The sequence below is a fragment of the Lycium barbarum genome, chromosome 12 (genome assembly GCF_019175385.1).
Source record: "Lycium barbarum isolate Lr01 chromosome 12, ASM1917538v2, whole genome shotgun sequence".
Taxonomy (NCBI): Eukaryota; Viridiplantae; Streptophyta; class Magnoliopsida; order Solanales; family Solanaceae; genus Lycium; species Lycium barbarum.
Window position 1 is genome coordinate 60,726,779 of NC_083348.1, and position 115,044 is coordinate 60,841,822.

Here is a 115,044-nt window from a genome sequence, read left to right on the forward strand (position 1 = left end):
AACAACACTTAGTTTTGTTGTAAGAAGTCTTATTTTTATTGAATTAGTTGCAACAAGTTATATACTTGTTGCAACAAGTTTGATACTTGTTTCAAGTAGCCTACTTGTTACAACAACTCACTCAGTTGTTGGATGCAGGTTCAGTTTGGCTCTGTTTCATCCAACTGCTGTGAGGTTGCAACAAGTATATAAATTGCTGCAACTAATTCAACAAAAATAAGACTTCTTGCAACAAAAATAAGTGTTGTTTTGAAATTTACACTGCTTAGCCACCACTCATCCATGCTTGTCATTATCTTGAATTCTTCAGGCTTAAATTCATACATTGAATACATCGTACCCTTGCTCTTCTTGGCATTGAGGAATTTTTCAAGCTTGTTCTGTTTTTGAGCAACTGCATGCTTGTACACAACTACCTTTTTTAGCCCAACATCAGCAACTGCCTTATGGGTTATAGCAGATTTCCTTGACCTAATATAGGCAAGTGCCTTGAAAATTGCTTTTTCTCTCTTGTGAATGCAAATAGGAGTATAGGGTGAGGTAAGCTTCTTGGATGGATTGACACCCCTCTTGGATATCAAACTATGTAAAGGAGAATTTGTGTCTTTTTGTGCCTGCACCAACTCCTCAACCTTTTTTATCAAATCATCAATTCTCCGCTTGCAAGAGATGCATTCACAAGAACATGAAGGCAATTTTGATGTGCCGCACCAATACAGGAAAATCTACCACCACTAACATCACCACCAAATCCACCACCAACTTCACCTCCTATTCCACCAACACTAAATCCACCAACATCATCATCTATTATTTTTTCTCCGGCAATTTCTGTCGTAACATCATCAACAACAGGTTGACCACCAGCAACAACACCAACACCGGCAACATCAACCCAAGTTGATTCCCTTTTGATGGCTATCACTCCAGTCAATTCTAATGTCAACCCTTCAATCAATTTGTTAAGCACATGTTGTAAGTGCGCAATGGCAACAAGGAATGACATCTCCAACTTTCGTACCATCGGGAAAAGCCACGGGTGCAAAACCTACAACAAAAAAATAGATATATTAAAATGGTCCTAAATCATGAAATATGATAGGCGACTAGGTTGTTGCAACAAGTGTCATACTTGTTGGACATTGTCCAACAGATGCTACTACTTGTTGCAACATATGTAATACTTGTTGGACATTGTTCAATAGATGACACAACTTGTTGCAATAGGTGTCATACTTGTTGGACATTGTCCAACAAATGCTACTACTTGTTGCAACACATGTCATACTTGTTGGATGTTGTTCAACAGATGACACAACTTGTTACAATTGATGTCATTCTTGTTGGACATTAGATGACACAACTTGTTGTAACAGATGTCATACTTGTTGGACATTGTCCAAAAGATGACACAAGATCAACAGTCAATCTTGTGTTGCTCTCGGTAGTCAACCATCTAAGCATTCTTGGAAAGGACACTTCTGAAGAGTAGTCCTTCACTTGTTGCCAGAGGTTGGCAATGACTTCAAATGCCCAAGCCTAGAAAACATGATACCAGCAAAATCAGAATGATGATAAAAATACAAAAAAATATATATAAAAAATTCACATTGCAAATACTTTCACATGAAATCCCAAGCAAAGCGAAATAGATTGACTGTCTTAACTCTTGGCTTAAACTCTCTCGATAAATAATGAACAGTCAACTTAAAGCTTTCTTGGCCCCATCCGTGTTGTTGAATGCCTCATAGTCCTCCGCAAGTTTAAGCAAACCAAGTGGTGTGTTGACACTTGTGTCTTTTTCCATAAGAACACAATGCACAAACCAAACTAAGCACAAGGATTGCTTATGCTTTTTTTTTACATGATTTTGGACTGCAAATCTTCAATCAGCTTATCCCCTTTGTAGCTTTTTCCAACTAACTCAACCAAATCAGTCTCATTCTTACCTTTTCCACCCTTTCCTACTTTCTTGGCTTTTTTGGCAGCCTTGCTAGTCCGGGCTGGCTTCTTCAATGTAACCGTAAGAAGCTCACAAAGATGAGATCTCGGGCTGGTAACTATGGCAAACTCTTTCATGCCAAAGCAAACCGGCATGCCACAGTAATAAATCTAAAGCTCACCCTTTGCTTCCGAAATAATCCTACGCTCCATAAGCCCATATACGATTGTCATTTGAAACGGTGCATCGGTCTCTTCAGGAAAATCCAAATACAACCCAAAACAGCTATTCCTAAAGAAATCCTCCAACCCCTGCTTTTTAAGAATTATTCTAAACTTATCAAAGCTCTTGCCCATGCCTGATTTGACCACAAGATCAACTGACAAATCATTATTTTCATTCAACGGTATCCTCATGCCATACTTGTCAATACTGAAAACCTTGATGACCTCGTCAATGGAAGGTCTGTTGGGATCTATGCCCAATCTACTAGACGATTCTGTAAAATCGTGAAATACATTGGATCGTTACTTGAGCGTAATTTCCTTTTTATCCATACTTGTGGCCATTGATTATTTTACCCGCTTTCTAGATTAGTTTATATTTTCGCATTAGGTATAACTTTCTCAAAAACCAAAATAATATCAAGTGTTTGGCTTAGCGTAGAAAGTGATAATTCCTTACTTGTTTAAATCGCCTAGTATATTATTCCCTGTGGGATCGACCCCGACTCATAGTTGGGTAAATTATATTGCATACGACCATGTACACTTTCTCTTTGAGGATTGTATTTGGACGTTATCAACAAGTGAACTATATTTTCTAAAGCATTATCCTTTTCAGTTTCTTCATCATCTTCATCATCTTCATCTACTCCATCTCCTTTATTTCCATCATCAGTTTCTTAATTTTCTAGTTCTTATTCACTTTCTTCAATTGTATCTACTGCTTCTTTGCTCTGTTCTTTATCTCTTTCTGAGGATTGATTGTCAATTTTGTTATACCCTATTTTAACCGGGTTGAAGCAGAGTACAACATATTGGAGATTCCTATATTATTTATTTTAAGGAGTCGCCACCTAATTGATTTTACGGTGAAATAGGACACCTAATTATTAACTAAGGTAAAGTTAACTACACCTCTGTTAATAATAGTCTGCTTAACCAATATTATTCTAGGTAAGAGTTCTATATTATCCTAAAGGGAAGGGGTTAGGCATCCTTTAGAATCCGTTAACTTACGGTTATCCGACCAAACTTAGGTTAATGAATTAATGTTAAAGATGCTTGAAATTTTAAGAAAAGAAGCTAAGAAATATCACTAAGGTTTTAAGAAAAAAAAATATGAGAATATTGCTTAAGATAAGATTTAAAGAAAATATAATAATTTGCATAAAAGAAGATTTTAGATGCCCTTTAAAATAAAACTTATAAAAGTTGCTAAGACTTTAAGTAAAGACGCTATTTAGAATGGGGTTTGTAGAAAATATAATAATTTGCATAAAGAGAAACTTCAAGCGCCATTCAAACTAACTTATAGGTGTTACAATGACTCTGAATAATAAAAACTATTTAAAATAAGATTTGAATAAAAATAGAAGAAAACGCGAATTTGTGCAGTGTTTTAATAAATACCTAAACAAACTACCCTAGGTGATACTACTTAACTTTGCATTTTTTAGAAGTATAAACAGAATTATGTTTTATTAACTACATTCGGCTAAATGTATGCATAACTTAGATAACCTTAAAGGTGTTTACAAATATTTTTTTTTGTTATTTTCCTTAAACTAACTACCCATTCTCTAACTAAACCCACTAATTCATCCGGATTTATCCAAAATTAAAAGTTAGTTGCCTAATACAAGTCAATGAGCACAAAATAAAATGAAAGGGCAATAAATTGAATGGGCCAGCCCACTATGGGGCTGCTGATCTGCTGCTGGTGGGCTGTTCCTGTCTAGTGGGCCTTGGCCCAGAATTCCCTTTTAAATTTCTGCTGCGGGTGGGCTGACTCGAGAGAAGGATTTTTGTTGGGCTTTTAGCCCAACACTGAATGTGGAAGAAGAACGAGTCCCTCGGACTCGTATGTGGTGGTCATGCAAAAAATGAAAGGAAAAGGAGATTAGTATACAATCAGTGAGATATACTAACCATATGAAATATAACTCAGTCAAACCAGTAGATTGCGTATATTATATGTATATCTTAAGTATACCTTACGTATACACACTTCAACGAGACGTGCTTGCAAAATACGCAAGATTCTAACAGGAAGATGTATTGATATCCGAATGTATGCATGACTTAACTAACATGTATTTCACTCCTTCATTCAAAAGACTTCAAAATATTCCAAATCATACAACAAATGCTGCACTGCCTGTGTTCCAAGATACTAACATAACACATAAAAAAGAAAGTACAAACTGAGTGGCAATCAACTTATACTTATCAATTTATCCTTGGCATGGTTTAACCCAATTCAAACTGTAAAGCACACATTAAGACGAATTTTAAAAGTTACAGGAGGCGGCATACACGCGTGCATTATAGAGACAAAAACAGAGGGAGTATCGAGTTCAAAATGATATCAGGAATGCATAGATGAATTCAAAACCTGCATATGCTATAAATCACAGAAAGGGGTAAAGGGTAGGAAATCAATTATGCCTTTGAAAGAAAAAAAGAGATTTAAATAATTCCAATGATCAGATGACTTCTTTTCAAAGAGTTAAGATCTAGATCCCAACTCTGTTAAGCTTTGCTCTTCCTTTTAATACTCAGCAACCACACAACAAGCTATAACAATGAACTTATCAGGAAGCCACAGATCAGTTAAGGATGGGACAAGAAAGAAAGATCATCATTTTAGTCTAATGGACTCCAGGAGGTCATTAATCCTTATTCATTTTTTACCAGATAATGAGAGAAGCTAGAATTGGTTTCCTGTTTACTAAGCTTATTACAAAATAAGTAGGTTTTTTTTTGGAAAAAATAGGTTGGCCAATTCATGCCAACAATTCCTGGTCAAGAGAGACAATCAGATACTTAGCAGGACACTTAGCAAACCCCAGGACTCCTCTTTTGTCTTTTAAGTAAGGTGACAACAAACAGGGAAGTACAAACATCCATGGCAATCAACTTATGTCAAATAGTGCGCAACTCAAAAGAAAACCCCAGAATTTGACTTTACCTTTTCCTAATCTCATCTTGAAATTCATTCTTTCCGAAAAAAAACAATCAAATGTAATGCAAACAAATTAAACTGAACATAAGGTGATCAAACAGTTTTAAAGAACCAATGTTGACTCCTTTGAAAAGAAGAGCATCCACTACTTAACCATCTACTAGTGAAATCTTATTCAATAAACTATCCCAAAGTGACTCATAATCCTAGTTCAGACAGGTCCCAAGCAGATCTGCATACATTTTTTTAACTTTAAAGTCTACTGGTGGTGAGATGCAAGCAGCTTTAAGTCATGTGAAGCAGTAGACATGTATCATTCTCAATAAAGAAAAGACCCTTAATCACATACAAGACATACAGATTAATGAGCCCCTCTTTACACTGGTTCAAACTCAAACAAGGGTCAAACAAAGAGGAACCACATGGCTATTTGATCTTTAAGCATGCTACTGTGCCAACAGAGTGCACAAACTATCATCTAATGAACATGCTAACAAACTTGCAGTATAACAGGCGACAACAGTTAAATGCACAGGCAAGATCAGGCTAAAAAGAAGCACTAGGTATATGAGGAAATTAATGATTTAAGTAGGTCATGACTGCATGAGAATACATGACTAGAATGGGTTAAACATGAAACATCGTTCAAATAAGATACTAGACAGCATCCATAAATACGTGGATTAGTAATATCCAGACTCATATAAAGATTACTGATGTGTTTCAAGACTAATCATAGCGAACATTAAAGTAATAATACGATAACATCTGAGTCGACACATAAGCGAACGACATTTGCATTAGACTAGAATAGAACAGACCTATAGTGCCAAAGCTGCTGAACAGTGATAAACTAGTCATTAATGTCAACCAATCAACCACGGATATTCATCAACATGGAATAAAACAAAAATAAGATCCATACACACACAAACTAAAACGAGCTCGTCTGAACACCAAACAAAATAGATATTACATATAGATCCGGCTGTAAAAAATGGCTTAAAGGAGGAGAAATTACCTCTTTCGAGTGCAGCGAAGTGGGTACGGGGTCTCAAATCTAACCTCGAACACTTCAGATTTTCTTCGAGATACTAAGAACTCCGAATTCGTGTATACTTCGAACCCAAAACAGATGCTGAAGAAATTCGATATTTCGAGGATTTCTATGACTAAAAAGACATAGTTCTTGGAAGAATTCACAAAAGAATTCGGGTTCTAAGGGGGTTTCACCAGACGAAAAAAAAAGGCCTCCTCTCCGATCTCGATCTTTTCTTTTTTTCTCTCCTCCCTTTTTGTTTCGAAACGCCACCCTTTATACCCTTTTTTTTGCTGAGAAAAAATAAAATAAAAATAAGAGAAAGCATGGGGAACAGGATGGCGTGGAGATGACAGGGATGGGGGAGGTCAGAGATGGAGGTGGCAGCGGTCACGTGGGTGTAGCAGTGGCAACGTAAGGAAAGATAGTGGCATGGGGAACAAGCCATAGTGGTGTGGCAGAGGTGTCGGGTGGGTGGAGTCGATGGTTGTGACAGAGATGTCGGAGGTGAGTGGGGTGTCGATGGGGAGCGTGGGTGTGACAGAGATGTTGGGTGTGGATGCGTGGTGTCGATGGTGAGTGGGGGTGTTGATGACGAGTGGGGGTGTTGATGATGTCGGCGGAGATGGGTGGCGGGTGAAGACGAGGAGGCGACGGGGGGAAATGAAGTGGAAAGGAGGAGAGGAGGCGGAGAATGGAAGAGGTGGTGGCGGAAAAAATCTGAAGGGGAAACACTGTGTTTCCCCTTATTTTTGAATGGAAAATGGGCCGGACCCGGTCCATTTGTGGACCGGGTCGATTTTTAGACTGGGTATTTAAAGAACGGGCTAGTGAATTAAGACAATGACTGATCTAAAATTTTGGGACAAAAATATGGTCTAGTCCAAAAATATTAGGAATTAATCGGGCTTTGATTTGGGGTCCGGTAAGTCGAAATACGGACTGAGTGCAAGAAATAGCTTGGCCTCTAAATTTAAATAAAAGACCAATTTAAATTACTTAATATAAAATGTGCAATTACTAATACTCGGATAAAAATTATATGCCGTCATAATAGCAGTGCAATAATATTTGAAATTCAACAGTAAGTAAATGTTGTTATCTAATTATGCGAAGATAAATGTGATGCGTGTGCGTAAGATGATAAAAAATGCTGAAATGATAATTATGATAATACTGGTAATAATAATGATAATACTAATAACAAAATAATAATAATAATAATAATAATAATAATAATAATAATTATTATTATTATTATTATTATAATAATAATGGTAGTAGTGACGGTAGTAAAAGATAATGACAGGATAATGAAATGCCGGTATTAATAAAAGCTAATTATAGTAAAAAATGCAAATAATTATTTTTTTAAAGTTGCCAAAATATTAGAAGCGAAAAATAGGTATTTTGGAGGAAAGGTGGGACAAAATTGGGTGTCAACAAATTTGACTATCTCTTTTCTCTACATTTGCTGATTCAGAAATAGATTTTGCTAAAACAGCAAGCTCCTCTAATGACGATTGCACCCTAGCTTTTTCTAATTATCTGTATGACCCTCAATTGATTTCTCAACTTTTCTTTTAGTTGGAGACATTTTATATACACACAGGAGAAAAATAAAAAACAGTTTCAATTGATTAGTGCATCATTCAAAGTAAACAGGCAAAAAAAAGTGCAGCATTTGATCAAACAAAATACAATAAGTAACAGGATTTTCCAACAACTGAAGAATCTGTTGCAACAGGTGATTAAGTTGTTGCAGAAACTCAATCAGTTGTTACAACAAATTCTTCAGTTGTTGAATCAGTGATTATGTTGTTGGATATCTTCTACAAATAGAACCAAATAACTGAAGCTATATCCAACAGATTTGTAGTTGTTGCAACAACTGCAAATCTGTTGGATATCTTCTACAAACAAATAACTGAAGCTATATCCAATAAATTTGTAGTTGTTGCAACACATTGTCTACTTGTTGCAACAAGTGTAGAACTTGGGTTACATCTCGAAAATTTTGGGTCGTTTGAACCATGAGTAGACTAACGCGAGCCTAAAGTGGACATTAAGTCCATGTGAGATCAAAGAGGGTATTTGATAACTTTGAGTGAGTATATTAAGATTTTGAAGTCATATGAATCGGTGGGATTAAGTTTGTAAAAGGAAGTAGAATGTAAGTCATGTTTGGGACGATTTTGCAACGATTGAGTTATACTTGTCTAGTAATGACTTGAGAAGGAGCCATAGGGCCTCTTAGATGGTTAATAAAGTGTTATACAAGTGCAAGAAGGTTCCATAATGATTGGGAGTCAAACGAATTGAAACGAGTAACTTATCCGTTGGGGACACTTTGACGGACCGTAAAACATTAGATGACCCGTCAAATGGTGGAGCACCACCGTATAACCATCACCGTGAGCCATGTTGGGCTGGGTAGTTTGACGGTGAACTTTGACAGACCGTAAGAATTTTGACGGTCCGCCAAAGTGGGCGTAGGATTGCCCGACAGGATTTTAAGCGACGCTTTATATATTTCATTTCACCCCATTTGAGTTCATTTTATTCCCAAATCAAATTCTTGAGCTCTCCAAAACCTCTCTCTAAGTCTATAAACTAATCTAAGCCAAATCTAAGAGAATCAAGAGATTTAAGTGCTAAGAAGTTTGCTAGGGTTTGTAGAACTTCACTTTAGTGGAGTAAGTTGATCCAAGACTTGTTCTTGAGTGATTAAGGTAAGATTTTACATCTTTTACATATGGTTAAGGTTATTTAATTGTTATACCATGTGGGCGAAGGAAGAAGAAAAGTGAAAATAGAGTTCAAGTATGAATTTGAGGATATTATGAACAAGAAGTTTACTTGAATTGTGATTCTTGGCATGTTATGAGTATAATTTTGATGTGGGTGAAGCTAATGAAGTTGGGGAAGCGTTGTATGTACGTATATGGGGTGTGGTGTTGTAGCTATTGTTATGAATGATCATGAAAAGGAGTTTTGGGGATTGAATAATGCCTAAATTGCATGAAGTCTCTTGATTATGGTATTGTTAATAATGTCATTGTTGTTTGGGAGTTGTTTTGGAATTTGGTAGAAGTAGATGAAATAGGGAAAATGCTGCCCAATTTTCGCTAGCTTACGAATTATACTAGTTTGAACTTAAGGGTGTCTTTGAAGCCTAACTTTGGTATGAACCCTCTTAAATGTAGATTTCTCGGGCTTTGGAAGTGAACGTTAAGTAGTTAAGAAGACATAAAGGTATGTAAAGCTAACCCCTTTTTCTTAAGGCATGATCCCATTGTTGTATACCTTCACGTGGAAATCTATAAAAATCTTCTATGACGACTTCATCTCTAGAATCACTACAGCTCATAGTTCTTGGTACTCCCATGAAATAATTGATTCCATCTTATGATAATTGATCTTCCAAAGGAGAGATATAGTAAAAAAATGATGATGGTGATGTTGCTTTTACTTATCTAATTCTATATGGATATTTATGTATATAAAGCTATGTTATAACACCGAGTCCCTTTGTGGCCGAGTATGCTTCACACCGAGTCCTATATGGCCGAGTATGATATCTATTGCGCACACACCACTGCAGTTGGGTATGAATAACATCGAGTCCTATTATGGCAGGGTATGTTATACACCGAGTCCTATTATGGACGGGTATGTTACACACCGAGTCCTATTAAGGTCGGGTACGTCATAATGGTGATGCTAATTATATATATATATATATATATATATATATATATATATATATATATATATATATATATATATATATATATATAGATGGAAGGTCTCCTTCGAAGGAAGGGGTAAGAAAATATGATGAACACCTTAGGAGGTACAAATAGCTTTTCTATCTAATGGCTCTTTCATCTTGTGTTACCATTCATGCTTTTATCATGTTATTACTTATGCTTTACATACTCAGTACATTGTTTGTACTGACGTCCTTTTGTTGTGGACGCTGCGTCATGCCCGCAGGTGGACAGGGAGACAGACTCCACCCATAGGCTGCCTTATCAGTGATTGTCTAGAGGAGCTTCATTTGATTGGGAGCTGCAACTGTTGGTATTATTCTTTTGTGTGTACATATATATATGGGCATAGCGGGGTCCTGTCCCATCCCGTCTTTATGATGTTATATACTCTTTCTAGAGGCTCGTAGATAGTTGTATAGAGCTAGATGTCTTTTAGCCTTGTCGGCTTGTGTATATATGGGCATAGTTGTTGATGTTGGAATAAAAGTGCCTTAGCTCGATGGAAATTGTGTTATTAATGCATAGAGATTATGAATAGGCCATATGGCTCACCTTAGATATGATTGTGAAAGTATGATGAGAGGTGCCCGGTGGGTTAGCTCCGGGGTGCCCGTCATGGCCCTCTAGTTGGGTCGTGATAACTTGTTGCAACAACTACAAATCTATTGGATATATCCTACAAACATAACCAAATAACTAAAGCTATGTCCAACATATTAGTGAGTTATTGCAACAGATTGTCTACTTGTTAAACTTGTTGCAACAACTCCAAATCTGTTGGTTATCTTCTACAAACAGAACCAGATAAATATCAGAACAAGAACAAAAAAACCATTTGTTGGATATCTTTTCCTAAACCCTGAACCATAACAGGATAACAACAGAAAAATCATCTATTTCACTACAAATACACAACAACAACAACAATATGGATTTTATCCAAACTTTTTCTAAACCCTGAACCAAACCGGAAAACAACCATCTATTTCCAAGACAACAGCAAAACCATCTACTTCATTGCAAACACACAACCATACAAGTTAAACAAAATACACCAAATGTATGTGTAACAATTGTTTTGCCCCAAGTTCATCACCTATTGGATAAAATCCTTTCTTTTCCTAAACCATACCATAGCAGGACAACAACACCAATAACAATATTTCATTACAAAATACACCAAATAGGGGTTTTCAAAGCAAGCAACCTCAGCAGATGTTTGCGACTGTCAAACAAGTGTTGAAGTTGCTGCAGCAACTTATGAATCTGTTGAAAAAAGTCAACAAGATTGCAAGCCATTTTTTCAAAATCCTATGGAGAATAAGAACAAAAAACTATAATTTTGACAACAACATACATTATTTACAACAGCACAAACCCCAACAAGTGAAACAAATACCCCAAATAAGGGTTTCTCAAATATGGAACAACAAAATAAACAACACTGAAGACAAACCCATGTCCTTCTTCTTCTTTTTCTATAGCCAAAATCATCAATTTCTAGAATAACTTTTGGAACAAGTGAAAGAAAAACTTTACCTTGATGTTGAAGAAGAAGCAACAGCAGTGGGTGGGGTGGGGTGGTAAGGGGGGGGGGAGACGATGTTGAAGAAGAAGCAACAACAGCGGGTGGGACATGAAGAAGAAGAAGAATTTTGAGAAGAATAGAAGAAGTGGGGAGTTTTGGTTGAGATGAACAACTTTTGATTTGAAACATGGAAGAAGTGGAGAGTCGTGGGGAGAGGAACGTTTTTTTTTTTTTTTTTTTTTATATAGTGAGTGGGTGTTTTGGGTGTTTTTGTATTTTGTAAAAGATTAAAAAAAATTAAAAGATATATTTTGGACCTCAATTAACTTAATCACAAATTTAAGTGAGTTTTGACTTGTACTGATTAAAATAGTTACCTTTAGTTAAGTTTTGATGTATCTCGCTCACTCCAGCTTCTCCTTCGACGGCGCGAATTTTGCAGGTTTCTCTCTCTCTCTCTCTCTCTCTCTCTTTTCTTTTGCAGTAATTTGCAGGTTTCTCCCACGCCTCGCAAGGATTTGGGCTCTTTTGCTCTGCAGTTCCTTTTGTTTAAAGTTTCCACTTCTAACTGGTAACTACTACTAGTACTGCAATTTTTTAATACATTCACATATACAACTTATAGTTATTATTTTATGTCAATAGTACGTCATCATATGATTTTTGTGTAATTAAGATTATTTACCCTTGCCTATGTTAGGATTGGTATGTCTGAAGTTTGGTTAGACACTTGTATGTCTTGTTGTAGGGATAAATTGTGATATCAAGAAACCTTTACTTTCTGAGACGAATTATGTTAGTCTTTGAATTACATGGACCTCAACAGATCAGAATGAAGACTGAATATTTACATAGCAGACTCCAGCTAACTTGGTATTTACCTTTAGTTGATTGAATTGATTGCTCATCTACTGAGGAACTGTGAGGGAGTTGGGAGCTTTTTAGTGACCCCCCCCCCCCCCCCCCTCCTCTCTCCTTTTTTTTTTTTGAAGGCAAAAAAACATTTTAATGATTTTTATAGTGACATAAAAAGGTGACTTATCAAAGGTAAAATAGAAGGCTAAGTATATATGGATACGATTATTTTAGTTTGTCAAATTAATCTGGAGATAGGAAAAGAATCTGGTCTCTTTCTAATGGCATAATGTTTTCTTTTGCAGGTTTCTCTCTCTCTTTTCTTTTGCAGTAATATCCATGGAGTTTAGACGAATTTTGTTCCGTCTCAAGTTCATTGTCAGATAAAAGAGAAGCAATAATGGAGAGAACTCCATCAGCTTGTGCGATGCAATGGAGCATAGACCTTGAAAAGGGCCTCCGTTCTAATAAACCTGGTCAGTTATACTTCTAATTTTATCAATCACATTAATAGCCCGAAAGGTAAAAGTGCTTATTTTTCAAAATAACAACACTTATTTTAGAGAATTTAGGTGTTTGATCAACCGTTTGATGTAGAAATAAGTGATTCTGAGTAGTGTAGGCTGATAAAAGTATCTTCTCCAAAAGTGCTTTTTGATTTTTTTTGGCACAAATTACCCATATAAAAAGTTCGTCTTTACAAAATTAATTACTCCCTCTGTTTGAATTTATGTGGCACCATTTAGAATTTTGAAATTTGTGGTCCAAAACAACCCTTATATATTTGTGTGGCTGTAGAAGTTTTTAAATATAGAAATGTGACATTCTTTTTGGGATAAGACTAAAAGGAAAGTGTGCAGTGTGCCACATAAATTGATACGGGGGGTAATATTATCTTCCTTTTTCATAAATTGATACTTAAAAGCACTTTTCTGAAAATACTGGTGTGACACGAACTAATAACAAAAACATTTCTCAAATGATTTAGCCAAAGACAAATTACGACTCTTCCAAAACACTTCTTAGGAAAAAACACTTTTGATAAGAAGTATTTCTCAAAATAAGCTGATTTGGGTAGCTTGGCCTAACAGGTTCAAAGTCCTTTTCTATAAGAACTTCTTTTGTTCGTAATTTTTTTTTCAATGAGGATTGCAGTTTGATTGTTAATGTATCTTATATGTTGTGAAGAATCATTGTTTGGTTTAAACCATTTTGTAATACTCCTCTATTATAGTCTCTGAGTGATACTTGTCTGTTCTTTCCCACGATCGTTAGGTAAATCTACCAGAGCCATACTAGATATTGGGCCAAGACTTGAGTGGTGGAGTAGAGAGTCAAATCTTCATGCTGCTGAGTACAAAATATTCGGCTTAACTCCTGGGGAAGATAAGCTATTTGCAAATGCTGTCCTTCTTAGTCTTGCGGATGCATTCAGGTCGGGAGACAAACAAATGAAGCTTTGCATAGTGAAGATTTTCTTGTCTGAGCTCAAGCAGAGAAGACGATTGAGGAGTGAGGGGAGAAAAGATGAGGGAATCCTTTCAAAGGATAATTTAGATAGCTGTAGCGAACTTTTGACTAGAATAAAAATAGTATTCGACTCTGGAAACGATGAAGAGAGAGCATTGGCTTTAGCTCTATTTGGTTTCTGGGCTCATATTGCGAAAGATAGCGCTGATGTTAGATACCTCATACTTTCAAGCTTGGTCTCAACGCATATTCTGGAGGTAAGATCTGTCCATCTTACTGAGTGCTATATGTTATATTGACATTATTAGCGTAATTGCTGATCTTTACCTTGTCCAAAAGAAAAAAAAATTAGCTTAAATTGCTGACTGTGTTTTCCCGCTAAACAACTTTAAAGTACATAAGGTGGCTTGTATGAGAGAATATGTTCACAACAGAATATCCACTACTTGTTAAGATTCAGTTTAGGGAAGCCGTTATTAAGGTATAGAAGTTCAAAATGGTTCATCTGATGTTGCACCCTGTCTTTAACACATTTTTGGTTGGAAAATCTGCTTGCACTTCGAGTTTCCCAAGTTCCCAAAACACAATTATAGGGATGATCTGGAGCAAGGTGTGCTGAAGAGCATTACCTTTTGGGGCAGACCCACCAGCATTGTAGGGTATGAATGATCGAGATTATTCTGTCATTTTACCCCAAATATGTCTACAAGTAATTGCTAATTTCCAGATTTTGGCAGCTAACTCTCAAGTCATACATAAGCTCTCCAGTCTACATGGTTTCTAATTTGGAACTTGTAGAACACACAGATAATGTTGTGCCAAAATATCTGAATATAACCTCATGTAGCTTCTTTACAAAAATCTCCACATGAAAAAGTAGACTTTGAAAGGAAGCACCGGATCCCAAATCTGGTTCTAGGTGTCGATATATAATTATCAAAACTTCTTCCTGATCCGTAAGGCAGTCCTCTCGAGTTTTCTTCTGAGGAAAATATAAAATTAAAGTCTTCCCTATGTGTCATAGACCTTCTAATTTTCCTGTTGAGGCGCTTACCTGCCCCCATAAAGACAATCTCTTTCTAGCTGTGCATTTGTTAAATGCAACTATGCAAGTTATAAAGCTGGAGAGTTAATGTTCATAATGTTTAAGTTTAATACTCACATGTTGTTCTTTTGATCTTCAATGAACTGAAAGTCGAAATTGAACTCCGAAAAATCTACAGTTCCTATTTTCGTCACGAGAACAATGGCTGAAACAAAGTTCTTTCCTAAATCCTTCAATCTTGGCATTGCTAACAAACACTTGAAGACAGACAAAAGATAGGTGATGAATAGATTTAAAAAATTTAAGTCTTGAAAGAGCATTAGGATTTAATGCCTTTAACCGTATTAGGGATGGATCATTGCGAAACTCCAAGAGAATTATGTTTGGAATTGCTTTTTATGCCCCTTAAAGGTCTGATCATCTAGCCTCCTATGAAAAATTATGCTCCTCGACGATAAGCTCCCTCTAGCAATTGCACTAACTGTGGAAGTTTCAACATGATCAATTCTGAGGGGAAAAAGGAGTCAATCAAGTGTTCAGTAGTCTCTTCCTCAACGACCCTACTCCCTGTGGTTCCTTTCTTCACTGTCATCCTCACTGCCCTCCTCCTCATCTTTCTGATATTCCTAATCGATGTGAAAGGGCTATTACTCTGATCATTTGTCTCCTTTGTCCATAGAGAACTTTCTGCTTTTTAATTTGTCGTCAATATTTGACCATCTTTTTTTGTGTTTCTATTCTTTCTGTTTTTTGTTCAGATATTAGGTAACAACAACTGCATATTGTTTGTATTTGCCTCTAACTCATGGCATGAATGATTGGTGCAACCATTTTGCGTCTATCTATAGGCAAAGGCTTCTTTGTTTGCAGGTGGATGCTTTTCTGAATTGGCTGATGACTTTGCTTATGTATTTCTGGAGATGCTTGGAGGTCTGTTGACATCATCTGAAACACCAAGGGCTATAAGGTTAGCAGGAGCACATGCTTTTGCTAAAATGCAGTGTTCAATTTTACTAGCGGATAAAGCTCATAAGGTTCAGTATTTCTCTTTAATATGTGTTTCTGCCACCAAGCACATGTAGGTTTTCTTATTACACTTTACACAGGCCCATTATCCTTCTTTCCCTTTTCGTTTTGTTCTAGAAGAGCTTGCTTTTGAACTAACTTTATTCAGAAACCATAATGTAAACACTCATAGATATTACAACATTATGCATGGGAAATGCATGTATTTTTTTTTCATGTATGAAATGCAGTTTATCATCTCTTAATTAATTGTGACTATTGCTTTAGTTTCTTTTACAACCTACAGTTTCATTTAAATTGGTTTTCAACGATACCAAGCAGAACTGTATTGTCTAACCATTTGTGTACTTGAAAAAGTGAGTTCAGATTTCTATTGCAGCACTGAAGTGGATGTTTCTGATATTGCAGACTGGCATGAAGCTTATCAGAGAATCTGCAGAGGAAGACTTCTCTATGGTGATGCTAGTTTCACTTTCCAAAATTGCTTTTAAATGGACATCTCTAATTCCTATACAGGTATGTGATTTTACTGATTTTGTTTGATTTTCATTGTCTCTAATGACAACATCGTACACAGAAAAGGCAGAGAACTACAACAATGAGAAGGAATTTTAAAAAAAAGTAATGGAAGCTAAGTTTTGTTCCCAAGATCATCCACTTAAAAGGGTAAGATAAAGAACTGCAACAGTAATAAAGGAAAATTAAGAAAACGGATTCCCAGTTAACTTTTTGAAAAGACACTTGAGACCGAATGATGGATATGTTGGTAAATGGCGTGAGTAGCTGGTGTGTTAGGAATTAAAATTATAAACATGAGGTCAACTATACAATGTCATAAGCTATGTTTAATGATAAAATCAGGATATAACAGGAAACGAGAGAAGATTGTCTAAGATGGTTTTGCCATCTCCTATGTAAACCTCCAAATACACCATTGTATGCATGGATGTGGTTGTAGAGAAGAGTCTGCAAGTGTAAGTATAAGTGGAATATATAAAATCTCTAGCTTTATAGAACCCCTAATTTGATTTAAAAGACCAATTCTTTAGTAATATTAGAATGAAAACCCGAATAAGGCACAACACATATAAGATCCATATTAACTTACACCAACTAGCTTAGGATTGATTTAATAGGAAAGGCCATGCGATTTTTAGTCATGACTGAGCCGTGAATCATAGATTATATGCTAGCGAAAGGGACATCTGTTTAAGTGTGTAGCCATCTCATCTAAAAGCTTAAGCTGTTAGAAACTATGTTGTTTGATCTCTCCAAAAATGTCGCCCCCTGTCGGATTCTCAAAAAGTGCACTATTTGGAGAAAATCCGACACACCCCTGTCGAGACAATATTTTAAGGGTCCGATCAAAATAGGTTAGAAAGAGCACACTTTTATTTTGCTTAATTATATTATCATCATGCCCCTTCACGTGCGGGCTTGATTCTTTTGGCTGAGCCAAACACGTGGAAATCCGTTTTTATAAAGGGTTGGCGGTGAGACTCGAACTTAGGATCTTTTCATAGAGAGGACACACTTTTATTTGCTTAACTATGTTCTCAAGAACATCTATTGTATTTCAACCTGATTTTTTGCATATCTATCTTTGGATTTTTGTTACAGATGGAATTGCTTCTCTCATTTATGAATAAGGAAAGAGGTTTGAGCCTGCAAGCTATGGCATTAAAATGTCTTTGTTTCATTTTAGCCAAAGGAATGTATCACTTCCCTGCCAGTTCAAATATGACTCTAAAGTTGCTTGGTCTCATAAATCAGTCTGATTTTCCACCAGCTTTGCATTTTGAAGCCCTAAAAGCTTTTTGCAAGGTATTTCCTCTTCATCTGTCAAATTTATGGTATTGGCATCATAGTAGTACTGTTTACATTCTCTCACTTCGCAGATATTGCCACCCAACCTAGATACAATTCCATGCACAAAGCTCCTCACTATTTTCTCCAAGTTCATACAAATTGTCGAGTTCAGAATACTATCCCCAATTATCTCAGAGAGGGTTTTCGCTGTTCATGTATTAGCTAGTATTTTTGACAAACTTTTGGGAACACTGAAAGATGCAGCAGGTGGAATTAGTTCAATTGTTGCATCTAACATGATTACTTTCACAGTCGGTCGCGTCTCCCAACTAATAAAGTTAGTGCTAGAGAATCCTCATCCAGACACGGAGGTGGAGCAGGAGACAAAGAGTTTACTTCTTATTTTAGTTAATCTGGTTGAAGGACATCGAGATCTCTCTGGTATTGTACTGGATAAGAGCTGCATAGTTATTGAACATGTGGTCAGCATGCTCAATGAATTCACTGGCATGACACATTCAAGCTCAGAAGATCACCATATAACAAAGCTTGACAGAGAGAACCATACATTAATTGCATCCAGAGTTTTGGTTTATGTATCCCAACTTCTGATAACTTACTTTGAAGTGCTGGATGTTTCCACTACTGGTGCCACCCAAGTCTTTAACAGAATGAAGCACCTGGTTGAGCACGTGCACCAGTGCAGCTTACTTCCTACTTATATCCGCCTAATATATCACCTCTTGTTGCACTTCCATGCTGCATATCAGTGTATGTGGCTGGAGATAGGGGAAGATATGGTTTCTAATAGGAATTTCCGCCTATCTCGTTGTAGTTCTTTCTCACATGATGGTTCCCTTTCCCAGCATGAAATTCTTATTATTGATTGTGTGAAGGAAATTCTGTATAAAAAAGATTATTGGTCGTCTTATAAGCTTGGAAAATATGTTGCATGTCGTGGTGCATGGTTGGTAGTTGCCTACATATTTGGGGAATTAATACCTATGGTTCAATCTGATATTTGTTGTTCTTGGTTGAAATCCATAGCCCATCTTTCAGAACTGGAAAGGCAAGTCCAGTTGCTTGGGACTACTATTTCTGGAAATACTGCTGGGAAAATTACGACAGTTAATCACATTGAAAATGTTGTCGGGGCCTGCAACAAGCTTTGTTCTTTAGAGAAAGCTTTTGATGCCTCTGTTTCTGGTCTTACTTATAGTTTCCAGAGATGGTTTATTACTTTAAGATCAAAGGTTGTTAAAACTGTAGCAGATGTACTTAAATTATTGAGCATGAATTCGTTTTCACAAGAAGCCACCACAAGTACTAAACAAATAGAGGAAAAGATTTTGTTTCAGCACTTGCAATCTTCGCAAGGACTCAGCTCTTTGTTGCAATTGCTTGCCCACGCTTCTTCCCAGTTCATGAGGCTAGTAAAGGAATTTGATCTCTTAGCAACATCATGCATTGGCATGGACAGAAAAATTATGAAGATAGTTTCTGACCTTGGATTAAGTTGTTCACTCTTAGCCTTCAGTACCGGTTTAGCATTTTGTTTTGCCAGTTCCAATGCTAAACAAGACTGTAGTATATATGGTCTTGAAACCTCAAAGGAGCAATTTCGTACTCTGCTGGTTCATGACTTATTAAGGAGACTGGGGTATATAGACTTAGAAACTAGCAAAAATCTGCGGCAGCTTTTGAATTTCCGTCGAAGCTCTAGCAGTTGCTCAATGCAAGAATTCCAAAATGAATTATCTACTACTCGTGTTGAAGCAAGAGATGTTTCTAAACTTTGTAGATATTTCGTTCAAAGATTTCTTAATTTGCAAGCAAGTACCGTACATGACAATACTGGTATATCCCGAGCTCCTCATGATGCTCTGCAGTTGCTGTTCAACATTATTTCCTCCTGGATACAGATCCCTTTCCGGACTCCGAAACACTTTTTCCAATTCAGGTAACTGAAGTTTCTTGCGTGATTTTTCAATCATAAGAAGATTTGGAGCTATTATTGAATTTATTGAGATATTCTAGTGTTGTTTGTCTGTTTTATATATGGTAGCCTACTCATGCTTAGATGCCATTGTCCGTTTTTATAAAATTGTTTCCGGTGGGATGGGAATACATAGCAACAGGTCATTTGAAATAATAGTGGATTTGAGTGAAAACAACTTCTGAGAGCTGTTTGATTCAAAATATAATGATTCTAGTGTTGAAATTGTTTAATTTTGATATCAGATAATACCAATCTGATATTGATCTATGAAATGGCAGGTCCCCCATTTCTGCTGAGCTTTTCATAACAAATGAAGATGGTAAAAGGATGGATGATATATCTGTCTTGTCAGGCTTTCAGATCCCTCTAAATCTGTGCATTCAACTAAGAAATATATCTCCAGACCAGCAGTCTCAGGTGTCAAAATTGTGCTGCATCCTTCACTCACGAACATCCTTCCAAGTATTTAGTGCAAACGGGGATAAGAAAGTTCCAGAGTCCAGCTGTCAAGCTTGGAAAAGTGATCACATGGTAGACCTTAATGACAAGTTATTGCACTTTACAACAGGTTCTACCAAGAGGAGTGGATTACATGCTATGGAAAGTGCTGAAGGGATTTATGCCGTGGATAAAGTTGTATTTTTTGATCCTAATGAGAAAGGGCAAGGATTTGCAGCCTGCTTGCTAGATGTTTCAGCATTTCCTGTGGGTTCTTACCAAATCAAATGGCACAGCTGTTGTATAGACAATAATGGAACTTACTGGAGCCTTATGCCCCTGAACACTGATCAGTTCTTCACCGTACATGAATCTTCTAATATTGGTCCTGTTTTTAGAGTGCCATAGACTGCAGTTCTTTAGTTAGAGCCAGAAAGAAGTTGTTAATAGATATATTTATTGGTATTTTATTATAATAGAAGAGTGAGATAAGATACTGTTTGACATGTCTGTTTATTGGAAATATTAATTCAACACTAGATAGCAAGAGTAACTCATTGGTAAAACACGAGTACTGATAACTCTTACATTTTGGTTAGGAAGCCAATAAGTTTAGATTTTTATGTGTGTCACGATGTGTTCTATAAATCTGACTATCTAGTGGTTTTCTGTGTTATCATGCCAAGGATATGTTGCAATTCTATTTTCTAACTAGTTTCTAGTTAATTACTTTAATTGCTTAGTACACTGCATATCTGATATTTGAATGATGAGTCAGCATTAGTCGATACTAAAGTTTTTCTTCTTCTTTTTTTCTGGTGTTTTTAAGACTGATAACGTGTTACATTCTACATTGAAGCATGGGAGTTGTCACATCTTGTGCCTAGGCTCTAGGTGCATAGAAACTTATTTGTATTGTAGATGGTCCAATACCAAACTAGTCTGAGCATCCTAGATGTTTAACGATTTTGCAAGATGCTTACATGGGTTGTGGACGAGCTGAGCAAAGAGAGACTGTAGCTAATTTGAAGCACTTAGTCAGGAGGATTTGAATTGTCTAGGTTACAGCAGTTTCAATTGAGCAGTCGCTTTCCAAATGGAAGCACCTATAGCCCCCACATGTCAGAATGGTGTTGGTTTTGGCAATGGTTGTAGGCGGTTTTGATCCAGTGGACAAGTTTTTGCCACTGGTTGACAAGAGAAGCTAAGTCGTTTTACAACTAGGTGCTGCCTGCTGCTGCCGATTTTGTTTGCAGAGTAAGTTCTTGCTAACTGGAAAAACTCTAAAATAGTCAAAACTAGAGAATAGTTGCTGTGTTATTTTCCACTGCCTTATGAAAAATAGAAAATTTTATCTTTTGAACTTGACCCTTGGTAGCAAAAGGGTAGAGTTCTAGGAATAGGCGACTTGTTCCTTATTCATAGTATTTGGTAGTGTTTTGTAGCTTGCAGTTCATAGTAAATATCCACTTTAACAGTGGACTATCGTCTAACTTGCTTCACAAAAGAAAGTTCTGATGTCTCAAATAAATCGACTCCTTACTTGGTAGTTATTAGCATGAGATCTATTTTAGTAGAAACTTAATTGTTTATTTTATTTTCCATCAGGAGGACGTGAAAGAGTTTCACCTGCTGAACGAGATCAGTAGTGAAGTTCTAGTAAGGGAATTGAAAGATATGGAGTTGGGATAGTGGTAGCTTGGTAAGCAACTTTTAATGTGTCTTCAAATTCTGTAGCAACATGCATACTTAAGTCAAGGGTCGGGATTTACCAGAGTCTGGCGTCATGAAGTGATTGACTGTTCCTACTATGATGAGGTTTGGATGAGCCTAATCAGTGTCAAGGGAAACATTTTCTTATTAAGCTGCCTTTGGAGGCTTTTAACTTAACCTTTGTAAGGTTCAGTTTGTTTGATATTGAATGTGATCCTAATCATCTTAATCCAATCATGTTCTGCAATAAGCATTGCATCATTAGTTTGCAATTTCCCAAGGGTAGCAATAAGGTGAATTCATAATTCATAAGTCATAACTCATAAATTTAATTAGCTAACCTTTTATTTTGTAGAGTGCACTTCTATCTAGCCTTCTACCATATTTTCTTGACCCTTCCTTTTAAACAGAATATTTTATTGTTCAAATTTCTTCCAGTAGTTTATGTTCTTCTCTCTGTATATGCTAGGGGTAGTTGCTGTGATACTTAGAATATGCGTTTTTATTAAATGAGTGCATGTTAGAAGGGTTATATTGGTTATTGACCTTTGCTCCATTTTGTTATAAGTGCAGAACTACCGCTTGGATCTTTCCACAATGACCAAACTTTTGCTAGAAGATTAACACAACTTGGAAAAGAAAATGCTGGCTGAAAAGAAAAAGTGAAAAATTGCATGTTTTTGTTTTTCATTTTATCTTATTAGGATGAGCGGTGACACCTGACGAGGGGACTCATGAGTGGCGATATCTTCTATGTTTGAATTTCAGCTTAAGATGTTGATCCAATATTATTGGAACTTTGTCTGGTCCTTTAATTAACACTTTCTTTGAATGGTTGTTACATATTGTTTCATAATGTATCGTATTATGTAACTTTATCTGGTCATATTGTTTCTAATTTATGTGATTTTCTCCTTCACATGTTTGTGAGGCGTCGTTTTTCTGGAAAATCCATTGATCATATGCCAATGCATAGAAGGAATAAGATCTATTTTTCTAGTAGGTTAAATTATTACTCCATGATTGGAGTGGCATGCGTTTTGATAGCACTTTCCCATGGTAACAAAAGTGACTTCTGCCGTATTTACCATGGCTCTACATAAACTCGGGAAAATCCTAGAGGGAATATAGTTTGAGTCCAATAATAGTAATACGTAAAGGAAACAAGAAAACCTACTAAAATAGAATTCTTGACAACCTAGTAGTCTTTTTTTTTTCCTGGTTTTGGTAAAGATTTTATTACCAAGTGACAATATGTACAATTACAGACTGTTATGTATGCATCATATGCTTAAGGACCTTGTAGTCATTTTAGTTTCAAAATCACTTCGTTTGATGAAATTATTAAAATAATGTCACAAATCCTAGCATATAAGTTGTATACAAGAGGTGAAGAGTAAGACTACCCACAAAAAAGAAACGATTTTCTATGAGGAGAATCCTATCATTAAATATTGGTCATAATCTGATGTATGCTCCAAATATTGGTCACCCATTAGTTATGCGTAAATCATGGTAATGCAAGAACTCTTTACGTATTGAATAATAATATAACGAGACCTACCAAAAAATAGTATAACGAAAGTTATGGGAGGAGCAATAAGCCAATAATGTCGAAATTGTTATGCGAATAGTCATGCTTTGAGAATCTGTTTTGTCTCTAGTCACACTAACTGTTTAATAGCATGTTTTTATTTTATAGTCATACATAAGATCATATACAATTCATGCATAGCGCTAATCATGCATGCATAAATTATGAGGATTAATTTCTCTTAATCTTGATTAATCAAACATTGCACGTACTTTATTTATGCCAAATTTTAGGATTGAATACCAAACTAACCTACACTCCCTAGAGTCGAAACTATTGTTGGCTTTTCCAATTAGATAAAAAGGGATAATAACATTTTAGTCCCTCAATTACTATAAATTCTAGTTTTGATCACTGTTGAGTCATATATATATATATATATATATATATATATATATATATATATATATATATATATATATATATATATGACTCAACATATTTAACCTCCAGTTAACATGTCGTTTTGATCCATTTATTTAGGAAGTATGTTATATTTTAACTGTTATTTTAAATGTTTTTAGAAGTATAGTATCCTAAAATACAGAATTATAGTATAATCTTAACATAATACATGACCTCTTAAACTGCGAAACAATTTATAATTCTGGAAAGTTGTGAATAGTTCAAGTAAAGAGATCTGAAATGCACATTTCAAGTAATTAAAGGTTAAACGTGCGTATATAGAATTAAAATATATCGCTAATAAGGGACCGAAATTGCTATTAGTCCCAAAAAAGAGGAAGGAAAAAGGGGAACTTACACAATTACTAGCAAATAAGTACTAAATTATATAATCTACAACTATTTTCTAATTTACAGAATCTACAATATATACCTTATAAATGAGTAAATGAGAAAATCTTTAGGTATGGTAATTTTCGTATAAATAAGGTAATTAAATTTGATAGGCTATATTTTTTCCCTTTATTTAAGTACTATGTCCCTACAAATTCTCCTTTCCTACCTATCAATAAGGAAACATTATCTCTAACACTAGAAATACTCCATTAATTGAACAATTTGCTCATATAGAGCCCGTTTGGATTGACTTATAAGTTGCTTATAAGCTGTTTTCAGTTTTTTTTTTTGAGTGTTTGACTGGTCAGCTTAAAGCCATTTTGTGCTTAAAATAAGCCCAAAAAATTAATAACTTATTTTTTTTTGGCTTATAAGCTGCTTTTTTAAGCCCATCCAAACAGGCTCATACTCTATCTTCTATTAGTTACATTGTAATATTGTGTACGACATACATATATAATATACAGAAGGTATTATTATACTTTATAGTATATACTTTATATAAATACAAACTTAAATATACTTATTCCTACTATTATACCCACAAATATTTTTTTACCATCTTTTCAATTACGCTTACCAATTTGAATATACCATATACATGATATTATTATACTATATATTGTGTATATATAAAAAAATAAATATAGTAATTATTACTGTTATATCCACAAAATATTTTATTATCATCTTTTCAATTACATTTGCCAATTTGAATGTACCATATACAAAAATAGTGCGAAAAAGTGATAAGACATGCTTAGAAATAAAATAAAAAATTGAAAAGCTTAAGTAAAAAACCATAAATACGATATACTAATGTAATTTTTTGAAAGCAGTTGTAACTTTTGAAAATTGCATACTTGCGAGGAAAAATGCACAACTGTACCCGACCCGCTGCTTGCAAAAATCAGAGAGGTCATTTCAAATTCCATTTTCGTCCCTAGGGTTTCAAATTCATTCTCGTCCCTAGGGTTTCAAAATTCAACACTTGACCGTGGTTTTGTCAATTAACGTACGCTTCTGGAATCTTCGATTTCACCTTTTCCCGGTACGGACACAAACAGAGTTATCCAGCCGATTTATGCTTTCTAGAAACTTCCATTCCTTTTATGATGTTATCGTTCTAACTTTAAGCTTGATTTTTTTCATAAGTGTTGGACTGATTTTTTGACATTTTAACTAAACTCGCTAATAAATCTGAGTCCTTTTTGTATTTGTGTAGTAAATGAAGGATTTTTAACAATTTAATAAAATTATCGCCTTGCGCAATGTATAAGGGACAAAATGAAATTAACAAACCTTTTTTTCGAAATTGCTGCTTCTAAACTAGGAAAGGATGCCTTTGTTATGCTAAAAATATATTGAAGACTGTCATGAAATCGAGTCCTATTTATCCATACTAAAGCATAAAGTATGACTGCAAGTGCCTACGCAAACGTTCCACCAGTACACAGCCAGTAGGACAAGGAAAAATGAGTTTAGCTTTCCAATCCGAGGTCGCACACTAAGATTTATTCTATTCGAAGTTGATAAGTTATGGTTCTTCATTCAGCTTGCATGTTTGACTTGTGCTGTAAATGTGCTTATCGTTTGTGCATAAATGGCGTTTAAAATCATGGCTGCATGAGCATATGCTCACTGTCATGGTACAAATTTGCTCTCCCCCTCCCTTTATTCAGACAATTCCTGGTGGTCCTTCCACTACTTGCAATCTAGATAGTGTACGTGATGGTAGCCATATTACAGTTAATTGTTATCTCAAGCAGTCGTCAGCCAGTTTTATTATGTCTGTTTTGAGTAATTCTTCTCTTGATCAGTAATAATGTTGAACATTCTTTGAGGATCAAAAAGGAGCTGATGGCTGCTGGTTGGACTTTTTTCTCACTTTTCTGTTTTGTGTTCACCTTTGAACACATACTTGATGGTTTTGATGTGCCTGACTCAATTTTCAGTACTCATCAGTATTGCATAAAAGTGCTATCATTCCAGCCAGGAACAGTGCCAAAAATATGAATTTTGAGGTTTACCAATTTAAGCTTTACAAAATTTTACGTTAAACTGTCGTTTACATCTTTGTGAAAAAAGTTGACTGTAACAGGACTTCTCTTACTCGAAAAGCAGACTTTTGACTTTGTAAGGCTTATTTCACCTACTCTTTTTGTTGGTATCGGATAGTCTGTTTGGACTGATGATAGAGACACAGCAGTGTTGGGGCAATTTCATGTTTCTGGGTTGTCTTTTTGTATGATGATCCAGTATTTAAGAAAAAATAAGGTAGAAGAACAAATACGTCCCCTTTTTGTAGTTTTAAGTGTGGTTTCCTTGTGAAGGTTTCGGCCTTAAAGATTCTTCGAGTAATTTATGCAATGTCATTGGTATTTTCTTTTTTCACAACTCAGCTTTTCATTTTCTGAATAGTAAAGATGCTTCTCTAGATAGGAGAGCTCAACTTCTGTATTCAGTGTCAGAAAGTTGTCAACCTATTAATGGGCGCACCAAAGCAGAAGTGGACATCAGAAGAAGAAGGTGCCCTTAAAGCTGGTGTAGCAAAGTACGGGGTTGGCAAATGGAGCACCATACTTAAAGATCCAGAGTTTGCTGTTGTGTTGCGCTCTCGCTCAAATGTGGACCTGAAGGTACCAGACATAACAGCATTATCAAATCTTGTCTTTTCCTTCTTGTGAGAAGCTTATTTAGCCTGCTGGAGTATGTCATATTTTCACATAGTCATCATTGAGGCATTGCTACAATGTCTCTTCCGTCTGGTTTTGCTTTTTTTTTTTTTTCTTTCTGGTTTGCTTTAGTTAGTAAAAGTTGCCTTGATGGACTTAGTTTTGCTTGGACAGGATAAATGGAGGAATCTACATGTCATGGCAAGTGGTTGGGGGTCGCGGCAACGAGGGAGGGTTGTGTCTAAAAGTGTTCAGCCTACACCGAAGAACGATGACAACACTTTGGTTAGCTCTGTGGGTGAGAATTGTATAGAAGTTCTTGATACTAAACCTCTTGCATCGTCTGGTGATGTTCTGAAGGATGTTGGCTCTAAAAAACCACTTTCAAGGTTATTAAGCTACCGATTCACTTAGATCTTCCTTATTCAAATCTTGGATTCTGTTAGTCTTGAAGGTTGTGTTAGGAAAGCTTTTAAAGAAAAATACTATTAGTATTTATTGACTGATGCACTGGGTATGTCGTTGTTGTTTTTGACTGATACGATTCTGAAATCACTTTTTAAGAAAATAGCGTACTCCATAAGATATTTAACAAACAAATTTTGAGATGTTGAAGCACTCAAACCCTTTTAGAAATAAACAATCAAGGCATACTTTCAGACACAACCTTCTATGCATTTAATAATTAATAATAGTTTTCGTCAAAAGCACATTTCTAAGCTCTCTAATGTAATTTTTACCCAAGTACCTTTAAAGAAGGAACTTAATATAAACCATTTAGTTCTGGAAGTCAGTTGGCTTTGTTATAGAAAAGGTTTGGTAGCCAACCTGGTATTTTCTGATCATCGATACTTGAAGCTCCCAGTTCATATTGTTATAGTGGTATGTTGCGTAGCAGCTGTCTTCGCATACATCTCTTTCCTTGTTAACTCTGGAACCAAATGTGGGTTCCTCTTTCTTGGGGGGGAAATCTTCATAACTGAGAAAAAGGGACAGTGCTTCAAGCAGAAGCATCTTCTGTTGTTGTAGCATAGAGCCTTAAGTTTTTGCTTCTATTTGATGCTCTTTTGTTCGTCAGTTGTGTGGTTGCAAACCCTGTCTCTGTAATGTTAAACAAGCATAAACGTTCTCAACCTCGGATAAAGGATATCGGTTTTGGTAGGTTGACAACCAGTAAATAGATTAGCTATGATGAATTTTCTGAATATGACTTGAATAGAGCGCGATGGATAGAGGATTTATATAATGGACCCAACTAATTTGGGATTGAGGTGTAGTTGATTGATTGGTTGGTTGATTTGTTTCATTGGAAATTTCATATGAAATTGTGGGAGTAAGTCTTCATGTAAGAATAATGTTGTTTCATTGTAACATAGACATCGTGCCTCAAATTATCTCCTTCTTGTGTTCTCTGTAAATGTGGGTTAGAGTGCATGTCCTCTTCCACTAATATGTTTTTCTTGGGATCTATTTTTAATTCTTTTAAAAGCTTATTAAGTCCTTGAATAGATTTTGTCGCCAACTATGAACTATAGCTTTTTAATAATGGATTGATTTATATCCTTTTCAACATTTGAAACCGTAATAACAAATTTGAAATTCGGGTAAGTTAGTTCTACAATTGCCTCTTTTTTTCCCTTCTCAAAACTACTCACCCACTTTGGAACTTGCCTTTTACATTACAATGTACTAAACTTATGTTTCTTGTTCAGCGGTTGTAAATTAGATGATCTTATACTGGAGGCAATAGTCAAATTGAAGGAACCACGTGGATCTAGTCGGAATGCAATTTCTTCTTACATAGAGGTAATAATATCCTATTTTGAACATACTTGATATAAGTAAGTCCGAGTGAAGGGAGTCTATTTTATTTAGCTACTGTGTTGATAGAATGTCCCACATTGGTTGAGGGAACGAATTGTTGTCTTCTTAAATGGTTTTGGGAAATTCTCACCTCATGAGCTAGCTTTGAGGTTTAGTTAGACCTAGGGTCATCCATATCTATTTTTGGTGAATCCAATGTTGGATCCCCATGTTATGTTGTCCACACTTCAAATGTCTAATCTTGGGCATACGTCAGCAAGCGGGGAGGAGGAGGGGTTTTTTAGAGTGTCCCAAACTGAGTGAGGGAACGATTTGTTATCTCCTTATATGATTTTAAACAATCCCTACTTAATTAGCTTTCAGTTGAGTTAGGTCAACTTAATAAGCCTTTAACTTCTGCCTAGTTTAGCATTTCCAAGATAATTTTAGTAATTTTATTTTTTTCTTCAAACCAAAATCCGCCGCCTCAAACACAAAAGCAGGAGAAGACAGACCCCTATGAGTCAAGCAGATAAACAAGCCGAGATTGTTTCTTGATTTTTCAAGTAAACAAAGAGAATAAATATGAGTTATCTTTCTGCCTTGTTTTCGCGAGACTCTTTTCCTTGGCACTACCATGTCAAGCAGGTTTTGCATGATTAGGTACTTACTACAAATCCTGTATGAAATGTTAACAATTTGCTAGAATTTAAACATACATGTTCTCTCTGTATCTTAGTTGTTGATTTACATGGGAGCCAAGACTTGCTAGGAGTTAAACATGCCTGTGCTGTTTGTATCTTACTAGCTGATAATTATGCTGGAATTTCTGTAACTTTTCACTAGTTGGTATGCCTTTTGATGCTTCATCGCACAAACTTGAGCACCCGAGAACTATGTAAGAAGTATCAAACAGAATTGAAAAAGGGTGGAAACTGGAAAGAAGTACTAGGGAAAGGTTATGTGACCCATCCCAACTTGGGTAGTGGTAATTGTTCTTCCCACGTTTTTTATTCTAACCAAATTTCCTATCATACACTGGGACTCTTTTGGGTTTTCGACATAGACTAATGTAAGTGAGCATGCTTATGCTTCTTTTTGAGAGGTTAAGATGGTTGCTTATAAAGGTCGAAATTGCTCATTTCAGCAAGGTTTCTTTGGTTTAAGTGCACTTTATACTGTTTCTTATCCAAGAAGAAAAAAAGGTTTAGTTTATTCTTGTTTATTTTACTCTTAGTTTAACTTAGATGATTCAAGTGTATGAACCTTGTAAATGCTGATATATTCTTTTCATTACTTTTTAGATGCCTATAACTCCATAATTTTTTTGTTTTGTTTTTAAAGGAGCGGTTTATCGAAACTCCAAACTTTGAAAGACTGTTGGCATCAAAGTTGAAGTCGTTGACTGAAAAAGGAAGACTGATAAAGGTAATCAACCTGAGAAACTGGTGTAAAATGATGTAGAATTACTCTATTCTACTCTACTCCTTCTTTATGTTCCATGAGGATGCATTGGCTGCATGTTAAAGACGTGCAATGCCTGTTCCACATTAATATAGAATTAACATCAGTAGATCATGGTTATTGATTACTGAGGAGCATTAAGATAAACTGTGTCATATATTGAATTGTCCTTGCTGTGCTCTTTTTGTTGTCAATAATTGCTATTTTTTCTGTTTCTGTGTGCGATGGGAGTTGGTGGATGTCAGATTATCATGCCCCAGAGATGTAAGTTTCATTACACTATACAATACTGTAACTAAAAGGTGGCTGTGTCCGTTGATGGCATCACGAAGAATATTGGTAATAATCAATTTTACTTAAGGAAGTGATGTTCCTGTCAAGAATCGAAAACCATACTTCTATTCTGACTTTAAGCTTCATTTGTAGTATCACATCATGCCTAAGTGAGGGAGGTGTAAGGCAACGAGAGAATGAAGTGTCTGAATTTATTCTTTTTTGTTTGCCATGCTATTCATTCAGTTATGGACCCTCTCCTGTATCATAATGCGTATTGTTGAATTCCAGAAAATGAAAGCTCATACTGAGGTCTTGGCTACTTTGGTCAGAGTTTTTATAAAGAATGTTCAAAAAATTCAACGCTTGGAAGCACAGATGTTGGTTGTGGAGTAAAATGCTTCAGTTGATATGCAATTGCGAACATTTAATGTGTGAATTTAACTTTACTTTTGTTCAGTTCTTTTATGTTCTTTATATAGAGGATCAGATAAACACAGCGAGTGGCCAGCCCAATTATAGATATACTAGTCTGTTCCTTAACCTTGGATCTTGACACCTCCATCCACATTGATAGGTAAAGCATCAGTACAGGATTGCACCAAGTAGAGTATTATCTGATTCCAAGGGAGGCCCTTTATCTTTGCTTATGGGCAGAAAGCATGATTCCTCTATGGTAGAAAAGAATGAGATTAGTATACAGACTAAAGCACAGGTTGATGCGGACTTAGAGCAAATGAAGAGCATGAGTGAAGAGGAGGCTGCTGCAGCCGCTGCACAATTTGTTGCAGAGGCTGAAGTTGCCATTGCTGAAGCGGAACGGGCAGCAAGGATTGCAGAGGAGTATGAAAAAGAGGCAGAGGCGGCACAGTGCTTTGCTGAAGTGGCAATGAAGGCATTGCAGCATCAAACTATCCCTGTCTGGTAAGCTAATCTTTTAAGAGTCAAGTTATTGTGGTTGTTGCTGAAAGACTTTTTCTAACCCCACAATGAGCCTTGACCATGAGCTATTAATTCTCTAAAACGTTGTATTATCAAGTGATGCTATGCAGGTGATTCTCTAACTGCCAAAATATCATTGACAAAGAAAAAGTTATAAATTGTCAGAAATATTAAAATTCAAGTTTGGGAACATGCTAAACATCAATAAATATTTCATTTTGTAAAATATTTGGTTCAAAATGCGACAGATATCACATGTAACATAAGTGCCTTCTTAAAACTCTTATGTTGCTTTCAACAATTTTCATTCTAATGTTTTTTCAGAGTTTTGCTTCTCTAGGAACTATAAGTTCTAAAGACAGGTAGTCTATCTAATATGAGTTAGTGACAGTTTGACACCTATTTTTTCTAGAGGAGCTAGTTCCATAAGCATTAGAAGAATTGCCATATTTTAGAGATCAAGTGATTCCAGTAACTTATGACTGACTGTAGATCCATCTAAAAGTCATATATAGATTAATGCCTCTGGACTGAATGATTCCATACAATGATAATAGACACGCCCTTCTAGTCATCCATGACCGCCTTATATATAGATTCTGTGATATTTTGTCATTTCATATATCCCTTGGTACTGTGTTTGTCAATGCCTTCTTTTAATTATATATATATATATACGAAATATCTAAAACATATAGTGAGGAAGAACTGCGAATCTGCTATTAAGGACACCATCCAGACCTGGACAGTGTAATTCATAAAAACTACTTTATCTTTGATTTGTATCTTGATCTGTATTTGCTGAGATTTATTTATGAGATAGGCTACAACAACAACAACATACCCAGTGTAATCCCACAAGTGGGGTCTGGGGAGGGTAGAGTGTACACAGACCCTACCCCTACCTTGGGAGGTATAGAGGCTGTTTCCTATAGACCCTAGGCTGTAACCAAAATATGTTTTAACATGAAATATTTGAGGTCATCTAAAGCTTCTGTATGCACCGAACTTCCTCTCTAATAGTTAGTAGTCTTTAACTGCATTTTTTTTGAGAATGAAAATTAAAAAGTTGTTAAAGGATAGCCTCAGAAGGAAGGCAGTAGTATAGTCGTTCAAGGATAGTCTTAACTGCATTTTGTTTAATTTGGATAAGGAATACTCCATTAACTTTGGTCTGTACAAAGTTGGCTATCTGAAATTTTGTCAACTGCATGAGAACATTTTTCTATACTAGGGGTTTTGCAGGTATTAAAAACATCTATTTTGTTGCATGGGATTGATGAAAACTTGAGATGCTTTTCTTTGTGCATTAGCACAAAGTTCGGCACAAACTTGCATGAATGCCAACTTGCTAGGATATATGCTCAAATTAGACATCGACTCATTATTCAGTATTATAGTATAGGGTCCCGATTGCATAGTGGATAGGCAATTTCATGAAGTTGCCGTAAGTTTTCAATATAGAATTCTTGTACACTGCTTTAAGTGCTACTAGTGCGTGCACATCATGTTAATAGTCAATAGTCAATCACGTTTGCTTAATTTGGAGGACTGGAATGCTATCAGCCTTCTGCAATACTGGTAAATGTTGTGTTCACTTCTGTAGGTTCGGAATTTCATTTTATTTATGTACTTTCGAAGTTTCCCTGTATGTTCGTCTTTACCAAAAATTTCAGTAATATGTCGTATCAACAACAAATGGTTACTTTCAACTTAAGATATTTTCTTGATTGATGTACAGTAAAACCTTGATTAAGTTGCTTTTAGGATATAATATATTTAAAAAGTCTTTCCTTGTTTATGCAGATGACATTATCTGGATCCAGCACTTGGGTTTTCATCTTCAGTACAGTTGGCAATTCATTGTTGATATGTGGATAGAGTTGTAAATGTGGAGATTTTTGTTCATTGATAGTGATCTTAAACATAGTGTTTGAGTTCAAAATGAAGTTTACAGGCGAGAGGAATTTAGTTCTATTTTTGGGTGTTTTGACTAGCAATTTGTATATCCTTTGAAAAACAGTGACCTTTTTTTCCCTATGCTATATTCTGTTTTTGGTTCGAAGTGGCTGTACAAAATGTCTAAGCAGAATTGCTGTTGAGATGAACCTACGAGCCAAGAAATGATTGATTTTGTTGTGATTTGTGGCTACACATCGATATTGCTGGATTATTCATATGTTGAGCCTCAGCACACTGCTGAGAATTATTGATTAACGGAATTCATACAATGATGGTAAAATGTTTAGGTTGTCAAAAGCAGCACCGGCACTTCAATTGGCACATGGTTTCATCCACAAATTATCGGGCACAAATAACACTATACTCTTTTGCATGTGAAGTATAGAACTAGTGGCCGTTTGGGCATATGAATATTTTTTACTTTTTTTCGGAGTTGAATTTTGAAAATCATTTTTAGCCATAAATTTTTTAAAAAACTTCGGAATTCAACTTGAAGCTGAATTCTGATTTTTTCAGAATTTGAAAAACACCAAAAAGTTATTTTCACATTTTTCACTCCTCACCCAAAGATTCAAAAATAACTCTGAATTTGTATTCGCGGCCATATATAACTCCAATTTCTAAATATTATTTTTTCACTTTTAAGACATACTACTTTTCCAAATACTCGCAGTTTTCATGGCCAAACGGATCTTGGTATCGGACAAGCGCATTTCGTCAAAAGGACTACTTGGAGTGGACCAGTACCAATTTCGGACAAGGAGCATAACATATCTTTTTCTTCATTTTTGTTTGTTCAATTATCCTAATAACCCATGATGTTTCAGTGCAACACACATTACGGAATCTACTCTGAATAGTAATGATCTGGCATTCAAGCTCGATGCAAAGGAAAGGAGCAAAAATAGGGGTTGAGACAGACGATCAGAAAGAAAAACACCATGTGACAGCACTTCCAATCGACAAGATAATTAATTTACAATAGAAGAGAACTCTGGAGAAACCAACAGAAGGAACCAAATAGCCTCACAAATTTAAGATACAAAATCAGTAGCAGAAGAAAGGGTATAATCCTTAACTCTTTAATTTTGAGTGCTTAACAAGCCAATCAATGACTGAGTCAATATTGGTGGAATTTTTGCATGAGATCATATAGCAGCACACCTCTCTGTCAGTTAAAGATTTCAATCCCCTGCACAACAAAAGCAATTGTTCGTAGAAAAGTCCACATAGATAGAAAAAAAAATGTATGCCGTATTTCATTTCCAATTTTACCATCTAAGGGGAAAGATATGTACTTGGCAGGTAAATTCCCCAAACGTTAATCGGATCAACCTAAATGCAACTAAGAAAAAGCATATTCATGAAATATTGACTGCTTACATCTCATCAGTCAAAGCCTGCTTGGACAGGGCTCCAGGCTTGTCAATCTTGTTCCCCAAGACTAGCAATGGAATACCACTCAGTGATGGCTTGTTCAGCAGGTCATGGAGTTCACTTTTAGAAATGCTAAGGTTATCATAATCAGCAGCATCAACAACATACCTGCAGAGAAGGAAATTAAAGAATTCAGCAACCCAATACTCAAGCCTATTTGTAAAATTGTATCTTCAAAAGTGTTTCAAATCCTTGAATATTTTGTAAAGCCCCTCCTGAAGTCCGTGATTAGCATTGTTCCTTTAGAAAAAAATGAACAAGAGGTATAATACCCTATTACAGGTGTATGAGCTAGTATTTTAGCTCTAATTATAATTATCTCATACACCTGTAATAGGGTATTTTACCTCTTGTTCATTTTTTTCTTCACTAGAAGAACTTTTTTGTCTTGGTTCAAATTCAATACTAAAGAAGTCCGAACTAATTGAATACTTGTGTCAGAAGTTCCTCGAATCGGTTTGTCATTTCCATAAAGGATATAATTGACAATTCAAAGTTGCAGGTGAAGTAAATTAGCTGATAAAAGCAATCTGGAATATAAGTGAATTCATTTACTTCTATCTGTTGAAGTTCAGTGAGGTAAGCAAAGCAGCTTCAACATAAGAAACTGAATAAGGAAGAGAATAGATGCATACACTATAGCTGAAACTGCACGGCAGTATCTTTCCCACATACTTCGGAATCTGGGTTGACCTCCAAGGTCCCACAATTTTATAGTGACATTACCTTTAGTCACTTTGCGCATGTTAAATCCCACCTGAATATCCAGTCATTCTCATATTATCATCAAAGAACCTAGTAGCATTGAAATTGGAATCACATAATACTAAAAGATAGAATAGCTCCTTTAAGATGAGAACTTACCGTTGGTATCATATCTTCACTATATCCACCAGTCTAAGAATGACACAAGTGAAGCAAATTTAGTTAGACACAGATCATATATAGGCATAAAACGTAAACGGTATATGTAAACGCTGGCACTAGAAAGGATTTTAGTTATCTACTCACAGCAATAACATTTATAAGTGAAGTTTTCCCTGCATTTTGCAGCCCTATCAAAGAAAGCTCCATTTCCTGTTTAAAGAAGAGGCTGCAGAATGAACAAGTTTTGATGAGCTGATATGAAGAATCCTGCAGGTGCTGTACAAGTCTGAATGCAATATGAAACTCCAACAAGTTTTAGAATACTATACCAGCTCAGAATCAAGATGACAGTTAGTTTCCATTGTCCGTCTCTAAAGTGAATATCCAAATCGGAATACAACTACACCAAAAAGTATAAAAACACCAAGAACAAGTGGATGGTCTGTGCACACAACACTTTGTATACCATTAATGCAATAAGGAAGGAGGATAAACAAAAATAAAAGCACCAATTAGTGGGGCTCATCTTCCAACCCAACTCTCCTGAGCTTCATGGGACGTTCAGAGTTTCAGACATAAGATGGGAGCTCGAAAAAACCTCTCAACTACCGAAATGTACAAAAGGAATAAGGGGCAACTGACAATTCTCTTGACAAATTATTTCCATCTGTCAGTATCTAGACCTTTGTAAAACTAGAAAAAAGTGTCCCAACCATACGGTCATGTGATAAACGATCTTGTACTAAACACCTACAGATTGTGTTTCTAACAAGACGCTGTCTCGATGACCATTCAATAATCTGTCTACAGAAATAAACCTCAAGAATTCAGAGTGGCACACACATTGAGTAAGAAAAGCCTAAATTTAAGAACCACTACTTATGTAGAAAAATCAGCAAATAATGATGGTGAAGAATTAAAATGATACTATTGAATCTGGAGCATAAATAAACTGACACGATATGATGCCAAAAGAATAAAGTTCTTCTCAGAGAGATCATAATCTACATAAAACTTACTTATTACATAGCAAATTATCAAAATACATAGCAGTTATAAACAAAACAAAAAAAAAAAAAAAAACACAACAGAACCAAATTATTTCCAGTTTAAATCTAAGCATAAACATTAACAACAAAATTCGACTCCATGAATTGCTTCAACGGTCAAAACTCACAATCTAGAGCTCACAGAATAATCAACTTAATCTGAAACTTGTTAAGGTACACTATATATGAAAGCTTTAAATATGCAGTCCACTTTATATCATAGTGAAGGAGTAATATTATAACCTTCGTAGCCAATTGAGAAAAGCTTCCCAGAGACCCATGGATAAAGCGAGGTGAGAGAGATGGAGTATATAAATCTCAGTATAAACTACAGATATATTTGTTGGATATATGTAAATCTTAAGGGAACTTTCCTTTTTCTGGCTACTCTTATCGTATCTGCATACCAGAATTGAACTGAATATATACTACTCTATGTCTCAATAATTTTGACTGTGAATCCGGACACCGAACCTTTTAAGTTTTTTTTAAAATAAAATTTAAATATTTAAGAATTGCGTAAAAAGTATACTTCTGTTTATTTTTACTTATTCAGTATATTAAAAATAGATATCTAATTTCAAAAATCAAAATATAATTTACCATTTCATACATATTTTAACCTTATTATTACTCTGTTCATTCACTTTTACTTGTCGCGTTTTGTTTCTTAAGGGTCAATTTGACTAATTTTCAAAACTAAATTAATTCAGTATTTTAAAATTAAAATTTAGATGTTAGAAAATTACATGAAAAATATTATAAGTTGCAATTCTTCTCATATTAATATGATAAAAAAAAATACATCTTAAAAATTGGCCAACGTCCATATAGTTTGACTCTCGAAAAGCAAAACATAACAAATAAAGTGAAAGGATGGAATAATATGGGTTGGAATTTTAAAGAATTGTTAATGGCAGCACAACTTTTAAAGTGTGTTTCATTGATTTCATTTATTTAGATGATTTATAATAACTAAGGGTGATATGCTAAAATTATCATTTTATTTATTGTTTTGTAAGAAGTGTGTCAAGTCGAAGTAAAAATAGACAAAGGGAGTACCATCAATCACAATAATTGACAATTAAAATGCTTAAAAGATATTTGAAAAACTACGATAAAAGAATTTGTTCCATATAATTTGGAACGGAAAGTACTACTGGCTATGGGAATGAAATCACTGTGGCAGAACATTACAAAATTTTGATAACATGTTGCCACTAGAACCAAGTGGAATTACGAAATAGCCATAGCAGTTGGCAGCTACAGTTTGCTGTATGATGAGTAAGTTTGACTAATATGATATCATAAAGTGGTTACAATAAAGAAACACTCGCGAAGAAGTGTGCGTGAGAGTCACGACCAATGAAATTTAAATTTGATTGGCGGATGATTAGTGGACGGTGAATGGTCCGTGAACCTTTCGGCAGTTAGGGGGACCAATGTTAATCCAACAAGTGAAATCCACGCGTGTGCTTCTCATGTCAGCTTATGATTGGTCATAAAACGGAAGAATTTCCTAACTTTGGAACTTTTTTTTTTTTTTTTTTTTTGTGATTTTGATTTGTGTGCACTAACTTTATTTTTTTAAAAAATTTAAGTTATATATATTGATACTGCAATGTTTTTCTATACTACTAAGGTAGTTTAACGTGTATTTACCAACTAGAGTCCTAATTGTCCTGAGATGACGAAATGTCACTTGTAGAAGTTTGTACTCTTTTATATTGTTTTGAAGTTGCAACTTCTACAAATGAATTGTCCTTGAGTGACATAGTTCTAACTTTGGAACTTATAAAACCGAAACTCTAGAATACTTATACAAGTCTCCGGAGTTCGAACTCATAGAAGTGAAACGCTTCGAACTTACATGTAAAACTCCTCGACAGTGGGCGTTCGAATCCATACAAGTGAAACATTGAGTTCGAACTTATACAAGTTAAGCTTCATTTCAGTGTCTTTCTTGTAGTTCAAATTTGCGGCCTGTGGTTGAGAAGTAGTTTATCTTCTTTCCTGCACTTCTGTGACCATAAGGAAAAAAGGAGAAGTATCCTATTATATTTAAGCTTCAGCAAAAAACTCAGTCAGACACTCATTTCGCAGACATGTTTCGGGAGTCAATTCCTCGTATGGTCACTCAACTTAAGGAAATTATCTAGTAAAATTATGTATCTTTTTTTTTTTTTTTGTTCCTTATATGGTCATTTAAGTTTATGCATTTGTCTTACAAAGCAACATGGACCAAAAGTCACTTTAAATATAAAAGAAAAAAGGCCAAAGGAATCCCTTAAGTTTAGACTTTGAGTTAAAACACCCCTTATTTTTTAACATCGAACAATAATAGTCCTCCAACTATTTTTCACTTTCTTACTTCGTAAATTAGATTGTGTTCGTTCCATAGATAAGTTTATAATATAGATTAAAAAAAAAATCATAATGTCTAAAGCAAAAAGAAATGAAGAGTGTTAACGTAGAGGGTAAAATAAGTACTAAATATTTTAAATGAGATAAAGGGGAGGAACAATTATTTTTCGAAATTGGGAGAGATATTTAATTTTTTTAGCAGGGCTAGAGGGGGGAAATAGTTTTCACCCAAATAATTACAAGATTGACGAAAATAATATTTGAAAACTTCAAAAAAAAAATTAGTACACAATGATGATAGAGAATCTCCTCATTTTATGTGATGTCGGATGATTTATATTATTATGATTATTCCCTTCAATATGTATCTATGTTTTTTCTCTTTACGAAAACCTTTTATGATTAATTTTTACATATGAATTTTTTTCCTAATAGGACCTAATATTTTTTTTTTGTTTGAAGGAATTCATTGTCTTCCTTATTAATTCTAAATTTTCGGGCAATAATTTCTACCGTAGAAGAAACTAACAACTAATTTAAACTATTTTATCAAAATAAAGATTATTCATAAAATGAATAAATAGAAAACATTTATTTATTGTTGAACTCCTAAGTTTCCAAGCAAATAGAATAGACTATTTCATATTCTTTTTTTTATAGTAGTGATAAAATGAAAAATGTTTTTTTTTTCATTTCTAAAGTTATCAGTCACAATTTTTTGTGTGTTTCGTTATTTTTAATACCACAGTTAGAGTTTTGCTAAAATTGTACTATGTTGTATCATTAAAAGGTTGTTAGTGTTTTATGTTAAAGAATAAGAACTATTTTAATTGAAAATTCAAACTTAAGGGATTACTTTGATCCTTTTTCCTTTATTTTTAAAGTGACTTTTAGCCTTTATTAATTTGTAAGACAAAAGTATAAACTTGAATAACCATATGAGGAACAAAAAAAGATAAATGACTTTACTAGGTAAGTAGTGAAATTATCTACGCTTAGTGCGTATTAATTTTTCTATTATTTTTTAATAAAATCCTTTTTTAGTCTTCCAGTCCAAATATTTTCAAGTTTTAACCGTAGTATATTATTAACACTTAGTTTTATATGTTCTTCTATGATTTTTCATTACTTAAGAGCTTTCTAATCTTCTGAAAATACTTGTTTTTGTATTATTTATAAAAGTGAAACAATATTTTGTGTACCACACAAAAATAAAAATACTTTTATTTTTCTTAGAATGTAAAGAAAAAAAAAAGGAATTTCAAGAAACATCGATCTCTTTTCATATGGTTAACAAACTTAAAACTTGGTTATTTCTTTGTACATTTAATATATCTATATAATTAAGTACCTAATTATATGAATCTCTTATCTAAATTTTTGTCTTATTTTTCCTTTTCCTTTCTCTTTTTAAATCTTTTTATCTTCAAGTTTTTTTTTCCTTTCTTACTTCTTTACCCGTTCATTTTCTTTAAAAGAATATTGTCAAGTCACATTTTTCTTTCTTTTCTTTAACTTCCAAATAATAAAGATAAGTAACCAAAGATGATATTCTCAATTCTCCAAAAAAAAATGAAAAGAATATATTATAAAATACTGCACAAAATTATTGTTGACTATGAAGATGTATAGATATTAATACACATTAATTACTCACTTTCATTCGAGAATATGAAACGAATTACTCCATTTATTGACATTTGAGTAAAAAGGAATATGAAAAGATCAAACAATTTACTTTAAGAATAAATCATTTAAAATATTGATCATTAATTCTAACAAATTTTCTTTAAATCTTTCTATTAATTCGGAGCATGTCTTCATCTTGTTTGCAGCCACCCGTTTTTTCAATTATTTTTTTCCAAATGCTTTTGGTCCCTTTAATTGTAATGCGCATCATGAATTATGTTTGGTTGATGATTATCGAGCACTGCAATGAAGATAAATCATTTAAATGACCAATATAAAACTTAAATAAAATTTTGAATTTGGTGAAAGACAACACGTATGTGAGAATCTTCCATCAGAGATCAATATTTATTTATTGGTCATCAAAGAAATTTATTGAGTTAAGCAGGCTAATAGACAAAATAAAGAGAACACGAAGATGCAAAGCTTAAATAGATACATAACTTAGTGTGAGATTTCAATTTTTGTCAACAAATAAAAAAAATAGTACAAGAATTAAAAAAGGAAGGAGTTTTTCATTGCAACACAAAAATCATCTTTATTTCTTCATTACCGTAGAAATATGAACAAATTATCCGTCAACTATTGATGTAAATTACAAATACAGTATACATATTGTTTTCATTTGCTAGACAAAAGATTAAAAGAGCCTAAATAAGTTCAATTTTTTTTATCAATAGCAAATACTTTTATAGCAAAAAATTAAATCCATCTACGCCAGCAAAAAAGATGTCCTATTACTTGTTAATTTCACAGCAAATGCTAGATAGATCATCACTATTTGTTAAAAAATAAGATTTTGCCTATATTTTCAAATCATTAAATTCCATAAGCAGCTTTCAAAGTGACACAATATCAAATCTTTGAATAGATTTAATAGAAAAATTATGAATTGTAAAAAGAAAATTAAACAAATGAGAGTAGGAAAAATTGAAGAATTTAGGGAGTGAATATAATTAGGGGTGGGAGTTCGGGCCGTCGGATTGGATATGAAAATTTCGGTTTGAATTTTCGGTTTTCAGATTGAAGAAATTATAATCCAAATCAAATTCAAATAAGCTCGGATTGGATTATTTAAGTTCGGTTTTGGATTAATCGGTTTGGATATTTCGGATTTTCGAATTTGACTTTTGAGTCTTTAAGACAAGCTTATTTGTAACTAAATTCATGTGTCCCAATTACTAAGTTACACGTCTTAGCATAATGTCAAACCAAATTAGAACTAGAAACCAAAGCAATTAATACACTTTCCGCATAAATTCAAAAGTGTATCTTTCTATACTTCAACACAATAATATTTTTCAGGTTTGAGTTCCACTGAGGAAAATCTAGATCGTAATTACTCTGTAATAGTAAGAAAAGTGGAAAGAAAAGAATTTCTTGGATAACTTGAGCTAGTTCGATCACCTGGCACAGTGACACTTGTTGCAAAAAGCATTATGGGCAATGCAAGATAAAAATAATTATAAGATTGTAGCCAAATGTAAGAAAAACTCTATATTGTATTTGAACTCTATATTATATTTGATTTAGTAGAAAATTCTGTATTTGAACTTATTACTATAATGGGTAGGTCATAGACCGTAGAGTAAAAATCTATTGAACCTTTCGAAATTGAATTTATTAGCATTATTGGCCTACTAGACACATGATATGGGTAGAGTTGAATATAAGGTATAAAAAATTCGGATTTTCGGATATCCAAATATCCATAGTACTAAATTCAATATCCAATTCGAAATCCATAAATTTTAAAATTAAAATCCGAAATCCAATCCATAATCAAAAAATTCAAAAAGTTCGGATTTCGATTTGGATTTCGGATTGGCACCAAACTATGCCAAGTGGCGGAGCCAGGATTTTCACTAAGGGGGTTTAAAAATATAAAAGAGTAAGAAACGAGGAAGCCAAGGGGGTTCAACATCTTCTATTTATACATAAAAAATAATTTTAACCTTGTGTATACATGGTAATTTTTCGCCGAAGGGGGTTCGAGTGAACACCCTGGCCACCATTTGGCTCCGCCCCTAACTATGCCCACCCCTAAGTAGGCGTTTGGCCATGCGTTTTCAAACCATGGTTTGAAACCATGACCCCAAACCATCATTTGGAATGCGTTTTCACTCATGGTTTCAACTTTTTTAAATATAAAATTTAACCCATAAGTTTATATTTAGTAAAAAAAAAAAACTCATAAGTTGGTAGATATTTTTAACAATTACCCTCATCAATCATTTACCAATGTCTACCAACCTTTAATTTATGTGGAAGGATTATATTAAAGAGTAGTTACATTACTATTCATGTTAAATTTTCGTTTTTATTGAACTGAAGTTTGATTAATTGATGTTGTATTTTTTTAAAAGGCCTTGTAGTAGTGTACTAATTTTGTTATGAACTATGACTTGCTCATTTGGTAAGATTGTATAAGAATTGAGAATGTTTTGATAGTTTTCATAATTTGTGGGGTTTTTATGTCTATAAGAGAAAATACAACTTAAAATATCCAAATTGCATGTCCAAACATGATTTGAAACCATGGTTAGAAGAAATACATCCAACGTTGAAGTAAATATCATTTGTGCCACATTGGTCATGCAAATGACATAGCACAAATTACCGAGAAATTAGCAAACAATATTGAGTAAAACTAAATATGGGACTTAAAAATGCAAACTTTTCGACAAAACGCTGGCATGCCTTTTGCCCTTCAAACAGGTCCATTTGAATATGCTTGAAGATGACACATACATAAATTTAACCAACAAAGAATATCCACTAACACACGAATATATATATATATATATATATATATATATATATATATATATATATATATATATATATATATATATATATATATATATATGCAAAGTAAATGAAAATACGAACCTCGGTGAACTTGAATTGAACTTTTAGATCCAATATGCCTTTACGTAACAAGATGATACATATACGGTAGAATTTGACAATACACCGTTGAAGCTATACCTAATGGATTATATATAGGAGGCTTAGGTTCTTGTCTTTTTAGCTCCTACTATTGATACATGATTAATACTACACATTAATCAATATATAATATAAAGCTAGAAATAAACAATCCTATGTGACACCTCTCAATGGCCAAGGATTCTATTTATCTTTTTTCTCGTTTTTTTGGCTTTTTATATCATTTTTAATTATTTTATTTCAATTTAAAAATTCATCTCCAAAACTCACACCCCTTCATCTTCATAACTTATAGTATTAATTAGTATTAGTAATTAATTTCATAGTTCTAATTTAGTATACAAGTTATGACACCTAATTAAAATCACCAACATGATTATATATATATATAATAAAGCAAGGAATAGAAAAAGTGATGTGGCACCTCTTTTTGGCCAAGCAACACATTAGCTTTTTTCTCTTTTTTTAACATTTTCCCTATTTTTCTCATTTATATGCTAAGGGAAAAAACTAAGAAAAATCAATAATTAATTAACTCTCTTATCTATATATGTTAAATGTGCTAAAGTTTTTTTATTCCAAAAATGAATGAAACGTAAAATGTGCTAACGTTTGTTCATTCCAAACGTAGATTAATATTGAAACGTTTGAAGAGTAGGGGGCATTGAAGTCCTTATAAAAATTAACTACCCCAATAATGGCTATATTTAATTATAATAAACTCATATATTAAAAAGCTATGGAGATGAAAAGTTTAAGTTATGAAGGTAGGCTATATAACAATTGTGGTTGTTGGGTCATCACCCATTGCATTCATGTAAATCCTCAAGATCCAACAATAGAGATTTCATCACAGAAAGGAGAGAAACCAAGCACATGTAGCATCTTGAATGTGTAGTGCCGCTTGATGATAAGCTTAATTAGCATGATTATTCTCTCGGTATCTTTTTATAGTATAATTGTCTTATTTTTCGTATTTTCTACTCATTGTCTTTTTTCTTGAAGAAGATTGTCATTTAACCAAGAAATCATAGTTCAAATTGATGTTCATTCACTAACGTTTTCCAGGGAGCATCTTGGACCTGCTTGATGATAAGCTTAATTAGATATGATTATCCTCTTGGTAACTTTTTATTTTTCATATTTTCTATTCATTATCTTTTTTCATTGAGAAGATTGTTATTTTACCAAGAAATCATAGTTGAATTGATGTTCAATTATATATTTTCTATTTTGGTGTTAATTATAACTCGCTATTGTTTTGCTTAAACAACATTAGCATAGAGTATCGGTATAGTTACTTGGTCGATAGAGTTACTTGGCGGCTACAATTTTATGTAGCTTTATGTAGCAGGAATGATTTGCAACATGATCAAATACGACTACTTATTAAGAATAAGAAACCGTTGTACAATGGTGAATTTAATAGAGAGATCTCAAGAAATTACTTATGAGAAATCCTTTTTTTTTTTTTGCACTTCTCCTTGCTAATAACAATATTTATTTTTGCATTTTCAAAATAATAAAATATAAAAATTCAAAATATTTCAGTGAGAGCAATAAACTGTTTATTTTTTTTAATTTTTAATTATGAACAAAGTAATCAAGAGCGAAAAGTGTCAAAAACGATTAAGTATATTGGAGCTTTAAGTGCAAAAGAAAAATGATGTGACACATCTCTTGACTAAAAAATATAATTATATTTTTATCCTTTTTATGAATCACCTCTATTAATTATATAAATTAAACGTGCTTATGTTTTTTTCATTCCAAAGATGAATGAAAAGTTGCCTAACGAGGAGGCATTCAAATTCTCACAAAGTTTAACTACCCAAATTTAATTGTAAACTCATATATTATAAAGTTATGGAGATAAAAACTTTTTTTTTTGGGGTTAACAATGGAGATAAAAAGTTGTAAGTTATAACTGTAAACACAAAGAATTAATTATTTGGACAAAATAATGAAAACATAAAGAGAATTTTCCTTGTCACTACCTTCTCATTCCTCCCTCCTCTCTCTAACTTTCTCTCTCCTCTCTCTCCTCTTCCCTTCACCATTAGATCTGAGATTTAGATCAGATCTATATCTGATATTTCAGATCCTTTTCCGGCCACTATCACATTCAGGTAATATCGGCGACCAGGTAACGCCGGCGACTTTTCCGGCTACATTTACTTTGCTTTTGCTTTTTCCTTTTTCTTCTCCTCTTCTTCTTCTCTTCTACTTTTTTCCCTTTTTATCTGCCGGATAGCCGCTGCTCAGTCGCCGGCGAATTTTTCCGGCAACTTTTCTGGTTTTTTCGCTGTGAACAGCACCCCCGACGTGAACAGTACCCCGGTGTGAACAGTACTCCGCGTGAACAGTACCCACGACGTGAACAGTATTTTCCGGCGGCGAACAGGTTCATTTCGACTGGAGTTGGTACCTCCGGTTCTCATATCTATGCTTTGTTCATACATTTGTAGCTACATTTGCTGACTTTAGACCTTTGACTAATTTATTAGTTCAAACGCGTTTTCGTGGCTTTGGATATTGATGGTAGACTAGGGTCATGTTCTCGTTCAGGGACGGGGACGGGGATGAGGGTTAGGAGGAGTAGGTGGGTTAAAGGAGCATCTAGACTGAGAGTAGGTTCTTGGAACATTGGGACGTTAACGGGAAAGTCCATAGAGCTAGTTAAGACCCTTAAGAGGAGGAAGATTAATATAGCTTGTGTCCAAGAGACCAAATGGGTAGGACCTAAAGCTAAGGAGGTAGACGGGTATAAGCTTTGGTTCTCTGGTAGATCGAAGTATAGGAATGGGGTAGGCATTTTAGTAGATAGTGATTTAAGGGATCAGGTGGTGGAGGTTAGGAGAGTCAACGATAGGATGATGTCGATTAAGGTGATCGTTGAAGGGACCACTTTGAACATTATTAGTGCTTATGCGCCGCAAGCGGGCTTACGCGAGGAGGAGAAGAGGCGCTTTTGGGAGGATTTGGACGAGTTAGTGGGAGGCATACCGCCTACTGAGAAACTTTTCGTGGGAGGGGATTTCAATGGGCACATCGGGTCTATTTCGGGAGGTTATGATGATGTGCATGGAGGCTTTGGCTTCGGGGACAGAAATAGAGGAGGAGTTTCACTTTTGGATTTCGCAAGAGCTTTTGGGTTGGTGATAGCCAATTCGAGTTTTCCAAAGAAGGAAGAGCACTTGGTAACCTTCCGTAGTTCGGCGGCTAAGACTCAGATAGATTTTTTACTTCTTAGGAAGGATGATAAAGGTTTGTGTAAAGATTGTAAGGTCATTCCGAGGGACAACCTTACAACCCGACATAAGCTCTTGGTGATGGATTTAGGGATTAAGATGACGAGGAAGAAGAGGGTCGGGGATGATCGACCTAGGATTAGATGGGGGAGTTTGACCACGGCTAGTGCCCTGGAGATGGAAGAGAAATTGAAGGATATGGGGGCCTGGGATAGTAGTGGGGATGCGACCAGTATGTGGGATAGGACGGCTAGTTGTATTAGGGTTGTAGCAAGGGAAGTGTTAGGAGTCTCGACAGGTAGTCGTGGTCGGCATCGAGGGGACTGGTGGTGGAATGGAGAAGTGCAAGGGAAGGTGGAAGCAAAGAAGATGGCGTATGCGAAGCTGATATAAAGCAAGGATGAGGTGGAGATGTGGACGAATAGGGAACTTTATAAGATAGCGAGGAAGGAGGCGAAGTCGGCGGTTTCGACGGCAAAAACGGCAGCTTTTGAACGCCTCTATGCTGAACTAGAAGAGAAAGGCGGGGATAGGAAATTGTTCAGGCTAGCCAGGGTGCGGGAGAGAAGGGCGCGCGATGTGGATCAAGTGAAGTGCATTAAAGATGAGCATGAAAAAGTATTGGTAGAGGAGACTCTCATTAAACAGAGATGGCAGTCATATTTTCACAAACTCTTGAATGAAGAAGGGGAGAGAGACATCGTGTTGGGAGATTTGGAGCATACAGGGAGGCGTCACGATTTTGGGTATTGCAGGAGTATTAAGGTTGAGGAGGTTAAGGGTGCTGTCCGTAGGATGCGCAGGGGAAGAGCGACCGGACCTGACGAGATCCCTGGGGAATTTTGGAAGAGCGCGAGCTCGGCAGGTTTGGAGTGGCTGACTAGGTTGTTTAATGTCATCTTTAAGACGGCAACGATGCCCGAAGAATGGAGGTCGAGCGTAATGATCCCTCTATACAAAAACAAGGGGGATGTCCAGAGTTGCGAAAACTATAGAGGTATCAAGCTACTAAGCCATACTATGAAAGTGTGGGAAAGAGTGGTGGAGATGAGGGTGAGGAGAGGCGTGTCTATTTCAGAGAACCAGTTCGGATTTATGCCGGGACGCTCAACTACAGAATCCATTCGTGTGAGGAGACTGGTGGAGCAGTATAGGGAGAGGAAGAGGGACTTGCATATGGTATTCATCGACCTAGAAAAGGCTTACGATAAAGTTCCAAGAGAAATCCTATGGAGATGTTTGGAGGCTAAAGGTGTACCTGTAGCATACATTAGGGTGATCAAGGACATGTATGAGGAAGCCAAAACTAGAGTAAGGACAGTAGGAGGGGACTCAGAGTACTTTCCAGTTGTGATGGGGTTGCATCAAGGATCAGCTCTTAGTCCGTTTTTATTTGCCTTGGTGATGGATAGATTGACGCGACAAATTCAAGGTGAGGTGCCATGATGTATGCTTTTCGCGGACGACATAGTCCTGATCGATGAGACTCGTAGCGGAGTTAACGCTAAGCTGGAGGATTGGAGACATACCTTGGAGTCTAAAGGATTTAAGCTGAGTAGGACCAAGACAGAGTACTTAGAGTGTAAGTTCAGTGAGACACCCCAGGAGGTTGGCGTGGAAGTTAGGCTTGGTGCTCAGGCCATCCAAAAGAAAAGTAGTTTCAAGTACCTTGGGTCTATCATGCAAGGCAGCGGGGAGATTGACGATGATGTCACACATCGTATTGGGGTAGGGTGGATGAAATGGAGGCTAGCTTCAGGAGTGCTATGTGACAAGAAGGTGCCACCACAACTGAAGGGCAAGTTCTACAGAGTGGTGGTTAGACCGGCTATGTTGTATGGGGCGGAGTGTTGGCCAGTTAAGATCTCTCACGTTCAAAAGATGAAAGTTGCCGAGATGAGAATGTTGAGATGGATGTGTGGGCACACTAGGAGCGACAGGATTAGAAATGAGGCTATTCGGGATAAGGTGGGAGTGGCCTCGGTGGAAGACAAGATGCGGGAAATGCGACTGAGATGGTTTGGGCATGTGAAGAGGAGAGACATAGATGCCCCAGTGCGGAGGTGTGAGAGGTTAGCCATGGATGGTTTCAGAAGAGGTAGGGGTAGGCCAAAGAAATATTGGGGAGAGGTGATTAGACAGGACATGACGCAGTTACAGCTTACCGAGGACATGACCTTAGATAGGAAGGTGTGGAGGACCCACATTAGGGTAGAAGGCTAGTATATAAGTCTCGTTATCTTTCCTTATTAGTAGGCGCATTAGCGCATTATAATTTCTTGTGCTTTGATTTATGTTATTATTTGCTACTTTCTGTACTTTGATTACTCTATTTTATCTGTGTCGCTTTCGTGATTTGCATTTCCATATCGCTTTGAATTCCTTGATTATCCTGTTTTACTGTGTCGCTTGCATTATTTCATTGCAATATCGTTTTAAATCTTTTAACCTTATCTGACCCCCTTTTTATGCTTCTATTGAGCCGAGGGTCTCTCGGAAACAGCCATCCTACCTTGGTAGGAGTAAGGTCTGCGTACATTATACCCTCCCCAGACCCCAAGATGTGGGATTTCACTGGGCTGTTGTTGTTGTTGTTGTTGTATATGAAATTAATTAACTTATGTATATAGTGTGTGTCATTAACGATAGAATTCACTCATGGAGATTGAAGATGCACATGGATTAACATCTTAACGCTTACACTAAAATACAAAAGATAAGATGAGGTGAAGCCTGACTTTACCAAACTTCATGATTTAGGCACAGTTTAACTAAGCGTTTAACAACACTATTTTTCAGTGAGAGAGCCTTTTCTCTCATTATGGATGAAAACTGAAAACTACATCTAAATAAAATTACTAATAAAAGTTAATTTCTTTTTCCCAAATGGTCGATAATTCATTTCTGCAAGAACTTTTTCATTATAAATTAACAAAAAAGGTATGCATGGATTTGTTTTTATGTTTAATGTTTTATATGTATGTTTTGTTATAAATTTGTTTTTTTTGCTTCTACATGTTTTTACGATATATTTGTGAGTAATTTTTGGTATTATAAAATATTTATTTTATCTGTACAACTAAATTTATAATGTAATATACAATCGCGCGAAGCGCGGACAAGTTCACTAGTTAAAAATAACCAAAGGGACGGGAGCAATAACACCCACAATCAGTTATTTATAATGAGAGCAGTAAATTTTGGATTGTAGCCTATAGTCCCTTTAATTAATAATTAATCTTGTTTTTTGTTTTTTTTTTAATTATTAATTGGAATGAGTGAATGAAAAAAGGCAAAAAAAAAAAGGAGAAAAAAAATAAATAGAAATGGTGATGATAGAAAGGTGTCACATCACTTTATTTATGTCTAGCTTTATATTATATATAAATTTAAGTAAGTTAAGTGATCATTCGAGAAAAAGTCTTGTCCCACTTATTAGTACTTTAATGGAGAACTTGTTATTTTTCCACTATATTTAGAATGGTGGCTAAACATTAAGCAGTGGCCCAGAAGCTGGAAGCCCGCACCTCTTTGACTATATTTAGAATGGACTTCATTCTACTATAAATGAATTTCTGGCACTTTTTTATAATCCAAAATAAATGAACTTTCTAAAATCTAAAGTTGTATTGATTTATTCTTTTCAAAATTACACTTTGCTCTAATGGATCTTTTGAAATTTCAACACTGACTATTTTTTGTTTTAAAAAAGTTCAGAAAGAAAAAAAAGAGTAATATTGATAAATTAATCTTAATTAATGTCTTTAATTAAGTCACACCCCAAAAATTCATTTATTTTGGAATGGATGGAATAAATGCAGCAAAAGACCTGATGGATATGATCGCAAAGAGACCAGATTCTTCAAGGAAGAGAGTGACTGTCGTTGGACAACACAAAGAAGTTCCTTCTATGCACTAGCAATAAGGGTTAGTTTGGTAGCTGGTTAAAAGATCACTTATTCATGTATTATTCTCTGCATAACTAATACAACGTTTGGTAGCTAGTAAAAAGACACATTATTCATGTATTAATTTTTGCATACTTATACCGCGTTTGGTAGCTAGTTAGGAAGTAAGTTATTCATGTATAAAATTAATACGACGTCCGGTTTGCAATTTAGAAACTCATATAACTAATACTTGTATAAGTTATGTGAACAAATATTTTAATTTTAAGAAGTATATAATATTTATTAACTTAATATTATAACTTTTAATATAATAAACCAACATCCAAAGAAATAATTTATGCATAACTAAACCTCTCATAACTATTACCTACATCACTAATACTTGCATTATCAATACATGCATAACTAATACCTGCATAATCCTAACCAGCTACCAAACGACCCCTAACTACACAATCAGCCAATCAGGTCATATCTCTAGTAATCACAATCAGCCCACGCCATTTTGGCTTGGCTCTTTTCGATTGAAAACAAATATTGGTATCATTAATTTCAACTTCAAATAATTTACTGCTGCTCAGATATTGTCCAAACCAGCCCACACGCAGGGGCGGAGCTACAGGGGTGCGAGGGGTGGCAACCGAACCCCCTTCGTCGGAAAATTGCACTATATATATACTGTGAATTTTTTTTATTCATGTACAAATATTATTTTTGCATCCCCTTAACAAATGGAGATTGTGGATCAGTGGATAAGGTGCCTGTGATTGAGCCCGCGGTCGCGGGTTCGATTCTCGGCAGTAACACATTTTTTTACTTTTTTCATTCAGTCAGCCAGTCCCTTAAAAAAAAAAAAAACTGACTACTCTATCATTTCTTCTTGGCCCAGCTTCCAATTCCAAGGTATTTCTTTTTTTTCCTTCTTTTTTTTTAACCATACTTAAAATCACAATAAATCCATTATTGTTTCTTGTTAGTTGTTAATCAACCCATTTTCCATCCATGAACCCCAAGCCTTGATTGTTTTAATTTTTAAATGTTGTTTGTTTGCAAAATTGGTCTTCTAGATATTTATTTTTAGCTAATAAAAGAATCAAAGTGTAGATTTTTATTTAGTAATCAATTTCCTTTTATGTGTGTTGGATTGTGGTTAAGTTGTTTTCTTGCTTATTGAGACATTTGGTAGAGTTTTTGAAATGGGATATGCTTAAGGAGTTAAGGTTACTAATTGTTTTTTGTTGTATTGCTATATACAAGATTGAGTTTTTATTATCACAGTTAGATGTTCTTAAATAGGCTTTATTTTATTGGCTTTTAAGATTGACATTGTGTCTTTAATTCTAACTAATTTTTTTATTATAATTCAGTCTCAAAAATCAGTGAAGAATTATTTTACCAAAGTTCCAAAATCAAGTTTGGACTCTCATGATCAACCTAATCTAGAAGAAAATGTCAACCACTCAGAAGTACCATTGCTTTCTTCTCAGGAATTTGATTTGAATTCTTTAAAGCATGATCCGGGTGAAAGAACTCAAATCTTGGACTTTCATCCAAATCATCGTGATGTCATTCGAAGAGAATACCTTAGGAGAGGTCCTTGTCAACCCTGGCTTAAAGAGTATCCTAAAACAAAAGTTTCTAGAGACATGTGTCGTTTTAATCCTCAGTGGTTTAGTGAGTATTCTAATTGGTTAGAGTATAGTGAAAGTAAAGATGCAGTCTTTTGTTTGAATTGCTATCTATTTGCAAACGATAATATTCATCAAGGAGGGGGTGATGTATTTTCGGTCGTAGGGTTTAGGAGTTGGCAAAAAAAGAAGAGTCTTAAAAAACATGTTGGTGGTGGAAATAACATTCATAATCAGGCAAGAAAGAATTGTGAAGATCTAGTGCGACAAGAACAATCTATTGAATCTGCACTTGTGAGGCAAGATTCTCAATTTAAGCATGAGTATTGGCTCCGCTTAACTGCTTCAGTTGATGTTGTAAGGCTTCTTTTGAATCAAGGATTGGCATTTTGGGGTCATGATGAATCTAAATCATCACTTAGCAGAGGTAATTTTCTTGAAATTCTTTCATGGTATTCTGAAAGGTGTGATAACATTAAAGATTTTGTATTGAAACATGCTCCACAAAATGATCTGATGACTTCTCCAATGATTCAAAAAGAAATTGTGACTGCATCCGTTGAAAGAACTTTTTCGGCAATGAAGTTTATTAAGAATGACTTGCGGAGTCGAATGAATGAGAGTTATTTTAGTGGTTGCTCGGTGCCTTATGTAGAAAAAGATGTGTTTAATAGGATCTCTAATGATGTTATTATAAAAACATTTCAAAGAATGAAACCTCGTCGTGTACAGTTGTAGTAATATACTTGCACTTTCAATAGAGAATTGTGTTTGTTTTGATTTCTTCGCGTGTTTATTTTTTAATTTTCTTGAACCCCCTTATCAAATATTCTGGTTCCGCCCCTGCCCACACGCCTACTTAAAATTCATGCTAGCCGTCTTTTTCAACTTGGTGACAATGGAGACGCTGAACAGCTGAAAAGCCATATAAACTCCTGCCAGTCAGATTAGTTGTAACAACATAATTCCATTTTCGTCGTTTAATTCTTTCATCTGTTTCAGGGAATACGATTGGACCAGTGATTGGCAAATAGAAGACATTAGAGAACTGAATAACATTGGCACATTCAAGACATATAATAGAACAATTGAATCAAATGGCATAAGGTGTTCTTTACACAAGGATGTAATGCATCCTTTTCCAATCAGATCTTAACCTATGCTGGCGCCTACCACTCCTGAACCAACCTTAGCATTCAGTACTTGGACGGATCAAACGTAAACCCACTGTGTGAAACATGGCCTTCCTTATAGACAACAAACATAGCAAGAACATTGTAACCATGGTATGCCCGTTGATGACGATAAAAAGCTGTACTGTGGCCCAGCGAACATGATTGATAGACAAGTTAAGCGAAATTTAACTCATTTTGCATAAATTACAATCAACTTATACACGAAAGAAGGCTGCAATTTCCTAATGATGATAAGATTTTATTTCACCAACACAATAGAAAATGGTGGATGTAGATTGAAGTTGCATGTCTGCAGATGAGTGAGCAATTATGCTTTCAGGTAGAGTGAGCGAGCAATTATGCTTTCAGGTACCCTTTTTTGTCCAAGTATGAGATCACTGTATCGGCCAAATCATTAGGAGAATCGCATAGCCCTTGGTTCTGACGTAAAACTATCTGCAAATTGGAAATGCAACAAGACCACAAGTAATATGAGCTTTAAGGAGGATGACAAGTAAGTTGCTACTATTATATACTCTTTAAGCAAGCATGAGCGATCAAGTGACCATCCAAAGAAAGTCGAGACTGACACAACGCAGAGATAGGAGGATTGCAACTGTATGCATATATTGACAGATCCTAAATTTGATACAGCAGGTCAAATCATGTAGCTAAAACATGCTGATAATCTGAAACAGTGCAATCCCCGAATCTAGGAGCACAATCAATCCCCTTATGGGCATGTTAAGCAAGCAAGACAGATTTGATCTTACCTCAGACGTTAGGGGTGGCTCATATGGATCATCAATACCGGTAAAACCTGCGAAGTACAAAGCGAAATATTAATAAATAATGTGAAATCACAGGTGATTAAAAAATTTAAACTAAAACAAGCAGAAAGATGAGAAAAACAAAGATAGGGTTGTAAAACTTAGAGCATACAAGTTTAACTCGCCCAACTAGTCCCAGGTTGGGTGGGCTAATAATCAGCCTGAAAGTTAGGGTCTATACCTAGGTAGCAAAATTGACATACAAGAAGATTGACAAAAAATAGAAAATAATATTTTTGGTTGGTTTGTTTTGTGATCTTCTCCCATACTGGTAGTCGTAGTATTACTCTTGTAGTTTCTTGCCTTTCGATTTCTGTTAATATTTGTTGTTGCTTGTCCTTACTATTGTATTACTTTGTTTGTCCTTTTTGTTACTTTGCTTGTCGTTGTTGCTTGTCCTTTAACTATTGTGTTACTTTGTTTATTCATTATTTCTTTTGCATCATGGTTTGAATTGCTTCTTCTTATGCCGAGGGTCTACCAGAAATAGCCTCTCTACCCTCCCCGGACCCCACTTTGTGGGATTTCACTGGGTATGCTGTTGTTGTTGTTTTGTGATCATCCAACTTCTCTCTCTACGAAGAATAGAAAATTGTTTGTTGTTTGACTAAATTGTAAGAAAACAAACATAAAAATGGTTGAGTTGGTCAGGTTGGATATAACCCATTGTTTAGGCTAAATTAACCCAAGCAAATGTGGGCATATTTCCTCATTTACTAGACCTACTTAACCCTGCTCAAATTTGGTTCAACTTGCCCATTTGACATCCCTAAAGAAGGGTATTGTCTGCCTGCAGCAGCTGGGCCAAAAGATTCTAGCCAGCAACTTGATATTGAGGAAAGTAAATAATAAAGCTGCCCAAAGGATACCTCAGACTTTCGACTCACCGCCCTCATCCATGAAGATTACAAGGTTTTCTGATACAAAATGCTAATTCACAAAAACAACGCACAGAGGTTGACATAACCGACAATACCTTTTATTTTCCCAGCTCGAGCAAGTTTGTACAACCCCTTAGGATCCCTTGCCTCACATACATGCAGAGGAACATCCATGAACACCTAAAAAGTTATCCAACTCAATCAGCTAATAATATGTGCCAAACAGCAAAAGCTCACTGGAGAAGCTAATCCTTTAAGAACCATTTCCTAGCACAAACCTCAATGAAATCCCCTTCTGCCAGTAAAGCGCGACATGCATCTCGCTCCTTCCTGTAGGGAGATATCAAACTGGCAATGCAAATAACTCCAGCATCCGCAAAAAGCTTTGCCACCTCCCCTATTTATACATAAGCATTTGAAACTGTTAATTTTCCAAGAGAATAAATGAGAGGGCTTCAGGAAATATTTGCAAAGCAAGGACCAGAAAAGAAGCCAACCAGTCCGTCTTATATTTTCTGCTCGATCTTCTGCTCTGAAACTAAGATCACGATTCAGACCATGGCGAAGATTATCACCATCAAGGATGTAGGTGAGTTTTCCCCGAGCATGTAAGCCACGACTTAGAGCACATGCCAGACTACTCTTCCCTGAAATAAAGTTTAATATATAAAAAAATTAATATATAAAAAAAGTTGGTGTGCATGTAGGTCGTGCAAGAGAGAGGAAGCTCATACACTCAAGTCCCTTAGAAATAATCAGAAACAACAGTAGTGAAAACGACAGCAGTACCTGGGCTAAGTTATAGTATATTGAAAGAAACTAATCGACATCAAGAAAAGAAATAGCTATGCATATTAAAATGGTCTGCCACAACCATTCTTAGTTGCTTCCAAATCGTGGCTGCTCATATAGTTCGTGGCAATAGCTTGTCGACAAATAACATTCATTTCAACTAAGCAGTACGATTGACACTGCATTTGAAAACGACATAATGTGCACTGTTTGAGGCTGAAAGAGTAGAGACACCCTTTTCCAGTTTATCACTATACCTCCAGGTTTCTGTGATGAACAGTGTCAAACTAATGACAATTGTGCTCTTAACCAGAATTTGGTGTTCATCGAGCAGATCTACTAATAGGACTCAAAGATAAAGGTAAGGTCGCAAGTACACCCAAGATTATCTTATATTTCTTGACATCACAGTTTAATCAACTCAACTTGACAAAATAACCAAGCTGCCAAGAAAAAAGGTAAGTAGAGGGCCTTATTAATGATATGAGTTTTTGGCTATTCTGCTTTTGGTAGGTGTCTTGACATTTTTTCCGAAGCAATACTGAACATCCCATAAAGAATACAAACTACGTCTAGCTTTAAAAGAAAAATAATAAGTTAAAACTTCCGTACTTCATTCGATAGTGCTCTATAAAAGCACAAATTCGAGAAAGGCTGCTAGCAGCGAGTTCTTCTTCCTTCTATATTTTTATTAAGTAATCATGTGATAAATAAATCACTCAGTAACTGCTACTCTTATGCATTATTAAGCAAAGATATGGCGGATACAAGACCCAAGTTCTAATCATAACAATACCCAAAAATTTAGGAAATCGATTGTAATACATATACAGTGGTTGGAAATGGATTGTAATACATATACAATAATATGATAGAAAACACCATCTACAGAAAGCCAAGAGAGTCACAGAAAGAGAGAAAAATTTGAGAGCCAATATGAGGCTTCTGGCATTTAAACTAACCTGAACCACTGAGGCCAGTTACCCATATAACACAACCCCGTTGTTGAAGCAACTCCTCTCTGTCACATTTCTCTACAGCACACTTGTGCCAGACAATGTTTGTCGAATTCCCGATTGTAGACATCTGAGGTATACCTTTACCTAGTTAGATGATTGTCCAGATTAGTAACTAATTTTGGTGAAGCCAAAATCACTAAATAAGAAGTCATTACATAAAGACGGACTAATCCCTTATCCTCTTTCATGTACAGTCAGATAAATTTTAAATTATTCAGAAGCATTAAATAAAGCTGTCTCTGTGTGACCTATAAGTCACGGGCTTGAGCAGTGGAAGCAGCCACTAATGCTTGCATTAGAGTAGGCTGTCTACATCACACCTCTGGGGGTGTGGCCCTTCTGCGGACCCTGCTAACGCGGGATGGTTTGTGCACCGAGCTGCCCTTTCAGAAGCATTGAATTAGATTAAAACTGTGGCCTAATTCCAAGGAAGTCGCAGGTTCACAACAAAGCAAAGAGCTTTCTATATTGTTACAACAACAACAACAACAAATGACAATATTGAGTCTCGGAGTCAACCTTTCACATTGATTTAGCATATTATAGATCAGCAGAACAATCTAAATTAGCACAACAAAGTCCAAAAAAAAAAACCCAACTGCTTCAATTTCATCCCTATCATATTTTAATATCATAATAGCGGATATAGTCATGATTCAATAGTTCAGGTCCACTTACGTTTTTCTTTTGTTGATTTATGCCTTTCGAATGAATTTGGTTAATATAATGGAAAATAGGAATATTCGGTGATTCAAGAAGTGACTTTTCATTATTCAGAAATTCATAATAATGAAAATTGACTTTCAACTTTATAACTAATGTAGAGCAGAATAGTGAACATTTCGATTCTAAATTCCAGTAAGTCTCCTACTAAACAGAATTATTAAGCATAAAATGTGCACAAGAAAAAAAGAGGTAACAAATTGAGAGAAAGTAATTAAAAAAAAAAAAAAAGCGCCTACCATTGCAATCATTTGTAGGCAAATCGTCGTGGGAATCACATCCTGACCGTTGAATTTTTTCAAGTTTTCCGTTGACTTGAGACGTTCTAGAAGCTTCGATTGCTCTTAAAGGCGCTACCAAGCTCGTTTTTACCTCGGTAAACGATTTACCATTGAAATTACATGTCGGTAAATTTATTAACCCTAATTTCCCCGACGAGGGCTCCCGAAAATCAAATTCCGGTGAATTCCGATACATCGAAGAACATTTTCCAATTGCACCCATTTTGAATCGAAATGAGCGAATTATCATAATTTCTTCGCAATGAAAAAAGATGTACACTTATATAGGAGTGACAAATAAATGCATTAAAAACTATAGAGCGCACATGGAGATAGGAAGCAAAAACGTAATCAATTATAAGCCAACCAGGATATATTATAAAATTATAGAATATATATCAGATATGTACAGGAAAATAGAAGGTGGTGGGTGTCAGAAAGCCTTGGAGGTGGAGAATGGCGTGCTGTGGTGCAGTGATTTGATACGGATTTTGCGGTGGTCAATTATGAAATACTATGAATTATGGTGGTGAGCGCTATATATATATATATATACGTGTGTGTTTTAACAAATTGGGATCCCGGACACACCAGAAAATGATATATAGCGGGAGAGAAAATGACACAACTGACTGCCACTCGTAGGTTTAACAGTCCTTCAAGTATTCATTGAGCAATTTTCATCCTTTAAATTTGCTAAAAGTGAATACTTTTGTAAACTAAGAACAGTTCCGTGCGCTGAGGGGTCGTTTGGTACGCGAACTAAATTATTCCAGAATTATAATTCCAAGGTTAGTGGGATAAGGTGGGATATCCATCTTTAGGATTGTACTTCATTTTATACTCTGTTTGGTAGAAGGTATAAATTTATCCCACCTTCTACCAAACATTGTACAAAAAATTAGTGATGGGATATCCCAGCTTATACCATGCACCAAATGACCCCTAAGCGTCTGGGAAAGGATCTGACCACAAATGTCTATTGTATGCCGTCTTATCATGTATTTATGCAAGAGGTTATATCCACGGCTCAATCTCATGATCTATATTAAATATTTATCAATTTTTGATTATTGAATCTAATTAAAACTGTGAAAATAAAAAATATTTAACATGAGCTCACATTTTGAAGTACAATTTCTACCGTCACATTTTGAAATGCAGTTTGTACAGTTTATGTTATTTAGTCTGTTTCAAGAGTCCGGTGAAATTTTTGAAGTGCAATTTTTGCTATATTTGATCTATTTTTGGTTTTGTGTAATTTTTTATGTTGCAATTTCTAATAAATTAACAAAAAATTTTAATGTATCTAGTTAGATTTTCCTGTAATTTCAATTAAATTTAACAATTATAGTTTGATAATATATGATGAAGACCAAAAATACCTCACTTAAATAAATCTAAAAGATCAAAACTGCTCAGATGATACTTAAAGGACTATTCTGAACCTATTGCCAACAACAAGGGACCATTTTTGTCGTTTTTTCTATAGTGAGAGGATCCTCCTTTAAAATGTGTTGAAGTAACTAATTAAGTTAAGGTTAAAAAAAGAAGGATTGGATATAGAAAATGTAAATATGGTGGCACGCCACACGAGGTATGCGTATGGAATCTGAGGACAGATCTAAAACTTTATGGCCAAAGTTATAGATCGACCTCAACTTGTCCTGATTTTTCATCTAGACCCCCAACTGAAACGTTGACCATCTGAACTCTCGAACATAAGATAAAATGAGCCATTTGAACCTCTCGTGCCAGCTGGGCACACGCATGAAGCTCACTTGTTGTGACATGGAAAAATAGACCAGTGACATGGAGCCATCTCATGCTACCTGTTTTTTTTTTTTTTTAAATAAGTCATGTCAACAAAAACAATTAATTTTAATAAAAACTCTATTTTAAAATCTATTTAAATAATTAAAAAAAATTGAAAAACCCAACCCATCCTCTTCGATAGCCCACCTTACCACCGCCACTGCCTCCGCCGCCGCTTTCTTTTTTAAAATTTTTAATCATTAAAAATTAATTTTAACAAAAATTCTATTTTAAAATTTATTTAAATAATTAAAAAAATTGAAAAACCTAACTCATCCTCTCTGATAGCCCACTTCACCGCCTCCACTGCCGCCACTGTCTCCGACGCCGCTGCTTTATTTTTTAAAATTTTTAATCATTAAAATTAATTTTAACAAAAACTCTATTTTAAAATCTATTTAAATAATTAAAAAAATTGAAAAACCCAACCCATCCTCTCCGATAGCCCACTTCACCGCCGCCGCCGCTTCAAAATCTATTTAAATAGCATTTTTGTTAAAATTAATTTTTAATGATTAAAAATTTAAAAAAAGAAAGCGGTGACGGCGGCGGAGGAGGCGGCGACAGTGGCGGCGGTGAAGTGGGCTATCGGAGAGGATGGGTTGGGTTTTTCAAATTTTTTTAATTATTTAAATAGATTTTAAAATAGAGTTTTTGTTAAAATTAATTTTTAATGATTAAAAATTCAAAAAAAGAAACAAAAATTGGTCTCTCACGCTCTATTTAAAGCAGTGAGCTTCACGCGTGTGCCAGCTGGCACGAGGGGGTTCAAATGACACAGTTTATCTTATGTTCAGGGGTTCAGATGATCAACGTTTCAGTTGGGGGGTCTAGATGGAAAATCAGGACAAGTTCAGGGTCCATCTATGACTTTGGCCAAACTTTATTGAGTGATCATAAAATTCAACATCTAAACAGCCCACCCCCCATATTAAATGATTATGATGATACCATGAAATTTTATGTGATTCTGTTTTATGTAGATCTGATTTAATATGCGAAAATTTATCACTAAAATAAAAGTGATCTAGTTTTTTATTTAATTTAAACTAAACTGGATTCGACAATAGCATCCGAGGATATGATTTTAACGATTAATAAAATAGGAAAAGAATCATTAAATTTTAAATTCAAATTTTAATAAAGAGAAAAGACACAATGTGATGAAACTGGTCTAACAAAAGTGAATTTCAACAGTATTAGCAACCTAAATAATTGCAAGCCAGTTCAATGTAATTTTATAGTCTGTTTCGTTTTAAATATTAATCATTTTAATAAATTAAAATTATTTTAAAATGTTTGATAATTTAGAAAAAGATATTTTTTATGAGTATTAATTAAGTGAAACGTTTAGGTGAAGAAGAAAAGTAATTCAAACAAATATTCTTACAATTATACTATTAAATATTTTCGTTAAGAATGAGCAACAATCTTAAATAGAGTATTTAACAAAGTTGTTGCATTAACTGTGGAACACTTCGTACACGAAATTTGCTTTTAATTATAGTGCAGTAATACAGTTGGAATCTGCAGGTAAACGCCCACACCGTGTGGATTTGTTTTTATTTATTCCTCCGTTGCAATTTGTGTGGCACACTTTAATTTTTATCCAATCCCAAAAAAAATTATATTTCTATATTTAGAAACAATTTAACTTTATGAGATGATTTAGAGCCATATAAATATTTAAAAGTTATTTTAAATCATAAATTTTAAAAAAATTCCTATTTTTTTAAATTACTATCAAATCAAATGATAACCCATAAATTAAAATAGAGGGAATACTACTTAATAATTGGATCCTGATCCTGAATAGTGAATCATAAAGCCTCATCAGAGGCGTGTGTGGAATGACCAGATTTCTTATGGAGATCTCACTCCACTTTTTTATTATTTCATTAAGATGACAAACTGTAGTGTCGTTTACGTTAAGTGACTGAAAATTAATACTCCCTCCATTTCATAATAACTGATGTTTTAGGCTTATGCATACTCCTTAAGAAAGTGTTTATTTTTAGAAAATCAGGAGTGTTTTTGCTAACTTAACCTTAATTAAATGTATAGAAAAATAAAAGGTTAATTATACTTGATTATGTAAATAAGAGTCATTTTGAAAGAAGGAGATTAATTTCTTCTTGAAATCCTAAAACATCACTTATTTTAAAATAAAATGAAAAGCCTAAAAAGTCTGGAATGGAGGGAGTAAAGCATTATTTCAGCTTGTCAATAAGTTACAACTCGAGTAGTAGTATATTATGATTTTGAATCTAGTCTTTTCTTATGGGAAGATGCATTAAAGCCTCTTAAATTATACACACTTCTATTAGTTTTATATTTAAGTTATAAGCTATTTATAATGGGAACTCTAAACCGCTTTTTTTTTTTTTTTAAATTTAAAATTTCTTAATTGTCAAGTTGCATAAAGAGTAATTTCACTCTCTTTTATGACATGAGAGCAAATATTAGCCGTAACACAATAGTCCCGTGGTATTTTCGTTTAAATCCTCTTATAGTCAATCATTCCCTTTTTTTTTCCTCTCTGGTTTGGGAAAATACATAAAAAAACCCCCCAACGTATACTCGGATTAATTATGGCCCACCCAACTTTTGTGGGCGACCTATTACCCCCCGGCCTTATTTTTTCTGTATTTTTGTACCCTTTTTCGGCTGGACAAAAATGCATTTAAGTCTCAACACATATTTTTTCTGTTTTTTTGGTTGAAAAGATAGTAATACTATTATAATTAATATGCATCATAATAAATATAGCGGTTCTTGCACACTAGTGGTTTGTCTAGTAAAAATAATTTTTATTTTGTCTAACTTTAACTTATAGTGACCTTATTGTATAATCTTTTTATTATTATCAGGCATAGAAATTGTAGTCATACAAAAACTTTATATAATTTCACACAGGCATTTTCATCTTCCTATCATATTTTGATTTACAATGGTTAACGTCGTATGAACTTAAGAATAGTAAAACAACTTAGTTAAGAATTTTTTGTGCCAAGCCTATAACTTAGGTCTAAAGTGAACTGACAATTCTTTTGCTTAAAAACATCGTGCATTTTAAACTTATAAGGATGTATTTGGTAGGAAGGAAAAGTTTTTCACGAAAAACATTTCCCTGGAAAATGTTTTATTGAAAAATAAGTGAATATCTTATTTATTTTTTGTGTTTATTTATTAAGTAAGCAAAAAATATTATTTCCAAAAGCATTTATATACAATTTGAGCAGACACTATGGAGGGTGGTGATGGGGGTAAGGGTTTGGTGGGAGTTGGGGCTTGGTGTGATGCTGGTGGCGAGGAATGTCACTTATGAAACTTGTTTTTTCTATTTTTATGAGGGAAGTCATTTTCTCATTTTTAAGTAACTTGTTTTCCTAAAAATTGACCAAACAATTATGAGAAAATTGAAAAAAAATTCTAAAAAAAATTTCCTCAATACCAAACACACCCTAATGTAAAACGTTTTACCTCAAGAAAGTTATTAAACCATTAATGCTTAAGGTTATCCGTAATCACCTTCTACTATACCATTATATAACCACATCTCAATTAGAATATGATTAGCGAAGCAATTTCTTTTAAGCATCATATATAAAAATCTCATAAAATGTTTTCTTAGCAACTAGAATAATAGAGTAACTTTGAACATTATATATGAAGTTGAAAGAAAAAGATAATACAGATATTTAGCTTATTAATTAGTCAAATGCCTGAAGGAGGGGTTCTGCCACTAGAGACTGTGAGAAGACATGAAAAAGAGTTAGGGAATGCAGGGGCGGATCTACGTATATCCCAGGGTGTTCATTCGAACCCCCTCAGTCGAAAAATTACACTGTTTATATAAGGTCAAATTTTTATTTTATGTATATATATTTAATATTGAACCCCCTCAACACAAACGAAAGGCGCAGCTCAGTGGCGCAGGGGGTTCAGAGTTGCACGATGCACGCGGGTTTGAACCCCTCCAGCCCTGCTTGCAATATTTTCTGAACATTTTATTTCAGCTGTTTTGTTTCAGCTGTTTCATTAAACAAAACGACATAGTTTAGTAACGTTATATTTACTTAAAATAAATGGACAAAACGACCTAGTTTTGTAGGGAACAAGTCTAATTGGATTCAAATTCCTAAATAAGTCAAATACTAAACAAACCAAAGGTTTTCTTTCTCTTTTCATCCGTCACTGTGCAGTGTCCACACCTTTCTTTCTTTTTTTTTTTTTTTTTTTTGCTCAGTTTTGTCTGCTGATTTAGCCATTGCTGGCTATCGACATCGTCCTCTCCTTAACATCGGTCGTCTCTCTGGTCTCCGTTCATGGCTTCTTCGGTAAGGTCTTAGTTCCCTCCTTTCTCCATTTTTTTTTTTTATCTTTTCTAAAATTCTATATATTTGCTTTATTGCTTACCCTCTTCATAGAGCCCGTTTGGATTGGCTTATAAGTTGCTTATAAGTTGTTTTCAGCTTTTTTGAGTGTTTGGCTGGCCAGCTTAAAGTCATTTTGTGCTTAAAATAAGCTCAAAAAAATAATTGGGCCAATTTGACTTAGCTTATCTAAAGCAGCTTATAAGCTGTTTTCAGCTTATAAGCCAAAAAAAAAAAAAAAATTAGACTACTCCAACTTATTTTTTTTAGCTTATAAGCTGTTTGCAGCTTATAGGCATAAGCCCATCCAAACAGGCTCATAGGTCATACCCCACTTGTGAGAATAAAATACTGGGTATGTTGTTGTTGTTATTGTAATTTTGTATATTTGCTATAAAGTTTAGCTCGATTGCTTCAAATTGCCCGGAGTGACTGAGAATTGATCAACTGCAAAATTTTCTCTCTTGCTTTTTAGATTATACCCATGAAGTATTTTTTGTATTTGGAGATATGATAGTTGAAAATGTCATTCTACTAATCAGTTAATCATTTTGGGAAATATTATAATGACTCGGTTTAGTTTCATGTATAATTAATTAGTGTATTGTGTAGAGATTAGATTTCTCTTTAATTGTATGTTTCACCGTCTATAAGTGAGAAAACATGAATTTCAATAAATTGGACTATTGTATAATGCTGTATTAGTCTAGTCCCATTGTTTTATGTCGTTTCAATGTTGTGACTTGTGAAAAAAAAAATGACAAAATAATTATGGTAGTTTTTTGTTTCCATTCAAGTACTCCACAAGCAAAATACATATATATGGACCACGAAATAAAACATTTTATATTATTGATACTCTCCAAAGTACAACAATCAAAATGAAATAAGACTACTAGATTTGGTGTAAATTAATTGGCCGTGACAGCAGCCTTGACACCATTAGAGCAATGTTAATTGGCCGTGACAGCAGCCTTGACACCATTAGAGCAATGTTAATTGGCCGTGACAGCAGCCTTGACACCATTAGAGCAATGTGGTCCTATGGTACAAATGAAATACGATGGCCCTTGTGCAAGTGTTACTTTGTCGTCTCCTGAATTAAAAACTTGTCCTCCACTACCATCACAAGAGTCATATCCTGCCTTGCTCACTTTCACCACATTGTGCACGCCGGGTGTGTATTTAAACTCTGTATTTTAAGGAAGAAAGACCAAAAAAGAAAAAAATACACACAATTAGTTTTTTTTCCTCACCCCATATAATTTTAGATCATTTCATTTTATTACTATCGCCTTTGTCCTCCAACAACAACACCCCCCTCCCCCCGTTTATGTGGTCAAGAAATAAAAATAAATAAGGAAGCTTTTGTGAATAAATGCACTTTTCCATTATTATTTGAGTTAAAAAAGATTAGGAACTTTTACCAATAACATCACCAGTCTTGAAAGTCTTCCCACTAGGCCAGCCATTCATGTTGAAACCCCAACCGTTAGCGCCACCAGCAGGAAATGTGTCTGCATTTGAAATGCTGGTTTGGAATAAGATGCACAGAATCATAGCTAGAGCAACAATGGCGACTTTGTTTCCTCGAGACATTTTGAAATGGATATTAACTAGATATGCAAAAGTGATTAGAATGAAGGATCTTAGTGTTGTTGTTCCAATTGTGTAAGAACTTAGACCATTATATAGGGACCTTGTTGTACAATTGAGCTCATGATTCATTGGATTTGGAAAATCTTTGCTCATTGTCATTATCTGCAATACTTTAATAACCTCCCAAAATCATAATATTTGAAGATTATATGGTAACAAACTTAATGTTTATTTCTATGGTAACTCAATAAAATTTTAACACATATTGGCCCAAATAAATATTATGAACCGTAGAGTTAGATTAGGGAAATTTAGGTGGGTCATTTGCACTTTTGCCTCTATGAAATTGGTTTCGGGTTCGAGCCCCTGCTCAGTAAATTTTTTTAAAAAAATCGCTAGACAGAGTTTTGTTACCTTAAGGTAGAGGTCTGCATTAAGGCAGTTTTTTTATTTTTTTACTCAGTTGAAATTTTGCAAAACTCTGCCTTAAGGCCTAACTTTTGCCTGAATAGGCCTAATTTGACTACGAAACTCTGCTTTGCGATTTTTATTTTTATTTTATTTTTTTACTGTGCCGGGTTTGAACCCCAAATTTCATGGTGTTAGGTGAAGGACAAAAATTAAATACCACCAATTTGAGGGACAAAAATTAAAGACCACCCCCAAATAAGGACATCGTGCAAATTACAACCCAATATAGTTGGGTTTCATTTAAATTCATATAATTGGGCCTAATGAATTAATCCAACTATGGCGACCCATAGTATTTTATTGGACCCATATTGTATGTAAAATTTACTTGGCATAGGTTCCATTATTACCTATTTATGGAACATAACTAAACTTTTCAATAATTATATTTAGTAGCTAAAATATAACATATTTACTTCACATAGCTACCATGTTTTTACCACTCATCTGATAACTTCCCACTCCCCTAAATTTAAGCAAAAAAAAAACGTATCTCTCTCCTACCTCCTAAATACACGCCATTATTCACCATATCCATTACTTTCTTCCAATTTCAAATCAGTTTTACAATTCTTCAACTTCCTTTTTTATCTCTAATTAACTACTCATTAATTTCACCCACGTTTCAAATCTAATTCCCAAAATAAGGTAAGATTCTATACTGATTTTTAATTTTTCACCGTGTATTTAACCTATATTTTGGGTGTTTTTTTTTTGTTTTTTTCGTTTGAATCAGGAATGCAAGTCTAAGTAATAAACTATCAGTGTTTGTTCTTGGTTGTTTTTTCTTAGATTCAATTGAAATGACTAAGAAAGCTTCTACTCCGATGAGAAATACAGGTATAGAACCCGAATGCGCGATTCCTAATTTTTCTTTGGGAATTTCTCAACATGAAACTGCCATTGCAGGCTCTTATGCTGAGAATCGTTCAAAAAGAATTAACGATCCTAGGCGTTCTAAGGAATATGTTGATTCGAAGAGTAAATAACAAGAAAAAGTGAAAAAAGTTTCTCAAATAAAGAAATAAAAGAAGAGAAAGGCTGGTGACAATGTTGTTAATGTTAAGGGCAAAAGAATTGCTAAAGCCAAACATAATGTGGATGAGGATGATGATGAAGAGGTATATTTATGTTGTATTTTCAGTATATTTAGTTCTTTTTTTTTTAGTTCAGTTATTACAGATCTGTGAATTAACCAGATCTATATTATATGTGCATTTTAAGTATATTTTTTTTTTTTTACACATGTTTCTTCAGTTATTTCGTGTTTATTGTTCTTCACCATAACTGTAATTTTTAAGATTTTTAAGTACATTTGTATATATTTTGTTGACAGTTATTACAGTTCTGTAATTTACATATTCAGTCGATATATGTCATTATATTTTCAGTATATTCATATATATTTATTGTTCACTTAGATTATATTTTTTCATTGTCAATCACTATTTTGTTTTATATTTGTATAGATTTTTGGTTGATCTCTTTTTTACCTGTTTGTGTTCACTGTTTTTTGTCAATCATACGTGTTTTTTGGCATGTTGTTTCAGGTATCTAAATTTTTTGTTACCAAGCACCCTGCTGTGGCACCATCTATGTGTAGATACACGAATGTTAATGTAATGCAAGATATTAGAGGCAAACTAACAGATCCACAGATGGATATGTTTAGGAATTCTTGTTTTGGTAAATATCTTAGAATGCAGCAATTGGATGTACAAGCACAGATTTTTCGGTGCTTTATGGTCAAAGAACTTATAGGTGCTTTAATAAATAGTAAAGTTCTGCGTTTTGGCCTTAGAGAATTTGCACTGATCACTGGGCTAGATTGTGTATCTGATGAAAATGATTTTGTTTATGATAACTTAAAACCGAATAAGCTTATGGTTGAGTATTTTGGTAGAAATCAGGAGAACCAACTGCCAGTTAAAAGACACGAGCTTATTGAGTGTTTTAACAAGACTGTCTGGGATGATAAAGGGGATGACGCAGTCAAGATGGCAATATTGTATTTCATAAATACGTGGGTACATTGTGGTGAGCCAAACTCAACAAACATACCAAGGATCCATTTTGATGTTGTAGAGGACGGGAGATATAATGAGTATCCTTGTGGTAAAGATTCGTTTAGAGAGTTGGTTGTAAGCATCGGGCAGAAATATGCTGGTTTTAAGAAATATTATAGGATTCATGGTTTACCGCTTGCTATGCAAGTATGGTTGTATGAATGTTGCTCAAAAGTCCCGTCCACCATTGCAGTTAAGACGGGAAATTTAATTCCTAGAATTTTGAACTGGCGGACTACGGAAGGAAAACCATAATTCAAGCGATTGATGGATGGCATGTTCAGAGATGACAAAAATCCGGTAAAACAGCTTTTTAACTGTTTTGTGTCCTTTACCATTTAACTGTTTTAATATGTTTGTTTTACATGGTATATTTTGATTATATTTTGTCTATATTTATGAAATAAGTCATTTGTGATCAATATGTTTTGACTATATTTTCCTCATATTTTTAGTATGTTACCAATGTGGATATATATGGTAATATAGTTTCTATATTTTGTTGTTCACAGTCTTGTAGATTTGAGGAAGTTGTGCCAACACCCCATGAGTTGGAAACTCTTAAATTGCCTCCTGTTGCACATGACATACCAGACGTCAAACATGGAGTTGATGGTGTACATGGTACTGATTTGGTAGACGATGATTACGATGATTTTAGTACCACACCACTGCATCTGTCCAGTGGCAAACAACAACAAAGGAGTGCCAATTCTGATTCCCCGCGAGGCAAGAAACGGACACAGTTTCCAGTTTCTGTTCCTCCATCCAGGAAACAACCATCACGGAAGGAATCTGGGATAAAAGGGACAAGGAAACCAGATGCACCTACAGGACCCCGAATAGATGAGTTTAAACCGATAAGGGAAGAGATTCGGATTTTCAAGAAAGAAGTAGGCGTTTTGTTTTCAATATGTTTTTTTTACTTCATATTGCTTGTGTCAAGTAATTAACAGTTCTAATTCTATTTTTTGTGTTTCAAAACTCTAGGTGGTTGACTACATGGATAACAACTTCAAAAAGTTGTTAGATGCAATAAAGGGCAATCAAACACCAGATAAGGTAAAAATCAACACTAAAAATGGAAATTATTTACTTTTTAAGTTATTTTGATATATTTATTGGAAGACTTTATATTTTCTTTTGGAAAATTTTAAAGGTCGGAGACACAATGTTGCAAGTTGACTTACATAGTGATGGTGGGATTTCTCAACCAAAGAGAATCAAGGTGGTGGTGCCACTTCTGCGCAGAGGAGTCATCCAGTGGTACTCATTTTTTCTTTTCACTTTGATATATTTGCAGTATATTTTTCAAAGTGAAAATATTGGAATTTTAGCTGTGTTTAGTATTACCTATAGTGTATTTACATATATAGTTTTCACATGGTGATTTGTTAGTAGTGTTCTTTTTGATGTATTTATTTGTGCTATTTTTGTTATGATTGTGTTTATATATAATAGTAGTGCTATATTTGTTTTGGATTGATATTTTAATAGTAGTTTTTCATATATGTTGTGGCTATATTTTAATTGTATTTTGATTATTATGTTCAATGTTACTTATTCTGGTTTCTGTTTACTATATTTCAGGTATATTTACCATATATTTTGTCTATATCTATATGAAACTTTTAACTTTTATAACAGTGCTATATATGTGTATATGTGTATCTGTTTTGCTGATGCCTTTAAATTCATTTGAACCATATTTTTATTGTTTTAGGTTGAGGGAGTTGGGTTGCCAATTAATGATCCGGTTTCTGTTGTTGATGTGGATAAAGAAACCGGAGTTAAAAGTGATGCACAAACAGATGGAGTGCCCATAACACCAATCCATTTAAATTTTGATGTAAGTACTGAAATGTGGCTTTTAAGTGCCAATCACATATCGTTTTGATAAGCAATAATTGACAAACACCACTCGTTTTTTTCCTTGTTTTTTATTTCAGGAATCTCAGCAAATCGGCGATATGGAGAATGCTAATGCTGAATTTACCGCATCAGAGGAAATGGTAGCGGACTTGCTAGTCAACTGTCCTTTAGCATGTGTTATTCCTCTCGGTCCTCCTCCAGTACCACGCGATGATCAAACCGATTTGTCAAGTTTAAGGACCCCTCAGAATCTGGACGATAACCCGGTAACGATCTCTCAGTGGATGATTATTGATTCTCAGATACCAATCCAACTTGGAGTACAACTAACAACCGGACAAAGTTCAACTAATGAAACTGAACAGCAAGTTGGAGTACAACCGATCGTTGGCCACAGTTCAAGTGATGAAACTGGACAACAAGTTCCTGTACAACCAAATGCGGGTCAAAGCTCAAGTGGTGAGACTGCACAGCTTTCAAACACTGAAAAACAAATCATTGTCCATCCAGGTGCTGCCCGAGAAAGGAAACCAAGCAAATACAACCTGTCCCCTTATTGTCCCAATTTCAGCTCAGCGGGTTCTTCTGCCAAAAATATTAGTCCTTGCATTTATCAGAAAAAACACCCATTTGTTGACCACCCTATAAATGCCCCGTTAGATACTTCGTTTCTTCAAGAATATCAAAAGTGGCTTGAGAAGGATCTGTTGAAATTGCACGACAAAAGGTACTTATTGTCACAACTTATTTTTTTAGTTTTCCAGAATTCAATTATCAATAAACTTAACGTATGTTCTTTCCATTGTTGATATACAGGAAGCCAAAGGAAAATCATTACAGAAACAACAAGGAAGGATTGGATCCTGCGGATGCCGAACTTCGGTTGCATTTAGGCGTTACAGCCGTATCCGACAAAAACTGGTTCTACTTGTTATCTATGGATGGGCAACTTTGGACTGATGAGGTTTGATATCTTTCTGCTTGTTATCTAAGTTTTTTATGTTTTATAATAGAATTACAATGTGATGTATCTAGAGTATATTTTTTACTATATTTGACATATATATATATATAGATCACAATTTTGTATTTACGTTAAGACTGTATTGTATTTTTAGAATATTCTCATCATTATATTTGCACTATATTTAATATAGAGACATTAATTTACTAGTTGAGCATAGTACTGACCAGGTATACAGAATTGTATTTTTGCTATATTTAAGAGTATATTTCACTATATTTAATATATATACAACAATAGTTTTATTGAACATAGTATTGATTATAGTCACTGAATTGATGTTTTTACAGCATATTGATGTTATTTTCTACTACCTACGCAAGAAGGGAAAGTATCACAATAACAACAATTATAGATTCACCACTGCCAGCTGTATTTTTCACACTTTAGTTGCTGAAATTACAAATCTTGGGAAAACCCTGATTCATCCACATGTGTCGTCAGTAAGGAAGATGAACTGTGTGAGTACATTAACGGGCACAAGCTGTTGGCTAATGTACCATGGTATATTGTTGACAACGTACTAATTCCTGTCAACATAAAAGAGGAAAATCACTGGATTTTGGTTGTGATATCATTCACTGACATGTCTGCTCTCATCCAATGAAAAGATCATTCATTTTTCAACAAAATTTATATGTTTGTTTTTTTCGTATATTTTCTTTTTACAAACAGGTGCATCTCCGTATACAACTCATACCGAGCTGCAGGGCATGATGCTGTCGTTAGAGCCGGAGTGAAAATGTTGGCTACTCTTGTGACACACAGTCTACAAATGACTTATTTCTATGAGAAGAAGGCGGATATAGATTTTGCCACACATCCTTCTTACAGAAATAGAGAACAGACCGACAACTTTGACATTGTGAATGTAGACAATCTCCCGCAACAAGCTCCCTCTAGCATGTAAGAATCTCTTCCAATAAAAAACACAATAAATACATCTTTTTTTCGTGGGTTTTGATAAGTAAATTTTTTGATCATTTTTGTTCAGGGATTGTGGTGTGTATGTGGCAGCCTTCGCTGAATACTTGAGCTCAAGTGAAGTCATCCCAACCGAATTCGATGCAAAGTTACTCCGTATGAGATACGACGCCCTTTTATGCGACTATGCATGGGATAAGTTAAACAACAATGCATCAAGTGATAACGAGCAGCCTCCAAGACCAATTAGACCGGCAGTTGATTACGATGCAGTTGATAAAGAGGATCTTGATTAGGCCACCAATTCTTTTGTGTTTTTGATTTTCATGTTGAACAATAGCATAGTTGGTTGCGACTTTTGTTGCTGTTTTTTCATTTTGGACATATCGTTTCATGTGCAGTAATGTTTTTAAGGATGATTAATATTGAACACCACCTTATGGTTTTTATATTGTTGTTTCTTTCAAGTATGTTATTTTTTCAATACATAAATTTCATTTTCATTATCTGTGAAATGTATTCATTTAACAAAGTAGTATATCTAACCATTTAAATACAGTCGATATGTACAGAAAATATAACTCAAATATATTCCATAAGTCCATTTTTTAATGTACAGTGTGTTACAAAATTTAAAATTTCATCTAAATACACTTCAAATATATGTAAAATATATATCAAATATAGTTAACAGTAAACCAGAATAAGTATTATCTACCAGATCAGACAAAATGCAACTAAAATATAGCAAAAATATATACGAAATACAACTATTAAAGCATAAATCCAAAACAAAAGGTCAAATCAGTTAACATAAAGTAGACTTTCCAAATCCCATTTAACCACCAATATAGCATTACATTGAAAAACATCGGATGTTCAACCATGTGAAATACAATCATACTAGAATAATATGAATTCAAGATGAATTCATTTTTTATTTTTAATTGAAATTTAAAGTAGAATTGTCTTAACAAATAAAATCAAAATGGACTTATTTATTCTTCTTATTGAGCAGCGGATTATCACACGAACGCCTGTTATGACCAAGACGTCCACATTAACCGCAGGAATTCCTGCGTTTACCAATCATCAACTCCTGTAATGGCTTGTCCCTCTTCTTTTTTGGCCTCCCAGGGGGTCTCTTATAGATCGGTGGCATAACAACTTCATCTGATATGCTTTTAGGAACATTCCACTCGGTCTCATCGGGAAGAGGATCAACTGGCACATCATATGTGTTCACAACTGTTTCCGGCTTGAATAAATCCAAACAATATGCATCAGCAGTCAAATTTTTATTCTTCAATACTGCTCATGCATGAGAACACGGTATCTCGTCCAGTTGGAACATCCTGCAGCTGCAAGTTTTCTTCTTCAAATCTATTATGAAACGCCTCGGTCCATCATTCACTGTGTAAACATATTCAGTTGACGCTTCAACCTGAGAACCATTTAACCAATAAACAAGCATTACCTGAGCAGTTTTACCATATTGGGAATATATATAAATATACATTAGATATAGTAAAAATATAGATTAAATTTTTGTGTTGCAAACAAAGATACCCTCATTCGTATTGATTTGTACTCGTTGATCGACAACATCTCTTGATACCGCCTCATCAGTGTTGTGAATGTGTAGGTACCATTTTTTCTATTTGTGCAATTCCATCTACCAAACATCTTCCTTACTTCTTCAAGGAAATCAAAAATATGTAACTCTCTTGCAGCAACCAGTTTTCCATTAATACATTCGGCTATATTCGAAGTCATTGTCCATCCTCTGTTAATAGGTGAATAAAGACTAGACCATTTATCTTTTCCAGCATCTTCTAGTTATCGTTTTACCCGAATATCAACATTCCCAATCTTCTCCATCAATTTATCGAACTCATCCTGGCTGTATGCCTTCGCTAGTGAATAAAATATAGGACTCAACACCTCATTGTTTGTTGTGTATTGCTTTGTCACATTTTTCCACAAATGCCATATACAAGCCAAATGAGGAACAGTAGGGTACACCTTAGAAACTGCGTGTATTATGCTTTCATGTCTGTCGGACACGACACACATATTTTGCCTAACACCATATGCTTGCTTGAACAGTTCAAAGAACCACGTCCAGGACTTATTATTCTCAGAATCTATCACACCATACGCTAGTGGTAGGATATTACCTACAAAAATCAGTATATATTTATAATATATTCAACACATATTTCAACTGAATTTGATCTCACACTATATTTTTAGCAACATCATTTATAAAACAACAGTATATATTTACAATATATTTACCTCATATTTACAGTGTATTTCAGCATATAATATTCACAAATTAACACCAACAATATATCCAGAGTATGTTTTTAGCAGCTTTATTTGCAAATCAATAAGCATAATGTTGTATTTATAAAAAAAAAACATTCATAGAATAGAATTACACATACCTGCTCCATCCAAAGTACTTGCCGACACAAATGTACCATTATACGTTGATTTAAGGTGTGCACCATCCACTACAACTATTGGTCTACAACACTCGAATCCCTTTATGAATGCTTTGAGTGCTACAAACAAATACATAAACTCATTTTCTGGTGATTTATGCATTTTAACGAGCGATCCAGGATACATTTTATCAAGTATGTATATATATGCCGGCAACTTCTTGTATGAATCAGCTGGATCACCTCTGAAATCTTTTATAGCCTTCTCTCTAGCTCTCCATGCCATCATATAAGAAACATCTACACCGAATTCATTTTTAACATCATCTATTATATCCCCAGGTGTGACCTTCCTTTTATGGTTAGTTATTTTCGCCTTGACAACCGCTTCTCCAATAAACCAACTTGTTGCTTGTCTTTGTGAATACACCTTGTCCTTCAACGGACATGTATGTTCGTCATCGAAAGCTCTAACCTTGAACATTTCAGAATCCCCAATTCTCGACGCTCTGAATTTCCATTTACATTCCGGCGACCAACATGCCAGAGTGTAGCTACATAATACAATGCAAATAGTACATATTGAATCAATTAAATACAGTATAAATATACAAAAATATATCAGAAATATATTGCATCAAACATTTTTAAAATTAACAGTGTGCTAAATAAGTTAACAAATCATCTCAATATAGTACAAATATAACAAAAATACATCTGCACTTTCTGTTACCAGAATACATTTAGAAAATCATACTTTATAGCATTCGATCTCTCTGTTTTGAAATTGAATCTTTCATGAATTGCGTATTTCGTCATCGCAATTTTCAAAGTTTCCTTATCCTGGTAAATTTGATCGACAAAAACTCCTTTCGCTTCCGGTTTCGAAATTACCAAATTGTTATCATTCCCAAACAAAACAACAGCCTTTCCTGTAGAATCAGAAACTTTCATACCATCCCGATTCTCGCTATATCCAATTTGCAGCACATCATCTCTAATAATACGATTACCAGTTGCACCATCCTCAACATCAAAATCATGAATACTAACGCACATTGGATACATCCCCAAAACTCTGTTTTCTCTCTTAAGCTCAACGTACACACGAACTCCCATATCGTTGTGTATTTCAATTGGTTGAAAATCGCCTTCAACCGTATATTTTATTGAAATAGTTTTCCTAACAGTATCCACGCCTAATTGATTTGTAATCGTACAAACTAACTCATCGTAATTGCAATTATCAATGAATACAACAACATCAATTTTGTAATTCACAAAACAGTTCTGATCGTTCCAAAAACCAGAATGACAGATCAACGCAGTTACGCTTGTCATTATCCTGTTGTTTTTTAATACAACAATGTGTTATATTCAATTTAGCTGAAACAATTTCAGAAAAGACGAACAAAAAAAAAAAGTTTGCAGTGAAAAAATCGTTACCTCAATTATGAACTCAACTTGATGAAATCAAATATATATTCGTCGTGATAATCAAGCTCTGTTCACTGGTTTGATATTGTTATTTCTCAAAGATTTTTGATGAACTAGTTTTTGAACCTTTTTATTTTTGGTTAAAAATATGATTGCACTTTTTTAATTCATTTTTTTTTTAATTTGTTAGCTGTTTGAATGAGATATGGAATCAGATATGGAATGGGAGGATATTTGCGTGAATCAGGGAACAATAGAACCGATTATAATTTCAATTGGAACAGATTTTGTTTCCATAAATATAACACTTTCAGTTAGCCTCGCGTCTGTATTTCCGCTATATTTATACTATATTTTGGTATACCCGACTACTAGCTAAATATAGAGTCATCTAGCTATGAATTGTAAATATAGAATATGTAGTTATAGGTTGTTAGAAGGAGCTAAAAGGTAGCTGTTTGTGAAAATTTTACTTGAACATGAATGTAGACCTAAATTTGCCTTAGCTCAATCCAAATAAAATATTAAGTGCTTATACAATAAAAAAAAAACTATAAAGTATAATTCTTTAAATGTGTAAAAGGCTTCACCATATATATATACATTCTTTATGGGCAATTTGCAGGATTGCCCTTCACTGGAGGTGGTCTTTAATTTTTACCCCTCAAAATGGTGGTCTTTAAATTCTGCCCTTCAGGCAGAATTTGCATACGCAGAAATTTTGCTTGTGCCCATGCAAATTCTGCCTTAAGGCCCAAATAGGCAGAATTTGCATGGTAGATTTGCAAAATTCTGCCTGAATTTTGCAACCTCTGCCTTGCGATTTTTTATTTTTTTTACTGAGCTAGGGTTTGAATCCACAACCTCAGGGTATTAGGCGGGAGACAATACTTAAAGACCATCGAAGTGCAATCCGCGCAAAAAAAAAAAAAAATCTTTATCACCTCACTAAGTCACTAGTTACACTTTCATTCACGTTTGAAATGGAAAAGCAATTAAGCAACTTTTGTTTCTTTGGTACCACTCTCAGTTTTCTCCCTTTTCTTTCTGTAATATTTCCTTCATTTTTTGTCTTTTCTACTTCCTTGGAATTATATCAATTTTTTTCCTAGAGATACTTCCATTTACACAAAAAATGAACTTTTCTGGAAAAAAAAAAATCTGTTAAACTCGATCAGATGGCTATATAATGGTGCAAATTTTCATTCAAGTGTCATTGCAAAAGTGATATTAGATATTGTCTATTACAAAACCTCCATTCTAATTAATCCCTTCAACATATATTTAGTTAAAAATCCATTCTTAAGAGCCTTAAAATGTATAGAGTGAACATGATCAAAATTTTCCTAGCCATAATGTTATGCGTCCTGCTCCGGATCAACATTTCAAATGCAGATACTTTTTCTGTTGATGGCGCCAATGGTTGGGGCTTTAACATGAATGGATGGCCTAATGGCAAAATTTTCGACGTCGGTGATGTCGTTGGTGAGGAAATCATATGTAATTATAATAAGAAAATGCGTACATTCACTTCATTTTCCTTACCTTTTTTTTTACGTTTTTTTGCTTATATACTTGCATGATTTGTTCAAATTGATTACTATATAATTTACTAGTCATTTAAACCATATTAAACCTTAAAATTAGATCCATTTTATTATTAGCACAGATGACTTTACACGAAATAGTGATGAAGAAAAATGTGTGAATGTGTGTGTGCTTTTTTTTTTTTTTTTTTTTTTTTTTGAAAATGCAGAGTTTAAGTATAAAATTGGAATGCACAACATGGTGATAGTGAATAAACTTGGATTCGACTCTTGCAATGCTACTGGAGGAGAAGTGCTAAGTTCAGGAGATGATCAAGTATTAGTTCCAAAAGGGACAACCTATTTCATCTGTAGTATCGGAGATCATTGCGCTAATGGTGTCAAGGTTGCCATCATAGGCAAATGATTCGCTCTTAAACTCTATACTTATCAAAATCTGACAGTTTCATTTTATTCAAACAATTGTAATCTAGAATTAGTATAATTTTTTATTTATTATACAGTCCATATATACCCTTTGTTTGTGGAGTGATTGCCATTTCATTTTACTCTGTTTCAAGAGTGATGCATGTAAATAGATGGACACATGTTGATTCAAGTTCTCCATTCGCCACTGCTTGATTGAAGAACTTTTGAACCGATATAGTTTTCTTAATAGAAGTCCTAATAAATGACTCAAACATTTACAGTAATGTTTGTTTTCAAAGGCTGATGGATTTTTATTTTTTTTCCCAGCCAAACACCACATTTACGGTCAGGTTTTTGTTCCTCTGGATCCGAAAGCGAATCCATTCTCGTGCACTTTTCAAAACTATTTTAGCGTGGAGCATCGAGGGAGGCTTAGTACTGTAGTTAGAAAGCACATCAATTTGACAAACATTGCTTCTTGGCGTGCTCGTTAGATAGTGGAGTAGTGCCTATAGTAGGTGAAGGCTCGAACACCAACTATGACATTTATTGGATAAATATTTAAGTGAGAGTTTAGTGTTAAAAATTTGTGGTTCAAAAAGAACCCTCGACCTCATCTTACTCATAATAAGACTAAAATAGACCAATGAGCCAAGGGTCTTCCGTGTTTACAAAATTGATAATAAATGTAGTACTTTATAGCTTATTCATACTACTTATGCAAAATATTACATGTTGCTGATCAAAGCAGTGTGACACCCAAAACTTCTAAATTTACCTTAATAATATACAACAATGTGACCCAAAACTTCTAAATTTACCTTAATAATATACAACAATGTGACCCAAAACTTCTAAATTTACCTTAATAATATACAACAACACGATTCAACTATTCTTTTATTGCATACAGTTGATATACAACTATATGAATTCTATACCTTTGCGTATACAACATAAAAACTTGTGTTGTGCAATTTTTTAATGGACGAATTTGGTAAATGAGTACAAGTGGAAACTTTTTCTTACTCTCCCTAAATAATCATACAAAAATCCCCTTTTAAAAAGATGACATTATTATCTAGTTTAAGAACAAAACATAGTAAGGTCTCGCAATCTATATAAGAATATATTTTTCCACTTATAGAATTTTTTTTTTTTTTTAAAAAAACGCTAACACTTGGAACAAAGGGGCATTCACTTCCGAGCTTTTGGGTCTTGAGAATCGACTTCGAATTTGCTCCTTAAATTGTGAGTAGCAAAGAAGGGTAGGGTTTTCACATCTATGTCCCAGTTGATTGAAGCAACCGCCAACCATACAAGTATGATTTTTTTTTTTTTCACGATGATATTCCAACAAATTAATACATATTTTAATTAATTTAACAAATATTTGTTATTTTTCACTAGTACTCTATTGAATAATATGCGCATCTAATCTAAACATAACAAATACAAACAAATCAATTTATCTATAGTTTCTTTAATGAAATTTGCATCCTAAATTTGCAGAAAAAATAAGGTCAGGGGGGTAATAGGTCGCCCGCAAAGGTTGGGTGCGTCATAATTAATCCGAGTATACGTTGAGGGGGGGTTAATGTATTTTCCCCTCTGGTTTTGTTATACATGTTTCTTGATAACTTTTTCTTCTTCTATTACACCTTTTCTGATAAAATATACTTAGCTAAAATACATAACTTTAAAATAACAATAATATTAAAGAAAATATAATCAAAAAATAAATTTAATTGGAAAATCATGATCTAATTTTATTAATAGCGGTCACTTATTTTTTTTAAAAAAAATCATAAAATAAGAAAAACACCAAAAAACAACATCAAATGGACTCAAAATTGAAGACTAAAATGTAGAACAGATATCCATATTTATTCTTTTCTTTCTTCTTCTCTTATCCAATTTTCATGATCTTTTTTTTCTTTGACCCAGTAACATTTTGTTGATAATAGTAACTTCACTTGAAAAATCATCCCTAAAGTAACAGTAATATCGAAAAGAAATTAATCAATAACAATAATATTAGGTGCAGATTACGATAGAATATTATCCATAATATCAAATCCAGTTGAAACCCGTAGCCTTAAAATAAGAGTAGCACCAAAAAAAAAAAAAAAAAAATCATATGCGAAACAAAAATCGAAATATTAAAACGTAGAAACAACAAATAATTTTAAAAAGCTCTAACTTCTTAAAAGATTCCACTTTAATAAGCCCCAATTTATCAAAGAGCTTCACTTTTTTTAAGAACCTACGTTTTTAAAAAAATTATTCCTTCATCTAATCGGATCTAGAAATTTGTTTATGATATGAGTTGGTTTTCTTTTTTTTAATTTAGTTTACAAGGTTTTCTTCTAGGGATAATAAATAGAAAAAATTCAAAATCAGAGGCTAACGAAAATATCCAATAATTTTGGTATGTCAGTTGTAGATGGTACCAAGTTTGGCGGGGTTCTTTTCCATCAACATTTAATTGAATGTTTAATTCTGAAGAAAATACGATCAGTCATGTCGCCTAACTTAAGTTAACACGTGTATGACGTAGGAAATATACTCATTAATTCAATTTTGTTCAAGGAGTTTTAAATACGAAAGTTCTTTGTCAAATACTAACTGATTTGAATCCATATTCTTTGGGGGTCTAATCTTGATTGTTCTTTCCTTTGAGGTAAGATAGACCCTAGCAAACACTAGTTCCACAAGCATCTTTCATTCATCTTGACCTAGACTGATCTTTGTTCATGAGATAATATAAACACCCCAGAATTTAAGTATGAAACTAGCTATCAAAATAAATATAATGTAGGAGGGTTTTAATATATTTTCCCTTTCTTAGTTTGTGTTTAATATGAAGTATCTTTATTACCAAAAAAAAAAAAAAATACACTTGTGAACTCATTCAAGTTTTTAAATGTTTAGCATCAAATCTGAGGATCGGCACGACAACGTAAATTGACTCAACGTGCTTCACATGATTAAAATGAAATAAGGAAATTTCTATTAAACAATAGATCTTAATAATAAGTTTTGAGATTAAAAAATTATTATATTACATTTTACATTGTGTTGTTCTGTTAGCGAGACGGTATGACTCCGTTGGTAGTTGTAAAACTTAGGTCAATATTAAGTATGACTGTGCATTCTCTATTTTCTTTATTTTCTTAATCAGATTGTCCACTTCAAAATATTTGTATTTATTATGAAATAATACTAAAAGTACACGACACAATAGATATGGCCAAAGAAACGGGGGTGGGGGAGAAATTTTATTGCTCTTTCAATTTATGTATCCAAATGAACTTAATTGACTTCCTATTTATAGAAGAAGGGAAGCTGCTGCGAGACTTTTCAGGAAGCTGCTGCGAGACTTTACAGGAAGCTATTGCGAGGCTTTTCAGGAAGCTATTGCGAGGCTTTTCAGAAGCTGCTGGCAAGCTGCCTGCATAATTGTAAGCTTATCCAGTTGACTGTGTATTGGAATGGACATCCATAAAACAGTGTATTTGTAACATTCCCCCTTGGATGTTCATTAATAGATTTGTGCCTCGTTAAGACCTTACTAGGAAAAACCCAGTGGGAAAAATCCTAGTGAAGAAAAGAGAGTACACGTATCTAGTAATACGCATTGCTAGCTGCCTCGTTGAAAACCTTACCAGGAAAATCCAAATGGGACAAAAATTTGATTAAGGGAAAAAGAGTACAACTCATATTTAAGAGTACAACTCATATTTACTCTCCCTGATTAAAGCATCACATAATCCTTGAAGATGATGTACTCCGATCTTCTATACCAACTTATCATATCTTGAGGTTGGCAGAGCATGTGTGATCAAATCTGTCAAATGATCATTTGACAAACTGGTTGATGATCTGCATCTTCCTTTCTTAGATAGAGTTGCATCATCGCCATATAATATTGTTGCAATCACGCCAAGTACATTCTTGACTTGATTCATAAACTGGTGTTATCCTTCTATGATTTGACTGTCATGTAAAACAACATAGTACAACAGTAATCCTTCATGCAAATAGATAATATATCTGGATTGAACTTTTATGTCAATCAGATGAATGCCCTGTATATCCAAAACACTTGACAATATTCGTTAGGATAAACACATTCATGTCAGGCTTTCCTTTTCAATATGCAACTGATCTTATTTCAATATCTCTATGTAGGAGTAAACTATATCATGCTCGTAATTATAACAAGATATGTAAATGCATCAATTGCACAAATATATGGTACTTAAGGACCTGTATAATTTTCTCCTTTCAACTTCTTTTAGCAGATAATCTACTACTCTTGGAAACTCTTCAAGAGCTCTAATAATATTCAAGTCATCAACTTGCACGATAATATGAAAGGTTCTGATTATCATAAAGAGACAAGGGTAAACGTGATTATCTTTGCTCCCTTCGTTAATGAATATTCACATGGGTGATTAAATCATAGTCACCTTACCTGATTTAATCCATATAAGGATTATGAACAGGTTCCCCACGAACTTGTAATGTCTGGACTACAGGTCCAATAAAGCTTACGCTTACAAGATATATCATATCACTTGGTAATTATTTCTACTTTAGCATGCTTTAAGAGACGTAGAACTCATATCCTCACAATCTTAAGTAATATTGCGCCCCATATTGTATCAAAGATATCATCGATGAGATATCATTTTGTATCGCTTCCCAATTCGACATAAATTGCTGAGATCTCATCACTTCACTATTTTCAAGTACCTGAACCTCCCATAAGGTTTCATGAAGTGTTATGTTGTAGGCTCCTCAAGAGCATATTGCCTCCTTATTATGATCATTTTGATCATTTACTCCTTCCTTCCTTTTTTAAGAATTATTACATTTGGAACTGATTGGTCTACTATGCTCCATGCATGTTGTAAACTCTGTCCTTCAAGGACATTAGGAGCATTTTGCAGATGAAATATGAAATAATTGGGTTAGCAAATGTGTAACATCCCATAAAGCTGAGTTAGGTGTGAATGTGAAATAATTGGGGTTTAGATTTCATTTTAGCTATATGGATCCCTTCAGGATGGGTACAGATGTTAAATGATCTTTTCAAGGTCAAACGAGATAAGGAAGTTCGTTAGAAATCTTGAAATTCGTCTAAGTTTAAGGCAATTTTCAATTATGTCCGGTTTTCGAGTATTTTGTGTTGGGTATTTGTGAAAACTCAAAACACGAAAGTTGTAGATCTCTGAAATACCTTTCGAACAATATAAAGTGGGGCTCAAACTGAGGTACGTACAGGGAGTTGTGATCATTTTATTGAGCGAATATCGATTATCGAAAACGTGTGTTAAGTGTGTGTCGCGGACCCATCGCGCAAAATCCACCTACAGACAAAAAAAATATGATCAGACATTGGAGCCACGTCGCGTGGCAAACGCGGATCCCAGTCCTCGCGTTGCACCCACGACGCAGGCTCAACGTGGATCGGAATATTTTTTTGGTTCCAAATTTTCTTTAAGTCCTACATCATTGTGTTATTTCCCACTTCGTTCCAAATCAATATTTCCAAGAAAAAGAACCTTAGAAAAGTCTCACTAACCCTAAGGTGAGTACCCACTAAATCTTGAGCATTCCCACTCTATATTCATCCCCTCTTGATAGTAAATCATCTTTTTAAAACCCTAAGTTCTTGAAATATTAAGAAGAATAACATAGGGGCGTGTGGATTTCGTCTAAGAGGTAAAGTTTCTGAATTTTCTAAGTATTAATAAAGTTTGGGTTAGATTAGAAAGTTCTACAAGTTTGGAATCCGTTAGTGATTCATGAAAGGGTTCAAGAACCCGTTTATAGGCTTAGAAAAGCCCTAGTTTTTTAATAAGGGTAGAAATCCCTAGAATTCGTTAAAGTTCTAAACTTTGTCATTTAAAAACCATTGTAATGTGATTGTTGAACTTGGAAGAATCCGGTTGCTAGCTTATAACGGGATTAGAGGTATGTCTCTTTTTGAACATACTCTTTCGAATGGTTTTTATGAACTCTTTGGTTGTGATTTGTGTGCGCGAGGGAAAAGCCCACATTAAACCTTGTTGGTACTATATTATATGTACGTGTTCATGATTGTTTTCCTCTCTATAGGATGATTAAAACTTGAGATATAAATATTTGGTATTCGAACTCGAATTAACCCATAAGGGATGTTTAAACTTGATAATAATGGATTGTGTTAAACTTGAAACTTGTTTAAAGAAGTGAACCTTGTTTCTAAAAATTGAAATGACTTGATGCACCCCTATAATGGGATGATGAACATAATCCTTAATGAATAATGTGACTATTATGATATGACTTGTGATTCACCTTCTATGCCATGATTCGAGTGATTCGGCTTCTATGCTAGGATTGTGATTCGGCTCTTTTGTCATGATTTATACTGTTTGTGTTTGGTCTAGCTACTCGCGAGAAAGGGTAATCACTATGGATCCTATTGGGGTTAGCCTAGCCATTCGGGAGGAAGAGTGGTCACCAAGGGTTACACACTCCGATGTGATATTTGCCTAACTATTCAGGAGGAAGGATAGTCATCGTGGGTCAAATTGCGTCAATGTGGTGCTTATATGCGGTTTTGGGAACCCTGAATGGTCATCTCGTTGTCATTATTGATTTAGGCCCATATTGACATTGTGATATAAGTTTGTTTGCCTAGGAGGGGCTTGTTGATGATATTAAACACGTTTTCCTGTGAGTGGCTGATTGATAAATATTGAATTTGAAATAGAAAGACTGGAATGGTACTTAATGACATAATAAACTGGAACTGGTTTAAATACGGATTTATGGTTTCTCGATTGATGGTTGTGAAGTTTATTGGTTTATCTTACCTCTGGATTTGTCAGCTGTTTTGCACTTAAACAGTATTACTGATCTTAATTATTTTATTTTGCTGTATTATTTATCGTCCTCGAGACACTCACTGAGTACCCAGTGCTCAGGCATACCGTTGTTATTTTTGATGGTATGTTAAGTAACATTGAAGAGCAGGTTCGTGATGCGCCGAAGACTTAAGAGAACTTGCTACTTCTCGAGATCTTTCGGTAAGTCCACATGTTTGTTCATAGGGCACCTCTCTATAATTTTTCTTTTATTTAGTTGTTGGGCTGCGTCCCGAGACTTTAGACACTCTTTATTTCGTAGAAGCTCCTTAGATGGTCATTGAACTATGGGTAGTGTTATGGATGTTTTTTCATGATTGTTGGGGCATGTTTCCACGTATTATTTAAGTATGGATTTAGATTTCTGTTGTTTTGTTTTAATGAGCATGACTTTATTTTAGATATTTGCTAAGGGTGTGTCTCTTACTTATTAGATAATTGATGATTTGAAAGTATCAAACGTTTTAAATATACAATAAGGTTCATCCGATGTTGTTCATGACATCGGATGCCGGTCACGTCTAGGGTGGATTTTGGGGCCCGACAAAATGCTTCCAGCATTTGACTTGAATTATCTGAGGATCATACTGGTGATAATTCACAACATATTTCTTAGATGCATATTTTCTCCCCCTTATGTCAGAGAAACAAACACATATCATCATTTTCTTTGGAAATCCATCTCTATGCATCATGGTATATGCATTAATCATATATTGCACATCAAATGCTATAAGATGGAAATCTCTAGTTCTTGACTCTAAACCAATTATGAAGGGAGAATTTATCATAATTTATTAGTCTAAAGCATACAAGTGTCGTTGTATGCAATATATCATATCTCAGACCAACATTTAAAGATATGTTCTCATAAGTAATGGTTTAGCTATATTATGGAGGCATCCAATGCCAAACCAGCTTAGATATAAACCAACTTTATCAAGATGAATTATCTTGATTAGATACTCTGAAAATTGTGCTTCCAACTCAATTATTTTGAGTAAGCAACTTTGTAAATGTCAAACTGCCAATTGATAATACACTTACATGTGACCGTCTCATAGATGCATCTATTTAAGACACCATATTGCAGGTGAAGGGTCCCACATTCACCTTTCATATTTTCTAAAATTTCGGCGATTCAGTCCCAACATTAGCTGGTGTAATCAACTTATCATGAGAACAAGAAACACAAACAAATTCTTGAAGAATCTTCAAGTTCTTCAATATGTTTCAAATACTCAATTAGCACATCAAATTTAAATCAGGATGACCAAAATGGTCTTGTCAACTGATACAATTATCTATACCCGTAAACTTCAAGTTTACCATGACGAATGCTATTTATTTTAGTAAACTTCTGGTTTACTATTGCATGAGATTTTATGTCATAAACTTTTAGTTTATTGTGACACGTGATCTCATCATACTCGGGTAACGTATCACATACGTATTTCCTACCCGTAATAACTTGGAGATATTCAATATTTCAATCATTTGTAGTCTCAATATGATAACCATTTTTCTCGCTAGTAAACTTCAGGTTTACTACAATTTATTTTACGATCTAGGATAAATGGTACTATCATATATAACCTCTTCGAGAGACTTCAATTTCAGATATCTACTACTTCAGGAGTAGATTTTAAGAGTTCTGCTACTTCGGGAGTAGAATTCAGAGTCTTATTACCTCGGGGAGTAAGTTTTAAGTTTTATTACTTGGGAGTAAAATGCAGAGTATTTACTACTTCAGGAGTATATTTCAAGGCCTTACTACTTCAAGAATAAAGCATAAAATATTCAGAATATTTCTTTTCAAATATTCTACCTCTTCTGGAGGTGGGAACGTGATATCTTCACAACCAAGTGCACATCAGTATTGATAAGCTTTATTATTATCACATTTACTTCAGGAATGGATCCATATTTATAGCTTTTATCAAAAGTTCTCATTCTTCAGGAATGTAACACAATCATCTGAACGTGCCTTAATCATATCAAATCGTGATAGCTTAGAACCTCTTTTAAGATATTGCTACTTCAGGAGTAAATCGAGGCATACATATGATGTAGAGAATTTTCCTCAAATACATCATCAGTTGTAATCACAAACAAGCCTATGTAAATATTACCACTCCAGGTAACTACTGGCATATTAGCTACAACAAGACATAGGAACTATTGTCACTTCTGGTGACCACATATTTCTTACAAACTCTCATTTAGCCATTAAAAGATATGAAAATAACATCATAATCCCTCTTAACAACACTGTTCTTTAGGAACAATTTTGAGGCATAAATGGCCCAGAACCAATTGGTTCCCTAAGATCCAATCAAAACGTGCTTGTGGAAGAATGACTATCTTCAAGTGGTCATACCTATCTTTTAAGTTATTCCACAACATAAAAGAGGATCTTGAACAGTGAGATATTCCAATTTCAAGCCCTCATCAGGGGACGGAAGAATATCATCGCTTTGGCACAATCTTAATTTGATGCCTGATTTTTATCTTTGATTGTGTTTGCTAGACCTATCACATCTGATAAATTTTACCATCAAGCACCCAAGACGAGCTTTTTCCTGGTATACATGTATTTAAATGATACAAAGTAAATGAATTAATAAAAAAAGGTAATACCTAATTCAATTGTCCAAAAGGAATTGCTTGGCCTATTAATCCATAGCACCACAAAAGCACACAGATAGTGCAAATCCAAACTTCCTCTCTTCTCCAGTAAAGCATACAATAGGTGACCCCTCCAATTTCCCATAGATGGGAGTGATTAAAACAGATACCACAAACATGATTTTAACATAGTGAAAGATTATGAAATAAAATGCTTATCTTGCACCCGTGCAGCTCCAAGAACTGCAATTAAAATACAAAAAACAAACTCAAAATGACAGAGTCTCGTGTTGATAACGTGTTATAAAATAATATTAAAAGTACACGATACAATAGATAGAGCCAAAGAAGCTGTGAGGAAGGGGGGGGGGGGGGGGGAGGAGATTTTACTACCCTTTCAATTGATGTATCCAAATAAACTGAATTTACTTCCTATTTATAGAAGAAAGGAAGTTGCTGCGAGGCTTTTCAGAAGCTGTTGGGAAGCTGCCTGCTTGAGCTACTTGTAAGTTGTTTGCTTGATTGTAAGTTTATCCAGTTGACTGTGAATTTGAATGGATATCCATAATACAGTGTATTTATAACAATATTCACTTTTAATCCGTCAAAGAAGATACAGTTCCCAAAACCAGTTCCTGAAAAAAGGTTCTCATTCTAGTTTTGAATTTTATGAGAATTTCTTTCTTTGTGTAACAAATATACTGTGGTACCCCAAATTACAAAGGGCATTTTGGACAAAAACAAAAAAGAATGAATGAGAGAAAAAAAAAAGTTAGAATGGATAGCTCGCGGGTGGGATTGACGGGATAGATCACTATTGCAGAAAGAGGTAGAACCGGGGGATGAATTATGACTATAAAGGTCCTCGCCCTCTTAGACAGATGATTCTAAAGATTCAATCTCAAAGCGGCACTAAAGATTAAGCAGAAGAGATAAGGCAAAGTGGGCCCAAAGCCCCATAATTTGGGAACACCATGAAAAGGTTTAAAGTTGGCTGTTTATGAAGCTTTTCAACGTGAGAAACTAATTGGGAAAGTCAGTAGTGGGGTGCGCAATGCACATATGTCCACTTGTAATTTGTTTTATTGAGTATGAAAATGATTCATTTCCTCTACTACATAGATATTTCTGAAAACCCGAATAAAAAGAAATGAAAGCATTTCTGAATCATTCATTAGTATTCTTTAAGCCAAATAACATTGTTTCAAGAAACAGGAAACCAAACAACTACTAATAGAATGACCACCATCTTTTTATTACAATATCAATAGTATATCAGAAACTTATAAACCCAAATAATCACTGGCGTGCATAAGATTTTGTGTAAGTGGTGTATGTTTTTAAAGAAATGCAAATGTAACAAAAGCAATCTCTATGACAATATCATATTAAAAAGCACATGTAACATCCCGATTCCTTATTTTGAGTAGTTGAATCTCGTTCAATAATTTGAGAGTTCGTAAAGATTCATGTAATATTTTGGGACTTGTTGGAATGGTTCCAGCTTGAGATCCAAAGGCCTCGGGTGAGATTTTGAGCAAGAAAACCCAGATTTGAACATTGTAGTTTCTTTTTTTCTTTTTGCTGATGCAGATTATGCATCAGGGCACATCACGATTCCGTAGCATGGGTCCTTAAGGCTTCGTAGTCACAAGCCATATGTCGCAATCGCGTGGGAGCTTTTAGATATGCTCCGCTATAGCAGTAGTTCTGGTCGTGAACGTGAAGAAGATCACCTAGGGATATAAAATTGGACAGAAAATGGGATTTGAGTTTATCTCACCATTTTTGAGTATTAGGTGGTTGGAATAAGGCGACTCAAGAGGAGATTTTCATCCACAAACGTTGGGTGAGTGTTATGAACACTGAATGTGTATATGTTGAATTTTGACGAATTGTTACACTCAAATCGCGGATTAAAGAAGTCAAATAGAGAAATTCTGACCAAAACTTAAAGAGTATGTAAATTGGAAATTTGAGCATCGAATTGAAGATCGGATTAGAAATTCAATTATAGAGTTGGACTTGTATGGTTATATGTAACTCGGGAACATAATTGACATAATTGTTTTGGGTTTTGACCACAGGGCTCAGATTGACTTTTTGGGTTGACTTTGACTTTGACCTAGTCTAAAATACGAAATTGACATCAATTCGTCTAACCTCGTAAGATATTCTTTTAAATAGTTCAAGCTTGTGTGGTTGATTTGGAGCCCGGGAAAGCGGTTGGAGAAGGTTAAAGCGCATGGAGGTTAGTTAGTGCTTTGACTTGATCAATGAGAAAAAAATAATTAAATTTATATTATTTTACATATGCTATGTATATGGGTGGTATCGTATATATGAGGAGACGAGAATATGTGCAGATACTAGCGTTATAAATTCTATATATGAGGTATGGGTGTTCATGGTTCGATTTGGGTGTGTTATCCTCTAAAAGAAAATCAAACCAATAAAGTCAGTTTAAATATTGGAACCAAAGCAAAATACAGTCGATTTTTCATCGCTTCGGTGATTGTCACTTTTGTCGTGCCTTTTTATGTTAATTTAGTTTTTGTCAATTATTTAAAAAAATATATATGACAATATACTGTAAAAGCATATTTTAGATTAACTATATTCCAACATGACACTATAATAAATCAATTACTCTTTAAGAAAAGAAGGAACTATATATGTAATCAAGTTATAGATGTAATTTCTTTGAGAAAATCGTATGCATTGTTCAAAAATTTAATCATTTCCAAGGAACTCAATAATTTTTTTGCAATGATTCTTTTGCGGAAAAAAATAAAGAGTTATCATTTACCAAGGTATCTCGATAATAATTGAATTAAACAATGACAATAATTAAAGGACACAAATACAAGTTACTTTAAACATGAAATAGATTCTTGGAATTACTAAAATAAAAACTACAAAACTTTGTTGGTTTTAAAATGAAAAATAAATAATAAAAAAAAGTCAGTTTTTTTGTTCAATTTGGTTTAGTTTTTCAGTGTGGTTCGATGTTTTCACCCTTATACGGGCTATAGGTTGTTGTAAACATAAATGTCTTATGTGTTTTTTCTGCGTCATGACTACTTTGAGCATTCCGTCATGCCAGAATAATGTTATAAGCATCATATTTTATGCCAGGTTAACATTATGGGCTATGTGCATGTCGGATTTCATGTTTAGCCGATAGTCATGCACTGTTCTCATGCTTTATAATTACATACCTAGTTTATCACATAGTTGTAGTTATAACACATGAAATATCTGTGTGGCGTGTGGATATGAATATGTCCCTCATGAGTCATAGTATCACCCGGGTCACTCGGGATGTGTACATGTAAGATTGTTAGCATTGGGAGCACCGATGTCGAGTAAAATTAAGTCTTTATCATACATATCTGATTTCTAACTCGTGAATATTTGGTTGTTTGAATGTCTAGAAAGTGAAAACAAGTTTTTTTGTGCTTTTCAAATTTCAAATAAAACTTCATGTTGTATTTGGAATTTTCATGGACAAATGTTGATTTTCAAATAAAGTGAAAACGTTTTTCGAAAAAAAAAATGAAAAATTTTCATGGCCAGACGGGTCGTAGGAGTGTGTTTGGTACGAAGGAAAAATATTTTCTTAAAAAAGAAGCGATTTTTTTAATTATTTGGTTATGTTAGGTAACTAAATATTATTTCGAAGACATTTATATAAAAGTTAGGTAAACACTATAGAGGCGGAAGTAGAGAGTAGGACTGTGGGGACTAGGCTATGGGGGGTTGGGTGGGACTAAGTGTGTTATAGGATGGGGAAGAATGAAATACCACTTAACTTACATAAGTTAGTTTTTTCTTCTTTCATTCATTAGGAAAGTGTCTTATTTTCCTCAAATACAAACACACCCTAAAGCAACACCAGAGCCCAAAATTATCACAAATAGGCCCAACACATCAGCCTCCCACAACTTCACAACCCAACAACTCTAAAACCCTAAGTTTCACAAGCCCACACTCCCTCACTATATATACCCCCAAAACCCTAAAAACCATCTTCTTCAGCGCCTCCCCACATTGCAAGAGGACTCTCACAAACCCACCACCAGGCAAAAATGAAGTACAATCCAAGAGTATCCTCTTCTCGCCGTAAGAGCCGTAAGGCTCATTTCACAGCCCCATCAAGTCTCCGTCGTATCTTAATGAGCGCACCTTTATCCAGCGAACTCCGTACCAAATACAACGTGCGCTCAATGCCTGTACGCAAAGATGACGAGGTTCAGGTTGTACGCGGGACATACAAAGGACGTGAGGGTAAAGTTGTCCAAGTTTATCGTAAGAAATGGGTTATTCATATTGAAAGGATTACACGTGAGAAAGTTAATGGATCTACTGTTAATGTCGGTATTCATCCTTCGAAAGTTGTTGTTACTAAGTTGAGACTTGATAAGGATAGGAAATCGCTAATTGATCGTAAGGCCAAAGGACGTGCTAATGCTGATAAAGACAAGGGGACTAAGTTTACTGCTGATGATATTATGCAGACCGTTGATTGATTTTTCTCTGGTATTTTGTTGTTTTAGTTAAAGAGGATTTTATTATCAGTGCGTTTCGGTTAATTCTAGTGTTTTGTCGAGACATTTGGATTTTGTTCGAGTTTATGTTTTTTTTTTTTGGTTAAATCAATGATGATGATACTTTTGTCGGTTAAATTCTTATGTTAGCTATTTCATGTGACTGTAAAGGTAATTATAGCTTAGTTTGTGGTCTTTATATTCTGTGGTTTGGCACTGATGCATCTAACTTTAGTGCTTAAAAGGTAAATTGTTGTATAGCAAAGAACTAAGATTATAGAGGATTTCACATACCATAAGTTTGGAGGATTTAGCATCGTTTTGAAGTGGATTTCTAAATCTTTGACCCTATAGAAAATATTGTATGACCACCATCCACATTAACTTTTAACATTACTTTTGAGAACCGTCTATAAGTCAAGCTTTGGTGAAATTATGTTAAAATTGGTTTGTACACATCCCATTGCTCAGAATTGCTTGTTAAAGTGTGCTGTGTGAGGCTTCTCAGTTTTCTGTTCACTGAACCTAGGGTTTTATTTTTCTTGTGAGCCCTCAACCATGTTTTGCTTGAAGAATAGGCATATTACTGATGAATGTGATTGATGGGAGTGAAGGAGCATTAGAAAGAGGTGTAAATTAGAGGGACCAGTACTGTATCTGTGATATTGCATTAGTCATCCCTTTTTTGGTCGATGATGATGATACTTCGGAATCTTAAAATTTTCAGTAAATTCTTATGTTAGCTACTTTGTGCGACTGTTGCTGGTAACTATAGCTTAACTTGTGCCTTGTATATGCTGTGGTTTGGTACTCATGAATGAGGTTGTTAAGCTAAGTGTCTTACTTTGATGTATTTTACACAATAAGTGTGTTTTTTTAGAGTTTGTCTTGATTTGTGTAGTAAAGAAATGAGATTGTAGAGTATTCACAGCATGAATTTGGATCATTTGATATCCTTTGAAGTGGCTTTTGACTACTATCCACATGAACTTTTATTATTAATTTTGAGAACCGTAAGGCAAGCTTTAGTGAAATTATGTTAAAATTGGATGCAAGCATAGTGAACACATTGTATGACTACCATCCACATGAGCTTTTATTATTAATTTTGAGAACCACAAGGCAAGCTTTAGTGAAATTATGTTAAAATTGGTTGCAAGCATAGTGTACATCTGTATTTTGCACTTCGCATTGCGTAGAACTGCATTGTGCTGTTTATTTTTGTGATGCTTCTCATTCTCCTGTTCACTCAACCTAGTGTTTCATTTTTCTTTTGAGCCCTCGACCATGTTGTGCTTGAAGAATAGGCATATTACTGATGCATGATTGTTGGGGGTGGTAGGAGGAAAGGAGCTCAAGAAATAGGTTTAGAGCCCGTAACAGCTTATAAGCTGTTTTCAGCTTTTTTGAGTGTTTGGCTGGCTAGCTTAAAGCCATTTTGTGTTTAAAATAAGCCCCCCCCAAAAAATAAGTTGGGCTACCCCAATTTTTTTTTTTTTTGGCTTATAAGCTGTTTTCAGCTGCTTTTTTTAAGCCCATCCATACAGGCTCTTAAATTAGAGAGACTAGTTTTGTAACCTCTTCCCTTCATAGTTTACATCCTATATTTGCAGCAACAAGTTCCCTTCTGTCATTCTTCTGTTTCTATGAAATAGCATTATTCATCCTCCTTTTGTCATTCTTTAGTAGTAGTTGATTAAGCCTTAGGTCTAATGGACTTTTACATATCAGAGGTTTGAGCTAGGTTGTCTTAGAAGCATATGGGTTTAGAGATTGTCTTAAAAGGTTAACTAGTGTGTAGTACAGACATGAGATTAGAGTATTCACTTAGCGTAAATGTGGTGGATTTGATATCGTTTGAAATGGCTCTCTTGAGTTATTGACCCTATAGGCTATATGACTACTAGTGACATGAACTTGTGTTGTTAAGTTTGGGAATCTACGGATCAAGCTTTAGTGAAATTATGCTAGGTTGCTTGCTAGTTGCAACAATTGAACATCTTTATCGTACAGTTCCTAGTGGTAGAATTGCTTATTTTGAGTGGTAGGAGGAAAGGAGATATGAGGAAGAGGTGTAAATTTGAGGGACTAGTACTGTTAATTTCCCTTGTTCGCTACTTCTTCTGTCTATGAAATAGCATTAGTCAGGGTTTTGTTTTATCATTCTGTTTTGGCTGATTAAGTCTTTCTTCTGATGGACTTACATATAATAGGAGTGTTTGTTCTATAAGCTACTCTATTTTTAGTCCAAGTAGTTTATTACCACTTAGCCATTTGCACACCCTTTAAGAAAATATCAACTCCTAGATAAAGATAGGTAATTTGACTAAATTACCCTTAATTAAATAGGCATTGAGATTTGATCATATAACACTTACTAATGCCAAATATGAAAAAACAAGGTTCTTTCTTGATTTGGATTCTTTTTTTGATCTAAGAAAAAAAGGCTCAGTGGACTCTTTTTTTGATCCGGAGGGAGTATCCTGTAGCTGTATTCATTACTCCCTCCGTCCCACAGTACTTGTCCATTTTCTCCTTTACACGTCCTTTAAGAAATCATATAAATAAAAGTGTACTTTTACAGTATTTTTCGTATCTCTCGAATAAATTGCACTCTAATCAATATTGATTACTTTTAAAAAAAATTTAATGTTAAAGGTCAAAATATGAAAATTTTAATTAACTTTATCTTGTTTTTACAAATGGACAAGTATTTTGGGACGGATATTTTTAGTAATGTGGATAACTAATATGGGACGGAGGGAGTATTTATCTTAATACATTCCAGTTTTATGCATTTTGCCCTTGTCTTTTAGCTTAGTTGTAGTATCCTGTTTACTACTACCAGTTTTCTGCACTAGTTATACTCGTAGGCCTTTCTTGAGAGGCTAACGGGGTTGTTAATGTCTATGTGCTGTACCTAGGTGCTGCTCTTTTGAGTGCTATATCCAAAAGTAATTTCTCAACTATTTTTTGCGTGGTCGGTGCTTGTTTAGCCCCAGTTGTCATGAAAAGTCTCAGTGACCAGTTCAATTTACTATGTAACAACTTAAAAATATTTACGTAATTCATCTTCAAATGTATGGTTGAAAGGTGGTTTTAATCTTCTGTTCCCTTTGCCCAGTGATTGTCATTTTCTAGTTATATATAGCCTTTCTAGGGGATGGGTGCGAGGCAGAGTTTAATGCGCCTCGACAAAGCTTCGTTTTAGCTTTTGGCTTTAGTAAATGTTTCTTTTGTTTAATTGAATTTCAAACTGTAAATTGCTCAATTTGTTCTTGGTTACGTACCGGTGTCAATACCTGTACATTTAGTTATCAGTCCAAGAAAATTGTTTTTGAACAGTAATCTGACAATGACCCTCCACTGTTTGAAAGTGCATATTTCTCAATGTGTCTGCCAAAATGCTTTAGAGGATAAACGAAGAGAGTTTTGGAGTTTGGCCAACATCGTCTAATTTTTATCTTCCTTTTCCTTTCCTGCAAGTCGCATGTCTTAACTCTTAAAACCTCCGGTTCTCTTTCCCTTCCACAATGAGGCCATGGGAGGGAAATTACTCTGCAGAAGATCACGGGAGTTTGGCAAGTAGAGGGGGCAGGGTAACATGCATAGGTTAGGGGAAAGCTATGGATGTCTTCCCTCTACATTTTTTTTTTTTGGTTAAAATGAAGTATCAATTGTAGATCGAAAAAGTGCTAAATGAATTTTGCCCTTGCCAAATATGTAATAAGTATTTTAATGGAAATGACGTTTAAGAAATTATTCTTTCTTACTAGGGTTAAGGATCATCATTTCGGGAGAAATGTGGGATTATTTAACATTAGGTTGGAAATTTGATTTTGGTTAAGCAATTCTAGAATTATTTATACTGCAATTTTGATATATTTCTTATATCATATCCCATGTGTGTAGAGTTTTGGATTCAAAGGATTCAAGCTCAGCTATGGCAACAAGCATGAACTCAATGAAGAAGAAAGGAAAAATCTACGAGGGAAATCAATGTTGACTTGGACTTGGACTACATAACATCAGGCAAATTAAAGTTTGGGCCTCTATTAGCTGATTCAACAAATGCAGCCCAACATGACACAAATTCAGATTAGTACGACAAGAAATACACAGCTGTACATAGAAAGGAATATTTTGATGATTAAATTTGTTATGATGTAAGCAATAGGAAGAGCACAAGTGTACAAATTAGTTTATTTTTCTATTTATTTTTCTCAGATTATACTTGTACGAATAGAACAACAACTGTACATATTATTCATTCAATATAGAGAAAATTTTCAATTCTTCCTCTCCAAGTAAAGTTTCTACATGGTATCAGAGCACGAGGATTTTCTCCATAGCTCTTCTACTTAATCTGTTTTCTTTTTCACTCAATATCCTTCAGCCATGCCTCAAACTGATTCTTCCACTGGTGCTGGAGGCAGTAACAATGCCATTAATTCCAGCAGTCCCTTTTATCTTCATGCTTCTGATGCACCAGGTATGGTGCTGGTCAATACCTCTTTCAATGGAAGAGGATATCCTAGATGGAGAAGGTCCATCCTCATCTCTCTCTCAGCTAAGAATAAGCTGGGGTTTATAGATGGCACCTGTCTTGCTCCAGTTTCCACTGATCCAACTTTTCAGATCTGGAACAGATGCAATGACATGGTCACATCTTGGTTGCTGAATTCTCTCTCTAAGGACATAGCTGATAGTGTTCTTTACTCCAAAACAGCAAAAGATCTCTAGACAGGCCTTGAACAAAGGTTTGGTCAGCCCAATGGGGCAAAACTTTATCATCTGCAAAAAGAATTAGCAGCTTTAGTGCAAGGAAAAAATGATATTGCAAGATATTTTACTAAAATAAAATGTTTATGGGATGAACTAGATGCTCTTAATATTAATGCCTTATGCAACTGTGTATGCACTTGTGAAGGAAAAACTAAGATGGTGCAGTTCAAGGAGAATGAAAGACTCATTCAATTTCTAATGGAATTGAATGACACCTATTCTCATGCTAGGAGCAATATTCTCATGATAAATCCTCTTCCAAGTGTCAATTCTGCATACTCTCTTTTGCTACAGGATGAGAATCAAAGGGAGATTCACCATCCTCAATTTCCAGGAGATGGTTCATCTTTCCTTGTTGGTAGCAATACAACTGGAAACTATTTCAATAAGCACAGATCTGGGAATCCTAAGGGAAATGAACCATTTAAGGGAAAGAAATTTTGCACCTATTGCAAATTGACTAATCATAACATTGATAAATATTATAGGCTCATAGGTTACCCACCAGATTTCAAGTTCACTAAGCCTAAAAAGTTTCAAGGAAATGTGAAAGTCAACTCTGCTGTTTCTGTGGACAACCAGGAAGGTTCTCAAGCTGCTGTAAGTGAAGGAGGACATTTTGCTCAACAACTTTCACCACAACAATAGACTCAGTTGGTGCAAATGTTGAGTCAACTCCAGGATGGACAGACAGGAAATTCTGCAGTCACAACAAACTCAGCTGCTGGTATAATTTTTGAACACTCAGACTCATGTTATTCAGTGAATAATTCTAACTCTGATTCCTGGATCATAGATTCAGGAGCAACATAGCACATGTGTTTTAATCCTAACTCATTTCTTTCTATTTCTAAATTACCTAAACCAGTTCTTGTGAAATTACCTAATTATTATAAGGTCATAGTTACTCATGCAGGTAGCATTTCTTTAGTTCAGGTCTTGTCTTAAACAATGTTCTACACATTCCATCCTTCAAGTATAATCTACTCTCTGTGCATAAACTCTGTAAAACTTTCAAATGTGCCATCACATTTATAGAAACTGGATGTATTTTGCAGGGCCCCCTCCACAAGTTTTTGGTGAAGTCAATCAAGGTCTCTACACTTTGAAGTCTACTCCACTCCAGCCTAAGAGTCTACCTAAAGATTTAGTAATTTCATTACCTAAGAGTTATGTTTCTAGCTCAGTTTCAACTTCTGTTTCTGTTCCTATTTCAATTAAAACACCTTATGATGTAATGTTATGGCATGTAAGGTTGGGGTATATGCCTTTTAATGCAATGAAACATATCAGTTCTATCTTTTTTTCTTCATCTAATGAATGTTCTTGTACTGTCTACCCATTAGCTAGGCAATCCAGACTCCCATTTCCCATTAGTAACATCAAAACAAAGAGCATTTAATTCACATTGACACTTGGGGTCCCTTCAACACTCTTACTCACAATGGTTATAAGTACTTCTTGACTATAGTTGATGATTTTAGTAGGGGAACCTGGACTTATCTCTTAACAACCAAAAGTAATGCTTTTCGAGTTCTCAAATATTTCTTATTTATGGTTGAGAGGCAGTTCAATGCAAAAGTTAAAACTATCAGATCCGATAATGCTTTAGAATTAGGTAAAAGTTCATCCACTTCTCAGTTTCTACAGTCACAAGGTATAATTAATCAAACATCTTGTGTGGGGACATCACAACAAAATGGTATACTAGAAAGGAAGCATAGACATTTGCTAGAAATTGCTAGGGCCCTAATGTTTCAGTCTAAAGTTCCTGTTTGTTATTGGGGGGAATGCATTTTGACTGCCACTTTTATTATTAAAATTTTTCCTTCTAGAGTTCTCAATGGTCAAACTCCTTATGAAATGCTCTTTCATCAGTCACAACCCTACCACACTCTTAGAAGTTTTGGGTGTTTATGCTATGCATCCACTTTGCCACATCACAGAGATAAATTTAAGCCTAGGGCAATTTCATGTATTTTTTTAGGCTATCCTACTGGGCAGAAAGGGTACAAAGTCTTGGATTTAGCTTCTAAGAAATTTTTTACCTCCAGAGATGTCCACTTTCATGAGCAAATATTCCCTTTTGTTTCATTTCCTTCTAACATCCTGACTTCTATTTTTCCACCTATTCACTCTATTTTTCCTGATCATCCTGAGGATGATGCCATTATTTTTTCATCTCCACCCATTCTGTCCACTCCAACTTCTACACCTTCCTCACCATCCAGTTCTTCACCATCTAGTTCAACTAACCCATCTCCTTCCCCTACTATGCATACCAATTCCAGTTCTTCCACACAACCACCTCCTCCTCTTCTTATATCTTCTTCTACTCAACCCTCAATTCCTGTTAGACAATCATCTAGAGTTAACAAAGAAGCTCTTCCTAGTCATTTACATGATTTTATATGCAACAGTGTTTTTCTCACTGACCTCACTACTACATGTCTATCCAGTCCATCCTCTCCACCTACTATACCTTTCACTACTCTTTCTACTACCAACCAAGCATTTATTACCTCTCTTTCCATCATCACTGAGCCTACTCACTATTCATAAGCATGTGCTCATGAAGGTTGGAAAAAGGCCATGAATTCCGAAATTGCAGCTTTGGAGGCAAATCACGCTTGGGATGTGGTCATTTTTTCCCCTGGACACAAGGCTTTGCCCTGCAAATGGGTATATAAAGTTAAACAGCGTGCTGATGATTTAATTGAAAGGCTAAAAGTTAGGTTGGTTGTTAGAGGCGATATTCAAAGAGAAGGAGTGGATTATAACGAGACATTTTCCCCTGTTGTGAAAATGACCACAATCAGGTGTCTCTTGACTATTGCAGCTAAAAAGAATTGGGATGTTTCTCAATTTGATGTCAGCAATGCGTTTTTACATGGTGAACTGCTAGAGGAGGTATACATGAGGTTCCCTGTAGGTCTCACACCTCCTAGTCCTAATCATGTTTGTCGATTCAGAAATCTCTCTATGGTCTAAAGCAAGCATCGAGGCAGTGGTATGCCCGGTTTGCTGGTGCACTTAGCTTCAAGGGATTTTGTTCCTCTTTAAATGACTATTCCCTATTTTTTAAGTGTTCAGGTCCTAATGTCACTATTATTGCAGTTTATGTCGATGACATCTTGATCACTAGTAATGATCCAGTTGCAATTTTAGACTTAAAATCTTTTCTTCACTCTGAGTTTAAAATCAAGGACCTTGGACACTTTCATTACTTTCTGGGAATGGAAATTATAAGGGAACTAACAGGATTCATCATTACACAAAGAAAATTCACATTGGACTTACTCGAGGAATTTGATTGTGCTGTTCTTCCTAAGGTCTCTTCTCCACTTGATCCTCAACTCAAGATAACTGTAGATGGGGGTACTCTTCTGGCAAATCCCACTGTTTATCGATGCTTAGTTGGTAAATTGAACTATTTGACTCACACAAGGCCGGATCTTTCATTCACTATCCTGATTTTGAGCCAGTATATGCAAAGTCCTTGTGTTGGTCATTTTTCTGCTGCTCTTCGAGTTCTTCAGTACCTTTGAAACAATCCTCAACAAGGTCTCTTTCTCAACTCACCTACTTCTTTTTCTCTTTTGGCCTTCTGTGATGCCGATTGGGGATCTTGCAAGGACTCACTGTTATACCCCTTTTTAACCAAGGTCAAAATGGTTTACAACATTCCGGTAATTCCGGGGTTAATTAAAATTAAGGAGTTGCCACCTAATTATTATGGTGAATTAGGACACCTAAATTTCATTAAAGTAATTGTCTAAAGTTAACTCCGTCTAAGGTCTACTAAACTTAAAGATTCTAGATAAGAGTTCAATTAATCTTAAGGGAAGGTGTTAAACATCCTTTAAGATCCATTAACAATGATTAACTGACTGGACTTAGAGTTAATTAAAAAGGCTAAGATCTTGCGAAAAGGTCTAAATAATTTAAAGTAGTGATTAAAGTTGGTACAATAACATAAATTTGGTCATTGGAAAGTAGCAGTAGTAGACTGGAATCAAATAGTGAACTAAAGGAAATTGAATTTGTAAGGTCAGCCAAAGAAAATCATTTATAAGGTTCACATTTTTAAGTGGGTCAAAGACATCTATCTGGCAAAAATATAAATATGTTTAAGAAATGAGGTATTGGACGAGAACTAGATGACAAAATGATTTTAGATGAAACTATTTGTATCAATATCATATTGAAAGACCCACGTCTTGCAAAATCACTTCCTCATTTCAAAATGTTGTTGACGACACTTTTCATTTATGAAAATACAAAGCTTTGACATGAAAAAGGTTGTGAAGTACCAAAAAGAACCCAAATTGACTTCACTTAATATACCTGACACAAAATCCTCCAAATTAAAATCTTTGTACAAGTGCCCGGTTCTATATTATAAAAAGTATTCCTCACTGCTGCCTAAAGATGAAAAAAAAAACTCTACATAATACTCCAGCTAGTATCTTATGCTCATTCTGAGTTTAGGGAAGCAGTAAATACATAATCAAAGATAAATGTTAGCCACACCAACACAAGTAAATGAAACAAGCAGAACTAAAATGAGATGATTCAACGGTCCTGTTCGGCTTCTACAGGAGGACAAAATATCCTCTGTAATTGGATGTTTGAGAGACTAGAAAGAATAGTGGATATGCGGACTCCATGCGGTAACAACGTCGTTGAGTCTCAAAGTGAAACTCTTCAGCTCTCTTGTTGGTGCAGTGAACGGGACGTCGGAGCCTTGAACCTACTCTTTCGTTATGAACATATTTGAAACTAGAGTGGGATGAGTTTGAATACCTTTTCCGTGGCTAAAGTTCACCAAAAAAGAAAAGAAAGCTTTGGAAGATGATGAGAGTATTTTCAAGGTGTTAAGTGTTGGTTAAAATTCCTTAAATCAATAATTTTGATGGTGAAACTATGGTAAATCTTAAGTGTCAAAAAAGATGATTTCGGCTGAGAGTTAGAGATGTATTTATAGAAGAAAGATAGGGTTTATGCAATGGAATTTTTTTTAGGCGGGATTTCAAAGTTGGATTTGAATTAGACCCGTGAACGGATCTCTTGTGCTCAGACCTCTGTAAAAGCATTCTTGGATTCTTGTGATATGCTAAGATAGGTGATGGGAAATTTGCACAAAAATGGTATTGATAAAGTCTGTCAATGACTGATGGAGTTCGGATCTAAATCGAAAATGGAATGGGGAGAAGAGGGGTGGATGCGGCTGCTGGCTTTGGAATTAGGTTTAGAGAAAATTGGATAAAAAATATGTATGTGTATTGTTGGGCTGTAGCTGACTAACATTTTGTTGAGCTGCTCTTATGGTTTGGGTTGCTCGTTTGAGCTGATTAAAAAGGGAAATGGGGCTTATAATTAAGATGGACGTGATTTTGGCCAAATGGGTCAACTTCATCAGCTTTGCCAAACTGTCAATAAGATGGCTAACTTTTGTTTAGAAAAATCCATTCTTCTTATATTTCTTTTGGCTTCTAAATTAGATCAAACTATTATTCATAATAATAATAATAGTAGTAGCAGTAGTAGTAGTAGTAGTAGATAATAACTATAATAATAGTAGTAGCTTTTATAATAAAAAAAATGTAATTTTTAAGTTAATAAAAAGGGTAACAATAATAATAATGATAGTAAAAAATAGTAGTGAAATAAGGCAATTTAAAGTGAATTGGAAGAAAGGAGGGTCAAAATTAGGTGTCAACACTCACGACGATCTATAAGTGGTTTCTTCATTAGTTTGGGTGGTGCTCCGATTAATTGGAAATCGAAGAAACAATCTTCCATCTCATTGTCTTCGGCGGAGGCTGAATATCGATCCATGCGCCGTCTAGTTGCAGAACTTGGCTTGGCTTACTCGACTTCTATCAGATCTCTCCATTATACCATCGATACCGGTTCCAATTTTCTCAAACAGCCAAGCGGCTATACACATAGCCCGGAATCCGGTCTTTCACGAACGGACGAAGCACGTAGAACTAGATTGCCACTTTGTCCGACAACAATTTCTATCTGGACTCATCTCTCTCAATTTTGTTTCGTCAAAATCTCAACTTGCCGACTTATTTACCAAACCCTTGTCGGGTCCTTCGCTTGCATCGATTCTTGGCAAGTTGGGCATCTCTTCGTTCCCCTCCAACTTGAGGGGGGATGCTAGAGTTTTGGATTCAAAGGATTCAAGCTCAGCTATGACAACAAGCATGAACTCAATGAAGAAGAAAGGAAAAGAGGAATTTTCAATATCTACGAGGGAAATCAATGTTGACTTGGACTTGGACTACATAACATCAGGCAAATTAAAGTTTGGGCCTCTTTTAGCTGATTCAACAAATGCAGCCCAACATGACACACAAATTCAGACAAAGCCCAATATTACAATTAGCCCATGTCCACAAATAGTACAACAAGAAATACACAACTGTACAAAGGAATATTTTGATGATTAGGTTTGTTATGATGTAAGCAATAGGAAGAGCACAAGTATACAAATTAGTTTATTTTTCTATTTCTTTTTCTCAGATTATACTTGTACAAATAGAACAACAACTATACAGATTATTCATTCAATATAGATAAAATTTCCAATTCTCCCTCTCCAAGTAAAGTTTCTACAATGTGGAAATAATAATTGATGGATTAGCTTATCTCGTGGTAAAAGCATCCAAAGATAAAGATGCCTTTTCCCGAGTTCTACTTTCAAAAGTTATTTAAAAAGATAACCATAAAAAGTCTATTCAATTTCTAGTGAAAATCAAATACATATTTTATGTCATATCATGTACACTTCGTTATTAATGCAAGGACCAAATATCTAAATAAATATGTATCTACTATGTAACTTTATTACTTATTTAATTTTCGTATTAAGAGATATTGGAAGCATTTCGTTTGACACCTCAATTTGGAGGTCCACTTGAAAAAAACTTTGATCTAGTTGAATGTAATCAGCATATCTTCTCTTCTTTGTTCATATTCCAAAAAGATATCGAAACGAATGTAAGACCAAAATATTCGGAAGACTCTTCTGACAAAATAAAAAATATGTAATTGTCAGCAAAGTTGTTGTTGTTGTTTTTTTTTTTTGTTTTCAAATCCAAAAAGCTCTTCTTACTTAGAATGGGTTGTCCATTCATCATTAGATAAAGGAGGTAAAATTCCCGTTTTTACAATTTACAATAAGCGGTTCAAATCATTTTATCAATATGAGAATCTATTCAATATGAGAATCCTATATCGAAAAATATTTATTTTGAAACCACCTCTATATTAACATAGTGGTAGAAAGAGTACCATGCTATGTCTAGAATTCAAACAGTTTGTTTAACCATTCGAATGACACCTCAATTTGGAGTTCCACTTGAAGAAGCAGGGGGCGCTGTGGTCGCCAAATATTATACTGGTACTTGGACATATGCAATTTCCTTTCGGGAAAAAAAGAAAAAAAAGAAAATGGCTCATTCCACAAAATAAAAGCTTTTTAACTTATCAAAATATGGCATTTGTTTTAAAATAGATTAAAAAGAGATAGGGCGATCTATGAGATAAAGCATAAATTTGGAGATGGGAATGTTTGTTCAACAACAAATCTCGAAACATGTCAAGTTCATCTAGCACAAAATCTCTTGCAGACCATTACTTATGTTCATCATTTGGTCTTAAAACATTTGGTATGGGTAATTAAGACTTCCTCGCATGAGATAACGAGAAGTGGTGCGCAGACATGTCCATTAAAATAAAGTGAAACTGTGAAGAATGGAGCCCACGACGAAATTCTAGTTAGGTGATGGACCACTGGTAAAAGAAAAAGAACAGAAAAGTATAGTCCTCCTATTTTAGTTAAAGAAGAAAAAGGGGTCTCAATCTCAAGTTCTGCTTCCGCGTACTAGCCGTGTCTGACAAAACGCGTAAGATATTCCCTCAATGTTCAATAATTAGCAGCATGGACCCATAATTACTTATCTCAAAATAATGAAAATATGGGATAAAGAGATAGTAGTAATATTTATTTTTGTGATAACGCAATTAAATTTAGTGTCAGATTATCTACAGATGTTATGTTCAAATATCTCTGTCACGCGTGAAAAAATATTCGCACGTACTTGATTTCGTAAATCAGAAAATGAGTACTTCCTCATTTACTTATCTACTTGAACTTTACACATTTTAAAAAAAAAATAAAAAAAAATATATAATTTATCATGATACTCATATTAGATGGTGTATATTTTTATTACATTTAAAAAATAATTTAAAATGAGTAACTACTACTATAAATAAAATTAAAAAAAAAATTCATCTTGATATGCTAAAACAGATAAATAAAAATGAAAACATATTTTTATGATATTGTTTTAATGTAGCTTAATTATTTAGACAATGGATCCCACAATTCAACTGGAGGCATTGACCCCATCCATTTTGATAAACTTTAGCATAAAACGAGGAACAAAAATTGGAACCAAAAAAAATAAAAAATGTACTGATTAACACAGCTTCTTTCATGTCCATTGGCCATCTACTTAACCCAAAATTCGGATCCTTGTTCCTCGCTTTCTCTCTGAATTTTCATTTGTGTCCCATAAAGCACCAATTTACCCCAAAATTTGTATGTTTGTTCGGGCACTATACTCCTCCCTTTCGTTTCAGTTTCTAGGACAATGTGTTGGAAGCTTCATCCTTCTTTTTAACTTTCCTCTCCTTTTTTCCTTTTCTTTTTTTCACCGTGTTATATAGTACGTTTGACTGTCTATATAGATATATGTATTTGATTGTGTTGTGAATAGAGAAAATATAGGAGAAGGATGGAGAGCTATTTGAATGAGAATTTTGGAGAAGTGAAGGCAAAGCACTCGTCAGAAGAGGTGCTGAAACGATGGAGGAGTCTATGTGGTGTTGTGAAGAACCCAAAACGTCGTTTTCGTTTCACTGCTAATTAGGGGTGTTCATGGTTCGGTTTGAGTCGGTTATTGGTTAAAACCATAACCAAATCAATTTAGTCGGTTTTTAAATGTCTAAAACCATAACCAAATCAAGTAAAATAATAACCACCGGTTTGGTTATTGTCTGTTTGGTTCGGTTTGGTTCGGTTTTTCGGTTTATAGCCGTGACAATTCAAATATTCTCTCTCTACATTCTTCAAATTTCTTATGAAGCTCTTTTTTCCTCACGGCCCACAAGGGTGAACTTTGCTGCATATTGAGGGAAAGACACGCTGTTGGCAAATCAGGTGGACCAAACTTACAACGCAGTTTAGATTCAAAAGAACAAGTCAAACAGAGGTTTCAAAATACAAACAACCCTTATGCTTACGACTTATTAGAGTTGGGCTTGGATTGTTGGACATATTCTTTTAAGACATGGACCTTAAAAATAAGTAGACAAAAATTAAATTAATAATTAAAAGGTATAAAATATCTTTAATTATTTATGAAAAGCTAATATTATACATATAAATAATTATAAATTTTATGTATATAATTATCGGTTTGGTTCGGTTATTTATTCGGTTATTTTTTACTATAACCATAACCAAACCAAATATTATCGATTTTTCAAATTTAAAACCAAACCAAACCAAATCAAATGTCGGTTATTTTATTCGATTTGGTTAAATTTTCGGTTTGGTTTTGATTTTAACCAAAACTGTGAACAGCCCTACTGCCAATCTCTCTAAGCGTGATGAGGCTGCTGCTATGCGTCGTACTAATCATGTACACTACTATGTAACTCATGTATTATTTGCAAGTTAAAAAAAATTAGAGCTTGTAAATAAATATTATCTATTAATGAATAAAAATTATGGCTTCTATTTAATTGTGTGCATATTCTTACTTATATTAAGTTAAGAAAATACCTACAATATATTTATAAATATACATTCTTGGATTTTATAATACTCATGAGTTATTAGTAAATATACAATTTAAGTAATACATATAACGTAAACATATATACCTACAATATACTTAGAACATACTTATAATATACATATACTTAAGTTGTAAAATAGAAAGTTATATACTTAGAAAAGAAATAATCTTGAATTTTAGAATACTCATAAGTTGTTACTTGTTAGTAAATATATAAACTTAAGTAATACATATAACTTAAATATATATATATATATATATATATATATATACAAAAACATAACATAACATATATAAATATACAAACATAACTTAAGTAATACATATATATATATACATAGTTATATTCTTGTAGTAACATAACATAACATATATAAATATGCTTAAGATAAAAATATACAATCTTGAGTTTCTTAATACTTATAACCTGGGGACATATAAAACTTATATATATACAAACTAATAAACTATAGTGTTAATTTATGTGTAAAATACGTAATTAAGCAAAAAAATAAAAATAAAATTATTTTTGGGCTAATCAATTACTGGTTTGGTAGAAGGGTACCGGTTTCGGGTAGGCTAGAGCCAAACCAACCGGCTAACCGGTAACTATCAACTGGAACGGTTCGAAAATCGATAACCAATCGATTTGCTAATTGGAATCGGTTCCGATTCCGGATCAATCGATTGACAGGCTTAGATTAGCTTATCTCGTGATAAAAGGATCCAAAGATAAAGATGCCTTTTCCCGAGTTCTACTTTCAATAGTTATTTAAAAAGATAACCATAAAAAGTTGATTCAATTTCTAGTGAAAATCATATTTTAAGTCATATCATGTACACTTCCTTATTAATGCCAAATATCTAAATAAGTTATGTATCATCTACTATGTAACTTTAGTACTTATTTAATTTTCGTATCAAGAGATATTGGAAGCATTTCGAATGACACCTCAATTTGGAGTTCCACTCGAAGAAAACTTTCTTCTCGTACAGCTCAAGTAAAAACATCCAAATATTAGTTGCAACGGATATGGAATAAAAAGTTTTAAATTTATTAGGTTCACTTAATTACTTAAGGTAATTTTTCGTATCTCTTTTTATGAATGTAATAAGCCTATCTTCTCTTCTTTGTTCATATTCCAAAAAGATATCAAATGTAAGACCAAAATATTCGGAAGACTCTTCTGACAAAATAAAAAATATGTAATTGTCAGCAAAGTTTTTTTTTTTTTTTTTCAAATCCAAAAAACTCTTCTTACTTAGAATAGGTCGTCGATTCAGCATTAGATAAAGGGGGTAAAATCCCCGTTTTTACAATTTACAATAAGCGGTTCAAATCATTTTATCAATATAAGTATCCTATATCAATAAATATTTATTTTGAAACCACCTCTATATTAACATGAGTCCGCAACTTAAATGACCCAAAAAGTGGCTATAGGGACCAAAATAACTCAATAAAAAAAAGTTACCAAAGTAACCTTTGCGCACTAAATTTTTGCGCAATAGGACCAAACTGCAAATTTGCAGTAAAGTACTATTGCGCACTAAAAGGGGTTAGATTTTTTTTTGTATAATTTTAAAGTTTTGAAATTTCATGTTTTTTCCATACTTTGACCAAAGATTAGTCATGTTTCAAAACGCCGGAATATCAATACTTTATATAGAACCTGATATTTTTTTCTACGAATAATAATATAGGCTCAATACATCAAGTATATGTAAACGTTTGGATCGTCGTTTTAGGGGTTGTAAAGTGCCCCGAAGTAAGTTTTGTTTGTTTGAATCTTGTTATCTAAATCTTGAAAATGGTTCATTCGACAAAAGAAAAGTTTTTTTACTTATCAAAATCTGGCATTTGTTTTAAAACAAATTAAAAAGAGATAGTGCGATCTATGAGATAAAGCATAAATTTGGAGGTGGGAATGTTTGTTCAACAACAAATCTTGAAACATGTCAAGTTCATCTAGCACAAAATCTCTCACCAAATCTCGAAACATGTCAAGTTCATCTAGCGCAAAATCTCTTGCAGGCCATTACTAATGTTCATCATTTGGTCTTAAAACATTTGGTATGGGAACATCTTTGGCGTATATCCAGGTCTCTGTGAAGTCGACGGCCTGGAAGAAGAAATTGACGGGATATCTGTAGCCGACGGAGCTTGACGGGCTATATCGCCAGGCTCATCTACTACACCTCTGCCAGCCCGACCACCTCTGCCAGTCCGACCACCTCTATCAGCCCTACCACCCTCTGGAACACCCTCTGGTACAGGCTCTGGAACATCCTCATCGACACGATGCCACTCCTGTGCCCGTGTCATACTAGTGTCGGTAAGCTGAACTATCCGTGCTGCATAAGCTGCTATCCCGGGGTCAGTGGACTCCGTACGGGGAATGCTCTCATGGCGTATCATCAGAGTCATCCATAGCTGCATATATTTGCAAATTTTAAGAATTGAATAAATTCGTAAAGTAATACATAATAAGACGATGGATTAAGTTTAAGACTAATAAAACTTACCAGCGCCTCATACGCTCCTGAGAGTGATGCATATCCTCGGCCATCAGGACGAGGCGTCGAGGGGTTGGCAATCAAGGAGCAAGTGATATGCATGTACCACGTTATGTACTCATGGACCAGAGTGTCATGTCCGATCGCCGCTAGAGTCGTCATCCTCGCGTTCCATGCATCGACTTCCTCGTGCATACGCACCCGCCATGTCGCATTGTCGATCGAACGCTCGTCCCTGGTATAGTGGGTGTGCTCCCAACATGTAGCCGCGGGTATGTTCTGTACATGCCCAAACTGCCGTAACACGCGGTCCGGCGCGTGATGCTCAACGATGTCAATGGACACTGTGCCATCCACATGTGCTCACCAGCCCTACAAAACGTCGGCAGCTGACCCAAAATCTGCTCATACGACGTTCATATGAAAGCCTATAAAAAGAATTCAACTAGTTAACAATAAAAGAATAACAAAAATAACAAACTAATGTTAAATAAAAAAAACTTACCTCGGGCGCCGTCATGCGGTCTAACTAATCTCTAAACGGGAGAATGACATGGTGCGTCTCCACACCTCTGGTACGGCCTCGCGACCATCTCCGCGCGTATGACATATCCTCACTAACATAGTTATCAGGAGGGTAAGCAGCTATGGGCTGAAAAGGTCTCAACTTAGTCCACACCCATATATGTTATAGTCATAAAAAAATTATTTATCAGTCGTCGTTTCGAAAAAATATATTTAGTATTTTATTACACACACTTAAATATATTACGTGAAGAAGAGGGCTAAATGCAGCGACCTCAAGCCTATCGCCCATAGACGCTCCATCATATCCTCTGTATATATAAGCCAGGACAGCGGTTCCCCAACTATAACATCCCAGCTGGTCTAGATCCTCAATAAAGAGTAGATACCTCATGCTCATATCTGCACCCGACGTGTTCGGGAACATGATGCCCCCGAATATGATGAGAAGATATAAGCGAGCACGTCGGTCAACATTAACCTGAGGCGTCACCTCGCCAATCGGATGTTGCAGATGTACGAGGCGCAAGTGAACATGGAGGGAGGACCGCAACAACCGACTCTGTCCACGCATATCCCTCTGATGAGACACGAAACCAGTGAGCCTAGTCAACTCCTGGGATACGACAGCTGCGGAGGTTCCACTCTATACAATGCCTGTCCATCAATTTGTAGACCATAAATCACCTCGACATCCTGCAGGGTGATGGTAGCCTCGCCACTGCTCAATCATGGCCGTCACTAGAGCCCTATCGTGCACAAGCCAACCAACCTCGATGCACCGGTAGATGCCGCCCCGACGTAGTATATCTATGACACGAGGATGTGGGGGAATAACCTCTAGAATATCCTATGCTGACTCCCCCGAACGGGTACGGACCATTCTACTAGAGGATACCGGTGCATCCCATACATACTGGGACCTATGCTCATGCTGTAGATAAAGTACCCCTCTGTTGTCGAAGGGCCCCGGCTCTATGGAGGTGTCCTATCTATTTTGGGCATTTTAAATTAATCATTAATACATGAAGTAAGGATTAAAGTGGAATATTTTTTACGCGTTTTAAATTAATCATTATTTTTTTAATTAATCTCTAATACGTAGTATTAGTTATGTAATCTTTTACCGAGAAATTATACAAAGGATTGAATCCTAAACTAAGGATTATCAATTTCTAATTAGCAAATAAATAAATTAACAATTAAAGATATAAAGATTAATAATTAACAAATCAAAAAATTAACAATTAGCTAGCAAATAATTAGCATATAATTAATAAATAAACAATTAACTAACTAATCAAATAATTAATAAATTATTAGCATATAATTAATAAATAAAAAATTAACTAACTAATCAAATAATTAACAAATTATTAACAAATAAACAATTGGCTTAACAAAAACTAAACAAATACTTAGTTAGTCTAACAATTGAAATAACTAATCTAACAATTAGCAAATACTAAATAAAAAATTAACAACAAATAAAAAAAATGAAAAAACAGGCAGAAACAACCCATTTTGCGCACAAAAAAAGTGCGTAAAAGTTTTTTTTGTCCATATCCGCAAATAATACACAATAGTAATGCTTAGGTTAATAATGTAATAGAAAAATCATAGTAAAATACGTAGATTGAAGCTTTGATTTTGAGTTTTTGAATTGAATTATATGCCGCTTTATTGCGAAGAAACTTATTCTTAGACTTCAATATACCAAAAATATTGACTTTTGGGTTGGAAATCAACAAGAAAATGATGTTTTTGATCGCGTGGGACCTCGGAAATCAACAAGAAAACGACATTTAATGGCTGATTTTTTTTTCTTTTGATCGTGGAGGATCAGTGGTGGGGAAGAAGGAGCGCGTATATTTAACATCTTTTATGCACAGAATCTATGCATAAAAGGACTTAAGTATAAAATTAGATTTTGGTCCTTTTACGTACAAATTCTATACGTAAAGCCTATTTTAATTTGTTTTTCTAATGAATTATTTTACTTCTAAAAATTTATTTTTGAGTTATAAAAGTCTTGATCCCTCTCTCATGAGATAACGAGAAGTGGTGCGCAGACATGTCCATTAAAATAAAGTGAAACTGTGAAGAATGGAGCCCACGACGAAATTCTAGTTAGGTGATGGACCACTGGTAAAAGAAAAAGAACAGAAAAGTATAGTCCTCCTATTTTAGTTAAAGAAGAAAAAGGGGTCTCAATCTCAAGTTCTGCTTCCGCGTACTAGCCGTGTCTGACAAAACGCGTAAGATATTCCCTCGGGGGTCGTTTGGTAGAAGGTATAGGCTGGATATTTCAGCACTAATATTTGTATCATATTTGATAGAAGGTATAAATTTATCATGAGATAAATTTATACTTTGTATCAAATAAAGTATAAAATGTATTCCATAATATAAGCTGAGATATACTTTCTTATACCACTTATCCTGTAATTATTTTATACCATCTACTAGATGGTATAAAATAGTCTCAAGATATGAGATAACTTAGTTCCGAAATTATAATCCCAGATAATTTTGGTCATGCACCAAACGACCACTCAATGTTCAATTAACATTATCTCAATAATTAGCAACATGGACCCATAATTACTTATCTCAAAATGATGAAAATATGGGTATGGGATAAAGAGATAGTAGTATATTTATTTTTGTGATGACATAATTAAATATAGTGTCAGATTATCTACAGATGTTATGGTCAAATATCTCTATCACCCGTGAACAAATATTTGTACTTGCCTATTTGGATTTTGCACACTCTTTTAAAAATAATAAATAAAATGCATAATTTATCATGATATTTATATTAGATGGTATATATTTTATTAAATTTAAAATAAATAATTAATACTATGAATAAAATTAAAAAAAAAATTATCTTGATATGTTAAAATTAATAAGTTAAACTGAAAATATATTTTTATAATATTGGACACGTAAAAGTTAACATAGAAAGTACAAAAACACGTCAAAATAGGAAATACGAAGCAAACAGAAATATCACAACATTTATAATGTAGCTTTAATTATTTAGACAATTGATCCCACAATTCAACTAGAGGCATTGACCCCGTCCATTTTGATAAACTTTAGCATAAAACGAGGAACAAAAATTGGAACCAAAAAAATAAAAAATGTACTGATTAACACAGCTTCTTTCATGTCCATTGGCCATCTACTTAACCCAAAATTCGGATCCTTGTTCCTCGCTTTCTCTCTGAATTTTCATTTGTGTCCCATAAAGCACCAATTTACCCCAAAATTTGTATGTTTGTTCGGGCACTATACTCCTCCCTTTCGTTTCAGTTTCTAGGACAATGTGTTGGAAGCTTCATCCTTCTTTTTAACTTTCCTCTCCTTTTTTCCTTTTCTTTTTTTCACCGTGTTATATAGTACGTTTGACTGTCTATATAGATATATGTATTTGATTGTGTTGTGAATAGAGAAAATATAGGAGAAGGATGGAGAGCTATTTGAATGAGAATTTTGGAGAAGTGAAGGCAAAGCACTCGTCAGAAGAGGTGCTGAAACGATGGAGGAGTTTATGTGTCGTTTTCGTTTCACTGCTAATCTCTCTAAGCGTGATGAGGCTGCTGCTATGCGTCGTACTAATCATGTACACTATTATGCATATTATTTACAAGTTAAAAAAAATTACTAACTTGTAAATAAATGTTATCCATTAATGAATAAAAATTATGGCTTCTATTTACTTGTGTGCATATTCTTACTTATATTAAGTTAAGAAAATACCTACAATATACTTAGAATATACATCTACTTAACTTAAAAAATAGAAAGTTATAACTATATATATATTTATAAATATACATTCTTGGATTTTATAATACTCATGAGTTATTAGTAAATATAAAATTTAAGTAATACATATAACTTAAACATATATACCTACAATATACTGTCACGACCCGACTAGGGCCGCGACGAGCACCCGGTGCTAGCCCACCCGGGCACCCCTTGACTTATACATACACTTACATCTAGGTGAGCCACATCATTAAACATGTAATTCTATTCATTCGCCGTGCTAGTCCCATTGGACAACAATGCTTTTATATCATCGTTGGCATCTGCACCACATCAACATACATAAGCCAACAAGGCTAACAAAATGATATACAAAATAGAGGCCGACAAAGCCAGACATACCTAACCATATACACGTGTCTACGAGCCTCTAAGGAGTGTATAACATATCATATAGGCGGGACAGGACCCCGCTATGCCCATAATTATGTACACAAAAGAATAAATACCCAAAAGCTATAGCTCCGAATGAAATGGAGCTCCGCTATGTGGTCCCCGAGAATGTGGCTATGGATCAAGTTTGTCTCCCTGTGCACCTGCGGGCATGACGCAGCGTCCACAAACAAAAGGACGTCAGTATGAAGAATGTACTGAGTATGTAAAGCATGATCAATATCAATGTAGGAGCATAATAAGCAACATGAAAAATAGCACAGGATGGGAGATAGTAATATCCTCGTCATAGGCACTTACTTGCCTTTCATAGGGACTTCCATTTCTAATGCGTATTTGTGTACATACATCCATATCCATATCCATAATCGTACCCGTTCCATATTTGTACTCGTATTCGTATACATATCCTTATTCACATTCATATCGTATCATAATCGCGTTCATACTCGTATCTATATCATATACATAACATTCACATAGCATACCCGACGACGCAGGATCGGTGTTTCATACATACTTGGCCAACCAAGGCTCAAGGTTACACATACCTGGCCCTACCAAGGCTTCAGGGTTACATCTACCTGGCCCTACCAAGGCGTCAGGGTTATCCGTACCATCTGCAGAGGTGTGCGCGCATTACATAATCATATACATATATACTTACATATCTTACCCGGTCTCATAAGCTTGGGGTTCCATAATAGTCATACATCGACACATATGCATAATAGCTCATCAGCATCTTTACTATTATCATCTCTATCATCATCGTTATCGTTATCACTATTACCATTATTATCGTC

The 115,044-nt window shown here is 34.6% G+C and overlaps 9 protein-coding genes and 1 long non-coding RNA gene across 15 annotated transcripts; 6 read left to right on the forward strand and 4 right to left on the reverse strand.

Moving 5' to 3' along the window:
• Positions 1-12,631: 12,631 nt before the first annotated feature.
• Positions 12,632-17,925, forward strand: LOC132623242 (uncharacterized). Its single transcript, XM_060337973.1, has 6 exons — positions 12,632-12,805; positions 13,605-14,056; positions 15,693-15,878; positions 16,279-16,386; positions 17,491-17,694; positions 17,788-17,925. Exons 1-6 carry the CDS (start codon positions 12,730-12,732, stop codon positions 17,899-17,901), a joined length of 1,140 nt encoding a protein of 379 aa, XP_060193956.1. The 5' UTR covers positions 12,632-12,729; the 3' UTR covers positions 17,902-17,925.
• Positions 17,784-22,768, forward strand: LOC132623241 (uncharacterized). Its single transcript, XM_060337972.1, has 4 exons — positions 17,784-19,639; positions 19,957-21,373; positions 21,725-21,818; positions 22,403-22,768. The coding sequence occupies exons 1-2, from the start codon at positions 17,976-17,978 to the stop codon at positions 20,522-20,524; spliced, it is 2,232 nt and encodes a 743-aa protein (XP_060193955.1). The 5' UTR covers positions 17,784-17,975; the 3' UTR covers positions 20,525-21,373; positions 21,725-21,818; positions 22,403-22,768.
• Positions 22,769-25,083: 2,315 nt separating this feature from the next.
• On the forward strand, positions 25,084-33,523 carry LOC132622054 (telomere repeat-binding factor 1-like). 4 transcript variants are annotated; one of them, XM_060336571.1, is made up of 7 exons: positions 25,084-25,275; positions 26,646-26,863; positions 27,074-27,288; positions 28,612-28,705; positions 30,047-30,130; positions 31,017-31,363; positions 33,188-33,523. In XM_060336571.1, coding segments are annotated over exons 2-7 (891 nt in total). In that variant the 5' UTR covers positions 25,084-25,275; positions 26,646-26,713; the 3' UTR covers positions 33,189-33,523. The 4 variants fall into 4 exon arrangements, with proteins under 4 accessions (XP_060192554.1, XP_060192556.1, XP_060192553.1 ...); XM_060336573.1 differs by having other exon boundaries at positions 26,651-26,863; XM_060336570.1 differs by having other exon boundaries at positions 26,663-26,863.
• A 746-nt stretch (positions 33,524-34,269) lies between these two features.
• On the reverse strand, positions 34,270-37,103 carry LOC132623139 (ADP-ribosylation factor-like protein 8a). Of its 2 annotated transcripts, none has more exons than XM_060337849.1 (6): positions 36,940-37,103; positions 35,792-35,873; positions 35,645-35,677; positions 35,416-35,537; positions 34,727-34,888; positions 34,270-34,535 (listed from the first exon to the last, which is right to left on the reverse strand). In XM_060337849.1, the coding sequence occupies exons 1-6, from the start codon at positions 36,975-36,977 to the stop codon at positions 34,418-34,420; spliced, it is 555 nt and encodes a 184-aa protein (XP_060193832.1). In that variant the 5' UTR covers positions 36,978-37,103; the 3' UTR covers positions 34,270-34,417. The 2 variants fall into 2 exon arrangements, with proteins under 2 accessions (XP_060193832.1, XP_060193833.1); XM_060337850.1 differs by lacking the exon at positions 36,940-37,103 and adding an exon at positions 35,977-36,924.
• Positions 37,104-53,531: 16,428 nt separating this feature from the next.
• LOC132622582 (adenylyl-sulfate kinase 3-like) lies at positions 53,532-58,840 on the reverse strand. Its single transcript, XM_060337208.1, has 7 exons — positions 58,151-58,840; positions 57,132-57,272; positions 55,875-56,024; positions 55,656-55,774; positions 55,473-55,557; positions 54,440-54,486; positions 53,532-54,122 (listed from the first exon to the last, which is right to left on the reverse strand). The coding sequence occupies exons 1-7, from the start codon at positions 58,440-58,442 to the stop codon at positions 54,024-54,026; spliced, it is 933 nt and encodes a 310-aa protein (XP_060193191.1). The 5' UTR covers positions 58,443-58,840; the 3' UTR covers positions 53,532-54,023.
• A 6,366-nt stretch (positions 58,841-65,206) lies between these two features.
• LOC132622725 (chemocyanin-like) lies at positions 65,207-66,056 on the reverse strand. Its single transcript, XM_060337376.1, has 2 exons — positions 65,811-66,056; positions 65,207-65,575 (listed from the first exon to the last, which is right to left on the reverse strand). Exons 1-2 carry the CDS (start codon positions 65,980-65,982, stop codon positions 65,379-65,381), a joined length of 369 nt encoding a protein of 122 aa, XP_060193359.1. The 5' UTR covers positions 65,983-66,056; the 3' UTR covers positions 65,207-65,378.
• A 6,049-nt stretch (positions 66,057-72,105) lies between these two features.
• On the forward strand, positions 72,106-72,637 carry LOC132621610 (uncharacterized). The gene is made up of 2 exons (XM_060335945.1): positions 72,106-72,321; positions 72,410-72,637. Exons 1-2 carry the CDS (start codon positions 72,158-72,160, stop codon positions 72,633-72,635), a joined length of 390 nt encoding a protein of 129 aa, XP_060191928.1. The 5' UTR covers positions 72,106-72,157; the 3' UTR covers positions 72,636-72,637.
• A 4,908-nt stretch (positions 72,638-77,545) lies between these two features.
• On the forward strand, positions 77,546-78,375 carry LOC132621103 (basic blue protein-like). The gene is made up of 2 exons (XM_060335254.1): positions 77,546-77,714; positions 77,986-78,375. Exons 1-2 carry the CDS (start codon positions 77,546-77,548, stop codon positions 78,180-78,182), a joined length of 366 nt encoding a protein of 121 aa, XP_060191237.1. The 3' UTR covers positions 78,183-78,375.
• Positions 78,376-91,752: 13,377 nt separating this feature from the next.
• Positions 91,753-92,423, forward strand: LOC132623650 (large ribosomal subunit protein uL24z-like). Its single transcript, XM_060338430.1, has one exon. It carries the CDS (start codon positions 91,827-91,829, stop codon positions 92,265-92,267), a length of 441 nt encoding a protein of 146 aa, XP_060194413.1. The 5' UTR covers positions 91,753-91,826; the 3' UTR covers positions 92,268-92,423.
• A 3,890-nt stretch (positions 92,424-96,313) lies between these two features.
• On the reverse strand, positions 96,314-102,710 carry LOC132623651 (uncharacterized). Of its 2 annotated transcripts, XR_009576316.1 has the most exons (3): positions 100,371-102,500; positions 99,593-99,742; positions 96,314-97,079 (listed from the first exon to the last, which is right to left on the reverse strand). It is a non-coding gene; the product is annotated as an uncharacterized LOC132623651 (long non-coding RNA). The 2 variants fall into 2 exon arrangements; XR_009576315.1 differs by lacking the exon at positions 99,593-99,742 and having other exon boundaries at positions 100,371-102,710.
• Positions 102,711-115,044: the final 12,334 nt, after the last annotated feature.

Bases quoted from the DNA above. Each gene is read 5' to 3' on its own strand.
- LOC132622582 (XM_060337208.1), bottom strand. From the start codon at position 58,442: ATGATAATTCGCTCATTTCGATTCAAAATGGGTGCAATTGGAAAATGT. The intron at 55,558-55,655 runs GTTTGTGCTAGG...ATAACTTTTTAG, and splicing joins CAGAAGGGGATTTCATTGAG to GTGTTCATGGATGTTCCTCT. The intron at 54,487-55,472 runs GTATTGTCGGTT...TGTACTTCGCAG, and splicing joins TCGAGCTGGGAAAATAAAAG to GTTTTACCGGTATTGATGAT.
- LOC132622054 (XM_060336571.1), top strand. From the start codon at position 26,714: ATGGGCGCACCAAAGCAGAAGTGGACATCAGAAGAAGAAGGTGCCCTT. The intron at 27,289-28,611 runs GTTATTAAGCTA...TTTCTTGTTCAG, and splicing joins TCTAAAAAACCACTTTCAAG to CGGTTGTAAATTAGATGATC. The intron at 30,131-31,016 runs GTAATCAACCTG...CCACATTGATAG, and splicing joins AAAAAGGAAGACTGATAAAG to GTAAAGCATCAGTACAGGAT.
- LOC132623650 (XM_060338430.1), top strand. From the start codon at position 91,827: ATGAAGTACAATCCAAGAGTATCCTCTTCTCGCCGTAAGAGCCGTAAG.
- LOC132623139 (XM_060337849.1), bottom strand. From the start codon at position 36,977: ATGGGTCTCTGGGAAGCTTTTCTCAATTGGCTACGAAG. The intron at 35,678-35,791 runs GTGAGTAGATAA...TGTCATTCTTAG, and splicing joins CACTTATAAATGTTATTGCT to ACTGGTGGATATAGTGAAGA. The intron at 34,889-35,415 runs GTATGCATCTAT...CCTTCTCTGCAG, and splicing joins CGTGCAGTTTCAGCTATAGT to GTATGTTGTTGATGCTGCTG.
- LOC132622725 (XM_060337376.1), bottom strand. From the start codon at position 65,982: ATGTCTCGAGGAAACAAAGTCGCCATTGTTGCTCTAGCTATGATTCTG. The intron at 65,576-65,810 runs GTAAAAGTTCCT...CTTAAAATACAG, and splicing joins CAAGACTGGTGATGTTATTG to AGTTTAAATACACACCCGGC.
- LOC132621103 (XM_060335254.1), top strand. From the start codon at position 77,546: ATGTATAGAGTGAACATGATCAAAATTTTCCTAGCCATAATGTTATGC. The intron at 77,715-77,985 runs GTGAGGAAATCA...TTGAAAATGCAG, and splicing joins CGACGTCGGTGATGTCGTTG to AGTTTAAGTATAAAATTGGA.
- LOC132623242 (XM_060337973.1), top strand. From the start codon at position 12,730: ATGGAGAGAACTCCATCAGCTTGTGCGATGCAATGGAGCATAGACCTT. The intron at 12,806-13,604 runs GTCAGTTATACT...CACGATCGTTAG, and splicing joins CCTCCGTTCTAATAAACCTG to GTAAATCTACCAGAGCCATA. The intron at 15,879-16,278 runs GTTCAGTATTTC...CTGATATTGCAG, and splicing joins TAGCGGATAAAGCTCATAAG to ACTGGCATGAAGCTTATCAG.
- LOC132623241 (XM_060337972.1), top strand. From the start codon at position 17,976: ATGATTACTTTCACAGTCGGTCGCGTCTCCCAACTAATAAAGTTAGTG. The intron at 19,640-19,956 runs GTAACTGAAGTT...ATGAAATGGCAG, and splicing joins AAACACTTTTTCCAATTCAG to GTCCCCCATTTCTGCTGAGC.
- LOC132621610 (XM_060335945.1), top strand. From the start codon at position 72,158: ATGTTGGCTACTCTTGTGACACACAGTCTACAAATGACTTATTTCTAT. The intron at 72,322-72,409 runs GTAAGAATCTCT...ATTTTTGTTCAG, and splicing joins CAACAAGCTCCCTCTAGCAT to GGATTGTGGTGTGTATGTGG.